At 43.9% G+C, this 144,179-nt stretch overlaps 1 protein-coding gene, 1 non-coding gene and 1 pseudogene across 2 annotated transcripts; 2 read left to right on the plus strand and 1 right to left on the minus strand.

The window, feature by feature from the left end:
- Positions 1–412: 412 nt before the first annotated feature.
- TRNAC-GCA (transfer RNA cysteine (anticodon GCA)) lies at positions 413–484 on the minus strand. Its single transcript has one exon. It is a non-coding gene; the product is annotated as a tRNA-Cys (tRNA).
- A 58,725-nt stretch (positions 485–59,209) lies between these two features.
- Positions 59,210–107,937, plus strand: SLC25A37 (solute carrier family 25 member 37). The gene is made up of 4 exons (XM_061592523.1): positions 59,210–59,546; positions 95,661–95,889; positions 98,532–98,588; positions 100,951–107,937. The coding sequence occupies exons 1-4, from the start codon at positions 59,292–59,294 to the stop codon at positions 101,469–101,471; spliced, it is 1,062 nt and encodes a 353-aa protein (XP_061448507.1). The 5' UTR covers positions 59,210–59,291; the 3' UTR covers positions 101,472–107,937.
- LOC133368881 (5S ribosomal RNA) lies at positions 68,605–68,723 on the plus strand (annotated as a pseudogene).
- Positions 107,938–144,179: the final 36,242 nt, after the last annotated feature.

The raw sequence follows: 144,179 nt of genomic DNA on the forward strand, positions 1-144,179 counted from the left end.
TGATCCAGCAGACTCTTCTTATGTTCTTATGTTCTTAACAGAGAATCTCCTGGCACAGAGGATCATGGGAGTCTTGCTTGACATAAGGCTCCAAGAACAGCATCCCTGGCACAGGTGGTGATGGGGCATTGGCTTTCCTACAGAGCTTGCAACTGAGTGCTTTGGTGTCCATTAACATCTGCTTTAACCAATGAGATGAGTCACGGGTAATGAGATGAGTCATAACAAAGCAGGAATTTCCTCTTGCAGAATGGCTTAAAATTAATTGGATGTAAGTGAACACACAAGATCTTGGTATTTCATTTGAATGTATTTGGGGCAGCCTCAGGTTCCCTTGCTTGTAGGGAGGGGAAGGAATCGATATACAAATTAAACAATGGGAATTTTTACCTATTTTTGAGAAGGGTGGGGATGGGGATGCCTGGATTTGAACCAAGGACTTCTTGATCTGCAGTCAAATGCTCTACCACTGAGCTATATCCCTGGTTTCTGTAGAAGGCAGAACTAGTGATACTTGTAAAGACAATTGGTTGTTTCATCATTTCCATTTCCAGTAAAACGCTTATTGGTTGTTGTATTTAAGGTTTTATATGGTAACCTATAATTATATTTAATTTTTTATTCTCTGTAATAGGATAAACATGTAGCTTCTTTCTGTGGGTTGGGGTTATAGTTCAGTGGTACAACATTTGACCGCAGATCAACAGGTCTCTGGTTGAAATCCAGGTGCCCTCTCATTTTGGGTGGGGCCATAAGCATGGAGGCGAAGAGTATATGATCAGAACAGATAAATCCTTCCTTCTTAAATTTAATTTTGTATTCTTTGTAATAGGTGACTTCTTGGGCTATTTGTGGGCAGGTGGGGGTATAGATCAGTGATAGAATATATAACTGCTGATGAAAAATGTTCCCCAGTTCAAACCTGGATGATCTCTCATGGGGCTGTACCTCAGTGGTAGAGTAGACAAAGAGAATATAATCACAAGTCCTTCCAATCAACAGAGCAGGGGAAACCCTCAGAAGATCCTGGGGAGATGCTGCTAATCAGAGTAAGCAATATTGGGGTAGAATGTCGTCTCCAACCTGGTGCCTCCAGGTGTTATTTGACTACAGCTCCCACCACCCTTGACCATTGGCAATGCTGCCTGAGACTGTTGAGGCGTCTGTAGGGGGAGCGAAGTCTGCTTTGGCGTGAGAATTGTCTGTGGGAACTGGCAGGCTGCCAGCTACTTCCTCTCCCTCATTGTCCTCGAAAGTCTCATCTACTTCTGATTCCTTCCCCTGCCCTGTCTGAGGAGGCTGGGACTTGGCCGGCTCCCCACCCTGAACCCCCTGATCAACAATATATCAAGCTCTGCAGGTGAGGGCTTCCTGAAGATACTATCTTGAGGTCCATTCCACTCAACATAGCAAGCAGACATTTAGCATTGTGCCACTAACCCTTTGGAATTCCCTTAAATATTAGACAGGTGCCATTTCTGTTACCTTTTCAGCACCTACTGAAGACCTTCCTTTCAACCAGCCTTTTACGTTGAGACCTTATCCCAGTCTGCGTCTGTGTTGGAATTGCTTTTTAAGATTTTTTTAAGGTGTTTTGCTTTAATATGTTTTTAAATATCTTTTGCTTGAATGTGTTTTTAAAGTTCTTTTGTTCTGTTTTATAGTCTTTTGTTTTTAAGATGTTTTAGAATGCTTTTGGTGTTTTCGTTTGCTTCCACGAGTGCCTTCTGGGAGGAAGGGCAGGATATAAATTTAATAAAGATATAAAGATGGGGCCATTGAGAAACAAGAGAGAGCTATAGTTGTGCTTGGGAATACTCTGGTTTGCAGAAATAGAAACCAACACCACCGTTAAAAAAACAAAAACAAAATAAAAGAGTAAAGGAGCAAAAATCCTCCCAAACAGCCCAATGAGGATTGAGCATGCTCAGTAGGTGTAGACTGTTCGGTGTCATTTGGAAAATGGAAAGCGGGCTGGGACGCCCTACCTGAGCTCCTTAACAGCTCATAGTATCCTGGAGAAGAGCATGGCTGGCTGGCTGGCTTGCAGAAACTGAACAGGAGCATCCCTGCTAGGCTGTGAGGATACTTCACAACATGTCGCAGGTCCCCCTTGTTCTCCATTAATCCTGAGCTTATAACAGCATTAGATAGTGGTGTGTCTGCTTAGAAATAATGTTCTTGCATGCTGAACGACAGGAAATATTTGTTGACATGAATTGACCTAGGTGAGAGATTTGCTAAAGTGCTGCAGATGGGGTAGAAGTGGCAGGGTGTCATGTTTAGAAACACTGCAGGAAAAACAGAGAGAGGTCATCATGTCAACCTCTTGTCCCAGGAAGGTGGAAATGCAGCTGAATACACAGATCCCAGGCAGTCATTCACAAGAGAAAGAACAAAATAGTTTGAATGACAGGATCATACCAATGTGGGCACCGACGGCATTTGCACTGTGTGGGAACTATCACGAGTAGAGTGTTTTAACACATGTCTTTATAAAGATGTTTAGAAGCCTAAGAATGCATTTTTTGTGGTGCCTTCTCACCAGACTTTCCCCATCTATAGGTGGTTTTCTAATTAATATAAATACTAAGCTAAAAACAGTGCAGTCCTCTTAAATCTCCTGTATAATAAAATTGCTGGCCATCCCAAATGCAACCTCCACCTCTCTCAAAGAGTAAGGGCTTCAAGTAAAGGCTCAGGCAAGAGGCAGTCCAAGGTCCAAATCCACATAAGCAGAGATTTAAGCAAGAAGCAGTCCAAGGTCAGATTCCAGGCAAGCAGAGAGTCTAGTACAAGACACAGGGCTGGTAGAAAGACCACATCTAGGATCCAGTTGAATTCCATCAGCTGATGTTAAAGAGAGGCCTCCTTGTGTGGAGTCTTTCCCTAAAGCCTTGCACTTCTTCTTATGGGGTGGGTTTCCATCTGCACCATTGCTCCTGTAGGCTCAGGGCCTGTTCAGCTTCTGAGGCCAAACTCTCCTGCTGCATGCAGAGACCTGAGATCTAGTTAGGTCTGAGGCTTTGCTTAGCAATCAGGGCCCTAGGTCGTCCTTTGATATGGAATCCTCCAGCTGGAGTGCTGGAGTGCATCTGAGTGCTCTGAAACCAGGAGACCGCTCTCCTGCTGCTAAATAACAAGAATAGATGATTTATAATAATAATAATAATAATTTATTATAATAATAATAAATATAAATATAAGTTCAACAACAAAGCTAACCTCTTCCAAAGTTTCTATGATTTCATTTGACTATTGCTATTTATACCAACAGCAGAACTTCCTTATCCAAATGTTTTCTGTTGTGTCATGGGTGGTCCTATTCTCAGGGTCTTGTCTGTCTGCCAGAGGCTTGTGTTTCATAGCAGCCCCCAGAGATACATTTTGATGAATTAACAGGCTAGCAGGTACAGCAAGGCTGCAAAACAGATATAAGCACAGGTTGGAGATGTTCCTTGTAAACATATGCTAGAATTGAAGGCAGAGGAGAGAGAGATTTGAAAGCCATTATTTTTTAAGAGAACTATAATTGTCTCTTTTTGTTCTGTTTGTCTGTCCTTGCACTGTGGGGTATCATTATATGAAACAGTGGGATGAGCTTGAAATACATAAATGGTTTTGCTTTTGCAAAACCAAACCTTAAGCCAGAATGGCAAAATAAAGTGATGAAGAGTTAATTGAAGGGAGTACAGGAATCAGCTTAGAAATTGGGTTTCCAAATGACTAGAAAAATAACAGCCTAGCCTGCTATTGTACCCTTTACAGCCATTTGATTTGCAGAAATCGTCCAGTGGGGAGGTCCAGGTTCAAATCTCCACTTAGGGCCAACTATACATGAATTGTGTGAATGCAAATAATGCACATCTTTGTTATCTAGATAGCAGCTGCAGGGAAGCCTAAGCAGCTTTAGGACCTGCGGGTGAGGGAAGGAAAGTTTACAAAAATCCTCTCTCAGAAACTGCTGTTTGCATTTCAAGATAAGTTCCCACTGGCACCAATGGAAGCTGATGAAGTTGATCTGGAGATCAATTAACATCAAGATTAAATAGGAAAGGGCCATAGCAGTAGAGCAGGGGGCACCAACCTTTTCGGGCACATTTGCAAAACAGAGTTATGGTTATGGCCACCATCACACATGCATCACAACCAAACATGCACTGCAACCTGTTGTACTGGTGAAGCCTAATTTTGGCAGGAGGGGGGACCCTGAGGTTGCCAGGGAAAGCCTCTGTGGGTGTATATGCACCTGCAGATGCCACATTGGAAACCCATGTTGTAGAACATATGCTCTGCATGCAAAAAGTCACAGAGTCAGTACCTGGCATCTGCAAGAAGGGCTGGAAAAGACCCCTGGAGAGCAGGGATGAGGGAGAAATTTGCATTTAAAGCTGAATCTATTTAATTTGCACTTTCTGAAACAATATAAGAACTGAAACATAGCCATCCTTCAAAATTCATACTTACCTGATTTGCAATGCAGTTCCCCAACCAAAGTGCACAAAATGCATATATTAATGAAAATTGACATGAAAAATGCATTATATTAGGAGAAACTGTCTGCAAAAATTTGTATATTAAACCTGCATACAAAATGTGTTTATATGGAGAAATCTGCACAATTACCATGAGGATTTTTAAAGTTGCAAATTGCTACAGAAACATGGAGAACTGAATTTCAGATTGGAAAAATGAGAAACCGAGAGATTTCAGTTTCTCTGACAGATGTTTCCATCTGGAGAGCCACTGCCAGTCAGTGTTGAGCAGTGCGCTTCAGCTTTGGGTTCCCAAATAATGCTGGACTTTCTCATTTTTCCAATCTGAAATTCAGTTCTCCACATTTCTGTGAATTTTTATGATTATTACTTTTTAAATTCCTCATGAAAATTGTTCAGGACTTTAGTGTGCATCTCACCTAGTAAACACAATTTTGTATACATTTATGACTACTGTTCACATTTTTGCAAGCAATTTCTCCTAATATAATTCATTTTTGTATGTTATTTTCACTCATATATTCATTTTTATGCACATTTCCCGATAAGATAGGCCTTTTTATAAACATTGTTTGGTTGGTGAACTGCATCACAAAATTTGGATAAGGGCGAATTTCAAAGGATAGCTTTTCGGTTCTCATAGTGTTTCAGAAAGTGTGAATTTGATAATTTAACTTCAAATGAGAACTGAATAGAATTTCTCCTCCATCCCTAGCTGTGATAAGAACATAAGAATAGCCTGCTGGATCAGGCCAATGGCCCATCTAGTTCAGCATTCTGTTCTCACAGTGGCCAACCAGTTGCCCAGGGGAAACCGGCAAGCAGGACCTGAGTGCAGAGAGTACTCTCTCCTTCAGTTTCCAGCAACTGGTTTTCAGAAGGATACTGCCTCTGCCTATGCAGGCAGAGCATAGCCATCATGCCTAGTAGCCATTGATAGCCTTTTCCTCCATGAATATGTCTAATCCATCAAAGTTAGTGGCCATCACTGCCTCTTGTGGGAGCAAATTCCATAGTTTAACTATGTGCTGTGCAAAGAAGAACTTTCTTTTGTCTGTCCTGAATCTTCCAACATTCAGCTTCATTGGATGCCCATGAATTCTAGTGTTATGAGAGAGGGAGAAAAACGTTTCTCTATCCACTTTCTCCATGCCATGCATAATTTTATACATTTCTATCATGTCACCTCTTACTCATCTTTTCTCTAAACTAAAAAGCTCCAAATGCTTCAACCTTTCCTCATAGGGGAGTCACTCCATCCCCTTGATAATTCTGGTTCCCTTTTCCAGTTCTACAATTTTTGAGGTGAGGCAACCAGAACTGTACAAAGTATTGAAATGCAGCTGCACCATAACATAACATAACATAACATAACATAACCATAACAGCATTATGATATCGGCAGCTTTATGTTCAATACCTTTCCTAATGATTCCTAATGGAATTTGCCTTTTCGCAGCTGCCGCATACTGGGTTGACATCTTCATCAAGCTATCCTCTACGACCCCAAGGTCTCATTCCTAAATCAGTCACTGGTGCAGCACCAGTTCAGATCCTATAAGCTTATACATGAAATTAAGATGTTTTTGCTCCAATATGCATAGTGTTACACTTATTTACATTGAATTACATTTACCATGTTACTGCCTGTTCACTAAGTTTGGAGAGGTCCTTTTGGAGCTCTTCACAATCCCTTTTTGTTTTAACAACCCTGAACAATTTAGTATCATCAGCAAACTTGGCCACCTCACTGCTCACCCCTAACTTTAGATCGTTTATGAACAAGTTAAAAGGCACAGGTCCCAAAACCAATCTTTGGGGGACTCCACTTTCTACAGCCCTCCATTGGGAGAACGGACCATTTATTTTTACTCTTTGTTTTCTGCTAGTTAACTAATTCCTGAGCCACAAGAGGACCTCTCCTTTTATTCCATGACTGCTAAGCTTATTCAGGAGTCTTTGGTGAGGTACCTTGTGAAAAGCTTTTTGAAAGTCCAAGTACACTATGTCAACTGGATCACCTCTATCTATATGCTTATTGACACTCAAATAGGTTAGTGAGAGAGAAGTTACCCTTGTAGAAACCATGCTGGTTCTGCTTCAGCAAGGCTTGCTCTTCTATATGCTTTGTTATTTTGTATTTAACAATACTTTCTGACAGTTTTCCCAGGACAGACTTTAAGCTAACTGGCCTAGAATTTCTGGGATGCCCCCGGATCCCTTTTTAAAGATTGCGGTTACATTTGCCACTTTTTAGTCCTCGGGTACAGAGATGGATCTGAAGGACAGTTACATATTTTTGTTAAATCAACTACCTCACATTTGAGTTCTCTGAGAACTCTCAGGTGGATGTCATCCGGACCTGGCAATTTATCAGTTTTTATTTTGTCTATTAAGCCTAGAACCATCTCTCATTATCACTATTTGCCTCAGTTCTTCAGACTCCCTTCCTGCAAAAGTTAGGTCAGGCACAGGGATATGCCCTATATCCTCCACTGTGAAGTCTGATGCAAATAGTTCATTTAGCTTCTCTGCAATCTCCTTATCCTGCTTTAGCACACCTTTAACTCCCTTGTCATCCAAGGGTCTCATCACCTCCCTAGATGGTCTCCTGCTTTGAATGTATTTAAAGAACTTTTTATTGTTGGTTTTTGTTTTTAGCAGTGTGCTCCTCAAATTTTTTTAGCATGCCTTATCGTCTGCTTGCATTTCTTTTGCCAGATTTTGTGTCCCTTTTTATTCTCCACGTGATGATGGTGAGTATATTTTAGAGCTGGAAAAATTTGAGAAAAGAACAACCAAAATTATCAAGGGGATAGAGCAACTCTCCTGTGAGGAAAGGTACAACACTTGGGGCTCTTTAGTTTAGAGAAAAGGAGAGTTAGAGGTGACATGATAGATGTGTATAAAATTATGTACAGTGTGGACAAAGTAGATAGGGAAAAAGGTTTTATCTCTGTCTCATAACATGGGGCCATCCAATGAAGCTGGATGCTGGATGATTCAGGACAGACAAAAGAAAGTACTTCTTCACTCAGCGCAGTTAAACTATGGAATTTGCTCCCACAAGAGGCAGTGATAGATGCAAACTTAGAAGGCTTTAAAACAGGATTAGACAAATTCATTGAGGACAAGGTTATTAAAACGACCCGGAAATTACAGCTTATACAGAATGCGGCGGCGCGCTTACTTACCAACAGCCGACGACGGGATCACATCACGCCAGTGTTGTTTGACCTACACTGGCTGCCGGTTGTTTTCCGGGTCCGATTGAAGGTGTTGGTTTTAACCTTTAAAACCCTGTACGGTTTCGGCCCAGCTTACCTGAAAGAGCGCCTCCACCGCCACCAATTATGCCGCCCAACTAGATCAGCCACACAAGGCCTTCTCTCAATCCCTCCAACCAAAACAGCTAGGTTGGTGGGTACTCATAACTCATGTTATGAGGCCTTTTCTGTGGTGGCCCCCACTCTCTGGAACTCCCTCCCATATGATCTTCGACATGCCCCTTCCCTAGATGTATTCTGCAAGGCCCTGAAGATGTGGCTATTCCAGCAAGCCTTTGAGGTCATTGGGTAAATCACCATGATTCTGTCATTTATCGTATGTTGTTATTATAATTGCTTTTATATGTATTGATGACTGTCCAGTATTTTACCTATTGTTATTAATGTGATTACATCTGTTATTGTATTTTATCTCTTTTAATGTACATCGCCTAGAGTGGCTAATTGCCAGATAGGCGACAAACAAATTAATTATTATTATTATTATTATTAATGGCTACTGGCCATAATGGCTATGTTCTACCTCCACTATCAAAGGCAGTATGTCTCTGGAATTAGAAGTGATGAGAGTGCTGTTGTGCTCAGGCCCAATTTTCAGGCTTCCCTTGGTTGGCCACTGTGAGAACAGGATGTTGGATGAGGTGGGCCACTGGCCTGATCCAGCAGGCTCTTCTTATATTCTTAAGATGAGACTTGTAGTCCAATAACATCTGGGGACCCAAGGGTGAAGACCACTGGGGCAGGTAATACAGAGCTACTGATCTGACTGGGGATGATTTCATAGAAGAGGGGAGGTTCAAACCAGAGACGTCCTGTGTAGCTCAGCCTGTGTAGCAACTACGCTAAACCAAGTCTCAAAACAAAAACTGGCAGGGACTCATTTCTGCCACTGTGGGGCAGTGGAACTCTTAACACAGCTGTATTTAATGCTGCTGCTAGTGCTGACTCATGCTGATTGGATCTAAGGGAGCCATGCGGCTGCAGGTGAATGGTGGGCACAATTTCAGTCTATGCGCTTCAGATGGTCCTTCAACAGCACCTATGTTTCTGGTTCTATAGGCATAGCGATTATTGTTACAGTAAAAGGGGCTATATAGTGGGCAAAACAGTACGCCTGATTCTTTGTCCTGTGTTAGCAGCAATGTTGCAGCTATTATGGGATGTAAAAAAAACTTTAAAAATATTTTCTGGTTTGTTTTTTGGCACTTTAACTTTGCCAAGCATATCCTTCAGACCTGGGAACTCCAACATGGCATCTGTGGGCACCATGATTTTTATTTTTTTTTATTTATTTAACAAAATTTCTATATCGCTTGAATGTAAAGACCTCTAAGCAGTTTACAAAACATTATCAATAAAACAGTTTAAAACAACTAATTAAAAACACTGAAAACAAAACAGCTACTAAAAGGATTAAAACAGACTAACATCTATGTATCTGGAAAGGCTTGCCTAAACAAAACATTTTTAAGCAGGTGCCTAAAGAAATACAGCAAAGATGCCTACTTGATGTCAATAGGCAGGGTGTTCCAAATAGAAGGTGCTGCCACACTAAAGCAACAATTTCTTACAAGTGCAGGACGAGTATTTGTGGCACCTGTAAGAGTGCCTGTTCCGCAGCACAAAGTGCTTGAGTGGGCAACGTGGGGTAAGGCACAGGGCTCTGGAGTCAGTGAGTCAAACCTTGGACTCCAACTCCGACTCCTCTATTTTTCTACTGTCTGACTCCGACTCCTTCATAAATGGCAAGTGTATATTAATTTTTCTACTATCTGACTCCGACTCTGACTGCTTCATAAATGGCAAATGTATATTGATGTATTAATATTAATAAATTAATATTAATATTAAAATATTAATTTTATTTTGAAGTCGAAGTCAGTACATTTCTACCAACTCCGACTCCACCCAAAATTGCTTCCGACTCCGACTCCACCCAAAATTGCTTCCGACTCCACGACTCCGACTCCACAGCCCTGGTAAGGCAGTCATGCAAGTAAACTGGTCCCAAGCGGTTAAGGGTTTTATATATCAATAGTAACACCTTGAACTTGGCCCAGTAACAATTTGGCAACCAGTGCGTATCTCTGAGCACAGGTGTTATATGCTGACCAGGTTTCACTCTCGTCAGCAATCTGGCTGCAGCATTCTGCACTAATTGCCATTTCTGGGTCAAGTGCAAGGGAAGCCCCACATGGAGTGCATTGGAGTAATCTAGTCTTGTAGTCACCAATCCCTGAATTACTGTGGCTAAACTCTCTCATTCCAGGAATGGTCGTAGTTGTCTCAGCAGATGCAGCTGATAAAAGGCACTTCTAGCCACTGAGACTACCTGGGCCTCCAGTGACAGAGCTGGCTCCAGAAGAATCCCCAGACTGCGTACCTGCTGTTTCAGGCAGAGTGCAACCCCGTACAGGGCAGGCAATTGACCAATTTCTCAGACATGGGAACCATTGATAGGCAGCAATCTTTGCAGGACTCAAGCTCAGCTTATTTTCCTTTATCCATCCCACCACTGTATCCAGGCACTGGTCCAGGGCCATCACAGCCTCTCTTGAGTTGGATGTAACAGACCAGGAGAGCAGAGTGTCATCAGCATACTGATGACACCTCACCCCAAAACTCCTAATATTAAATAGCACTGGAGATAAGATGGTACTCTGCAGTACCCGATAGCACAACTGCGTGATGCCATCAGACACACTGTTTTTTATTTTTAATGAGGGTTTTTGGGGCTTTTTGCTGTTGTTTGGTGGGGAAGTTGCCTGTACGTTTGTGGGTGCCATGGGTATTGCGTGCTTTTTTGTCTGTTTTATTTGGATCATGTAGGTAGGATTTACTTGGGGTTTTTTTTGGGGGGGGAGTCTGAGCATCACCAGCTTTTCTTCTGTGAAATGGGTATTTTATGGGGCCTGTGATACATTTCCAAAAGTGTCCCCATGCCCAAAAAGTTTGGGGGCCCTTGCAGTACTGTAGTGGCAAATTCAGAAGTACAGGATCCCTTCATGATAATCACAGCTGTGCCCCCCCTTTTTTGCTGCTGGGTTGAGAATTAGATCCTTGTTAATGCCTTCTCCCACAACAACAGATGTCCCTAAGAGCCAATCAGCATGAAGGGGGGAGTGTGTTAGCTACTTAGAAGAGTCTTCTCAGTTGCTGGCTCACCTCCTTTCACACTCAGCTCCAATCAACAGGAAAGGACAAGGAAGCATGTTAGAAGACTCTTCTCAGTGACTAACACATTCCCCTTTTATGCTGATTGGCTAATAGGATGCTGGACACATAGGCACCCTGCTCTCAAAAAAGCAAGGGGTTTAAGACCCTCTGAGACCCTGGACAACTACCCCCTGGACCCTTGCTACAGACCTAGTAGAAAGGGAAGTAAGTTGCCAACCTACCCACCCGCTCCCACTGCTTTTAACCTGGGTGGCCTGACCTCCAACCACTAGGACCTAATGCACAAAGCAAATGGAGACATGTTTCTCTTCTCCTTCTGCTGGATTTCTGCAGTATGCAGCCCCTCCCTCCAGAAACGTTTTGTTGATCACAATGATGTGCATTTTACTAGTGTGTAGTACAATGAACATTCGGGGCTGCTGAGAACAGGGATGGGGGAGCTTCAGGAGTAAGGGCCAAAAGCACCCCTCCAGCCTCCTCTTCCCAGGCCACATACCTCACTGGCCCTGCTTTGCACCCTTCCTTTGCCGGGCTGCAAGATGTCCTTGAACTCTGATCATTCTTTTTGCTTGCCTGGATGGAGAAGTGAGAGGGGCTTGTGAGTGTGCATAAAAGCAGGCCTAGCATACAATAATAAAATGAACATATATTTATTTATTATTAAATTTATATCCTGCCATTCCTCCCAGGGCAGCAAACAAAGGACTAAAAACACTCTCAAACAACTTTAAAACAGATTTTAAAATTTAATATATTTTAAAGTCTGTTTTTAAATGTTTGAGAGTGTTTTTAACATCTTAAAAACATATTAAAACAAAACATCTTTAAAAACGTCTTTTAAAAAAAAGCTTTAAAAACTTCTTAAATAGTAATTCCAACACAGACGCATACTGGGATAAGGTCGCTACTTAAAAGGCTTTTTGAAAGAGAAAGCTCTTCAGCTGTTGTTGTTGTTAAGTGCCTTCAAGTCAATTACGACTTGGCTACCCTATGAATCAGCGACTTCCAATAGCATCTGTTGTAAAGCACGTTGTTCGGATCTTGTAAGTTCAGGTCTGTGGCTTCCTTTGAAGTTGAACGTTGGACAGTGAAAAGAGCAGATAAGAGAAAAATCAATTTATTTGAAATGTGCTATTGGAGGAGAGTTTTGCGGATACCATGGACTGCAAAAAAGACAAATAATTGGGTGTTAGAACACATTAAACCAGAACTATCAATAGAACCTAAAATGATGAAACTGAGGTTATTGTACTTTGGACACATAATGAGAAGACATGATTCACTAGAAAAGACAATAATGGTGGGAAAAACAGAAGGGAGTAGAAAAAGAGGAAGACCAGACAAGAGATGGATTGATTCCATAAAGAAAGCCGACTCACAGGAAGAAGCGACCCAGGCATGGCCGAGTGCGCTGTCCATCTCCTTCCTCAAGCTCAGCCTCATGGTCTTTCTCTTCTTCTTCTGGCTCTAGTCGGGCTGCGGCAAACAGCAGGACCAAGCGCAAAGGTCACCACAGGTCTGGGAGGCATGGCAAAGGGTGCTCTTCTGGGAGCAGGAGTTCCTACAGAAGAGAGGGCCTTAGTCCAGATTCCTTAGAGGCTGCTGGGCCTTTAGATTCTGGTTCAGAAGACTCAGAGAGGGAAGAGGGAGAATTATCGGGGGATGATGCTCTGCTTCTGCCCTCAGTGCACAAGAGGCTTTATTCCCCCAATATATATTCGGTGCTGCTTACCAAAGTTATGGTGTGCTTGCAGTTGGAGGTACCCAAGGAGGCCCCTTCCCATGTAGAGGCTGGGGACGAGGGACAGCAAGGCTCTCAAGATGTCTTCCCTAGGTCGGGGGAGACGTTTACTGGCATTCCCTTTCCGAAGCTATTCAAAGACATAGTCAAGGAGGAATGGGAACAGCCGGCCAAACCAAAGGCAGCCCATGTTTTGTCCAAAAAACTTTACAGTCTTCCTCCACCAGTGATGGACAGCCTGAAAGTTCCAGCCATAGACGAGCCGGTATTGGCTTTAGGTGCCAAAACGGCTATCCCAAGGAAGGGAACTCCTTGTCTGACCGTAGTGACAGATTCAATGATGCAGCTCTTCGGTATGCGCATAAGACCATGGCTCTAGCCATGAGGGTGTCAGCGGCTAACTCTTTTCTGGCCTGGGCAGCGGTCAAATGGGTCAGAGCACTGATGGAAATCGTTCCATCGGATGCCAGTCCGAGAGGGACTTAATAAACTGGCTAAGACAGCCAAATTCTTGGCTGATTCCTTCATGGACAGTCTGCAGTACTCTGTTCATGCCCTAGGGTATGCGGTGGTCGTAAGATGAAATATTTGGCTTAAACAGTAGGAAGTGGGTCACCATTCCAAAGCCAGCCTGTCTGTTCTCCCTTATGCGGGAGGGCATCTTTTTGGCAAGTCCCCGGATCGCCATTTGGTGGAGACCAAGGACAAGAAGAAGCCGTTGCTCATGGCTAAGAAAAAGGATGAGGGCAAGCAATCTCATAGGAAGTCAGGGCATTCCTTTCATCCAAAAGCCTATTCTTTCGCATATAGGAACAGACAGAGCAGAAGTTCCTGGGGCTCTTCCTGGGGCGCAGCTCGACAGCAGCACTGAACCCCCTCAACGGGAGGTAGATTTGGTAGACAATGTCATCCCAAGCCCAACTCCAAGCTGGCTCAATCATGACGCCGCGGAGTACCCAGTCAGGGGCAGGCTGCAGTTTTTTGCGGACGCATGGGCAGCATCCACTACTGACAAGTGGGTATTGGACACAGTGATGAAGGGGTATTCCCTGGAATTCTTAACCACCCCTGCAGACAAGTGGAGAGTGGCTCCCATGGCGCATGACCCCCCCAAAAAAGCAGGGAACCCTAGATGCCATAGCTTGTCATCATTGACACAGGCACCATAGAAAATGTGCCAACACTACAACATGGGTCAGGGGTCTTCTCTATCTTTTTTACGGTGCCCAAATGCAATGGCGACCTCTGTGCCATTTTGGACTTGACATTTCTGAACCGGTTCATCTGGTCCAGGAAATTCAAAATGGAGACGCTCTGGTCGATTGTGGAGGCAATTCAGCCTGGAGACTTCCTCACCTCTATAGACCTTACGGAGGCATATCTACACATTCCGATTCTGCCTCAGCATCGCTGGTACCTGTGATTTGCACATGGAGGGCAGCAGTTCCAGTACAGAGCTCTGCTGTTCGGTCTCTCCTCCACTCCCATAGGTTTTATGAAACTCCTGGCAGCAATGGTGGGGCATCTACGCACTCAGGTACACATGTACCCTACCTAGATGGCCTTCTTATTCAGGCCCCTTCTTTTCAGAGGGCAAGACGGGGTGTGGAGAGTGCTATCAGCTGTCTGGAAGCTCACGGCTTCATCGTCAACACGTCCAAGAGTCATCTGTTGCCGACGCAGCGCCTTCTTGGGGTGGTGATAGATATGGAGCAGGCCAAGTTGTTCCTGTCGGAGGACAGGATATCCAAACTCCACTGTCAACTACTCACCTGTCTCAGCAGTAGGCAGGTCTGGCTGAGCAACCTAGCCAAACTTCAAGGCTCCATGATAGCAGCGATAGACTCTGTACCCTGGGCGAGATTTCACTCCAGAGCGTTACAGTGGCTCCTACTGACTTTCCAAGACAAAATTGCTCATTGGTGGAAGGGCTTAGTTTTTGTCTCTGCGCTGGTGGTGCCATCTGCCCAATCTTCGGAAGGGTCTGTCCCTCAGGATTCCTTCAGTCACTGTTGTTACCACAGACGCCAGCCTCTCAGGATGGGGGGCTATGTGCCTGAATTGCACAGGGAATGTGACAGGTGCAGGAACAGGCACACTCAATCAACTGGCTGGAGCTCCGGGCGGTTGGCCTGGCTCTCTAGCACTTCCTACCCATTCTGGCACAAGCCCACGTACTGATCTGGACCAACAGCATCTTCATGATGGCTCATTTGAACCATCAGGGGGGAACGAGGTTGAGTTTCCTGCAGATGGAAACCAGTCTCCTCTTCAGGTGGGCGGAGCAATACCTGATATCCATTGCAGCAGTTCATCTGAAGGGGACACTGAACACCCAGGCAGATTGGCTCAGCAGACAGCAGGTGCAGCAGGGTGAATGGACTCTCCACAGGGAGGTGTTTAGTCAGTTGGTGCAGAGATGGGGGGGGACTCCATGCATAGATCTCTTTGCATCTGAGATGAACACACAGGTAGATAGCTTCATGTCACATTACTGGGAGTCCGGGGCTCAGGACGTGGACGCCCTCTCAGCCCTGGTCCTGGGGTCTTCTGTACGTGTTTCCTCCTCTACCTCTCTTGACCAGGTTTTTGTGCAGGCTCAGGACTCTTCAAGCACAAGCAGTGGTTATAGCTCCCCACTGGCCCAGACATCCATGGTTCTCAAATCTGGTGGACCTCAGCTCGGAACCCCCCGGAGGCTCCCTCGGAGACAAGACTTTCTCTCTCAGGGACCCTTGCTCCACCCAGATCCAGACTGGCTACAGCTTCACACGTGGAGATTGAGTGGCAATCTTTGGAAGGATAGGGGTTCTCATAGGCAATATATTGGCCTCACGCAGGGCCTCCACACAGAGAATTTATGAGACCACGTGGGGGGCTTTCAATCGGTGGCGCAGGTGTAAGCACCTGATGCACAGTGAGTGCCATCTTAGGATCATCCTGGATTTCCTGTAGGATGGTCTAGATCAGGGGTTGGCCCCTAGCACATTGAAGCAACAGGCAGTGGTGCTGGGTATTGTATTTTCCCCGCCAGGAGGCTGCTCTTTGGCATCCTACCCCAAGGTTAAACATTTTCTGAGGGGGGCATCCATCATTTGTCTCCCCACTCTGCATAGATTCCCCTCTTGGGATATTCCCTTGGTTCTTAGAGCCCTCTGTTCTCCGCCTTTTGAGCCAGCTCGCACATTGTCTATTAAGTTGCTCACCCTTAAGACCTGATCCCGCTTTCTGCCCAAGATGAATTTGGTGTTCCACAGGAGGCAGGACATTTCCTTGCCTAACTTCTGTCCACACCCTACACATCCTAGAGAAAAGGAATGGCACAAACTGGACATCAAGCAGATACTCAGGCTCTACCTAGACAGGACTGAGTCTTTCCATAAGACCGAGTCCCTCTTTGTTTCCTTCAAAAAGGGGGCACAGGGATGTAAAGTGTCAAGCTTCCCCATCAGCAGATGACTCAGGGAGTGTGTGTCTATGGCATATGAGGCTGCCAACTGATCTCCACTGAGTGGCGTTACTGCTCACTCAGTCAGAGGGGCAGCGGCCATGGCTGCGCTCCACAGAGAGGCACCACTGGAGGAGATCTGTAACGCAGCTACTTGGACACAGCCATCCACCTTCGTTAGACACTACAAGGTGGACAAGTTTGCCTCTGCCGACACAGTCTTTGGCAGGAGGGTTCTTCAGAGAGTAGTGGCCTAGCCCTGCATCCCCCCAGGGATGTGGGGTTCACTGCTTCAGTACATCCCATTCCTGTATGCTCCACAACCCCACTGACCAAGAACGGAAAGTTGGACTTACCGTGAAGTGTCCTTCTGGTCAGTGGGGAGTGGAGCATACAGTCCCACCCTGCAGGGGTGGCTAGGCCAAGGGGTGGGCAGGATCTCCTCTTCGAGGTCCATAGGTGAATCATGTTTGCGTGGAAACCCGGATAATAATAATAATAATAATAATAATAAGTTTATTAACGATCCAAAGATCCATACAACATATCATACTTTAGTCAGATTAATTTACAGTTCACGATATAGCACTTACAATAAAATTTCACATCTTTAAAATTTAAAACTTTAAGAAATCCTAGCTGCATTCAATTTATATAAATTTATAGTTATAAACTCTTAATATATATAATTGCTATTGCTGCTACAGTAAATTTTGCTACCTCAAGTGTAATTTCTTTCTTATAGTCTGATAAAAGATAATTTATTCGTGAATATTCTGAATTTAATGTTTGATGATCCAAAAGAGATATAATTAAAAGCGATCTTAAATGATCATACAGAGAGCAGTGTGATAGGACATGAACATTCGTTTCAACTTCTCCTTTTCCGCAGGGGCATAAACGTTCTGCATATGGGATCTTATTATAACGTCCCTCTAATATCGCTGATGGAAGAACATTCATTCTAACCCAGGTAAATGCTTTCCTATATTTAGATATATTAAGATTGCTCAAATATGGCATTGGCATAAGAAACCTGCCATTATGCCTATATCTCCTTGCTTGTTCTAGATGAGTTTGGTAATCGATATCTCTAATGCGTTGTTTAATGCTTATTCTAGCAGTCTCACTTCCCATCTGTATTATAGATTGCAAAGAAAAACCAAGATGCTGAAGTTTATTAAGTATAGTAGTATTCCAGATAGACTTAAAATTATCTATTAATATATGGGAAGCTAATCCTTGGGGTTCCAAGGTTAATTTTACCCAATAATTGATCTTCAATGTCCAGATAATCGATTCTATAGACTGTGTCCCTGTTTCTAATCTTATTACACTATTCGGGACACATGAGGGTATTGCCATAATAGATCGTATGAAAGAGGTCTGTACTGCCTCTAATTCTGGGAATTTATCTCTTGTTGTCACTTGTGTGCCATAAGTAAGCTGGGAGATTATTTTAGCTCTAAAGACCTTAATAGCAGGTGTAAGCAATTGTCCTCCATTAGTGTAATAGAACGTTGTCAGTGATTTGGCTGTTCTCCTTGCATTTACTATAGCTGATTTAATATGATAACTATGTCCACCTGAGGTTTGAAAGGTGAATCCCAGATATTTAGATGAGTTCACTTGATCAATTATCTTCCCATTTAGTATCCATTGATGTTTTAATCTTTTTTTACTGAACACCATTATCTTGGTTTTTTGGTAGTTTATATCTAAACTTTCCATCTGGCAATAGTGGGCTATGCCTTTTAATAGTTTCTGTAGTCCAATCGGAGTCCTTGATAAGAGAGCTAGGTCATCAGCATATAAAAGGGCATTTCTTGGAACATTTGCTAACATTGGGGAGTGGATAGCATACATATCTAACATTTTGATAACATCGTTAATATATAAGTTGAAAAGGATGGGCGATAGAATACATCCTTGTCTTACACCTTTTAGAGTTGTAATCGAATTAGTTAAGTGTCCCTGTATATTACATCTTACTTTCAGCTTGGTGTTTTTATATAAACCTTGTATCAGTGTTAGTAAACATCTCTCCACTCCCAGATGGTGTAATTTCGCCCATAATCTTGATCTTGGTATCGAATCAAATGCTGCTTTCAGGTCTATGTACGCTACACAGAAAAAGCCCCCTTTTCTTTGCGCATATTTATCTATAATATGCTGCAGAACAATTATATGATCCATTACTGATCTCTTTGGTCTAAAGCCTGCTTGTTCCGGGATCAATATATCTGTTTGTTCTACCCAAGTAATCAGTTTATTGAATAAATGTGCAGCATATAACTTGCTTATAACATTTAAAAGACTGATTGGTCAATAATTTTCTGGATCTATCCGTGAACCTTTCTTAAAAATAGGCACTACTGTCGCCATTCCCCAGTCTTCTGGTATAATCATCGTTGAGTCAATGTATGAAAATAGTGACGCTAATACTGGAGCCCACCATTAAACATTATTCTTATAGACTTCAGGGGGGATATTGTCTGGGCCAGGAGCTTTGTTAGATTTAAGATTCTTAATCAGTTCTATTATATCCTCCTGGGATACTGGGGTCCATTTTGGAAGTTCATTCAATATTGTATATTCATATATCCCCTTTTCTTTTGAGCTATTATATAATTTTGTAAAATATTTTTCCCAGACACTTGCCTGGATATTACAATTTGAATGGGAGTGTAACTTCGGCCAATAAGCTGTAATAAGTTTCCAAAAGATATTTGGATTTTTTAATTTGGCAGCATTATGTAAACGATGCCATATTTCCGATTTTTCTATTCATTTTTTCCTCTTAATTAGCTGTTTATATTTTCTCTTAACTATTACATATCTATGTAAATCTTCAGGACGGCCTGACATAGCATATACTTTATAAATTTCATGAAGTTGTTTCTTCAATTGTATACAGTCTTGATCGAACCAGTATTTTCCTCTATTAAATTTACATTTCAAATTACTTCCTGGGTATTTAGTCAAATTCCTTGTTAGTGTCAGCATTATTTTATCAAATTGGTTCAATGGATAATTTATCTTTGGGTCTATTATCTCTTGCTTAAGCGTTAATATTTCAGATGAGTTCAGTATCTTAGTGATCTGCTCCGCAATTCTAGGGATCCATTTCACTCTATTCGGATATATATCTATGTTATTATCTGGGAAGGTACTTTTAATTAAATGAATAGATTTCATTCTGGAGTTTATTTCCAGGACAATTGGGAAATGGTCGCTTTCTAATCGTCTAACAACCATAAATTTTAGTATTGAAAAAAACAATTCATTTGAAATAAAACTTAAATCTATGAGAGAAGTGCCCGAATATGAGACATACATAAGCTCTCCCTCAGTATCTCCGGGAGAATGGCCGTTCATCAAAGTCAAAGTCAACTTAGTTGTTAATTTCATTAAAAGTAAACCCGCAAAATTTATTCCAGTGTCTTTTGAGATTCTCGCAGGGAGATTCAATATTTCATCTGGTACTAAATATTGCTGTAGATATTTGGAATATAGTGCTTCATAGAGCATAGAGTAGGGAAGGCCTCCCATGACAACCTCCTGCACTGTCTACTATTGTTCCGTATTCTTTTACTGTCCACAGTGCACTTGTTGTGCTAGTTTTTTCTGATGTTTAGGTGGCCGGCTTCACTGGGTCAGCTTTATCATGACTGGCACTTAGAGGGTGGTTCCCTCCCCTTCCGGCTGGCCACCGTCTAACACTTTGTTATAGTTTGACTCTGCCTACAGGAGGAGTTAACCCATTCCTGTATGCTCCACTCCCTGCTGACCAGAAGGACACTTTACGGTAAGTCCAACTTTCCGTTCTCCCTCCAATTTTCACACCTCCTTCATCCTGGTCTAATCCCACTTTCCATATGGTATGTTCTGCATATAGATTAAACAAATAGGGTGATAAAATACACCCGTCTCACACCCTTTCCAATTGGGAACCAATCGGTTTCTCCATATTCTGTCATTACATTCGCCTCTTGTCCAGGGTATAGGTTGCGCATCAGGACAATCAGATGCTGTGGTACCCCCCTTCCTTTTAAAGCATTCCATAGTTTTTCATAATCTGCACATTCAAAGGCTTTGCTGTAATCTATAAAGCACAGGGTGATTTCCTTCTGAAATTCCTTGGTCCATTCCATTAGTATGTTTGCGATATGATCTCTGGTGCCTCTTCTCTTTCTAAATCCAGCTTGGACAGCTGGCATTTCTTGCTCCATGTATGGTAAAAGCCTTTTTGTAGAATCTTGAGCATTACTTTACTTGCATGGGATATTAAGGCAATGTTCGATAATTATTGCATTTGCTGGGAATCTTTGGAATTAGGATATATATTGAATGCTTCCAGCCTGTGGGCTATTGTTTAGTTTTCCATATTTGTTGACAAATGTTTATCAAAATTTGGACAGATTCAGTCTCAGTAATTTGTAGCAGAGATGGCACCTGTCTAATATTTAAGGGGAGGGAATTCCAAAGTGTAGGTGCTACAACACTGAAAGTCTGCTTCTTATGTTGTGCGGGCTTGACCTCCTGATAAAATGGTATCTGCAGGAGGCCCTTGCCTGCAGAGCGCAATGATCGACTGGGCATATAGATGGTAAGTGATCTTTCAGGAATCCTGGTCCCAAGCTGCATAGTGCTTTGTACACCAAAACCAGAACCTTGAACATGGCCTGGTAGCTAATGGGTAGCCAGCACAATACTTTCAGCAGCGGGGTGACATGTTGGTGATGCCCTGCCCCAGTGAGCAGTTATGCTGCTGCATTTTGCACCAGCTCCAGCTTCTGGACCAACCTCAAGGTTAACCCCACTCAGAGCACATCACAGTAATCCAGCCTGGAGCTTAGCAGTGCATGACAACAATGGTCAGCCATTGGTCCAGAAATAGCTGCAGCTGTCTTACCAGCCAAAGCTGGTAAAAGGCACTCCTAGCCACTGAGGTCATCAGGGCCTCTAGCGACAAAGATGGATTCAGGAGCACCCCCTACGAACCTGCTCTTTCAAAAGGAGTACGATCCCATCCAAAGCAGGCAACTGACTAATTATCTGAACTCCAGAACCACCAATCCATGGTGTCTCCGTCTTGCTAGGATACAGTCTCAGTTTATTAGCCCTCATTCAGCCCACCATCAAGTCCAGGCACTGGTCCAGGCCTTGCACAGCCACTATCGATTCAGATGTTACAGAAAAATAGAGCTGGGTATCATCAGTATACTGCTGACACCCAAATCTCCTGATGACTGCTCCCAAGGGCTTTATATAGATGTTAAACAGCACTGGGGACAAGATGGTACCCTGCGGCACCCCATAGCACAACTGCCAGGGGGCCGAAAGACAATCACCCAATGCTATTCTCTGAAAATAATCTTGGAGATAGGATGGGAACCACTGTAAAACAGTGCCTCCAATACCCATCTCACCAAGTCGGCCCAGGAGGATACCATGGTCAATGTTATGAAAGCCGCTGAGAAATCATGTAAGAATAACAGGGTCACACTCCCCTTGTCCTTCTCCCAATAAAGATGTTCTCTCAGGGCGACCAAGGGCGATTCAGTCCCATAACCAGGCCTGAACCCAGATTGGGATGGGTCAAGATAATCTGTTTCATCCAAGATGACTTGCAATTTCTGCGCCCCAGCCTCTCGATGACTTTCCCTAATAAGGGGGTCTTTGCGACCACGTGGTAGTTGTCAGAAACCAATGGGTCCAGGGTGGGCTTTTTCTGGAGCGGTCAGATGACTGCCTCTTTCAAGGCAGCTGGGATCACTCCTTCCTGGAAAGACACATTGAGCACATCCTGGATCCATTCAGTCATACCCCCTTGGCAAACTTTAATAAGCCAAGAAGGGCAAGGGTCAAGAGGACATGTTGCTGAGTGCATTGTCACAAGCACGTTGCACTGGATACCTCACTGGGGACTACAGTAGATGTAAATGGAGCATCAAGATTGCTACGTAGGCAAGCAACTTTACCCTCAAAGTGCCTCACAAACAATTCACAATGGGCCTTCAAAGGGTCTAAAACTGCATTTCCTGGAGCTGATGTCAACAGACCCCTGGCAATATTAAAAAGCTCCACTTGACGGCTACTTGAAGATGTGCTGGAGGCAGAGAAGTGGGCCTTCTTTGCCACCCTCACCACCACACAGTAGGCACAGCTATGATGTTTTACTCGATCCCGATCAGCCTCATAGCATGTCTTTAGCCACTTGCGCTCTAGCCGTTGTCCAACATTCCTTTGTTTTGTCCACCTTTGCTTCTGGCCCCACTCACCATTAGCAGGTGGACGCTGGAAGGTTGCCTGGAAAGGAATGTGGCCCTCAGGCTGTAGAAGGTTCCCCACCCTTGTGGTAGAAGCCCTTTCTGGACCAGCCAAGAATGAGATCATGCTCCTGCCTTCATCATCTCCCATCCTCTTCTTTCTGGAAAAGTGCCCTGCAGTCTAGGACAGACAGAACAAGTGAGTTACGCGCTGGCAAAGCTGAGAGGGGGACTCTTCCTTTCAAGCCAGACTAAGTTGGGGAGATTTCCCTACACCTCTGTTATTGCATGCCTGCTTTTGGACTGTCTCACTGTCCTTAACCTCAGCTTCTCCGAAGATTACCCTGAGAACTGACTGCTACCCTGACCCTCTGGAATTTGCCCAGCTCCCTGTCCTGGGGTCTACATTTCCCCTTGTCTCTGGGTGATTGAGCGTGCTGTCACTAGCAGGGATCCTGCAGGGAGGAGGTTTCATTGGCATATTGCACTCTGCTTGCGCCTGCCTTGCAGTTCAAAATAATGAGAGGCATTTTGCTAGTACAATAATATAAAGCAGTGACGGGAATCTGTGCCCTCCAGATGTTGCTGGAGTACAACTAGAGATGGGCAAATATGTCAGTTTCAGGGTTTCTCCATTTCTCATTTTTCCAGTCTTCAGTTCTCCACATTTCCTCCCGAGTTTGCGAATTAATTTTTTTTAAAGTCCTCTTGAAAATTCATCAGCATTTTTGTATGAATTTCTCCTAATACATACATTTCTTTGCAAAGCAATTTTCCCTAATATAATGCATTTTGCATGTTATTTTCACTAATTTTAATTTAGTTTTAAATTTGCTATAATTGATTTTAGACTTTTCATTTTCTTATATGTGTTCTTGTAGTATTATTATGGGTTTTTATTGTATGTACTTGTATTTTGCTGTAAACTGCCCAGAGAGCTATGCTAGTCGGGCGGTATAAAAATCTAACAAATAAATAAAAATAAATAAATAAATTATGAATTTATATGCATGCTTTACCCTGGTATACACTTTTTTGTATACGTTGCTGGAGAACTACACTGCAAAATTCTAATTTTGAAGGATGGCTAAGCTTCAGTGCAGATTAGGTAAGTTTACCTTTAAATGCGAACTGAATGAAGTTTCTCCTCCATCTCTAACTACAACTCCCATCATCCTTGAGCATTGACCACGTTGGCTGGGGTTGATGTGAGCTGGAGTTCAACAACTTCTGGAGAGCCATCCTTGATATAAATAAAGGGGTTGGTTGTCAGATTTTGAAATGTTGAAAGGAATATAAATGCCTAGAGGCTCTTGTCTCAGCAGCCAAATTACAATGGAATCTTATTTTGGAATCCTGAAATGTCCAAAGGTGATTTATAATGCTGGGGTTAATACTTCTCTCCAAAACTGGTTCTGTTGCATCCAAGGGAGAGGGGTCTTTGTTCTTCAACTGGAATGTCCAAAAGGGACAGTGGATATTTAAAGGAGGCTTGAAATTGTTTCTCCAGTGAGTTTTTGTTTTATTCTGCCTTTGTTAATTGCTGGAGAAGTGGCTTGAGATGCAGATATTGCCTTTCATGCTCGGAAATTAACAGAGTGGGCTGGTGTCGCTTTGAAATTAGCACAACCTGTTGCAGAATTGCCTTGTAAATTCCCGCTTGGCCTTGGACTCCATGGATTTGTAAACAGATATATTTATCTGTTTATACTATTTATTTATACTATTTATACTACTACTTGGGCCAAAGGCCATTGCAGATACAAACAAAAGGATTAATAGAGTTAAAACATAGCACTATTTACAAAAGATATATAAAATGAGAAACCTAAATACATAAATAAAATTAACAGGGAATTTGATCACTTATGAAATTAAAATAGGTTATAATCTAAAATCAGAGCATTTAGCAAAAACATTAAATGAAGGCATCCCCCAAAGAGGCGACTGCATTTTCAGCAACAATTTTTTCACAAATTCTTGATGCTGCCAAAGCAAAAAGTGAGACCCAATAACTTATAGTAATGTCGGTATCAGACAAGAGGAGAAAAATCTTCTCGGGCACAGAGTTAAAAAGTAGGCAAGACAAAATAAAACCCAGAAATTTAGATCGAGGTCCTGAATACAATGGACAAGACAGCAAGTAGTGAGCCGGGTCTTCAATATATTTATCATAAACCTCTGATAAATAACTACTTTTTGGCAAAGGACACGCACCCAGCTGCCTTGAACTTCTTTCTTGAAAAGAGGACCAAAGCAAGGTTTTTGTTGGTTGGTTGGTTTTAGTGGCATACTGCTCAAACCTAAACTTGGAATTAAGTTCCACTGAGATGATGTATTTCTCAGTAAGTACTTACATACTTACAGGGTGAAAATAAGACATAATGTTTACAGAAGTTAAACACTTAAGAGTGTTAATTTTAGGACCCCCCCCCTCTAGTTGTGAATGTGATTTGTTTTAAGATGTTTTTAATCATGTATTTTATATTGTTGTGACCAGGGGTGTAGTCGTGCAGGGTCTCAGGAGGCCTTAGACCCTTTATTTTTTTGGGACCAGGGTCCCTACGTCTCCAGCATCCTACAAGCCAATCAGCATGAAAGAGGTGTATTAGCCACTGAGACGATTCTTCTAACATGCTTCCTTGCCCTTTCCTGCTGATTGGAGCCAATCAGAGTGAAAAGTGGTAGTAAGCCACTGAGAAGACTCTTTTCAGTGCTAACACTCTCCTCTTTCATTCTTATTGGTTCCTAGGCATTAACAAGGATCTCATTCCCAACCCCACAGCAAAAAAAGCTGGGAGGGGGTGCTGGCTGTGATTAATATGAAAGCACCCTGCACTTCTGAATTTGCAGCTACACTACCGGTTGTGATCCGCCCTGGAATCTACTGGTGAGAGGCGGGTAATAAATTTGGACTCCTTCTGAGAGGAAGGGTAAGGTAAAGGTGTCCCCACACTTATAGTGCTAGTCGTTTCCGACTCTTAGGGTGACGTCTTGCGACGTTTACTAGGCAGACCATATATATGGGGTGGGATTGCCAGTTCCTTCCCCGGCCTTTCTTTACCCCCCAGCATATGCCAGGTACTCATTTTACCAACCACGGATGGATGGAAGGCTGAGTGGACCTCGACCCCTTTTACCCGAGTTTTGACTTCCTCCTTCTGTTGGAATCGAACTCTGGCCATGAGCAGAGCTTTGGCTGCATTACTGCCGCTTACCACTCTGCGCCATGGAGGAAGGGAGGGATATATTTATTTAATAAAAATAAGTATATAATGAAGGTGCAGTGGGTTCTTCCCCTGTTGTATAAGCGTGGCTTCTTCACACCTTTGCAATATAGGTGACAGACACAGACCCATAGAGTTGAAAGGAACCTTAGAGGCCATCCAGTCCACTGCTCAATGCAAGATCTATAATGCAGGATGCAAGTACAATACCTCTGAAAGTTGGCAATCGAATCTCTGCTTAAATACCTCCAATGAAGATTAGCCCACTACTGTTTGAGACAGTCTGTTCCACGTTTGAAGAGCTCTTACCGTTAGAAAGTTTCTGCTAATGTTCAGCTAAAATTTGCTTCCCTGAAATTTCCACCTCTTGGTTCTAATTCTGCCCCTTAGAGCAAGAGAGAACACGTCTTCTTCATCTCTCGCATGAGAGCTCTTCAGATAATGGAATATAGCTACCCTTCAATCTTCTCTTTTTCTCAGGGCTAAACATGCCCACTCTTAACTGTTCCTTGTAGGGCTTGGTTGCCAAGCCCCTCACCATCCAGTTTGCATACCTGTGATGTAATCCAGCCAGGGGTGGGGGAGAAATTGGATTCATTTTGCATTTAAAGCCAAATTTATCAAATTTGCACTTTCTGAAACAATGTGAAAACTGAAACACAGCCGCCATTTGAAATTTGCACTTACAGTATATGAATTTTGTGATGCAGTTCTCCAACCAAGCCATGTTTACAAAAATGCATATATTAGGGCAAAGTTTGTACAAAATGAATATATTGATGAAAATAACACAAAAATGCATTGTATTAGGATACATTGCTTACAAAAACATGTATATTAGTCAAAAGTGCTACAAAAATGTATTAGGATAAATTCACTCTAATAGGCTGAAGAATTTTCATGAGGATTTTTTTTAAAAAAATTGCAAATTGCTGCAGAAATGTGGAGAACTGAATTTAAGATTAGAAAAATGGGAAACTGAGACAACTGAAATTGACAGATCCTTCCATCCCTAAATCCAGCATACATACCAGCAAGCTGAACACTGGTTCAGCTGGTTTCTCCCCACAATCCTTAAGGCCGGCTGCCACCCCTAATTTTTTTAAGTTCTACATGTAGATTTATTCATTTAAAGCTAGGATCAACAATAAATCCTACTACAATATTCAAGTGTCATAAAAAATGTAATGTGCACAGAAGCATTATGCAAGTTTGATTACTTTGAAAGGTGCAACTTTAAATATATTATTATTGCGGTATGATTTACTGTTGATCTGAGAGTTTCGGAGGGGGAATGCTAAGGATTATAATCTTTTGGCCATTAATTCATAGAAGTTGCAGACATAATTACCTATTTACCTGGATGTGGACCCCACTGAACTCACTGAGACTTACTTCTGAGTAGAAATGTATAGGATTGTTTTTTAAAACATTAATCACTTTTTAAAAAAGAACTACAAACAAAGTTACAAAGTTGCTTTGGGGACTAAGGTATGTGTTTCATCACACAGGTACTTGTCAATGAGTCCTGTCCACAGCTGGCTTTCTCCCTGTTTAAATAAATCTCTCCAGAGTTCCAGGTCAGTCTGGACCTTGGTGCCTAAATTATTATCGGCATGCAAGTGGATCCAGTTAGAGGTGGGGGAGAAATTCAATTAAGTTTGCATTTGAAGGTGAACCTACCCAATTCACACCTGCTGAAACAAAACGTGAACTGACATGCAGCCATCCTTCAAAATTAATACTTATCTGAATTTTGCAATGCAGTTCACTAACCAGAGTTTACAAAAATGCATATATTAGGGGAAAGTGTGCATAACAGTGCATGTATTAGTAAAATAAAATACAAAAATGCATTGCATTATGGGATATTGCTTTGCATAAATGCCTATATTAGGCAAAATTGCATGGGAAAATGTGTCTGTTAGGAGAAATTCACATTAAGATGCTGATGAAATTTCAGGAAGACTTTTAAAAACAAAATTTGCAACCATGGAGAAGAACTGAGCTTAATATTGGAAAAATTATTATTATTATTTATTACATTTGTATACCACCCCATACCTAAAGCTCTCTGGGCGGTTTACAACAATTAAAAACATTAAAAACAAATATACAAGTACAGACAGGCCCCGCTTATACGGCAGGTTCCATTCCAGACTGTTGCCAAAAAGTGGAAACCACCGAAAAGCAGAACCCATTGAAAATAATGGCGTGCGTCACGCGAATATGACGCAAAAATGGCGTGCGATGAAAAAAAGCACCTTAAAGTGGTTACTTTCCGGAATAGAAAGCTGCCGCATTAGCGCAACGCTGGAAGGCGAAACGCCGTAAAGCGGGGCCCGCCTGTATACAAATTTAAAAACAAACATGAGAAATGGAGAGAAACCAAAAAGGTCAGGCTTATCCCTCCCTAGACCCAGTTCCAAAATGTTGCAGTGTGGAGTACTCAAGTATTCAGGATACCAGATAGCCATGCCTCTTTCCAGGATATTCCATTCCATCCCCCATAGCAGACATTCAGCATTCTGTGGCCGCTGACCATACTCATTTCTCACTGGGCTCCTTTGGGGTCAACTTCCTTTAGGATTAATTTCTAAAGATTTTTTGTACATCTGCAAACTTCCCCATGCTACCTGATATCTCCCTTTGGGCCGTGGGTGGTGCCCAAGAGGGATTTGACAATACAGGAATCCATATGTAAAGAATGTTCACTACCTTTGAGGAGGCATGCAGAGCTGGCATCTTGAACACTCTGAGCACTCCACATGGCTTGGGTCCAGGCTGTCTGAAGGACCGTATCTTCCCATGTGAGCCTGTCTGATCTCTGAGATTGTTGGGGAAAGCCCATCTCTCAGTACTGCCAATCTCACAGGCATATCTGGTGGGAACACAGGAGAGGCCTTCTCAGTGGCTGACCTTAGGTCCTGGAACTCCCTTCCTAGGGTGGTTGGACTGGCTCCCTCCCTATTGGCCTTCCGTTGGCAGGTTAAACCTTTTCTATTCCAGCAGGCTTTAGGAATGGACTGCAAGGGTTATTAATAGGCTGCTATTTTACTGATCTTTTTGTTTTTGTAATTACTATGGTTTTAATTCTACAGATAGTTTAATTACATTTTAATTATAATTTTCTGTATAGTTTACTTATATGTTTTTAACTGTATTTGTTTTAATTTTTGTAAGTCCCAGTTCTGGGACAAAGGCAGGATATAAATGAATAAATAATAATACTTGATAGGATACTGTGCATGACATCTCAGCATTGATATATGACTGCAGACTCATGCTGGGTTTTAAGTAGTTACTCAGGGTTATATTCAATCAAGTCCTGCTCAGAGTAGACCCATTGAAATAAATGAACCTAAGTTATGTGTATTACCTTCACTGGGTCTGTTCTGACTAGCATTGAAATGTGACAAGCCTGCAATCATAAGTCTTGTTCACGTTGATGGAAGGTTGCTGGAGGCCTAGCCCTAAAACAGCTATTTTTTAATTATTAAAAGTGAGTGGACTAGCTATTAACATATTTTTTACATAAGCATTGCTTTTGTTTTGAATGTAGGCCAACTCTTTATAAATGACTTGTTTTCATATAGATCGGGGTGGGGAATCTTTTTGAGCCTGAGGGCCACATTCCCACATGGGAAACCTTCCAAGGTCCACATGCCTGTGGTGGGTGGGGCCAAAGGCAAACTGGGTGAAGCAATGGATGTGACTCTTACCTTTGTACAATAGGCTATGTATCAGCCATGCAAAAGTCAGAGATTTCCACACACGAGCACTTCAATGTTTATTGAGCATTCATCCTGATTTGTCGGCAGGGAGATTAGATGACATTGGTTATTCAATGAGCATACATTTAATATTTATTTGCAGGGAGGTAGATGACTTTGTGTCAAAGCAAGTGCTGTCTCACATTTCCCTGTGTATTTCCCTGCCACTTTCCCTATCTCAAAAAGTTGGGGAGAATGGATTTGTTGTGCAACACCTCCCAATCAGCTACAATTGTACAAATCGAATGTGCCTGTATGTGGTGGTGGTGGTGGTCGTGATGATGATTGCCTGCCCTTCACCAGCAGGTCCCAGGAAGGGTTAGAGCAGTTTAAAATTCAGTATTAACAACAATTAAATTTAATAACATTCAAAACAATAGGGTGGATCCTGAAAGTACACATCTGAAGTGCCAAAGGCTGGGGTAAAGAGGTGCTTCTTTAGTGTTTGCTGAAAACTTTACAGCGAAGGTGCCAGGTTACCTCTGTGAGAAGGGAATTCCACAACTGAGGGGCTACCACAGAGAATGTCCTCTCCCGGGCCACAGGATACAGAATGAAGTCCCAGCACACACAGCTGCTGCCTGAGAACTGCTGAGGGCAACAAGCAGCAGCTGTGTGTGCTGGGACTTTCATTCTGTTTCCTGACTCCTAACTGAGCAGAGCAGAGGGAGCTGTCTCTGTAGGTCCACAGGTGAGGAGATATAAGCAAGCCAGCTTTCAGAGAGCGAGCAAACAGAGCGAATGAACAGGGAGAACAAACAGGAGTTTGACAAAGGAGTTCAACAGGGGAAGTCAAGGGGGAGGTCCCTAAAAATAAATAAATCTAATTCTCCTTGTACAGCACACCACATACCAGTGGGACTCTCAAGTTTACGCTGAAGTAGGACAGGACAAAGCACAGGCCACTCCAAAACAAGTAGTTAGAAAGAAACAAAAGGTAGACGAGAGTATGAACAGGAAGGATACTCCAGTGGTTGTGACCTGCAAGGTGTGTGCCATGTTTGTTTTCTTGCCTGAGAACAACATGGCATACACATGCAACAAGTGCAAGCTTGTGGCACTGTTGGAAGAAAAAGTGAGAGGCCTGGAACGGTGGGTGGCCACACTGAGGACTATAAGAGAAGATGAAGAGTTCTTAGAAAGAACGCTGGAACAACAGCAGCAAAGAGAAGTGGAGGTGGAAGAGCAACAGCATGAGGTAGCAGAAGAGGAGACTGCTTTGGAAAGGAACAATGAAGTGGAGGAAACTCCGTGGGAAAGGGTGACAGTTAGGAGCAGAAGAGCTAGAAGACACCCTTCACCAGTGGAACTATGGAACCGCTTTCAACAACTTGAGGATGAGACTGGAGGACAGCCTGTGGTGGAAGAATTGCAGGAGGCCCTGTGCGACAACAAGCAAGAGGCTGAGGCTCAATCAAGCAGGGGCAATAAAACCACGCCCTACAAGAAGAAGAGAAGAGTACTAGTAGTGGGAGACTCCCTACTGCGTGGGATTGAAACCCAAGTATGCAGAGAAGATCCGTGGACTTGCCAGGTATGCTGTCTACCAGGAGGACGGATTAGAGATGTGATGGAAGCGTTGCAATCACTCAACAAGCCCAACGACAGGTATCCCTTTCTCCTCATCCATGTGGGAACAAATAATACTGCCAAATGAAGCTATGTAGAAATCACATCAGACTTTGAAGCTCTGGGAAGGAAACTCAAGGACTTTGGGGCCCAGATAGTTTTTTCATCCATCCTTCCAGTACTTAGAAGAGGAGTAGAAAGGGAAAGAAAAATACTCTCTGTGAATGAATGGCTATGAAGGTGGTGCTGACGTGAGAGATTTGGATTCTGGGACCATTTATTTATTTATTTATTTGTTAAATGTCTATACCACCTGACTAGCATAGCTCTCTGGGCGGTGTACAACAGAAAAATATAAAATACAAAAAAAATCCAATAGTTCAGTATAAAAACATGTAAATGGGATCCATAAATCTAAAATCAATTTAAACACATTTAAAGACTAAAAACTAAAATGCCTGAGAATAGAGGAAGGTTTTAACTTGGCACCGAAAAGATAACAACGTCGGCGCCAAGCGCACCTCTTCGGGAAGACTATTCCACAGTTCGGGGGCCACCACTGAGAAGGCCCTAGTTCTTGTCACCATCCTCCGAGCCTCCCTATGAGTCGGAACTCGGAGGAGGGCCTTCGATGTTGAGCGTAGTGAACGGGTAGGTTCATATCGGGAGAGGCGTTCCAGCAGGTATTGTAGTCCCGCGCCATATAAGGCTTTATAGGTTAAAACCAGCACTTTGAATCTGACACCGGAAGCATATCGGTAGCCAGTGCAAGCGAGCCAGAACAGGTGTTATATGTTCAGACCGCCTGGTCCTCGTTATCAGTCTGGCCGCCGCATTCTGCACAAGCTATGGGCTATGGTTCCTGGAAGATGGACCCCTGGGAAGTGATGGGTTGCATCTCACAAGGACTGGGAAGAATGTGTTTGGCCACAGCATGGAGAAGTTCATCAGGAGGGCTTTAAACTGAATCCTAAAGGGGGAGGGAGACATGAACTTGGTGGTAACGACTGATGAAGGCTTGTGCACAGTAATGGGAACAGAGAGATCGGCTCTAATAGGGCCCAGTAACAGTCCTCAGAAAAATGTAGTAAGGAAGCCAAGCCATAAATTGCATGATCTTCAATGTCTGTATACTAATGCACAGAACATGGGAAACAAGTAGGACAAACCTGAACTCTTAATACAGGAGGGCAATTACGACTTGATAGGTATGACTGAAACTTGGTGGGATGACTCCCATGACTGGAATACAGCAATAGAAGGATACAACTTATTCAAAAAGAACAGAAGGAATAAAAAGGTAAGTGGAGTCACGCTATATGTTAAATATATATATCCCTGCACTGAAATACAGGAAGATGAGCTTGGTAGCTCCACCAACAGTATCTGGATTAAAATTAATTGGCGAGTAATAAAAGGAATGTGGTGCTTGGACTGTACTACTGACCACTCAATCAAGGAGAAGACGAGAATGTAACTTTTGAAAAGCAAATTGCCAATGTTTCAAGGAGGCATGATGTAGTAGTAATGGGGGACTTCAATTATCCCGATATCTGTTGGGAGACAAATTCTGCCAAACACGGCCCCTCCAAGAAATTCCTGACTTGTGTTGGAGATAACTTTCTCCTACAGAAAGTGGAGGAAGCAACCAGAGGATCAGCTATCCTGGTCTTGATTCTAACCAATAGAGATGATTTGGTGGATGAAGTGGCAGTTACGGGAACTCTGGGGAAAAGTGACCACACCATGCTTGAATCTTGATTTTAACAGAAGCATGTTAAAGCATGAGAGTAGCCATATGTGCACCTTCAGGAAAGCTGATTTTAATAAACTCAGAACAATTGTAAGTACGGTTCCATGGCAAGCGACCCTAATGAGAAAAGGAGTCTAAGATGGGTGGGAGTTTCTAAAAAAAGGAAATCCTAAAAGCGCAATGGCAAGCAATTCCAACAAGGAAAAAGGGGGGAAAGAGCAGAAGAAGCCCATGCAGCTTCACAAAAAGCTTAGAGATGACCTGAAAACAAAAAAGGACACCTACAGGAAGTGGAAAGAAGGCCAGGCCACAAGGGAAGAGTACAGGCAGATATCACGGAATTGCTGGGATGGTGTCAGGAAGGCTAAAGCTGAGAATGAGCTGAGGTTAGCGAGGGATGCTAAAAGTACCAAAAAAGCTTTCTTCAGGTAAAAGAAATGGTGGCACAGCTACTCAATGAGGATGACAAAATGATAACAGATGACAGAGAAAAGGCAGAAGTACTCAATTCCTACTTTGGCTCAGTCTTCTCCCAAAAAAGGGTCTATGACCCTCTCAGGAAACATGAAGTAGAAGGGGCAGGATTGGAGCTTGAGATTGATAGATAAATGGTCAAGGAATACCTAATCACTTTGAACGAGTTCAAATCGGCAGGGCCTGATAAACTGCATCCTAGAGTATTGAAGGAACTGGCTGAAGAACTCTCAGAACTGCTGTCTATTATCTTTGCAAAATCATGGAGGACTGGTAAAGTGCCGGATGACTGGAGGAGAGCTAATGTTCTCCCTATCTTCAAAAAGGAGGAACCGGGAAACTACAGACCAGTCAGCCCAACATCAATCCCTGGAAAAACTCTGGAGCAGATTATAAAGCAGTCAGTCTGTAAGCACCTTGAAAACAATGCAGTGATTACTAGGAGCCAACATGGATTTATTAAGAAGAAATCCTGCCAAACTAATCTTATCTCATTTTTTGATCAGGTAACCTCCCTTGTAGAGTGTGGGAATGCTGTGGATGTAATATATCTCAACTTCAGCAAAGCTTTTGACAAAGTGCCCCATGATATTCTGATTAGCAAGCTAGCTAAATGTGGGCTGGATGGAACAACTATCAGGTGGATCCACAGTTGGCTCCAGAATCATATTCAAAAAGTGCTTATCAATGATTCCTTCTCAAACTGGGCGGAAGTAACAAGTGGGGTACTACAGGGATCTGTCCTGGACCCAGTGCTCTTCACCATTTTTGTCAACGACTTGGATGAGGAGGTACAGAGCATGCTTATCAAATTTGCAGATGATACAAAATTGGGGGGCACAGCTAATACTGTGGAAGACAGAAAGAAAATTCAAAGGGACCTTGATAGGCTGGAGCATTGGGCTGAAACCAACAGAATGAAATTCAAGAGGGATAAATGCAAAGTTCTACACATAGGAAAAAGAAACCAAATGCACAGTTATAAGATGGGGGATACTTGGCTCAGCAATACGACATGTGAGAAGGATCTTGGAATTGTCATTGATCACAAACTGAATATGAGCCAACAGTGAGATGTGGCTGCAAAAAAGGCAAATGCTATTTTAGGCTGCATTATCAGACCTATAGTTTCCAAATCATGTGAACAGGGCCGGTTCTAAAGGACGGCCAGGTGGAGCACTGGCCCAAGGGCCCCTGGAGCAGCAGCCATGGATTGCAGGGCAGGAGCTTCCGCCTTCCCGCCATTCCCTTCCCCACTTACCTGTCTCCTGCCTTTTAGCATTACCCTTAACGAAGATGGTGGGTGAGGTATCCCTAACGTGCTGAAGGCCCTGCCGCCATCTTGGTTGATGGCAGAGATGCGCATGTGTAGCACGCATGCATGCCATCAACCAAGATGGCAGCGGAGACTTCATCCCCTTAGGGAAACCATGGCCACCATCTTGGTTAATGGCAATGCTAAAAGACAGGCAACAGGTAGGAGGGGAGCATGGGGGGTTGCGTGCATACGTGCATGTGCATGCGCGCACGCACACACAGACACCAGGGACCGGGGGAGGCTGATGCCCAAGGGCCCTGGCATGCCTGGGGCCGGCCCTGCACATGAAGTATTAGTTCCCCTGTATTTGGCACCGGTTAGACCTCATCTTGAGTACTGTGTCCAGTTCTGGTCTTCACACTTCAAGAAGGATGCAGACAAACTGGAACGGGTTCAGAGGAGGGCAACAAGGATGATCAGGGGACTGGAAACAAAGCCCTATGAGGAGAGACTGAAAGAGCTGGGCATGTTTAGCCTGGAGAAAAGAAGACAGAGGGGAGATATGATAGCACTCTTCAAGTACATGAAAGGTTGTCACACAGAGGAGGGCCGGGATCTCTTCTCGATCGTCCCAGAGTGAAGGACACAGAATAATGGGCTCAAATTGCAGGAAGCCAGATTTCGACTGAACATCAAGAAAAACTTCCTAACTGTTAGAACCATATGACAATGGAACCAATGACCTAGAGAAGTAGTGGCCTCTCTGACACTGGAGGCATTCAAGAGGCAGCTGGACAACCATCTCTTGGGATTGCTTTGATTTGGATTTATGCATTGAGCAGGGAGTTGGACTTGATGGCCTTATAGGCCCCTTCCAACTCTACTGTTCTATGCTTCTATGAGTCCCTTGAAATTCTGACACTGGTGGAATGACCAAGAAGGCCCCTTGTTGAATCTCAGCTGAAAATAGCATCAGTCTGGAAGCTGCCACACGTCTCTCCACTAAGGACACATTCCAGTCCAGCAAAAGCACTTGAAGGCATGGAGCAGAGTCAGTGAGGGCTGTGGCCTGCAGGGGGTCAGAGGGAGAGTCCCAAGGGCCAATAGACAGGCCTGGAGGGCCATATTCAGCCCTTGGTCTTGAAATTCCCCACCAATTTTTAACATCATGGCTTCCCCCAAAGAATCCTGGGAACTGTAATTTGTTAAGGGTGCGGATCTCACCAGCTTACAGTTCTCAGCACACTTCACAAGCTACAGTTCCCACCCAGGCTTCTGCTACAATTCTGGACAAGCAGGCACTTCTGTCAATAGTCCCTATTACAGTTTATTCTAAGGGACACTTTTTATATATTCACAACGAAAAAAGGTTATAAAAAGGTCATGGATCAATGAGTAATGTCCACAAATAGCTCTCTGGGAATCCAGCTGCTTACTAAGCCTTGCAGTTCCCTAACTGTCAGGGAGCCAGATGAACCAAGCGCACCACTTTTGTGACACAATTGGCCAGCACACTCAACTGTTCCCTGGGCCAAACAAGATAAGCCATTACAAATGGCCCAATTTTGGAAGCTTCTCTTCCAGGCTAAATAGAAGCTGTGTGTAGATTTTTGTGGAGGTTTATTTTTGGAGGGGGGAGGGTTAATCCTCCCTCCCATGCATTGTCGTCCTGATCCTGATGTCGCTCTCCCTGGCAGCTATCTACATTTAAAATCTAAAACATGTAATTGCAGTCATGCAATTAACGTCATACCTAGTTCAGCCACAGAAAGTCACCACCACAGTGGGTGGCTAATTCCGCCTTTAACTTATGGGCCCAACACACTTTTTTTTTGCTTGGTATTTATTCTTTATTAAACATTTCAAAATGGAATATAATCAAAAATAACAGTATAGTCACATACAGAATTGCAGGATATTATTGACATATTTGGGTGTTTATATGTATACAGGGAATCTTTGGCACAGTGCTCACTGGTACAGAGTAATGAAGTTGTACCAGTCTGCAGTAAAAGATTCTGCATGTTTCTTTCCTTTTAATATCCAAAGCTTTTGGGTGAGCTTTTCATTTAAGGCAATTTGCCATACCAATATTCCAAATTACCATTCTTTAGATCCTTCCAGGAACTTGCCACTGTCATTCTTGCTGCCACTAGCTTATGTCCTATTTGATTCTTAAAGAATAAGTCTTCATTTTCCTCTATGAATGTATTCAATAAAGCTAGTTGCAGGGTTTTTGTAATAGGTTTGCCTGTCATTTCCAACACACCACCTCTGCTGAGGATCATCTGTACCCTAGGCTGATTTAGGGCTAGTACTGTTGTCCTGATCAATGACGTACAAGAAGAAGGTATCAGGAGGGTGGAGGGAACCACAAGATTTGAAGAAGTACAAAAAAACTTTAGAAACATCCTTACATGTGTATGGAAAAAAACAACAGCTCAGTGAAGACTAAGGATGCTCAGTGAGCATGTAGCTGCATAGACACACCATATATTTAAAGCACATGACTTACTCCATAGAATCCTGGGAACTGTTGCTTCTTAAGGGTGCTGGGAATTGTAGCTCAGTTAAGGGTAAACTACAGTTCCCATGATTCTTTGGGGAAGTCATGTGCTTTAAAGGTAGGGTGTGTACACAGCTGTGGGGTGGGGGGATGGAAATCAAGGAAGGGAAGGGGAATGGAATGGAGTGTCCTGAAAAAGTACATGACAGGCTGACTTAGCAAGAGCAATCCACACTGCAACATGTTCTTGTATAAACAATAACAGGACCCCACTAAGTAACTCTTCCTCCTCTTTTGTGTTTGAAATGATAGCACGTCTTGAAAATACATTTTTGGATATGCAGCTCCTCTAAGTCAAGAAGCTGATGATCAAGAAATACAATGTATCATTTATGATGGGTGAGCTCCTATCTTTTCAAAACACATCTGCATGTATGTGCTCCCTTCTCCTCCCAAGTATCTGGTTACAACATGGAGTGACTGGAATTTGCAGATATACATTTTAAGTCGAAGACTGGTAGCTGGGCGTTACATTCCCATATTTAAAACACAGTTCAGGTTGACTGTTGGATGGTATAAGTAATAATAAAACCTCCCATCCTGAAACATCTGCTCATTTATAAATCAGCATTTTAATTTGAATAGGGTTGCCAGCTTTTATACTGCCTCCTGCTGCTGTCTACTTTAATATCTGTTCATTTCCAGCAATTGGCAGGCAATGATGTTTAGCTTCATGTCATGACCCATCATCTGTTGGTTTCTGTCTGTAGGCCAAAGTCCTTGTAAAAGGGGCAGGGCAGGCCAGTTTTGCTGTGGCTTGCTGGCAACCTAACTGTAAGGAGAATCACTACGTCAGAGAACCTTTTGCCCCCAAGATGTTGTTGGACTCCAATTCCCATCAGCCGCAACCACCATGGCCAATGGTCAGGGATGATGGGAGTTATAGGCCAGCAACATCTGGAGGGCCAGAGGTTTCCTAACTCTGCACTGAGTGGTGGTTCTAGGGTAGCCAGATGCAAAAGAGGACAGGATTTCTGCACTTTTAATAGTTGCACAGAAGAGGGGATTTCAACAGGTCATGCGAGCTGCAGCTGCTAAAATGCCCTCTTCTACATAGCTATTAAAGGAGCAAGAGCCCCGCCCCCTTTTGAATCAGGTCATCATTCCTAGGTGACTCTTAGAAATGAGGAGGGGATGCAGAGCTCAAAGTACTATGATCAACTGTATCCTCCTTGATATTCAAGGGACCCATGATACATAACAGGGATGGGGAACCTGTGGCCTTCCAGATGTCGTTGGACTCCAGCTCCCATCAGCTGTAGCCAGCATGTTCAATGGTCAGGGATAATGGGAGCTATAGTTCATCAACATCTGGAAAGCATCAGGTGTCCCAACCTTGTCATATATAATGTTGCTGACTGACTAGGAGAAAAAAGACTAGCCGTCCCTGGGATAATGGATAGGAACAGATCAGCAACTGAAGGCTTTCATGGCAAGGAGTTAAATATGATACACGTTAGTTGGCCTCTGGATCAGACCAAAGGCTGACTAACCTAGCATCCCTGTTTCTCACTGTGGTCAACAAGATTTCTTTGGGAAGTCTTCAAGGAAGACATAAGGACAATCGCCCTCTCCCACTGTTGTTCGCCAGCATCATTGGACCGTATGCAATCTCCAGGATCAGAGTGATGCTGCTGGAGCACAACAGCCATTTCGACTGGCAGCCACTGATAGCATCATCCTCCATGAATTTGTTGATTTTTTAAAAAGCCTAAGTTGGTCCCCTTTACCACATCTAGTGGCAGTGGGTTCCATAGTTTAACTCTGTGCCTAGAAGTACTTCCCTTATTTGTCCTGACTCTCCCACCATTCAGCTTCATTGGATGATGCCGAGTTCAGAAAAGGAATATCCACTTTCTGCCACACCCGTGCATGATTTTATAAACACTTATCATAGGAGTTTTTAACCTGTGGCGGTCCATGGATGGGCTTCAAGGGGTTGTATCTTTTTATTCATTTATTGGGGTCCGTAACTTTCATCAGATTCGCAAAGGGGTCTGTGAGCCGCCCAAAATGTCCTCTCCTTCCTCCTAAGTGAATGCTCTGATTTTTCCCTCATTGGAAAGGCACGAGAATCAGCTTGCCATACTAGCTGTGATTCTCTCTTCTACACAACTGTCAAAGGTGCAGAAGCCCTGCACTCCTCCCCCCTGTACTCCCAAATGGAGCACAAACGCTCATGTGCCTTCATTACTCCTTCCATTCTGAACAAGCCTTGTCCAGCATGCAGCATGAGCTATTAGGGTTGCTAACAATCTCAGAGTGAGTGTGCTCTTGTAGCCCCTAGGTTTAGGACTGATACCTGGGTTCAAATTCTGACATGTAGCTTGCTTGGTAACCTTGGGGTCACATTCACAACATATATTTAAAACACATAAATGCACCAGGGGAGCAGGAGACCTGACCTCCTATCTGAGATATTGGACTGCCCTACAAAGTTGTCAAACTGCAAACATAATTTGGGTTGGTCTTTCACAGTCCAATCCACTCCCTGTGTAGCTTGGAAGAATTTGGTAACATGTGCCTCTGAGCATATGGTGAGTGGTGGCACTCTTGTGGCTGTATAATGCTTTTGAATGCCAGTCACTGGAAACTAGAGGAGGGGAGAGTGTAGTTACGTTCAGGTCCTGCTTGTGGACTTCCCATTGGGGCATCCGGACTAGATGGGTTATTGGCTTGATCCAGCAGAACTCTTATTATGTGCTGGACCCTTGTCCTCTTCTGCATCTGGCATCTCTAGGCACTGCGGAGGCGATATGCAATTATATCACTTGTTCTTTACACCTTCTTGCTTTTTTCTGTTCTGCACCAACACACAATTGAATCACTGACACTGCAGCTTCCTGTGTTACCTGAGGCCCTTCCAAACCAGAAAGACAAGTTACTGAAGAGACTGGGTCAAGGAAGAAATACAAAAGGTGGCATGATTACTCTGCTAAATGGAGCCTCTCCCTATCACAGGAAAGCTCCATGCTAGAGAAGAGGGAACTAAATCGGAGTTTATGGCTGCAAATACATTTTAAGCCTCCCCCAAGAATCCTGGGAAGTGTAGTTTAAGAGTGCTGGAAATTGTAGCTCTGTGAGGGCTAAACTACAATTCCCATGATTCATTGGGGTTCTGGAGGTAATGTGCCTTGCATTAAATGTATGGCATGCACCACCTTGGAACTTCAGGGACAAAACCCCACAGGAAACCAATGGAGTTAGCAGGCAGATGTGAAACAACCAGTGAATCCAACATGCCAGCACTGTGAAAGCTTCACAGTGTGCGTACAGTTGGTTTGGTAGCTTATTGTAGTCAGGAAACAGCCAATCTAGAAACAAACCTAGAAGTATTTCCCTAGTATTGGTAGAGCCAGATTGCCAACCACTAATTCCAAAACCACAAAGCTTCTTAGTTTGCCCATCCAAATTATGGCCACATTCACACCATACATTTATTCTACTTTAAAAAGCCATGGCTTCCCCCAAAGAATCCTGGGAATTGTAGTTTGTGAAGGGTGATGAGAGTTGTTAGGAGACCTCTATGCCCCTCAAGAGGTACAATTCTCAAAGTTCTCTGGGAAGAGGACTGACTGTTCAGCCACTCTGACAGTTGTAGCTCTGTGAGGGCAATGGGTGGTCTCCTAACAACTCTCAGCACTCTTCACAAACTACCCTTCCCAGGATTCTCTGGAGGAAGCAATCGAGTAATACTGTAGTGGAAAAAATGTATGGTGTAATTGTGCCTTATGTCTACAGTCCAGAGGATTGAGAAATATATATTCCTAGAATTTGTCTGTTCCCATATGAACCTGCCCAGGCTGTATGATCAGCCTCAGAGGCTTCTGCTCTCTGTCCCATCCGTTTGTAGGGGTCTATTGGGGGTGCTGCTGCTGCTGCTGCTGCTACTGAAAGACTAGGCCTTCTGAGTGGAAACACTGAGGGTGCGGAGCTTCCGACCAGTGAAAATCCATGTGAAAATTCACAATGGTTAGAGTATTAGAATGGGTTCAAATCCCCATTTGGCCATGAAGCTCCATGGTGACTCTGGGCCAGTCACAGTCTCAACCTGACCTACCTCACAGGGTTGTTGTAAGGAGAAAATGGGGGAGAACTGTGTACACCACACTGAATTACTTAGTGGGAACGTGGGATATAAATGCAATAATAAATAATACAAAAGAGGACAGGGCTGCAGCTGCTGAAATTTCTTCTTCTAAACAACTTTTAAATGTGCAGGAGCCCAGTCCTCCTTTACAGCTGGCTATCCTAAAATTCTGCCTGAATCAGCAGCAAGGTAATGGAAATAAGCAGAGCTCCTGTGACTGCCTGTACCTCAACCTGCTGCTAAAAGCAGAGCTACAATGATCAGTTTAAAAACTGACCACTTGGCTGCTGTACAATGTCAGTAACTGCTTTTTTCACACACATACCTGCCTAAGGAAAAGTTGTTTTGGGGAGGGACAGTTTGGAGTAGAGAAGGAGCTCTTTACCCTTTCCTAGGGATGGGGGAGAACTGCAGTTCAGTCACATTTAAAGTGAAATCTATTAAATGCACACTTTCCAAAATAATATGAGAACCAGAACACAGCCACCCCTTCAAAGTTTGCACTTACCCGAATTTTGTGATGCATTTCTCCAACCAGTGTTTACAAAAATGAATCTATTAGGGGAAAGTGTGAATAAACATGAATATGAGTGAAAGTAACATACAAAAATGCGTTATATTAGCAGAAATTGCTTGCAAAAAGGTGCAAATTAGTGAAAACTGCACACAAAAATGTTTAAAAGAAGAAATTCACACTAAAATGCTGAAAAATGTTCATGAGAATTTTTTTTACCAAAAAAATTTCACAAATTGCTGCAGAAATGTGCGGAACCAAATTTAAGATTGGAAAATTAAGAAACTGAGGGAACCAAAACTGACAGATACAGTAGGGACCAGCTTTACAGTGATTCGCTTTGCAGCGGTCTCAATTAGGTGCAATTAGACTAAAGCCCCACTCATACAGCGCTTTTCCCGCTTTTATGGCGGTTTTCGCGCATTGCGTGGCATTCTATTCAATGAGTTCCGCTTTACAGCGGGGGTCTGGAACATAACCCGCTGTATGAGTGGGGCCCTACTGTAATTAATTAGGCGCTTGATACCCAAAGGTCTCCAAGGGCTCATCCAGACGACTGCAGAATGTGTGACACACCCACTATGTGTGTTCATTATTTTTCGGTCATTCAAATGACGTCTCGCGCTGTTACGCATTTTTGTGGGTTAAATCCACTCCTTGCAATACTGGCAAAAATGCAATTTGCTGTTTAAAATTGGGAATCATCCGCTGTGCCTTCAGGAGGTAGGATGCAATACCGCGGACTTTACAGCTGATGGGTGGTTCTTGGGCGTTTCCCCTTGCCCCTTCTTCTCATTCCAGCCAATCACGTATCTGCACTTTTGCGCATGTGCGAGAATAAGCCCGGGAAAATTGAACCAATCATCGCAATGGTGGGGTGTTGGGGTGTGTGTCTGCAACTACTGCGCAAATGCATTTTATTTTTTGCCAGCCTGCAAACTGGGCGGCCGCTCTGGGTGAGATCTGCAATGCACAGCAAGCGAGAAAGGGGCTGCTAGTCCGTTTCATGCCTGCCTCCGGAAAGCTTTGTCAATTTCATTCTACTGGCTGGGGTTTTTGTTTCAAATCATTTGGCGGCAGATGTTTCTTGCTTTTTTGGAGAAATAAATGCAATTGCCAGTGTGTGTATCTCCTTAGAGACTGGAGAACCATAGAGAATGAAATTGACAAAGCTTTCCCGAGGCAGGCGTGAAACCGACCAGCAGCCCCTTTCTTGTTTGTATTTGTGATATTAGGCTTAAAGGAATGTATGCTTTTCTGCCTTTATGGATATTTAAGGAGATACACATGCTGGCAATTGCACTTATTTCTCCAGAAAAGCAAGCAACGTGTCACCCCCCCTCCTTTTCCCTTTCCTTCCCTCCGCGAAATGATTTGAAACAAAAACCCCAGCCAGTAGAATGAAGTTGACAAAGCTTTCCAGAGGCAGGCTGAAACCGACTACCCGCCTCCTTCTCCCTTTCCTTCAGTGGCGAGAACTCCTTTACAGCCATATTGTGCTTCGTTGCAAAGGTGGAGAGGAGCATACGTCATTTTTTTGCTGACCAATTGGTTGATAGGGGGAGGTTTTAGAGGTGGAGCTTGGAAAAAGCGAAAAGAATGTAGGGGTCTTACTGCTGCATGTGCGGGTGCAAAAAAGCATTTTTTTTAATTGGGAAAGAGCGAACTAAAAGGCAAAGTGAGGACTATCAGATGACAAACCGAATATGGAAACCGTGGATTATCCCGCTCCGTTTGGATAAGCCCCAAGTGACTTAAAGTAAAGGTAAAGGTGTCCCCGCACTTGTAGTGTGAGTCATTTCCGACGCTTAGGGTGATGTCTTGCGACATTTACTAGGCAGACCATATATATGGGGTGGGATTGCCAGTTCTGTCCCCGGCCTTTCTTTACCTTCCAGCATATGCTGGGTACTCATTTTACCGACCACGGATGGATGGAAGGCTGAGTGGACCTCAACCCCTTTTACCGGAGATTCGACTTCCTCCTTTTGTTGGAATCGAACTCCGGCCATGAGCAGAGCTTCGGCTGCATTAATAATAATAATAAAATTTTATTGATTAGTCGCCCATCTGTCCGACTTAACGGACACTCTGGGCGACGTACACAATATAAAATACAATATCAACATATTCATAACAATCACAGTATTAATATCATATCATCTAAAAAACCATCCTACACTGATACAGTATAAAACCACAATGTTAAAACAAAAACAAATAAAGCACACTATAAAACATAACAATATACAACAACAAAACAATAGCAATAGCATCCCCATGCAGCCACAGGAAGGTTTGGCAGCATATTACAACAAAATATCATCTCAAACTATCAAATGCCTGTAAGAAAAGGTACATCTACCTGGCACCAAAAAGATGGCAATGGAAGGCACCCAGCAGATCTCACTGGGGAGCATATTCCACAGATGGGGAGCCACAAATGAAAAGGCCCTCTCTGTTGTCACCACTCTCCAAGCCTCCCTCAGAGGGGGGACCTGGAGAAGGGCCTCAGAGAAAGATCTACGGGTCCAGGTAAGTTCATATCAGATTGCCCTACTGGGAATGAGCTGTTTTTTAAATTTTATTATTACATTTATACCCCACCTTTCCCCTAAGAAGCTCAAGGTAGCATACATGCTTCTTCCCTTCTCCATTTTATCCTTGTAACAAACCTGTGGAGTATGTTAGAATGAGAGACAGTAACTCATCCAAAGTCACCCACAGTGCTTCATGACTGAATAGGGATTTAAGGCACATCCAACACATTTAAAGCATATGACTTCCCCAAAGAACCATGGGAACTGTAGTTTGTTAAGGGTGCTGGGAATTTGTACTCTGTGAGAGGAAAGTCACAGTTCCCAGGATTCTTTGGGCAACCTGTTTATTCAGCATTCATGGTGTGGATCCGCCCAGGAGTTTGTTACTGTGTAGTAGCTTGGTATGGAATCTTCAGCTTTGTCTAGAAGATCTAGCAGGGCTGGCAAGCAGGTATTCAAGGAATTGTCTGGAAAATTCTGGAATCTGGGGGAACAATCTTCAGTCCTACTTGGAAGCACATACAGTTGGCTGGAAATAATGCTAATGAATTGGTGGGTCATGCCGCAAACTGGGTGAGCCACCTTTATTTTTAAGAGAATGACGGAGAGAGAGAGGTGGAGTGGTGGGTGAAAGACAGACTTAGGGAAGGGAAGATGAGATGGATGATAGCTTGGTAAGAGAGCTGAAGACTGAAAGAAGGATCACCATTTGTAGTTGTACAATACACAGGTAAAGTTACCCAGGGTCTTGGGGGGTCTTACACCTTTTACCTTTTTAGGAGCCCGGTCCCAGCAGGGTTCCTATGTTTCCAGTGTCCTATGAGCCAATCAGCACAAAAGGGGAGTGTATTAGCCACTGAGAAGAGTCTTCTAATTCGCCTCCTTGTCTTTTCCTGCTGACTGGAGCCAATCAGAGTGAAAGGAGGCAAATCAGTCATGGAGAAGCAGAAAGCAGTATTCAAGCCTGGCCAGATTATTCTATAATCTTAGAAGGTTGTACAATCTTAAAAGGGGGCATGGTTGTGACTCTTATGAAGGGACCCTGCACTTCTGAATTTGCCACCACGCTACTCATAATACACTCATCTTTCTGGTATCTTTTAGGTCTATTCACACAGTAGCACAGGGGTAGGGAAACTTTTTCAGGTCAAGGGCCACATTTCCTTCTGAGCACCTTTCTGGGGGCCATATGCCAGTGGTGGGCGAGGCCAGAAGCAAAACAGGGCAGAGCAATACATGTAAATTTTACACTTGTAGAATAGGCTAGCTTCTATACTCTCTTCCTCCTCCTCCATCCAGTCAAGCAAGAGACATTGTGGTCAGGCTTTAAGGACACACTCTGACCAGGCAAAAACCCTCAAGGAGGGTACAAAGCAAGGGTGGTGTTGGGGGTGGTGGCCTGGGTGATTCCCAAGGGCCACATCTCGTTTCTGGGCCTGAGGCTCCCTATCAGATGGATGGGTAGGTGGGTGCCTGGATAGGGGTGAGTGGAGGTTCCTAAGCAGTGACTGTGATGTGTGCTCTAGTTTAGGAGGTGAGGCAGGGGGTGATTTCCCTTCAAGAAGACTATTCATTGATACTGCACAATTATTAGCTCTGAACAGGGCTAATGTCATTATTTTGGGAGGTGGGAAACCCCCTTCATTTTGTTATTGTCTGGAAACATCCAGATTTCTGCCTTGCTTCAGAAACCTGCTAAACCTGTTGGATCAGATGTCACAAGAATTTGTATCATATGAAGCAATGCCTGCTGTTGCAAACCAGTCTGAATTTTCTTAACACCAGTGTCTGGTCCCAGCCTTATACAGTTAAAGTCAGCCACGCTCTTCTCCATGATTCTCCCTTCCATTCCACATCCCCAGTTTTCCACTCCTGTTCACCACCACCACCAACGGTCAGTCAACATTCCATGCCTGCTCAGCATGCTTAGAAACAGGTTTACATCTACAGTGAAGACTAGGATTTAGTTAGTACCATCTGCACTATATACATTTAAAGCAGTATCATGCTAATTTAAACAGTTGTGGCTTCCTCCAAAGAATCCTGGGAACTGTTGTTTGTTTAGGGTGCTGAGAGCTGTTAGGAAACCTCTATTCCTCTCCCACAGCTACAATTCCCATAGTCTCTTGGGAAGAGGGACTAATTGTTAAACCACTCTGAGAATTGCATCTCCACCTCTCTCTTCTGAAAACGGGGGCACATGATGATGCTAATCAAACCCCGCCCCTTTTGACTGTAAAACCTGGTGTGAGCAGCTTGAGTGCATTATTAATTTAGCTTCAAAGCAATTTTGCAACTGATCAACCTGTTCCCCCTCCAGGTGTGGCTAATGGAAATGCTTTGCTGTAGGTGACTAGTGTGTCCACATTCACAGCCACAGGGTGCGCATGTCTGTATTCATGGTGAATGCATCTGGGCTTAAGGTAGGGAGAGGTATACATGTCCCCAACATTCTTGCATGGGCTGGCTCCATTTCCAACATTCCTGCATTCACCAGGAAGGTCTGAAGAGGGTGGATGGGTGGAATTCCTTAAGTGCAGGGTTCCAAATCATAGAGAGGATTCCAGGTGTGTTCACATGCTTAGGACCCCACATCAGACTTTTGTGCTCAATGCATAAAGATCAGACATGAAGCCAACACGTGTGGGGGTGCTGGGAGTGCAGATTGGTGTGCTCCCTTGCCTCATCATTTAAGCCAGGAATAGGAAAGCTGTGGCCCTCCAAATTGTTTTGGACTATGGCTGCGTACGCACCGTACATTTAAAGCCCATGATTTCACCCCTAAGACTCCTGGGAACTGTAGTCTGTTAAGGGTGCTGGGAACGGTGGCTTTGTGAGGAGTAAACTGCAGTTCCCAGGATTCTTTGGGGGAAGCCTTGTTCTTTAAATGTACTTTAAGTGTGTAGGCAGCCACTAACTCCATCAGTCCCAGCCAGCATCAGGGTTGCCAGGTCCATGGCCTGAGACTGATCCTGTTTCTTTAGGAGAGGAGAAAGTCAGCCAAGTGCAGGTGTTCTTGCAACTCTGTAATGGGAAAAACCACAAGGTGGAATTTTCCCTTCCCTCTGCACAACTTTTAAAGATACAGAAGACCTCTTGGAGGCTGGGCGGGGAAAGGGAGAATTCCACTTTGTGGTTTTTCCCATTACAGAGTTGCAAGAACACCTGCACTTGGCTGACTTTCTCTTCTCCTAAAGATACAGGATTAGTCTCAGGCCAAGAACCTGGCAACCCTAGCCAGCATAGTTAATGATCAGGGATGATGAAAGTTATAGTCCAGCAACATTTGCAGGTTCTGGGTTCCGCATCCCTGCTTTAAGCTCACATGCATTCATCTTGAATGCCTGAATAGAAGTTGAAGTGATCAAGGATGCAGAATCAGGTGAGGGTGCTTGTTGATATAAAAAGAAACACTTGTTGCATCTCCTGATTGTCTCCAGGGAGGGTTCTGCTGAGAAGGATCATAGCCCAGTGGAAGAGCATCTGCCTTGCATGCAGAAGACCCCAAGTTCAGTCCTTGACATCTCCAGGGAGGGCTAGGATAGACCCATACCTGAAGCCCTGCAGAGCCATTACCAGTCAGTGTAGACAGTACCAAGCTAGATGGACTAATGGATCTGAATCAGCATATGGCAGTTTCCTATGTTCCTATGAGACAATGTGCCATCATTTGGTTTGTTGGGAAGGATGTGCATGGCCTCTCACATGCTGCATCGAGGGAGGGTGCATTTTCTCCTACTGGATTTGCTAGATAAAGAGGGCTGGTCTCGCTTCTCAGAAAAGCACCCACTTGGTGCTTAAAACCAGCCGCACCTTCTTTATCGGTCAGCATTCACATAGCCTACATTGAGAACTGGCAGTACACACCTCCTGTCCTTAGAAAATAGCTTAAGATAAGCTTTGCTCAGTCTTCTTAATCAGTTGAGAAGTAAGTAACAAACTGAATATTTTGGAAACAGGAGGGTGTGAGCGTCCTTGCTAGGTCGCTGAAGAGGTGCAGAGAGGACGGTTGCGTACACACACCATACATTTAAAGCACACTCCTGCTCCCTAAATTCTGGGAACTGTAGTATATTATTTATTTATTTATATATTTATTAAATTTAGATCCTGTCCTTCTTCCCAGTGGCAGCCCAGGGCAGCAAACAAAAGCACTAGAAACACTCTAAAACATCTTAAAAACAGAAGACTTTAAAACATATTACAACAAAACATCCTTAAAAATATCTTAAAACAAAGCATATTTAAAAACATATTAAAACAAGGCATCTTTTTAAAAAAGGTTTAAAAAATCTAAAAAGGTAATTCCAATACAGATGCAGACTGGGATAAGGTCTCTGCTTAAAAAGCTTGTTGAAAGAGTTTACCCCACAGAGAGACAATGCTGCAGCTATCACGCAAGCTGGACAGGCCCCATAGAAGAGCCCCCTGGAGCTAGCCCTGGTTGACCCAGGGTCTTTTATATTTTCTCCTTTTGCTTGCAGGCTTCCCTTGGGCATTTGGTTGGCCACTGTGTGAACAGGATACTGGCCTAGATGGGCCACTGGCCTGATCTAGTGGGCTCTTCTTATGTTCTTACATTCTTACATGCAATCTGTAAAGCATGTCCTCTCCCACACTGTGCTAAGGGTGCCTTGACAACCAATTTAATGTTGTAGCAGTGATACACTCTTTCTTATTAGTTTCTTATTCTTATTCTTTCTTAATCTACATGATGCCAACAGGTTTCACTGAGTCAGGTCTAGCTATTGCCTAATAAGAGTGACCAAAATGAAATAAAGTACTGCACCTTTCATTTCCTTATGGACTTCATTATACTAATAATTTTGTACCATCAGCAAGTTTGATCAATTTCATTAGATTCTCCCAGGTCTTTAATGAAGGCGTTGAAGAGTCTTAGCACAAATTTGCTTCTCTGGGCAGTGGCATCTGAAAATGGAAATGGAGTGCCTTCAAGTCGATCCTGACTTATGGTGACCCTATGAATAGGGTGTTCATGGTAAGCGGTATTCAGAGGGGGTTTACCATTGCCTCTCTCTGAGGCTAGTCCTCCCCAGCTGGCTAGGGCCTGCTCAGCTTGCCACAGCTGCACAAGCCAGCCCATTCCTTGTCCGCAACTGCCAGCTGGGGGTGGGCAACTGGGCTCCTTGGGACTATGCAGCTTGCCCACGGCTGCACAGGTGGCAGGGCACATATCCCCTGAGCCACTCACTGTGGGGGTGATCTTTAGCTGGCCCTTGACACCCAGGAGACACAAGCGGGGATTTGAACTCCCAGACTCCCAGCCAGGCTCTCCTCCCCACTGTGCTATACCAGCTGTGTATGGGCATCTAGGAATAAATAAATAAATCACATGGAGGAATTTATGCCAAGGTCTGCAATCCATATGCAAATCAAGGCTAAACTATATGTTACACTGAGATTTTTTTTAAAAAAATAGATCTCTTGGTGTGTTTTTTAAAGGCTAGTGGGTGGCTCTGTTAATTTAACAATGGAAACAGCATGGGAATTGAAAACATTCAACTGTTTCTCCCAATGACATTTCCTTTGAATACCAGCTGCTAGGAATCGCAGGCACAGAGAGTGCTGTTGTGCTCAGCTTCTGCTTGCAGGCTTCTCATGAGCATCTGCTTGAACTAGACGGGCCTTTGGCCTGATCCAGCAGAGCTCTCCTTGTGTTCTTATGGCTGAAATTGTCCCCTTTGCTCTGCTATGTGCTGCGTATGGGGGGAAAATCCAGATGCCTGTATCATGCCATGGAGCATGGAAGGGAAACCTGAAGCCCTGCAAATGTTATTAAACTACAACTCCATCAGCCCCACTCAGATTGTCCAGTGGTCAGGATGATGGGTGTTATAGTCCAACAACATTGGAGAGCCATTTCTATCCCTACTGTGCTCTCAACACCCAGGTTGCAGGGGTGGCCCTAGACTAGCTGCCATCAACTAGTGCCCTAAGCAAACTATGCAATCAGTGCCCCAAACCCCAAGAGCAGATCTATGTCGGAATGCTTGATTTGGATTCCTGCATTGCGCAGGGGGTTAGACTCGATGGCCTTATAGGCCCCTTCCAACTCGACTATTCTATGATTCTATGTGTTATATGTCTTCAAGTTGATTATGATTTATGGTGACCCTATGAATCGGAGACAGGGCAGATCTAGGCTGAATTTTTTGGTAAACTGGGAAACATGTTGTCCCTATATTTGTTTAATGTTTTTAAACGTATTTATTTAAACAGCAGCATAATTATTTGGTTTGTCCATCCACTTGTCTGTCCATTCAATATTTCTGAGATCAGATAGCATAGACATGAGATTTTCAGAATAGATTTGTACACAACAGCTAGATATTTCAGTCCAATTTCATCTGACTTCATTAAAATGTTAATTATAATCTATAATATAGATCATCCATTACGTTATCCAGCTTTGCCATTATCACCACATCCCATATAGAAAGAACTAAGAAAACTCTTCAATGAACTTTAACCTGTAATTACAAAATACTCCAAGTCAAAAATACTCTGTGCTCTTAAAACATGACTTTTCTTGCTTTAAGTTTTGAAAATTTAGCCACTAGTTCTTTTATATCTACATTTTCAGCTATTTAATGTTCTATTGACATTGTGACAAGTCCAACAAGTTTCTCTTGCACTGCAGGCATGTTTTTATCCATTTTAACATTGAGAAGTTATGTTCCCCACTAGCTATGGAAACTGGCAAAGTTAAAAGAATCCGTAGAACTATAAAAATGTTTGGAAAGCTGTGAGTTTATTTTCAGAAATAAACTTCAATACTTCTTTGGAAGTGGAATTTTTCTTAAGTCATCTTGACTTTGTGGACACTGCTGCAAAAGGGCCAGTAACAAAATGGCTGCCATGGGGGTGTGAACCATCCCAATATCTACTGCATACAAAACATTCATTTCACAGAAGGCTTAAAGACAAGTAATTTGCCCAAGAATCTTAGTAAAAGGCTGAAGTGGGGAAGATGAGCTCCAAAATAAAAAGCCACTCCTTTGAATCCACAGTCTTCTGCTCCGTTTCACAGAAAGCAAGTCATTTCCCCAAATGACCTCTAAATGAAATACATCACTGCCCATATGCACACCCTTTCCCTCCCACACAGGCCCTGGATCCTCCATTTTTTCTTCCTCCGCAGTACCTGCCTTTCCTTCTTCCACTGAGGACAGGTACAGCTGCTCACGTGCTATCTGCACTCCTCTCCTTGGAATCCACATGCTGTCCTGCTGATCATGTTCATTAGCATTATTCTCTACCTTCTGCAATGAGAACTGTTCTCTTAGTTCTAATGAGTGTTCTCACTGGAGAAGAAAGGGAACAGTTTTAATTGGTCTCTCTTCTCTCGGCTGATAGTGTCCATTTCTGATTCTGTGGCCGCTTGTAATGGTAGACGGCATAAGAAAACTGTGTCAGTGAGAGCTAAGAAAAGCTGGTGGCCGTTATACTTTATAATTGTGCAATGAAGGAAGCAGAGGCCCAGGAGGGCATTCTGATACGTCTCTGTGAGCCTTTAAGCTTTGCACTGAAGACCCTGGGCCTGTAATGTATGTGGGCTCAGTGTGCTGTTAAGGTTAGAATGTTGGACTGGGGAAATCCAAGTTGTAATCCCTGCTCAGCCATGAAGCTCCATGGGTGACTTTGGGCCAGACACTGACTCTCAGCCTAACCTGTCTCACAGGTTGTTGTGATAATAACATAGAGAGGAGGATTGTGTAAGCTGCTTTAGGTTCCTTGGAGGAAAAAAAGGCGAGATGGAAATATAATAATTTTTAAAAGTCTGACTGTGGTTGGGCTGGGTTGCTACTATTAGCCCTGCCTGTGCGGCTGCAACCATCTTGCTCAGGTTATCATGACAAAAGGACACTACCACCAGTAGAGTTTGTTTTGTGATTTTTTCCAATTAGTTTTATTAGTGAGATTCTGAAAGAAACGTTGGCAACAATATAGCAGTGCCAGTGTTCTTGTGGCCCCCTCCATGTGTGAGGCCCAGGTCAAATGCCCTCTGAGCACACACACCCTGCTTAAGGCCCTGATTAATGTTGTTACCTTTCTTTTATGGACCACCTTATTTATTATCATTATAATTAATATTCCCTCTGTAGTCACATGGGAATTCAAACGACGGATTCAACTAACCATTCTGCTAGCAAGAGGCGTTGCAAGGATTCCACTAGTGGAACATAGCTTCTCCCCCTCCTCCCTTTGCGCCTGCCCAAATCAGTCCCCCAGCACACGGAAGGAATGTGTCCCACAGCAGAAATGTTTGCCCCGACAGAGTGATCTCATTAGTGCTACATAGAATTGAAATAATGACATCTTTGTTATTTTATTTGTATTTTTTCCTAGAATTTGGCACCTCCCCTTAACTTGGCACCCTAGGCGACCGTCTAGTTCGCCTATATGGACAGGCTGCCCTGGCCAAGTTGTACCTTGTCTCAACCAAGTTGGGTACATTTTAAATCTATCTATTTATAGATGACCTTCTCTCTGTATAAATCCTTTGAGGCCAAGTAAATATTTCAGCAAGGAAAGAATCAAATAGGTGCTCGTAGGCACTTGTGCAATGACATTCCACAGGGCTACTGCAATAGCAATGAAGGTACTCTCTGGGAGAAAGTATCACATGTTCCTAAGCACAGAATATTGGTCCAGGTCCAGCTGTAGTCAAACATAATTGCAAGTAATGAATAGACCAGGGAACATGCATTGTCATTGGCAACGGACAGGCCCATTAAATTCAGTGGAGGATTGAGGAGCATCACAATGTACAAACACATCTGCAAGGACAAACGTTGACGTTATGTACAACTGGGGGGAGAGGGGGACTGCATCTCCCATCGTTCCTTACCATTGGCTATGCTGGTGGGGACAGATGAAAGTTGGGAGTCCAACAACATCTGGAGGGCCACATGCTTAATGTACAATAAATGTGCACATATATGTACTAGGGATGAGTGAGAAAACTGAATCAGTTCACATTTCAAGCAGAATCTATCAAATTTGCATGTTTTGTAACAGTATGCAAACCAAACAGCCATTATTTGAAATCTGCACTTGCTTGAATTTGTGATGCAGTTCGCCAACCAACCAGCTGAATCTTTGCTTTTATTGAAAGCCAAATTTGAGAAAAATGTTGAATTGAAATTTGATTTTGTGTTTCAACTTTTCAAAATGCGTTTCAGTGCTAGAAAATCTTGCAGAACAGGGAAACCAAAGTGAATAGGAGTTCTATGATGAAGGCTGGAATGTTTGTGCCATTTTAATTTGGGTGGGGTGAAAGACAACTAACCAGCCGCAATCCTAACCATGTCTACTTAGAAGTAAGTCCCAGTGAATTCAGTGGAGCTTATTCCCAAACAAATGGGGTTAGGATTGCAACCTAATGGAAGGGAGGGCATGAGGAAGATTTATAAAATTATGATTCATGGAGATAGAAAGAGGCTGTGCTTTTATCAAAACAGAACTTGGGGGGGGTCACCTAATGAAATTGATTGGCAGTAGATTCAGGACTAGTGCTGGGATCCGTTGGCTGGCCTGGTGCCGATTCAAAAACATTCTGTTGCACTAACACGCTAGTATCAATTTGAGTTTGTTCTCTGATGCTGCTTTTACTGATCTGTTTTTTCACCTTACAAAAAATACTGATAATAATATTGATATTTCAAAGGAAATATTGACAAACAAAAGGAAATGTTGCTAAAATTATTAATATTGATATTTTGAAAAGAAATATCGATAAATGTAAGAAAATATTGATGAAATTATTGTTCTTCATATCAATATTTTAGAAAAATTCAGTACCAAATTGAGCAGAATTCTAGCACCCCTATTCAGGATGGACAAAAAAGTTTTTACATTCACACTCTAAATCATTTTTTCATTTCTTGCCTGCCCTTCACCATGAGGCCTCAGGGCAAGTCGCAACCAGGGATGGGCAAATTTTGGTTTCTGCCAGTTTCTCATTTCCACATCAGTTTCCATTTTTGTATGCAATTTCCCCTAATTACAAATTTTTGCAATTTTCCTTGAAATAATACATTTGTGTACATTATTTTCAACACTGTATGCGTTTAACACTTTACCCCAGTGTATCATTTTTGTCAACATTACTTTGCATTGCAGGATTTGGAAAAATGTGAATTTTAAAGAATGCCTGTGTTTCAGTTTATGGATTGATTTCAGGTCAAGAAATGTGTAAAACATTGCACTAAAACACTAGTAAGGAGCTAATATAAAATGTAATAGTTGCTGCTTGTATGCTTGTTCGGCAAAAATGGAAAAATAGTTTAGCAACCAAGGTGAAAAAATGACTGGCAAAAATCTGGGGTGTAGCAGTAATGGATAAACTCACAGAATTAACAAGTTTGAGAGATGGTAAACGAGAGAAATTTAAAGATAAATTGAATCCTTTAAATGAATTTATGAAGAATAGGTTCAATATAAATATTGATGAGTATAATAGTTTATCTACATGGTAAATAAACGATATTTTATAATTATTGGATTATATTTATATTGGCATTTACAACTGTATTACAGCTTCTGAAGACACACCTGTTTAGGCAAACTTTCCCCTGCATTTGAACTTCTAATTTTATTTATCCTTTTTAACTGTTTTAATTGTCATGTTTTTAACTGGTTTTATTTTATATTTTAATTAATGGATGTTTTAATGTTCTGATTAAATTGCAATTGGGCATTTTAATTATGTATGTATTTTATAATGATTTTATGTGGTAAACCATTTAGAAGCCATTTTGGCACAGAACTGGTATATCAATCAATACACACACTCACACACATGAGATTGGAAAAACCAGAAAATGTGGAGAAATAAATTTGAGATTGGAAAAAATAGAAAATGAGAAAAGCTGGTCAGATTTGCCCATCTCTAGGAGGCATTTTGAGAAGCCACTCTGACCTGCTTCTCAAGACACAGTGCTGGATCCACAAGTACCTCCAGGCTTCTTATTTGGTCAGAAAGGGTCATGAGGTTCCACTGGTCACAGGCAGGCTAACCCCCAATAGACATGTCACACACTCTAGTTCCTGTTCAGCTCCTATTGAAGGAGTTAAAGTGAGGAGGAAGCAGGTGTAGATGCTGTTTAAAGAGAGGTGTGTTAGACTAACAGGATGTCTCGTTAGTGAGAAAGCTACCAGATTAAGGCTCCTCTTCCTTCCCACTAGGCCGCTCTACATCAGAGATGGAGAGCCTCAGGCCTGGGGTCCAAATGTGGCCCTCCAGACCTCTCCATCTGGCTCTTGGGACTCTCCCCAGATCACATACCCTCTCCAACTGCACTCTTCTCCAGGCCATACCCTTCAACGGCTCTGCTTTAAATCCCCGCCCCTTATCAAAATTCTAGGCTAGAAAGAGTCCTTGAATTTTGACAATGCTTCTTGCTTGCCTGGATGGAGGCATGTGTGTTTGTGTAGAAAATAGTCCAAAGTAAACTTAACATTTGTTGCTCCACTTAATTGTGCTTCTGGCCCTGCCCACCACTGGCATTTGGCCCCCAGAAGGTTGCCTAGAAAGGAATGCAGCCCTCAGACTGAAAAAGGTTCCCCACTCCAGTTCTTCCCCACAGAGAGATGATTATTTCTTCCTAAGAGCTGGTGTACATTCGTTATTTGACAAAGAACATCTTTTTCACAACACAGTGTTAATTCATCCGATTCTCTGTGACAAGATAGGATATGGCATCTGGTTTAGATGTCCTTTCTAAAATGGCTTAGTCAAATTCATGAATGGTGGCTCTGTCAATGGCCATCTGCCACGGTAGCTAAAGGGACCCTTCATGTTCAGAGGAAAGATACATCTACATACCAGTTACATTATAGTCCTAAGATCCATCTCTCTCTCTCTCTTTGCAGGAATCCTTGCAACTAGCAGGTGCTAGACTCAGTGGTCCTCCAGATCTTGGTAGACTGCAACTCCCATCATCCCTGACCACTGGCCATCCTGGCTAGAGATGATGGGAGCTGAAGCCAACAGCATCTGGAGGGCCACAAGTCCCCTACCAATGTGCTAAGACAGTCCAATGGTCTGCTTCTGCCTACATCTATTCTATCCCATGTAGAGAAATGCATGCATGAACAAATGCCTATATGATATTCCACCACTTTCAGAAGAACCTTCACTGCCGAGACCCCAACATTCTCTATCTATGCTGCAAATCCATAATATTCGACAGCACAAGGATCAGGGCTTTTTTTTTTCATTGTGTGCTTGCAGAACCCGACACTAAAACATGAATTTCTGCATTCCTGCTTTGTTATACAGTCCTACTTGCACAAAACAGGGTTTTTTAAAAAGTGTTCTGCATCCACAGCCCCACCAGCAGGCCACTGAAGAGTGCCTTGCCAACAGAAGTAGGGTGTGTGGTGATAGACAGCACTCATCAAAGCACCACCACACATGTAAACAAAAACCTGCCCATACAATGCACTTCAGTACATCCACGGTTGAGTAACATGCAATTTTATGTTGGATTTTTCACTCCTTACTGCATTATTTGCAGATCGAGAAAATCCAAATTAAATGGGGGGAAATTACAAGCTGCCACTTGGATGAGAACAATGTTTGTACCACAGTGGGTCATGGGCTTTATGAGTAAACGCCAAATAAATATTGCTTGTAATGCTTAACTGGTATGATGAATGCCTCGTACAACTTTTTGCTTTGTTGAGATATTATAATGTTGTGTTAATACCTGTAATCAAATGTTGGAAAGGCTAGATTCTTATATTTTTATACTTAGGAACCACTCGGGTGGATGGTGGCAGAGAAGACCTAATAAAATTAATCAATGGATCACCATACCAAGTAAATTTGGACTTGTAGGTCACCATTAGGAACCACAGATATATACATGCACATTGGGGATGGATCGAATCCACTGCCACATGTACACAGCCTCAGCAATCTGAATTTGCCAGTATGCAGTTGAATCCCACCTGCAAAACAGCAACTGTCTGGAAGTGGTATGGGCAGCTGGTGCTCACTAGATCCAGGTGGGGCTGCTAGGATGCCACAAGGGCATGTCCAGCACTGGAGATGGACAGAAACAAGTCCAGAGTGTTTGTAATTGTGAGGTGATGTATTAAATATGTATGGAAGGAACCAGGGCATTTTTTAGGAATGGTTATCAGGTATTCAGTTTTTCATTCAGATGGCTTGCACATGAAACCCTTTCTATCACATACAAGTGCTGACATTTGGACTGAGGCGAAAGTGGTTCAAAGTAAAACAAACAAAAACCAGGGAGTGAATAAAGCCTTGCAAATACATTTACAAAGCTTACAATAATTGCTAGTTATTAGACTAGCAAAATTATTCCTTGCCTGCCCACCCAGCAGTAAATACATTAATTAAAAAACAAATTAAAATTAAAAACTGCTGTTTATTATCCACGCCATGTTGTAGCAGGATTCTTACCAAAAGAAACCAATAAACCAAAACAAATATACAGTGAACTAGACATCACATTGTACAGGGAGCGGGATTTTGTTAAGAAGTTTTTCAGAATGACTGGTGGTGTGTAATAACCCTAAGAATTACTGTTCAAAGTGCCCCATAATTCTACTGTTTCTGTTAACTTTCACTAAAATGCTATACCTCTAGTCAGTGTTTCAGTTCCAATCTGAATTTGTGTTCTTGGTTCATTGATTAAATTTTGTGTCTCTTGTGTCCAATGGGTGTCCAAATGGACTAGAGATGAACAAGAAATTTGATTCAGTTTGCATTTCAAGCAGAATTTATCAAATTTGCACTTTGCGAAACAGTATGAGAACTGAAACACAGCCATCCTTCAAAATTCACACTTGGTTGGTGCAGTTCATCAACCAATGTTTACAAAGATGCATATGCTGGGGGAAAGTGCATCAACACGAATATATGAGTGAAAATAACATCTAAACTACATTATATATGGAAAAGTTGTTTGCAAAAAAATTGCACATTAATCAAAACTGCCTAAAAATGTGTTTATTAGGAGAAATTTGCACTAAAATGCTGGAGAATTCTCACGAGGATTTTTTTAAAAATTGCAAATTGCTGCAGAAATGTGGAGAACTGAATTTAAGACTGGAAAAATTGGAACCTGAAAGAACCAAAATGGGCAGCTCTTTCCATCCCTAATTTCGACACACAACTATTACTTTAAAAATGCCTTGGAAGAACCAGAGAAGCAACTAGCTTACACGTTTTGAGGTTTAGGGTGGGCGGTGCCCGGTTTGCCCTAATGGACCATCCTCCACCTTGGCTACTGGTTTTGGAGTCCATTTGCCATCTGTTTTAACAATATCTCGCTCCAATGCCTTGGCTTTGTTTATTATTCGCCTTTCTTGATGTGTGTTTACTTGGGCGCATCTTCTCTCCCTTTTGTAAGCCGCTGTAGATAGCCTTGGCAGTAAATCGAGGGACATTAATAAGAAAAAACAACAACCGCCCGCATTCTCAACATGCCCATGCACGCGGGGATGAGCGAACCCCATGAAGTCACGAGGCGATGTTCCTCGCAACCCTTCCAAGCCATGGAGTGCATGCATACCTTAACTCACTCCGTTTCTTTATAAGCTGACCCTTGTCATTTTATTTCGGCAAGCCTTCTGAAGCCAACAACGGCACAAGTAAACTTTTATTATGGTTGCTTCCATGCTCAGCGTGGCATGATTAACTATCATCATCGTTAGTTATTATTACTACGCTTTCCCCTCGAGCGGGTGCATGGGTGGCCACCGACCGACTCGTTCCCGCCTGGCCGGTGACCGCGCTGCGCTTTCTGCTCCTTGGGATTTGCTGGCCGGCCTGTAAGTCACCGCGGCGCCCCAGCTCGATTGTAGCAAGCGGCTGCCAGCAGGCTGTCGAGCGGGGCGGCTCTTGCCAATGGCTCGCCAGGCGCTGCGCTTTTACTCGCCGCTATTGGCCGGCTCTTGCCCGACGGGAGGCGTGTCTGGAGGGCGGAGGGGGTGTTACTTTAAGAAGTGAACTTTCTTTCCCCCCCCCTTTTTCTCCTCCTCCCCTCTCCTCTGCTATTTCTTCCCTCCCGCAGCTGCTGCCGCTGCTCTTGTTTGCGCGTGGATGGCACTGAGCTGCGGCGTCGGGGGAAGAAGTAGCAGCCAGGCGGCGGCGGCGGCGGCGGCTGCAGGAGGAGCAGGAATTCCGGGCAGCCCCGCAGGATTAGCCGCTCCCAGGCTCCTGATGGACGTCGAGAGTCCCGGCGAGGAGGATTACGAGAGTCTACCCACCAGCGCCTCCCTTTGCACGCACATGATGGCCGGGGCGGTGGCCGGCATCCTAGAGCACACGGTCATGTACCCTGTGGACTCAGTCAAGGTGAGAGAGGGGACTTGCACAGGGGTGGATCGCTGGGCTGGCTGGCTGGGAGACGATCAGTCTCTTTGCAACAGTCCTAGAGCATGGGGGCGGGGGCGGGGGCGCGCAGTTTCCCGTCTTCTGCCCTATTGCAACACACATAGTTTCTCGCTCCCATCTGAATAGCACTGCGAGGGACCTCTCTCTTTTTATTTGAGGAGCCCTTTTTGTTAAAAATGAGGCTGCTTGCTCTCGCCTTAGTCGCTGAGGCTTGGGAGTGGAACGGGAGGCGGCCGCGTTAAAGAGGCAACCGGTTGCCATGTGTTTTCTCTCCTCCCCTTTTAACGCATGTTATCCAGGAACGTTGCTTGGGTTTTCTCTTTGCATTCCTCCAGGAGAGCAAGAATTGGGGCCAGGTCTCTAGAATGGCAAAAGCCAGGCTCTGCAGCAGCTTTAACCCGACGGTTACTGTGATGTAAAATGGCAGTGCTGCCAACTAGCCTCTTAAAGTAACACTTTTAAAAAGTTAATGACTGACACACATCCAGTTAAGCAAAGAGTAGGCCTGTTGTGCTGACCCCTCCTCACCAACCTCATATTGGCATCTCTGGACTTAATTGTTATTTGCAATAACCACTCACATGGTATGTTAATTTAGTCTAATAATAAATAACAATCCGCCTTCAACATTCATGCTTCAATGCTGCTTCTAATTATGGTGAGGTGGAATGGGGTTTGAGACCAACTTTGTGTACATTTAAAGTATGCCCCCCTCCCCAAAGAAACTTGGGAACTGTAGTTTGTTAAGGGTGCTGGGAATTGTAGTTATGTGAGTGGTGAACTACAGTTCCCAGGATTCTTGCCCGGGAAGGGGAAGTGTACTTTAAATGTCCAGTGCATGTCACTTTCCACACAATGAATCCTTGGCAGAGGAGGTTAACTAGATTAACCTAGTTATTTCCTCTCTTAGTCCAGTTCATTGGTCACTACTAACCCTGTGAACTATTTGGTAATTGCAATTGGGGATAACGATGGGATGTTTCTCGTTCTTGTTAGGGTCTATGTGGAAGGAGGGATGATGGCTGCAGGACCTGGTGTCTTGCTGCTTCTGCTAAATATTAAATTTTTAAGTATTTTTCAGTCTGGAGTAAAAGTCTTGTGTCTTCTTTCCACTCTTCTTGGTTTAGCAGTGCTCCCCCAGCATTCTGTTAGTTGGACATGACTGCACATTCTTCCTGGTTGGAGGATGTCATTTCAGTTGGTTGTAGCTATTATCAAACACAGTTTCCTACTTCACAAATGTATTCCAGAGCAAGCTCTTGCACCCGTCATTTTCCTGTGTTACTGGTGAAGAAGCATCTGGCATAAGGCTACATTGTCCAGTTGCTTGACATATACATGCTTTTTTAAAAAATTGCCAGTGTAATCTTAAGCATATTTATTCAGTATCCAGTCCCAATTGTATTCAGTGGGTCTTATTCCCAGGTAAGTGTGCAAGATTGCAGCCTAAATAACCTAGACCAGTTCACTGTTTTAATATGAGCCAGTATCTTTATAAACATAGCAAACAGTGAATAAGAAAACACGAAGCAAAGAGAAACGCATATGTGTACACAGAGCAAATTGCTGTATGGGGAAGATTCTGTATTGATAGGCTGATGCTGAGCGGCCTCATATCTAATGAAAAGACTCCACATTGCATTAACAATGAAAATACTGTTCTCTTTTCAGATTCCTAGAACCCAGCATCAGAATTTTAGGAACTGGGGCCAAACTGAAGAAGTATCTTAGGTTCTTAGGGTTGGGAGACCCAATTCAGAGTGTCCAGGCATTTGGGTTATGAGAGACCAGGAATCTATGTGACCCAACTCCTAAATAAGGCCTCATCAGCACTATAAATTTAAAGCAGCATCATACTATTTGAAAAAGCCACAACTTTCCCCAATGAATCCTGGGAACTGTAATCTTTTAAGGGTGCTGAGAGTTGTTAGGAGAACCCTGTTCCCCTCACAATTCCCAGAATTCCCTGGAAGTATTGATTGTTAAACCAATTGGGGGAAGCCATGACTGTTTAAAGTGGTATGATACTGCTTTAACTGTATAGTGCATGTGGGGCCTGCAGTTTTGCTGGAGACGGATGTGGTATATCAGAGTCAGTGGGTGACAATAGTTTGGGGTGGGGGCAAAGCCAAGAGAGAGAAAAGAGAGAGAATTTGGTGGTGGCACTGTGCCAGTGGAGCAGATGGCATAACTTGAGGTGTACTTCAGGGGTACTTGGTGCTTCAGAGGTCAAGAGTCCGTCATATATTGTCCTATTATGGCTTCCACTGTTACAAAGGAAGAGCTTGTTTTAAGTATCAAGTTAATAATAATCAAGCTTATGCAACCGGGTAGTGAACTTGTTGGGCCCCTTTGCAAGGTGGATTAAACGTATTGTTCCCTTGCAAGGAGAGAGAGTGCTGGCAAAGAAGCAGCGATGGCTGGTTCAGTGGTTGCTAAACCATATCTGTGTAATCCTTTGCAGAGGGTGGCAGGATTAATGGGGCACAGGTGAGCCTCGCATGATAAAACATGAAGTTGCCGTTTGCTGTTTGAAATGGGAGCAATGGGATAGCTGAAGTAAAAAGATTATGTGCGCTTGCACATGCTGTTGGGTTTGTAGCTCTGGTGTAATCAAGGGCACCTTTGAGCACATGCAGAGTGCCTTTCCCTCACCACCGAGGAACTGCAGCTTTGCCTCAACCCATTTAAAAACAAAGCGGTGAAGTGGGTAACAAGGCTGTTATGCAGACTTCAGCCTGGGCACCACTATTTGGGGAAAAAAAGGAAGCATTGCCTTCATTTTTGTATTTTGCTCTGGGAAATGTGAAGCCTGTTTATGATGGTCCCCTCTACTGGACCACTACCATTTTGGCGTATAAGTGGTGTATAAATCAATCAGATGCGATTATGATTAATACCACCACTGAGGGTATGATTTTGTACCTGATTGTATGTAGCTTCTCCCTCCATTGAGTGGGGACAACAAATACACTTATTTTTTTCTTAGTATGAAGTAACAAAGGCTTAACATCCAAAACACAAATGATTAAAATATTTGCAGCAATGAGTCCTAGAGAATGGCAGAGCTTTAATAAATACGCAGGATGTGAGTGAGTTTTTAAAAAGCTGCACTGATATTAAGTGGCTCTGCCAGCCTAGAGCTATGAATGCTGACAAGAGTTTTTTTAATCCCTCTCCCCGTTTAAGAGTTCTTGGCTAAATTGTGAGATCTATGGAATGACTGGCTCCACTAACTTTTGGCTTGACTCATTGGCCAGTCATAACCTGTAATTGGCATTGTCTCTTCCCCAAGCTCTTTATGCATTCTAGAGAATTTGGGGAGCGGGGGATCTTCCATATTGTGCTGGGTGATGAGACACCACCACCCCATTCCAGAACCCGCTGCAATCTGAGGAATGAGTCCCTCCAAAGCCCAGTGTGTAGGGGATGGCAAATCTGTCAATTTAATTTTCTTTTAGTTTCTCATTTTTCCAACCTTAAGTTCCATTCTCCACATTGGTTTTGAAGTTTTATTTTGAAAACCCCTCATGAAAATTCAGCAGCATTTTAGTGCACTTTTCTCCTAATATACAAATCTTTGTGTGTAGTGTTGCACAACTTTGTGTGCACATTTTTGCAAAGCAATTTTCTCTAATGTAATGCATTTTTGTTTGATATTTTTCACAAATAGATACATTTTTATGCACACGTAGAGAGCCAGTGTGGTGTAGTGGTTAAGGTGTTGGACTATGACCTGGGAGACCAGGGTTCGAATCCCCATACAGCCATGAAGCTCACTGGGTGACCTTGGGCCAGTCACTGCCTCTCAGCCTCAGAGGAAGGCAATGGTAAACCCTCTCTGAATACCACTTACCATGAAAACCCTATTCATAGGGTCGCCATAAGTCGGGATCAACTTGAAGGCAGTACATTTACATTTAGAGGTGTGGAGGCCCAGAAAAAAACTGAAAACATTCAGTAAAAAAAGCAGGTTCTTCCCCATTGTTTTTTTCCTGGGCTCTACCATTTCTAAGCACATGTTGACCCAATATATGCATTTTGTGCACATTGCTTGGCTGGACAATTGCATTGCAAAATTTGAGAAGTGTAAATTTGGAAGGCTGGCTGTGTTTTGGGTTATGTATTGTTTAGGAAAGCACGAATTCTGCAACCTTGCCTTTAAATATGAAATGAATAGTAATTTCTATCCCATCCCTACCGGTGGACTAGGATCCCTTCCATAGAGTTGGGAGAGTACAGAGGGATCTCTTACGCCCCACTCACTGGGACTACTAAAACGCAAATGTGAGCCGGTGCCAATAACAGTCATCATTGCATATCTAATAAATAGGTAAAGTTCAAAAAATGGTTTAAGATGTTGTCGGTAACAGGGCTTCCCAAATTGTGGTCCATGGACTTCATTTATTTATTTATTACCTTTCTGTCCCACCTGTCCTCCAAGGAACTCAAGGTGGCATACATAATTTCCCTCTCCATTTTATCCTCACAACAACCCTGTGAGGTGGGCTAGGCCGAGAGATTTTGACTGGCCCAGGGTCACCCAGCGAGCTTCATGGTTGAGTCGGGATTTGAACTCTGGTCTCAGGTCCAAATCCAACACGCTAACCGCTACACCATGCTGACTACAACTCCCAGCAGACAGTGGAATGTCTGTAGATGGTTGCAGATGGGAAATGGCACATCCATTGCATTAAATATTAATACTTGGTCTTGGTCCACCAAGACACTCAGCGACTTTCAAACGGGGGGGGGGGAAGTCTGGGAACCACTGGTCTACAACATGTAGGAGGAAGTAGTGACCTCAAAGTTTTGTGGAGGGTCTGCCCCCCCCTGCTCTTTTACGGATAAGGAACTTAAAATCATTTCCTCTAAGACTGAAGAAGATGCTTGCTTTGAAGAACCACGTCAACTAGTTTACGAAATAACAAAAACCATCTTTAAGCGCTCCTTTTAAATTTTTCCAATGTGATGATTAGGTAGGCTTAAAAGATCAGAGACCTGTGAAACATTCTAAAAGAAAAAAGGAAGATAGAGAGGGGGTTGGGTTGGAGTTCTCTTGGTATTAAATTACATTACAAATCTTGGCTCAATGAACTTGAAAATGTGGCTTTGTGCTGAACACTCTACACTGGCCAATTTTGTTAGAATGAGTAAAGTCAGAGGTTCCCAAGCTGTGGTCTGTGCACCCTGAATCCGCAAGCTTCATTCATGTGGATCACAGCATGCCCACATTAGATATTCATATTGATTTTTAAATTATGTTTCTATTGCTTCTTCTGTTATGTTGCATTTTATTACAATTCGAATGCAATAGAATGCAAATTGTAATACAATAAAATATAATACGAGAAATAAAAGAAGCAATAAAATACAATTAAAATTTATATAGCACATCACAATTGCTACAGCAGGGAGAAAAGTTATTAAGTGGTCTGCCAAGACCATCAGCAGTTTTCAAGCGGTCTATGAGAAAAAAGGTTTGGGAACCATTTACTAAGGTGTTAATCTTATTGTCTTAATATTTATGCCAGCTTTTTGCTAACCCGGTGTCCTCCAGTTATTTTGAACTACAACTCTCATCAGCTTCAGTCACTACCCACAGGCGGAAGCTGATGGGAATTGTAGTCCCAAAACATCTGGAGGGTATCTGGTTGGCAAAAGGCTGATATATGCTAATTACAAAAACAAATGAGTTCTCTGTCAATTGTAAAACTGTTTTAAAAAAGTGAATTCCTGAACACCCTGGGTCAGCCTACAGGTGATACAGTGTTTGGAGTGACAAGGATGAGACCCAGGATTGGTGATAGGTGGCTTAAGCATAGCTCTCACTAACAGTCTGTGCAAATTAGGAGGCTGGCAAAATGCTACAACAGGAGGCCTGCTGATGGCTCTAGCAAGATGTTCAGAGTTTGCCAGCAATGGGTAACTCTCCCTGATTGCTCGGTGATAGTTAGGAGATGTTGGATGGAAATCTACCACAAATGGAATCCGTTGCTCTCTGCTCTTTGACACCTCATTATGATGGAGGAGGTTTTCTCTGGACAGAATGGAGGCTCGGTTGATGTTACAATCGATAATATGTAGAGGATATCCTCCCAGAAGAAGGTGTTCTTTAAGTTCACTGATCCTTCTCTGGTATCTATCTTCAGTGTTGCAAATAAATTTGATTCTCAGAGCTAAGCTATACACAGTGTTTTTCTTTATATGCTTAGGATGGCAGGATTTCCAGTTTAAATAGGTGTGGGCATTAGTGGGTTTGCTGTAGATATCAGTGGCTATTTTGTTGTTTTCAATGGTGAGAATGACATCAAGAAAAGGGATGTGCCGATTATCATTTGTACTATCAAATGTAAACTTAATAGATGGATGGATAGAGTTGATGTAATTTTTAAATTGTTCTAAACTCTGTTTACCATTTGTCCAGACCTTAAAGATGTCAGCAATGTATCACCACCATATAAGTGGTTGGTTGATGGCCTTTTTGAAGATCTCCTGTTCCAGTTTACCCATAAAGAGATTCGCATATAATGGAGCCATGCGAGGCCCCATAGCTGTGCCTTGTAGTTGCAGGTAGTGTTCTCCATTGAATGTAAAGTTGTTGCAAGTCAGGACTAGTGTAGCTAAAGTTGTTAAAACCTCTGTTGGAGGATTCTTAGTATTCCTGGTGTCAAGGAACTCGTTTAAAGTCTGAATTCCATCATTATGTGGTATATTGGTATAAAGAGATGTGACATATAAAGTAGCTAGTATAGTATTGTTGTAGAATTGATACTGCTTGTTTAAAGACTCAGTTTTGAGCAAGATGTCCTTGGTGTCGTTGATATATGATGGGAAGTTTTGCACCATGTTCTGTAAATTTAAGTCAATGTACAGAGAAATCCTTTCTGTAGCTGTGTTGTTACCTGAGACAATTGGGCGACCTGGATTGTTGGCTTTGTGGATTTTAGGCAGCACGTAAAACCTTCCAGGGGTGGGATTTGGTTTTACAAGGAGATCCGCAGTCTCCTCTTTAAGAAGTTTCCTACTTGTGAGGTTTTGTATAGATGTAATGATATGAGTATTGAGATCTGTGGTGATGTCTTTGTCAAGAAGTCTACATGTTGCTTTATCCTTTAGTTGTCTTTGACCTTCTGCTATATAGTTTGTAGTGTTACCACAGCAGTACCACCCTTATCTACAGGCTTGATGACAACATCTCTTTTCATCTGAAGGCTCCTTAGGGCTATTTTTTATTCTTTTGAAAGGTTGTTGATAGTAGGAGCTCATGTGTGGTTGTTAATCACTCTGTTTATTGATAAGAGAAAGGTTTCTAGGACTGGATTCCTGTTAATGTTCGGTGTCGAAATTTTAGGTGGCAGAAACTGTAGCAGAGGATCTCTGTTGTAGAGGTCTATGTTGTTTGTAGAGTCATCATAAAAAAAATCAGCCAATTTTCATCTCCAGTCAGACTAACATCAATCCCTGGAAAAATTCTGGAGCAGGTTATAAAGCAGTCAATCTGTAAGCACCTTGAAAACAATGCAGTGATTACTAGGAGCCAGCATGGATTTATGAAGAACAAATTCTGCCAAACTAATCTTATCTCGTTTTTTGATCGGATAACCTCCCTTGCAGACTGTGGGAATGCTGTGGACATAATATATCTCGACTTCAGCAAAGCTTTTGACAAAGTGCCCCATGATATTCTGATTAGCAAGCTAGCTAAATGTGGGCTGGATGGAACAACTATCAGGTGGATCTACAGCTGGCTCCAGAATCGTACTCAAAGAGTGCTTATCAATGGTTCCTTCTTAAACTGGATGGAAGTAACAAGTGGGGTACCACAGGGCTCGGTCCTGGGCCCAGTGCTCTTCAACATTTTTATTAACGACTTGGATGAGGAGGTACAGAACATGCTTATCAAATTTGCAGATACAAAATTGGAGGGCATAGTTAATACCATGGAAGACAGAAAGAAAATTCAAAGGGACCTTGATAGGCTGGAGCGTTGGGTTGAATGAAAACAACAGAATGAAATTCAAGAGGGATAAATGCAAAGTTCTACACATAGGAAAAAGAAACCAAATGCACAGTTATAAGATGGGGGATACTTGGCTCAGCCATACGACCTGTGAGAAGGATCTTGGAATTGTCGTTGATCACAAGCTGAATATGAGTCAACAGTGTGATGTGGCTGCAAAAAAGGCAAATGCTATATTAGGCTGCATTAACAGAAGTATAGTTTCCAAATCGCGTGAAGTATTAGTTTCCCTCTATTCAGTACTGGTTAGGACTCATCTTGAATACTGCATCCAGTTCTGGTCTCTGCACTTTAAGAAGGATGCAGACAAACTGGAACAGGTTCAGAGGAGGGCAACAAGGATGATCAGGGGACTAGAAACCAAGCCCTATGAGGAGAGATTGAGAGAACTGGACATGTTTAGCCTGGAGAAGAGAAGACTGAGGGGAGATATGAGGGTTTTGTTAATCACAATTATGTGCAGATCCGATCGATTGATCAATCGATGGATGGATGGATGGATGGATGGATGTGTTAGTGCAGATGGGAGTTAAGTAACATAAGTATGACTTAGTTGGAAATCACTCTATGATTCCTTTTAATTTGGGGCTTGAGTGGGAGAGGCAGTTTTTCCATGTTCAGACCTTACGATTCCATAATAAGAGTGTTGTACAAAAATGACTGTGTTGTCAGCCAGCTATGACATCAATCATATTATTACAGGGTCTCACTTTCATGAAGATCAAAATACTTTTATGTCCAGTTTTTCCAAAGTGAAATTCTACCAGGTGGCTTAACAAGTATCTCTAAAGTACAGCTTGTGACAAAAAATACGAAATGCATTAAATAAACTTGCAAAGTAACTAAAATATAAAATATAAACTATTGAAAAGCAGCCTGTAAGCTAGCTCATGTAAAAGCTTTTTCACATGAGACAGTCTTAAGCGGCTATAAGATCTATGTGGGAGTCAGTCTTTTTGAACTCAGTGGTATTTACCCCTGAGTAGACATGCCTAAGCCTACGGCCATACTACCTTGAGCACGCCCGATCTCGTCTGATCTCAGAAGCTAAGCAGGGTCAGGCCAGGTTAGTATTTGGATGGGAGACCACGTGGGAATATCGGGTGCCATAGGTTTAGAGGAAGGCAATGGTAAACCACCTCTGAATACCTCTTACCATGAAAACCCTGTGAATATACCCAAAAAAAGATTCATAGGTTTGCCATAAGTCATAATCGACTTGAAGGCATATAACCACAAAGACATGCCTAGAAGTGTGCTGTTTGGTGCACTGCATAGAGTCCCTGCCTTCAAGAGACTTACAGTCTAGATCAGAGATCGTTAACCTGCTATCCACCAGGTGTTGTTGGACTCCATAAGCCCCTGCCATCATGGGCAGTGGTGGCATCTACATATTGGGCATTTTATCTTCACAGGGGCCTATGCATGGCACAGCTTTGTAAATAAGCCCACAAATGTTACAAGCCTGCTGGGGGCTGGCAGAAGAGGGGTGGAGAGCTCTGTCCATCATATAGTATTGCAGTCTTCATCTTATAGTTTGCTGGTGTGGAACTCCTGTTTTTACCCCTCAAGAGCTATGTTTGTTTAGTGGATACAGTAACTGTCTGTAGGGGACCTGCTTTTGATTTAATGTTGGGTGTGTATGTGATGTTCCTGTATGTGAATGTAATGTAAATATGGTAAGTGCAGGTTTATTATAGGAAATATGGTAAGTGGAGTGAAAGAGGAGGGGGAGTACATGGGCTGTAGAATGCTGGATGATGATTGGCTGTGTGTTTGAATGGCTGAAGGTATAAATGAGAGGATGACAGTTGAGTCGTGGTGGGGGTTGGACAGGGTGGTTGTGGACAGGGAGGTTGATGTGGAGAGTAAGAGGTGGCTGTTGAGATATTGGATTGGGAGTTCTGAGGCAAATAGTAGGAATTAGGAACATAAGAGAAACATATATGAAACCATATGCTTGTCAATGAAATCTATAAGTAATCTTGTTATTCTTAGTGTTATCAATAAATATTTTCTTGGTTTTCTTAAAGCCTGATTCCTCAGCTGGGGGGCACAGACCAGGGGGGAGGCAGAGTAACCAAGGCTGAGGAAGAAATAGTATCGAATGGTGGCAGCGGTGAAGGAAGAAATATTGTATCAACATCCAGTACCACAGAGCAACCCAGAGCTGTGAGCTTCATAGGCAAGAGGCTTCAGGGGGGTTGGGAATTACCTATACACACAGACACAAGGTATCAAAATAACCAGGAAGCACAGTCTTGAGGTTATATTGGATACACAGAGTGTTGGGTAGCGTGGCCTAGGAGGGGGATCTTTTGAGATGTGTGCTAGAGCGGAGAGAGGTAAAAATAAACACGACGATCCTGACTGCTGGTAGCCACAAGTGAGAGTGACACAGGTGGTGCCAGGGAGGGACGTCACAGTGTACATTTCCAACTTGTGTCATCTGGGGTTTGTTTGTTTGTTTGCTTTCTGTTCTGCTAGAACACTGCAGTCTATCCACTGGGGCCAGGTGCAGGATACTAGCTCAGGGATGTACTTGGACGTAATAAATTAGAGCCTCTCAATATATTCCTAGCCAATAAATTTGTTGACGGTGCTGGAACTGAGCTCTCGGCTCTTGTACTCAATAATCCAGGTTCTTTCCTGGGCTTTCTTCTTCTTTTGAAAGCTTTACTAGACTATTTAGTAAATATATAGCTGTGCAAGAGTCTACGTTTAGAGATATTAAACAGAATCAGTATTTTGATACAATAATTAAAGAACTCAGACTACAAATTGTTATATAAATGTTATATAAATAAATACATGTGTTCTTCATTTCAGCACCTTAAGGCGCAATCCAACTCGCCTTTCTGCCAGGCTGGGGTTAGTTGGATGCTGCAGAGCGTTGGCTATGCCAGGAGGCTCCCACCTGTGCTGGCTTCCACCAGCAGCAGCCCTCTGCCACGGTGGAGATGTGGCTCCACTAGCAGCCTGCCGGCATAGCTGGGGACGGCCAGCCCGGCAGACTGAGGGCTGGCAGGAGCCCCGAAAACGGAGCATTCCGGAGGCATGGCATGGTGGAGCTGCAGAGTGGAGGGACTTACACGAAATCCTCCTCACATTCAGGGGACTTCCCTGGGTCCCAATGCCCCTTCAGACTCAACCGGCCAAAAGGCTGGCATGCTAAAAAATGTTTTATTTTGAATTCCCATTTTGGCCTATGCGGAGCGCTTACTGCCCAGGAGGCCTGTTTGTCGGAGCCAACACTTCCTGGCTGGCTTGTGTGTGCAGCTCCCGATGGAGCCAATGTTCAGGCGGGGCAGCGGCTCCCGAGCAGGAGGGGGATCCTACAGAGCTTTCCACCAGCGGCTCCTCTGCCAGCTTCCTGGCACTTGGATTGCCCTGTTAATTGAGAAAATTGAAAAAAGGGAAGCGTTTTTGTTGTTTATTAAATGTAGTTAAAACAACTGGGTGTCAGAAACCTTTGCTAATCTACTGCAGATTGCCCAGAGATCTACCCATTTGTTCCTATGCTGTGGAGGCTGGCCCACTATGCAGGTTGCCCTTAGCCAGCCCCCACCTACCTTCATACTTGCATCTGGCTCTGGGGTGATGCTGCCTGTCAGCTTCACTCTTCCTAGTCTCAGAGTTGCCATTGTAGAACTCAGGAGAGAGGAGGATGGGGGCAAACCTAGAATTAGTTGGCTCTGCCTGTCATTGGCTCTCAGTGGGCATCAGCCATCACTGAATCCCAATCTACTTCTTGCCCATCCCTGGTGTAAAAGATAACTAACCTGTTTGGCATTTGGCTTAAGCTGGGTCACCTGAGTGGGCTGCGTTAGCAGACAGCCCGGGATTTGTGGCTTGGGCTGGGATAGCATTGATGTGTTGTCATTGCAAATTCTGGACGCCACACTTGAAGAAGGATGCAGACAAACTGGAACAGGTTCAGAGGAGGGCAACAAGGATTACCAGGGGATTGGAAAGAAAGACCTATAAGGAGAGACTGAAAGAACTGGGCATGTTTAGACTTGAGAAGAAAAGACTGAGGAGAGATATGATAGCATTCTTCAAGTACTTTAAAGGGTGCTACACAGAGGAGGGCCAGGATCGCTTCTCGACCATTCCAGAATGCTGGGCACGGAATAATGGGCTCAAGTTGCAGGAAGACAGATTTCGACAACATCAGGAAAGATGTCTGAACTTTTAGAGTGGTACGACAATGGGACCAACGACCTAGGGATATGGTGAGCTGGTCCAACACTGGAGGCCTTCAAGAGGCAGCTGGGCAGCCACCTGTCAGGCATGCTTCAAACTGGATCCTGCATTGAGCAGGGGGTTGGACTCGATGGCCCCCTTCCAATTGTAGTATTCTATGATTCAAATGTAGCACTCAGTGGCCCAGTTTAAATGAGCTGCCGGCTTCATTAAATGCTGCTTTGGTTGGCTTTTTGCTTGCCTGCCCATCATGGTTAATAGCGGCTTGGTGTATCCTTTAGCCATTGAGAGGTTGCATGGGACCACTGAAAGACTGCAGGGTGAAATGGTTTTAATTCTTTCTCTACCATGAGTTTCGTATGGCCTTCCGATATGACATAACTAGGGGAAGTACGATTCTGCTCCCTTTCCTGCTTTCCTTCCACAAAAATTGGCTTCATGATGACTAGCTAGCTAAAGAGGAGCTTGCGCAGCCCTCACTGGCTATGCTGCTTTAATCTAGCATGTAGTAATTCAAAAGTGTGTTTTGGCATGCTGTTCCAGAGTCTGTTGCCAGAGCTTTGCAGATGGGACCTGGTTCAAAAACCTTTCCGTTGCTGTTAATTTGCTAGGCATGCCTTGCTCTTCCTCCTGCCCCGCAAGCCTCCTATCTGCAATAAGGGAATAATACAGTAGGGCCCCACTTACTGGTGCTTTGCGTTCCGGCGTTCCGCTAATGCGGTGGCGGGAAATTCCCCATTTAAAAGTCGATTTTGCGGCATTTTCGTGCGATGCGCCCCATTATAGTCAATGGGGTTCTGCTTTACGGCGATTTCCACTTTACGGCGAGGGCCTGGTCCCTAATCTGCTGTATAAGCGGGGCCCTACCTACCTTAAAGTGATGTTGTGAGGATTGGAACAACATACTGTGTGTTGAACACTTGGACAATGCTCTACAAATGCTTATTGTATCCTCAAAGAGGCTTAGGATGCATCTGCTAGGCCAGTGTTTTTCAAACTTTGTTCCATAGAATCATGTACTCTTTATAACCTTATTTTGCTGTGTTGTTTTGGAGTGTGTGTGTCAGAAACCAGAAAACTGGAAGGAGGTGGAATAGAATATCCTGGCAGAGGGCCTAGCTGGCTGGAACACTAAACAGGAGCATTCTATACTGCAACAGATTGTTGTAGGTTCCACTTGTTTTCACAGAATGATGGTGAGGTCCTAGTAGGCCTCCATAAACTGTGCATACATTCAAGAACTTAACGCATTCTAATGCATGGGAGTTCCATGGCAGACATGCATGGGAGTTAATGGCAAGGTAGGTCTGAAAGGGTAGGAAGTTCAACCGCTTCTGACTTTTTAAAATACACTTTAAATAACCCAAGAATTATACATTTGAGGGCCAGGGCTGTGGAGTCAGTACGCCAAACCTTCAACTCTGACTCCGACTCCTCTATTTTTCTACTGTCCGACTCTGACTCCACCCAAAATTGCTTCCAACTCCACAGCCCTGGAAAGGGCTGTAAATGTCTTTTTAAATTGGAAGCTCTCATAGGAGCATTTTTATCGCTGCCTGTATATGTGCTGATCTTGGCATCACAGCATTTGTCTTCATCTGGGTCCTGTGTCATACACTGACACACAAAATGTTTTCCATCTTGAGTTATGGTGAAATGCTCAACTACAGCTGACTTCATGGGAAGCTTCTTTGACATTTTGAATTTATATTTTAAAAAATTTGTCAATCAAAATTTATTTTAAAGTCAGAGTCGGTACATTTCTACTGACTCCGACTCCACCCAAAATTGCTTGCGACTCCACAGCCCTGTTGAGGGCTAGGAACTTGATGACACTACACTCCCATAATTCCATTGTGATGTTGCCGCCCTGGGCTCCTGATGGGAGGAAGAGTGGGATATAAATAAATAAATGTTGGGCATACAGATATGATTGTAAGTGGTGAAGACACTGTTTGGGGTGCTTAGGTCTACTTTTCCAGGTATTTCTAAGAATATGTTTTGTTTTTCTGAAAATCCAGGCAAGACAGTGAGAAACTGAAAGCAGCATTTTCTCTTCTCTCTGCCTTTCCTTTTTTCTCTTCTTCTTCTCCCTCCCCCCAACCCCGGAATGAAATAACTTTGAAACTGTAAGTGCAAAAGTCCTAAATTGCATCACAGCCATCCTTTGGCAGTGACACAGTGGTTTCCCGTTCAAAGTGCTTTTAAAGTAACTGCAGCAAACAAGGCCATTCATTCACGGCAACAGCTGTTATTGAAGCTGTTGTGTAACCGGTATAACTAGAGGAGAACTACAAGTTGTAGAACTACTGAATGTTGTTCTTGGGCCCCTACGCATAGGGATTATGAAATCCTCCCTATGCAAATTTCTCTGCAGTTTGTATGGCTTCAGCTTACCTGATCTTTGCCATACTTTTTTTGGTTTGCTCTCTTCCTCCCTTTACATTTGTGTGTGCATTAGCACTTTCCATCTGTCCCCCACTACCCCATGTGCAGATTGCTTGTGCACATGGAAAAAGGCACAAGTTGGCATTGCAGCACACTTAGCATGCTCCAATTCCAAAACTGTTTTCAGTTGGGGGATACTTGCTCATCCCTATCTTCACATTTCTGACTCCTTCAACATGCGCTTCTGTGAGCAATTGAGCACAGAAGCATGTGCTTACCTGTACACATAGGGCAGGTGTGGGGAATCTTTGGTCTAGATGTTGCTGAAGTTCAACTCAGAGTTCCCTGAGAAAGGTAATTAATTGTTAAACTACACTGGTAATTGCAGCTCTGTAAGGGAAATAGGGGTCTCCTAACAACTCTCAGCGCCCTTAATAAACTACAGTTCCCAGGATTCTTTGAGGGAAGCCACGACTGTTTAAAGCGATATGATACTGCTTTCAGTGTGTTAGTGCAGATGGAGCCTTGGCTGCTACACTCCAGCTGTGTTGCTTTTCCAAGAAAAAAGGGAGGAATTCAGAGTTTAATAAAAGTATTTCTGATTGCAGAAACTGATGGATGTGGCATTTCCCAGAGTTAAGACAAGTGTGAAAAGATCCCTGTCCTGAGGAGCTTGTAATTAATTGTGTTGGCACTGGTCAGAATGGAAAACTTTCACTTTCTGTTACATTGGCTAGAACCAAATAGTTCCTGAATGGGACTGCTGGTATCTTGTACAGCTGAAAGGTGAGCTTGCTTTTACAGGCCTAAGCACTCCCTCCCTCCTCCTTTCCTTACGTAACTTTGTTTCCCGGTTGGGAAAGATGATTTAGCATGTGGGCTGGGCTGAGTGGGTATGCAGGCCTCTCTTAAAACTTAACTGTGTGATTGCCATGGTTGCCTGCTTGCAAGAGGAGAAAGTGAAGGCTAAGAATACCAGGCGTGTGCTTTGCCAAGGTAAATTTAGGCTGGAATCTCCAAAGAGAGGCTTGTTTTTGGTTGGTGTTTCCTTCTTTTGCAGGGAAATGAGGAAGGAGAAGATCCCCCCAGAGCTTCTGCAGTTCTGTGTTTCGCTTCTGAGAAGCTCTGTCTTCTTCTGATCGGACTCGATAATTTTTGGCAGTGGTGGTTTAGTGTCCAGTGAGCTTCACATTGATCTTGTTTATATGAATTCATGGTTATAGCTCTTTTACTCGTGTGATGGCAGCTAGATTGCTCCTTCAAATGTTGAGCATTGCTGGCGTCTAAAAATAAATAAACAGAACAGAGTCTGTAGCCACATCTGCATCATACATTTAAAGCAATATGATGCCACTTCAACAGTCATGACTTTCCCCCAAAGATTGTGGTAACTGTAGCTTGTTAAGAGTGCTGAGATCTGTTAGGAGACCTCTGTTCCCCTTACAGAGCTACAATTTCCAGAGTTCCCTGGGGAGAGAGATTGATTGTTGAGCCACTCTGGCAGCTGTAGCTCTGGGAGGGAAATAGGGGTCTCCTAACAACTCTCCACATGCTTAACAAACTACAGTTCCCAGCAGGGCCAGTTCTAAAGGGTGGCCAGGTGGGGCACTGTCCTGACGGCCCCTGGAGCTACAGGGGGGGCCCTCAGCCTCCCCTCCGCTCCTCTCCCGTGATCCACGCACCCCCACCTACCTGTCTGCTGTCTTTTACCATTGCCCTTAATGAAGATGGCAGCCACTGTTTCCCTAAGGTACTGAAGCCCCTGCTGCCATCTTAGTTGATGGCAGAGATGTGCACGCATAGCACGCATGCGTGCCATCAACAAAGATGGCGGCGGAGGCATTATCCCTTTAGGGAAACCGCGGCTGCCATCTTCGTTAAGGGCAATGGTAAAAGACAGCAGACAGGTAGGTGGGGGTGGGGGTTGTGAGTGTGCATGTAAAACACACACACACACGCCGGGGGCCCAGGGCAAGCTGATGCCCAAGGGCCCCGGCCTTCCTGGAGCCAGCCCTGGTTCCCAGGATTCTTTTGGGGAAGCTATGACTGTTAAAGTGGAGTACTAGTGCTGTAAATATATGGTGCAGATGTGGCCTGTCTCTGGTTTTGGCGTGCAAGGCCTTCGGGAAGAGGCTTCGAATTGGGACCACTTCCTCTCCACTGTGAGAACTATCCCTTTGCTTGGCCCCATTTCCCTCTCTCCACCCCCAGGCTCAATTTGCACCACTACTGGAGGCAAGTGAAAGGCTGCTGCTGCCATTTGCTGGGAATTGCAGAGGGGGTGAGCGCTTTTTGCACTCAGGTCCTGGTTTTGGATTTCCCATGGGCGTCTGGTTGGTCAGTGTGAGAACAGGAAGCTGGATGACATGGGCCTTTGTCTTGATCCAGCAAATGTGCCTTATGTTCTTTTTGACAGATGAGCATGCAGCAACAGCAAGGAAGAGTAGCAGCAGGGGCAGGGCTTCATGCGTTGACAGTGGGCCCTCAACTGTTGAGAGTGCCTTGCCATGTGCCCAGTGATGCCGACCTCTAATGTTGACTGTATAGTAGATGTTTCAGTCTGATGCGTGTTGCAGCCTGCATGTTGTTGCAGACTTGGACTTGAGAGACCAGGGTTTAAACCCCCACGTAGCCATGAAGCCCACTGGGTGAGTTTGGGCTAGTCATTGTCTCTTGACCCATTCTACCTCACAGGGTTGTTGTGAAGGTAAAATGAAGAGGGGAGGAACTGTCTATGCCACCTTGAGCCTCCTTGGAGGAAAGGCGGGATATAAATGTGATAATATGGTTACATCTTGCTCTTCCTCAGACAGAGCAGTTACATTATACATGTTACATTAGTGCTGTGATTAGCAAATTGTGTTGTGGGATTTTAAAGACTAAATACCGATAAGCCTTCCCTGCAATCTCAGGTTTTTTTGTTAAAGTTTCAGCAGTTTCTACCAATATGAGGTTTTATCCTGGTCACCTGGGGCAAGTTATTACACAATATGGGTGAGGAATCCGAAGCATCGGCATAAGCCACAGGACCTTCCATGTTCCCTCCATATCTGGAAAACTGGAGCAGGGGGCCTGACACTGGCCAGCAACGCTAACCAGGCTATTCTACAGTTGCGAGGGTGCATGCAGAAAAGGCCTCAGGTTTGTTCCCTCACATCTCCCATTAAAAAAGGATCAAGTAGGAGTAAGTGATGGGGAAAGACCCTTTTCTGCCTCAGACCTTGGAGAGCAGCTGTCAGACACAGTAAGTGGGCTGGATTGATAAACATGCATAGGACCACATCCAATATTGAATAGCAGAAATAAGGGAAGGGCCGTAGATGTGTGGTAAAGCGTCTGGTTTGCTTGCAGAAAATCCCATCTCTGGTAGGGATTGGGAAGACTCCAGTCTGAAATCCTGCAGAGCCACTGCCTGACCATATTGAGCTTGAAAGGCGAATGGTCTGATTCAAAATAAGGCAGCTTCCTAAGCAACTAAATCTGCCAGTGCTGTGGGACTTCTGGTTTCTCTTCGCTTCCTTCCAACTCTCCACGGTCTGCTTTCGGTAGCTTTGAATGTCATGCCTATCTGTTGCCTTGGGAGCTTATTGAGGAGATTATGTAACTCTCACTGAGTGTGTCTTCCATGTGCAATCCAGGAGAAAATCCAATGCTCTGGGTATCAGACAACATGGGAAATGTTGCTGGCTTCAAATACTTGGGATAGAGATAAAGTCAGGGGCATCTGTAATAAAGGAAGACGGGAACTAAGGAGCAGGATAGAGTGAACATCAAATTGTTTTCAAAGGGTGTGTGTGTGTGTGTGTGTGAGAGAGAGAAAAAAAAAACTTGCAAGGGATGTGCCCACACATTGCAAGGTGTTCTGAGCTAGGAAAGATGGGATATAAATTAAATTATGTGATATTTTTGTGGGGAGGATCCATGTGGTCCTCCATCTGGTGTTTGGCGACACCTGTTTCACACTTTGTGGGATCTGCGGAAGAAACCTGTTTTCAATATGGGTGATTGAAGTAAGATCCTTTTTCCAGAGGTGCTTTTAGGTATAACTACTGGTTAGGAGTGGTGTGTGGATATGGCACAAGAGCACTGTGGCGCCCTTCCCTGGCTCTCCCTGTCAGGTTCCTACCTGCTCGTGGTTACTGCCTGTCTCTAGGCACCACCAGGGACTCCACCAGTCCGGACTGTCCTTTATTTTATTTTTTCTCTCCCCGCTCTAGCACAGATCTCAACAGATCCCCCTGCTAGGCAACCACCAGTCACGTCCTAATACTAGTATTCCCAGAGACTCTGAATACTGGTATTGTTATTCTCTTCACCGCTGCCACCATTTGTTACAGTTCCCCTTCAGCCTTGGTCATTACCTTACCCTCTCTTCTGGTCTGTGAAACCCCAGCCAAGGATCAGGCCTTTGGTAAACCAAATTAAGTATTTATTACAGATAACAAAGCTAACAAGATTAACAAGATTTCTTCTTAAGGCACATAAGCATATGGTTTTACTCAATACTAATCCAAACTCCACCCCCCTCCTTCTCCACTCTCTCCTGGCAAACAACTCTCTCAAACCCCACCAAGCAACCCACTCTTTCTCTTCTCCCCCCAGATTCCACTCTCACTCTTCCTTTTATACGTTCAGCCATTTTAAACACTCAGCCAATCATCTAGCATTCTACTGCCCATTCACTCCCCCTCCTCTTTCACTCCACTTACCATGTATCTTCTAAACAACCAACACTTACCATATATACATTAATATAGGAACATCACAAACACCTTCAGTGAGCTTTGCACAACCTGCTTCAGTGTCTTGCCGTTCTTCATAAATTCCTGTCCACTCCTGTTTCATAGTAGGAGAGCTGTGTGCTTTACCTTTTCATTTACTTAGGAAGATTTTCATTGTAGCAGCATTTGATTGTGCCAAATGTTAGCTGGCCAACATTTTTTGGATCAAACAATGCTTTTGTGGGGAGGAGGCCAAAATGATCCCTGGACCTCTTCATTCTTCCTGTTTTCTTTTTGCAGTCTATTAACTAATCGGTAGATGCCCTATTTTATTTTAGGGAGAGAGGGTCTTGCCCATGTTGCTGCCTTGGGTACAGTGACAACCAAATCTGATTAGCAAGTAGTCTCATGTCAAATTGTAATTGACAGCAACTGTTGCCATTTCAGAGTGAGGGCAGTGCTCCCGGTATCTCATTGCCCTTGCTCTGAATGCACTCTCATGATGGTATCTCCACTAGACCTCAGCATCTGGGTAGGCACATAATGCCCAGGTGGGTATATATAAATTCTGTAAATTGGGGATATGGGGCCTTTTTCAGCCCTAGACTTGGCATTCCCTTATGGGCAAGCTTCTGCTCCTCCCCCCATTTGCTAGTAGTGGATTGGGCTAGCAGCAACAGTGGGTGGAGCAACACATGTGATTCTTAACATTTGCACAGTAAGCTACTTTCCAACCATGCAGAAGTTTCTCTACACACAGACAACCCTTTCTATCCAGCCAACCAAGAGGCATTGGGTAGTATTCAGCAGTGGAGGCTGGTCCAGTAGGGCCATGCCCCACCAGCCTAGTCTGCTTTCAGTCAGCCCCCACCCGCCTGCCTTCCTACTTCCAAGCGGACCTGGAGGTGACACTGCTTGCCAGCTCCTTCCTCCTCTTTAGTCTTAATATTGCCCTTGTGATACTTCACAGGGGGCGAGGAGGAAGATGGGGGCAAAACCAGAATTAGGTGGCTCTGCCTCTCATTGGCTCTGGCTTCACTGACTATTGGGACTAATCACTGGTGTAGAGTACTGCTCCCCTGCCCCCAGCAAGTACCCCTATCCCACATGGTTGGACTCTTGCAGGGGTAGTAGAGTCACTGACACCTCCTGCAAACACCGTACAAATGAGCAAGACCACCCCAAAGGAGGGGTGGGTGTGACTGCAAAGTGACTGCCTGTCTAGTAAGTCAAGTCAGCCAAAACTGATGGGCCCCCAGAGTTGCCTCCTTTTGTCCTTAAATTAATCTCATCTATCTATCAGTCAATCAGGTGCCTCGTAATAGTTAAATAAAAACAGCTTAATAATAACAATGATGCAGATTCACAGTAAAAGCCAAACCAGCCCTGGGATTGGGAATCTTCTTGTTTGCGTGTGTCATTAGTTCTTTTTGAAGGCAGCTGCCACATCTTTGGCTGCTTGTCATTTGTAAGGTTGGAATGAGTCTTTCCTTTGGATTTGGGACAGTTGTGGGGGGGGATACTATATTTTTGGCGCTTTTTAATAATGCTTTTAATCCTTTTTTAAAGTTGTTTTGTTTTTAACGCTGTTTTGTATTAATGTATTTTAAGATCTTATGTTTTAAAGTGTTTTTAGTGTTTTGTTTGCCGCCCTGGGCTCCTGCTGGGAGGAAGGGCGGGATACAAGTTAAATAATAAATAAATAAATAAATACTTTAAGTTATTTTGTGCAAACTTGTTTGTATTGTGGGTTGCATCGGAAGCATCCCTTCCTCTGGAACGCAACCCTATATGAAAGTCTAAAGAAAAGCTCAATTTCTTCGTCTTCCAGCAGTCAACACTTGGCGTAACTTGAGGGATGGAACATGTCCCTGTATTCCCAGGTGCCAGGACATTTTTAAAAGGACATTCCAATTTTGGTGCTACCCCTGAAGAAGGCTTATTAACTGTTTAAAAGCATGCAATCAACTAAAAATCTGGGCTTTATTTTAGTTTGCTAGCCGTGGCTTGCTTTGTTTCTTTGGAACACTTTAATAGTTAGCTGTGGGGAGAATTCTGGAAGGTGGGGCTTCTCCTTCTAGGACAGTGATGGGTGCAGTCATGTTGGCTGAGCAGATTCCTGCCATGGAGAAGTTCAAAGATGCAGAAGCGCCACGACTTCCTGAATGGCTGTTGGGTAGAAGCAGGGCAAAAAAGACTTCTCCTCTTCCCCAGAGGGCAGGACTGGATGTAGATGGGTCCAAGTTACAGGAGGGCAGATTTTGCTTAATAACTAGGAAAAACATCTTAACATTAAGGGTGGTTTGATAATGGAATCAGTTACTGGAGGGGTGATATTTTCTTTCTTTCTTTCTTTCTTTCTTTCTTTCTTTCTTTCTTTCTTTCTTTCTTTCTTTCTTTCTTTCTTTCTTTCTCTTTACTGTACAAATACACAGTACAAAAAATGAGGATTGTAGCTCAGTGGTAGGACATCTGCTTTGCATGCAGAAGGTCCCAGGTTCAATCCCTGGCATCTCCAGGTGTGGGTGGGAGACAGTCCTGTCTAAATCCCTGGAGAGCCATTGCCAATCAGCGTAGGCAATACTGAGCTAGGTGTACCAGTGGTCTGACTTGGTATAAGGCAGCTTCCTACCTTCCTAAGAAGATTTCTTTATTTAGGTGGTTTGTGAGTTGCTCGTCATTATCTTAGAGTGGAATACAACATTATCTATCTAATACATACAGCAGGGAGAGCTACCCATTGCTAGCAAACTCTGAACATCTTGCTAGAGACATCAACAAGCCTCCTGTTGTAGCATTTTGCCAGCTTCCTAATTTACACAGACTATTAATGAGGACTGTGCTTAAGCCACCTATCAGTAATCCTGGATCTCATCCTTGTATCCAAACCCTGAATCACCTGTGTGTACCTCATGGACACAGCTACTTTCAAAAACACTGGGACAGGCAGAACATATTACATCAAACAGCATCACCTGAAGGTCCTGCAATATAATGTCATTGAATGCAAAAAACTAGGATGTCATATCCAATATGTAGGAAAAGCTATAATTGACCTATGCATACACTTCAGAAACCACAAATTGGCAATCTTAACAAAAAAAAGTGGAGCAACATATTTCAACACTGAGGGGCACAGTCTGTTGGACTTTTCTATAACAGCTGTGAAGATGCCAACAGATCCAGCAGCATTGATAAGAGGGAGAACTTTTGGATATACTCTCTGGACACATTGGCACCACATGGCCTGAACCTGGAGGACAGTACCACCACTGCTTAGCTTCTGCAAATGAAGCCTCTCTGAGCATTCCATCTTCAAAGCTCTATAACTGCCACCTTGGTAACAACATTTGTGTGTTATCAGTTGATGAAGGCAGAAGAAATGTTTTGCTAGTAAAATAAAAAACCTGTTTTGTTAATCACAATTATGTCTATATACACACACACATAATTGAACCATACAAACAATTATAATTACATCACAGCACCAAGAAAGCGACAAAACATCTCCAGTTGCTTAACCAAATAACTGAGTAAACATCAATGGATTACATCCCACTAACTTCTCCTCAAGAGTAGACACTTTGAAATTAATGGACCAAAGTTAGCCATATCTATTTCAATGGGTCTACTGAGTATGACTGGCATTGAATACAACACATTGTCTTTTCAAGATGTCTAAAACCCATTAGGCTTGGCATCATGTGATGATGCTCTTCATAATGTGGTTCTTTCTGTGCTGAGGTTACGATGGAAGGATAAGTTTGTCAGTGACTACCAGTCGTAATGGCTATAAGTTACCTCCAGGAGTGGGGCAGCATGCCTGTGAATACAGGTTGCTGGGGAACAACGGTAGGAGAATGCTATTGCACTGATTCCTGTTCGTGGGCTTTCCATTGGGGAATCTGGTCGGCCACTGTGAGAAACAAGATGCTGTGTTCTTCGCAAAATTAATTTTTAAAAAAGTAGGCAAGTGGTTTTCATACTTTCCCCCCATGGACCACTTGAAAATCGCAGAGGGTCACTTAATGGTTTTTTTCCTGCCTGTTGTAGCAATTGTAATATGCTATATTAGATGCTATTTGAATTTTTATTACTTTTTATTGCTGCTTTTATTTCAAATAATGTATTTTATTGTATTACAATTTGAATTCTATAGAATTCAAACTGTAAATGTTCTTCAGAGACATGCCACGGACCAGCTGAATAAAACTCGTGGACCACTGGTGGCCTATGGGGCCACAGTTTGGGAACCTCTGAAGAAGGTGATGGTGGGCTAGGTGGACTTATGGTCCAAGAGTGCAAGGCTATTCCAGATGTTTATAAGATGCTGTTCTTGGAAAGAGACTCTCTTGCTGCTGATTTGGGTGTCCAGAGAGCTTGTACCCAAGTGTGTTGTAATATGAATTATCAGGATTTTGTTTCCATTGTCAAATAACAGCTCACCCAAGACAAATGTAAAACACTTTTCCTGTGTGTGGAAAATTTGTTTGTAAGAGCAGCTTGGATGAAGACACGAACAGGGTTCCCTACTAAGCCAGTATCAACAGGTGCCTGATGTTGTATATTATTTCTGAGCTGGCAAACAAACCAAACACACACACACTCTCTTACTGTTTATTTATTTATTAAATTTATATCCCGCCCTTCTTTCCAGAAGAAGCCCAGGGTGGCAAACAAAAACACTAAAAGCACTTTAAAATATCTTAAAAACAAGAGGCTTTAAAGCATATTAAAACAAATCATCTTTAAAAACATATGCAAACAAAACATCTTAAAAACATTGTTAACAAACAACTTAAAAAAGATCTTAAAAAGCAATTCCAAGACAGACTGGGATAAGGTCTCTGCTTAAAAGGCTAGTTAAAAAGAGGAAGGTAGGTGCCGGAAAGATAACAGAGATGGCGTCTGTAATATTTAAGGAGAGGAAATTCCAGAGTGTCAGTGCCACATACTTCCTATGTTGTGTGGACTGGACCCCTGATAAGATGGTATCTGCAGAGGCCCTCATCTGCAGAGTGCAGTGATCAACTGGGTATATGAGGGGTAAGACAGGCTTTCAGGTTTCCTGGTACTAAGCTGCGTAGGGCTTTGTAAACCAAAACCAGAATCTTGAACTTAGCCCTGCAGCTAATGGGCAGCCAGTCATCTTCTCTGTTTGACCCAGGGGCATTCTGTACCAGAGGCTATGAATGAACAACATTCTACCTTAAGAGTATCACAGCTGGGGTCTATGCTTTGCCATTTTTCATTAATCTGCATACTGTATTATTTACTGATTGTGCTGGAATTGGGCACAGAGTTGAGAATCGCCTCCTTCCTTAATGCTTATTTTAAAAACCCTAAGGCTATGAAGGCTTGCAAACATAAGGGTTGAAAATGGAAATGGACTGCCTTCAAGTCGATCCCAACTTATGGCGACCCTATGAATAATGGTAAGCGTTATTCAGAGGGGGTTTACCATTGCCTCCCTCTGAGGCTAGTCCTCCACAGCTGGCTAGGGCCTGCTCAGCTTGCCACAGCTACACAAGCCAGCACCTTCCTTGTCCACAACTGCCAGCTGAGGGGCAACTGGGCTCCTTGGGACAATGCAGCATGCCCACGGCTGCACAGGTGACAGGGCACATAACCCCTGAGCCACTCACTGTGGGGGTGATCTTTAGCTGGCCCTTGACACCCAGGAGACACAAGAGGGGATTTGAATTCACAGACTCTGGACTCCCAGCCAGGCTCTCCTCCCCACTGTGCTATACCAGTGTGATGAAATCAGGGCAGCTGAGCAGGGTGGCTAGTTGTAACAGTGCTCTGCATGGCATTCTTCCATTCTGAGATGAGCAGAAAGTGTGTCATGCAAGTGAATGGACTTGCCAGAAATTTTGTAATTGTCAAATGCAGTTCCTGTGACATCCTATGCAGAACTGGGTGCTCATTATACAGCCACGAGAGCTTTTTAAAGTTTGATAGAAATATCTGTTGGCTATAGGTACATTCTTAAATCGCAAGGTTTTTTGCCTGCTAGTTAATTCATCTTAGTGACTTTCTGTGTTTTGCACATAAATCTTACTGATGCAAAGTCCAGGACTGTAGCTCAGTGGTAGAGCACATGCTTTGCACCCAGAAGGACCCAGGTTCAGTCCTTGGCACAACGTTAAAAGGATCAAATAAAAGGTGATATGGAAAGCATTTCTGCTCCATTATCCTAAACGTGGGGTGTTTCAAACTGTGGTTCCTGGGACCGCTGTTGATCTGAAAGCTCCATTCAAGTGTGCTCATGTATTATGCAGTTTTAATATTTCAGTTTTTTTAATGGCTTGTATTTCATTGATGTTTGCAAAGCTTCCCTAGGAGAAAAGTTTGGAAGGGTGGTATATAAATTTTATCCTGTGTAGTCTTAATAGCAAACTCATTCTTCCAAGGTGGACCCTTTATATCAGGGTTGACATAACTAGGCCTGCAGGTTGGAGAATTCTCATGTCTGCTCTATGCCATGATCTACACACAAGAGAAAAGTATCTGCAGGCTTGCAGGCACCCCAGGGTTTGCACAGCTGTACAGCCACTCTTATGTATTTATTTTTAAACATATTTATAAGCCACACTTTTCATAAAAAATATATCAAGGCGTCATTGCAACATACAAAAACATGATAGAATTAAAAACCAGTAAAAACATGGTTAAAAACAATAATAAAAGCATCCCTAAATACTGCATTGGTTGGAAAAGAAAATTCACATTAAAAGGCCTGTGTTACATTAAAAGTTACAGTTTTCAGGAGAAGCCTGAAAGAAAGAAGGGATGGTTCCTGCCAAACCCGTATTGATAGGGAATTCCACAGGGAAGGGTCTGCCGTACTAAAGGTTTGGTCCCTAGTGGAGGCCAACCAAACCTCAGAGGCACGAGGAACCACTAAGAGTGCCCCATCAGAAGATCTCAGTGATCCAGATGGAACATGGAGTCAGGGAGTCCTTTAGGTATTTTGGACCCAGGTTGTTTAGGGCTTTGGGGAATTCACACAAGTACCTTGAACCTGGCCTGGTAACAAATTGGTAACCAGTGCAGCTCTTTCAGCAGGGGGGTAACATGTTGCCAGTAATCTCCTGTGAGCAGTCTCAGCTTCTGGACCAGATATAAGGTCAGCCCCACATAAAGCACATTACAGCAATTGACTCTTGAGTATTCTAATGCATAGACCACTGTGGTCAGGCTAGCACGGTCCAGGAATAGTTCATAGTTGGTGTACCTGTGGAAAGCTGGCAGAAAGCACTCCTGGTCACAGAGCTCACACGGGGGGGGGGGAGCTTGCTGGTGATGGTGGGGGGGAAGAACCCCCAAAAGAATCCAGCGTGCTCAGTGGCCACAGAATGCTGACTAAATGTTGAAGGGGGAAAAGAATAGAAAACTATGGGGGGGCATAGAATGGAATATCTGGAAACAGGACATGGCTGGCTGGAACCCCCTAATACAGGAACATTCCACATTGCAACATATTGCTGCATGTTCCACATATAATCAATAAAAAACAAAATACTGGACTAAGTACACTTTGGTTCGGCAGTCATATACCCACACACACACACCATCAAGAATAGGCTGTGATTTTGTTACTTAACTCTTTAAAATCTATCTTGCAGACAGGATAATTGTTTGTAATAATGTAAACAAGCTGAAGAAATCATTTTACGTAAACCTCCCTGTGACTAAACTGGGTGTGGTGCTCAAATATTTGAAAAATGTATCATTCCATTTCCCTGTTTGCATTCATCCCTGGGACCAGCTATCCCTGGAAACTGATCTGGCTGTGTGTTAACAGGCTTAGCTAACAAGTTTTTGTTCTAAGTGAAAAATGAGACAAAACCCCGCCACCCAAAATTCCTGAAAATAATCTGTTCTCGGACTGGGGAAAAACCCACCAGCCATCTTACGTGATGTTGTTGATTTCGCATCTGCCAGGCCATGATAAACCTTATAATTGGGGCTTTACTGTCTATCTAGTGCTGCAGTCTCCAGATCAACATTTGGAGCATTTCATGACATGAGTGGGCATCATGTGATCTTCCACAAAACAGTCACTTACTAAAGATCAGGAGTTTTAAAAAATTCTTGAGATGTACTGCTTTCTTTTCTTGCTCTTGGCAAAATGACCTCTGGTGCCCCCCAGGATAATAGGAAGCTGCCTTATACAGAGTCAGACCAGTCCATCTAGTTCAGTATTGTCTACTCTGACTGTCAGAAGCTCTCCGGGGTTTCAATCAGGATCTGCCCCCCCCAGTCTATCTTGTGTATATGTAATATCTTCAAGATCTCTTCCCTAAAACTACTTTGGTCTGTCTACCTGGGATGCATTAGTGACATTGGGTTGCATCCAGTGCTAGTCCTACTCAGAGTAGACCCATTGAAGTTACTGAACATTACTAAGGTCCATTAATTTCAATGAGTCTACTCTTGAGTAGGACTACCACAGGATGCAACCCAGGCAGATTTGCCTTCTATATTAGTCTCAGACAGATGAGAGCAAACAGTTTTATGATTAAAATGGGAAGATGTGGGCCAGGCGTCTGATATTTTGGGGGCTTTAAGGGGCATCTCAACAACTCAGGAGAGCATTGTAGAGAAATGGATAATACGTAGTTTGTGCAATATAGTATATTCCTTTGGGAGGAAGATAGCAGTTTGGATGCACTTGGGTTTTTCAGATGGATTCTTCTCTTTCTGGGATTGGTTATGAGTGTCAACTTCCTTCTGGTTGCCGTTAGGCTGGGCATAACCATCTTTCCCTGCAACACCTGCTCTGGCATCTGTCCAGGAATTTGTAAGCTTTCTGTTGCCATGCCTTGAAAATGAGCACTCTCTGCTGCCTTCTTCACTGGAGGGAGGGGGGCACTATCTTTCTGATACAGGAAATTTGAAACCTTCCAGCGAAATGAAGTAAAATCAACCCTTGATGCACTTTTTGTTGCATGTTTTGCACAGCAGCAGTAGACCTACAGTGTTGCCTATCTAGAATATTGTCTCTTTGCAGTAATAAACAGTGTCCTCAAATTTCAGCCACTAACTAATTAAAGTTTTCTTTCTGTACACAAAATATACTTGGGGCAAAAAAAATTTCCCAAAGAATATTGCTTGAGATGGAATCATAGTAGAGTTGGAAGGGGGGACTATAAGGTCATTGAGTCTAACCCCCTGCTCAGTGCAGTCCAACTTAAAGTGTACTCGACAGGTCGCCTGTTGGAGAGCCCACCACCTCTCTAGGTAATTGGTTCCATTGCACTGCTCTAACAGTTAGGAAGTTTTTCCTGATGTTCCACTGAAATCTGGCTTCCTGTGTCTTGAGCCCATTATTCTGTGTCCTGCACTCTGGGATGACCGAGAAGAAATCCCAGCCCTTCTCTGTGTGGCAACCTTTCAAGTATGTGAAGAGTGCTATCATATCTCCCCTCAGTCTTCTCTTCTTAAAGTTAAACACGACCAGTTCTTTCATTCTCTCCTCACAGGGCTTTGTTTCCAGTCCCCTGACCATCCTGGTCACCCTTCTCTGAACCCTTCCCAGATAAAATGTCCCATGCAGTTTTTCAGATAAAAACATCTGGGGAAGGAGTCGAGTGCCCATCTTCTGACACACAAACCCATATGGCTTTGTTTTGGGACATTTTACTATCCCGAGATGCGTTGGAATTGATTTGGGGAAATGCATACTCACCAGTATGGCTTTATCTATGGAATATAAATGCACACCATACCCAGAGTTCTTTTAATTGCTTCTGGGAAGGCTGTGCCAAAGCTAGTTATTTATATGTTCTTACCACGACCAGCCAGTCGCAGGTTTTTTTGGCAACTGGCAGATTGGTGTTTATCCACTGTAATTTTTCTGGTGCATTTTCTGGAGCTTCACAGCAGATGAGACAATCTTCTGGGATTACATTTGGATGCTTTTTTAAGACAGGTGGTTATGTTGAAGTGGGATTTGCTGGGCTTGGGTTGGTAAGCAGGCCTGGATTTACACCTTGCTGTTTTACTTAGTGAAGCATGACAGTGACAGAGTGGGTGGGGAACAGCTTAGGCAGGGCTACGAGATTGCAGAGTAAGATGATGTTCTGCCGCTACTCAAGTGGTTTTGCGCTATGAGTAGGAATGCAGTTCTTCAAAAGAGAGACGCAGGTAGCTTCTTGGGGCTTGAGTAGACTTGCTGGGCCTATTGCTTTGATTTCATGGCAGGTTAAACAGCCCAAGCCTGAACCAGTAGAAACAATCCAGATGGCTATACAGCATTAGTTTAAGCAAGGGCTATCTTATGATTAAATCTGGTGGAGAATGGTGACTAGTTAGAGGGCTCCTAGATTTGTTATTCAAGAGCTGTGACAGCTGGGACTATGGGATGGCTTGGCTGTACCTTGTGGGATCTTTTGTGTGTACATGGATACAAAAAAACTGTAAGGATTGAGAGTGGAAACTTCCAAAGCAAGTACATTTTCAGACATGTTTAATGAGCAGGGGAGCTGCAGCTAATGAGCGTTCGCACAGAATTACGGCAATCTGCATTGCTCAGGTTGACATTAGACTGTTGGGACAAGTCCAGTCCCATTGGCAGAGTGTTCTTTCTGCCAGCCAGCTAGCTTGAATTAAATCCCAAAGTCTTAGGCATTGTAATTGTGCACTTTGACACAGAGATTCCAAACACACAACTATGGTAAACTAGCATTTGAATGATTAGAGTTGGGGAGGGGTTATAGACCACATAATACAGCGTCCTGTTCTTTGCAGGAAATCCAGTGCTAGAGGATCCACAAGAGATGGCTGTTAGAACCAGGACTTTCCATGTACAATCTTTGTTATGATCTTAGACATCTAGGGTGACCAAGTGTTGGTTTTGTGAAGCTACAAAGATAGGTTCTTTTCCGTTTGTGGTGAGGGTGTACATCAAAGCAAAGTGGTTTGGGAACTGTATGGTCAAGATTGTAAGAGAAAGTTTGCATGCAAGCTGAATTACCACTAAATCGCCTAGTCTGTTTTATAAATTTTGTAAGTAGCTAGCCCTTATAGTCATGTAAGAACCTGATTTTGCACGTTTTGACCATTACAAGGCTGTTATTTGCCAAAGCATGGGAACATACCCATAAACCAGGGATGGGGAACCTTTAATCCTCCAGATGTTGCTGAACTGCATATCCAATCAGCCTCAGTAAGCATGGCTAAACGCCAGAGATAATGGGTGTTATAGTTCAGCAACGTCTGACAGGCCAAAGGCTCCCCACACCTACTAAACCCCAAGAAAAGAGGAGATTATTGGAAAAAGCCTGACCTCTGTAGTCCATCCACTGGTAACCTCGAGGTTGGATGGTGCTCTATGTAGGGCTGAGCTTGGCCCTGGTTCGGAAGCTCCAGCTGGTGCAAAATATGGCAGCCAGATAGCTGATGGGAGCACATGGCTGAAAACATGTGACATCACTTTTAAAACATCTGCATTGGCTGCCCATTCACTACTGAGCCAGGTTCAAGATCCTTGTATTAATTTACAAAGCCCTGAACAACTTAAGTCCAGGGTATCTTAGAGACCTCCACCTGAACCCTTATATCGCAGCTTGATCACTGAGATCATCTGCAGGAGTGGCTTTGGGTGTCCCCCAAGTTGGCGAGGCTCATTTAACATCAACAGGAAATTGAGCCTTCAGAGTCATTGGCCCTTTTTGCTGGAATGCTCTGTCAACATAGATTCAGCAAGCACCTTCTGTTTTAGGTGCCTGCTGAAAGCCTTTCTGTTCTGCCAGGCTTATATAGGCAATAAAGAAGATTTTTTTTTTCACAACAGTTGACCTTTGTTTTTATTGCATTTTTCATGTTTTTATTCTGTGGTTGCTGTTTTTTTTAATGTGTTGTAAACCGCTTTGATGTTTTTAGTGAAATTACTGCATACAAATATTTTTATAAAAAAATAGTTGAACAGCTAACCTTGCTTAAATTGTCAGCAATATTAAAGAACAGAGTTGATTACCAAGAAGAAATCAATGCAGTCAGTTAACAGTCTATGTAAAAAGAGAATTTTATATCATAGAGTGGACTACTTTGTGTTCTAAAGTAAATGTATACGTTTAAGAAAAGATAGCCCTAAATGAAAAATGTAAACGGAAGGATTCACTGGTGTTTGAAGTGTATGGTTAACTTCATTATAAAGCCACATTCACGCTATACATTTATTTCACTTTAAACCGTCATGGCTTCCCCCAAAGAATCCTGGCAGCTGTCGTTTGTGAAGTGTCCTGAGAGTTGTTAGGAGACCCCTATTCCCCTCACACACAGCAAGTATAGCACAGTGGGGAGGAGAGCCTGGCTAGGAGTCCAGAGTCTGTGAATTCAAATCCCCTCTCGTGTCTCCTGGGTGTCAAGGGCCAGCTCAAGATCACCCCATAGTGAGTGGCTCAGGGGTTACATGCCCTGCCACCTGTGCAGCTGTGGGCAAGCTGCATAGTCCCAAGGAGTCCAGTTGCCCCCCAGCTGGCAGTTGCAGACAAGAAAGGGGCTGGCTTGTGCAGCTGTGGCAAGCTGAGCAGGCCCTAGCCAGCTGTGGAGGACTAGCCTCAGAGGGAGGCAATGGTAAACCCTCTCTGAATACCGCTTACCGTGAAATCCCTATTCATAGGGTCGCCATAAGTCAGGATCGACTTGAAGGCAGGCCATCCATCCATTCCCCTCACAGAGCTACGATTCCCAGAGTTCTCTGGGAAGAGGGACTGACTGTTAAGCCACTCTGGCAATTGTAGCTCTGTGAGGAGAATAGGAGTTTCCTAACAATGTTCAGCACCTTCACAAATTACACTTCCCAGGATTCCTTGGGGAAGCCATGGCTGATGAAAGTAGAATAATAGTGGAATAAATGTATGGTGTGAATGAAAAGAATGATCTTCCTTTTTTGTAATGTTTAAATTTTATTCTTCAATAAAGTTTGTAATGGTTTGAGATGGTTGTCAAGCCTCTGCTTGACGACTTAAAGCGAAGGAACCCCCCCTCCCCCCAGTTGCATCACTCTATGAACTTCATTCCTATTATCAAACTGCTTTCACCATCAATAGGCTTTTCCTAATGTTCAACTAAAACAATACCTTTCTGTTCACTTCAGCCCATTCCATTTATCCCTATCCTGTGGGGCAGCAGAGAACGCAAAGTCACACCTGCACCATACATTTAAAGCACATGTATACCACTTTAACAGTTGTGGCTTCCCCCAAAGAATCCTGGGAACTGTCACTTACCCTCATGGAGCTGGCATTCTCAGCACCTTTAACAAACCACAGGTCCCAGGATCCTTGGGGAAGGCCATGACTGTTAAAAATGGTGTAAGAGTGCTTTAAATGTATGGTGTAGATGTGACCCAAGTTTTTGCCCTCTTCTACGTGACATAGGAAACTGTCTTATACTGAGTCAGACCATTGGTCTATCTAGCTCAGTACAGTGTACACTGACTGGCAGTGGCTCTCCAGGGTTTCAGGCAGGGTTGTCTTCCAGTACTATCTGGAGATGCCGGGGGTTGAACCTGGGACCTTCTGCATGCAAGGCAGATGCTCTACTGCTGAGCTACAACCATTCAGCTCTTTGGGTATTTGAAGAGTGCTATCATGTCCCATTTCCTCCACTTGTCATTTCTCTAGGCAACACATGTCCAGTTCCTCCAACTTTTCCTTATAGAACTTGTTTTCCATACCCCTAACCATCTTCATTGACCTCCTCTGCACCCGTACCAGAAATGGCTAACCTGTGGTCCTCTAGATGTTGCTGAACTACTGCTCCCGTCGTCCCTGGCCATTGACCATGCTGGATGGGGCTGATAGGAGTTGAGCAACATCTGGAGGGCCACAGGCTAGCCATCCCTGGTCTATATCCTTATTTTAAAAGGGTGGCACCCGGAGCTGTTCACAGTGCTCCAGATGAAGTCTGACTGGGGCAGAATAAAATGGAACTGTTGCCTCTCATGACTTGGAAGCATAACTATTAATGTAGCTTCCAGTCACAATAGCCTTTTAAAATTCTTTTCCAGCTGCATCACACTGTTGCTTCAGCTTTGTTCTGTTTGTGCACTGGCTGCAATCCCATGATTTTTTGTCACTTGTTTGAGGATGGGGCTGGGCAGAGGGGACACTGCGAGCAATAGGCTTATTTGCTGAGTCGATATGGATGCCACAATACAAGGAAGAGTAGTGCTTGCTCTCTAGGGCCAGTATTGGCCAAACAGAGGCTTGTGCTTCTGCTTGACAGATAGCACCAGTATGTAATTAGCAGACAGCAAAAATTCTTGCACGTCTCAAACCCTTGCATGCGTGTAAAGGTTTGCTGCATGAAATCCAGGAGAGCTGCTGCCAGGGGTTCCCAAACTGTGTTCCGTTGGTCTGTGAGCTTCATTCAGGTGGCCCGTGGCATATCTGCATTAAATGTTCACTTTGATTTTTAATTGTATTGCTGCTTTTATTTCTTTTACTGTACTACTGCTACTGTATTACAGTTTGAATTGTACATAACGCAAATTGCAATACTATTAAAAAGATTGTAAGAAATAAAAGAAGAAACGCACACAATGAAAAATCATACAGCCTCTAACACAACACGTTACAATTGCCACAACAGGCAGAAAAATCATTAAAGGGGTCTACCAAGACCCTCAGCAATTTTCAAGGTGTTCCTTGGGGAACAAAAGTTTGGGAACTACTGGGCTAACCAATACTGGGCTAGATAGACCAGTGGTCTGTCTCACTATAAGGCAGTGTCTTATGTTCTGTGCACTTGCAGCAGATCTGCCCTCACTGGACTGCTACCTGTTGAACAAAGCTAAAGGAATAATGTAATTCTGGGGTGAGTGCAGAGGGACATCTAAAACAAGCTCCTTAGTAGCAATACCCGATTCTAGATTATTTATCAACGTTAAATAGTGTCTGTCCCAACCCTGGGGGACTCTGCTGCTTGTTTCCCTCTATTGTGAAAGCTGTCCATTTATTCCTACCTCCTGCTTGTTCTTTAATGGGTTAGTAATGCATGAGGATCTAGCCTTCCTAACCTAACAGCTAAATTTTAGTCAGGAGCCTTTGGAGATGGACTCCATTAAAAGCTTTTCACTTCCAGCAGTGTGTGCTGACAGCTTCAGAGAATACTGAAAGGATGGTAAGATACAGCTTCCCTTTGTGGAAGCCATACTGATTCTTCCGCGCCAAAGCTTGTTCTTCATTTTAATAATCTAGCTTTAATAATGCTTTCTGGCAATTTATCTGGAACAGGAACAAGGTTAAAAGGTCTGTAATTTCTGAGCTCACCAGATTCCCTTTTTTTAATGGATTGGTTGGATTGATTGTCTTACAGGAGGCTAGTGTGAGTGAAAATTGCACACTTTGTCAGAAGAGCAACAGTTCCATATCTTGCTGTGTAATAATTCTGGATGTATGCTACGTAGATCTGGCAGTGTTAATTTGTAGTTTGTCACTTAGCTCTAGTACTCTGTCTTACGTTGCATCTATTCGCTCCTTGGATGCCCTCCCACCTCAAACTGGTTTCCAACATGGTTATCTGTATAACAAAAATTAATAACGATTCTCACATGGCAGGTTTGAGTTAAAGGTAGCTCTGAAAACCCTGGAGGCTGTTTCTGTGTCATACTTGGCTTCCTTTAACTCTTGTTTTAAAGTGGGTGCCCGCTGCTGAGACATGCCAGACAAGTACACACAGTTCTTCTCTGTAACTTCTATTGAATTAAGAGCATAATGGTTATATAGTGCCCAGGAACCGGTTTTCAGTGGGATTTGTTGGAAGAGAGTACCATCATGTTTGGCTGACTTATAGCACCCCCTGCTGGCAAGCTGTTGAAGTATATGTCTAAGGTTGGTTGGCTTACTTATTTTTAAAGTGGATCCCCACAGTTGCTAATTGTTTGTTAGTGGGGGAGGGAGGGGCTTAGTGTATTGTGAACTTAGAAAGCCGGGCTATAAGTCCATCTGCTCTGAATGCTGGTGGCTTTCTGAGGTCTTGGATCAATGGATGGAGGGAACCTCCCCATGTTGTTGAATAACCACTGTCTTAAGCAAAGATACCCTCGGCTCTACTCCCTGGCATTTTGTTTTAACTGAAGATGCTAGGGATTTATTCTGGGAGGCATGATGCAGGCCAGTGTGTTTGATCTCTGTGTTATGGTCTAGCACATGCCTTGAATCCAGAAGGTCCCAAGTTTGCTACTAAGCAGCAGAAAGCCTAAGAAAGGCCTCAGTCGATAGCTGGGTCTGGATGGAGAACAGGCCTTTTCAGTGGTGGCTTCCCATCTGTGGAATGCTTCCCACACTTGGTACCATCACTGCATGTTTTTTGATACCATGCAAAAACATCCTTATTTACACAGGCGTATGTTTTTTAATTGGGAGGGTAGTTAGGTATGTCGGTGGCCTTTGTTGTACTCCTCTTTTAAGTGGTGGAAGAGTAGGACTTGTTCCTTTTTAAATATATTGTTGGATGAGCATTTTAGGTTTGGGGTATTGCTGTTTTATCTGATTCTAATGTCTTAATTGTGTTTTTTTACTGTGTTAGCCGTTCTGAGTCACTTGAGTGCAAAAGTTCAATGTAAATAAGAGTAATAAAAAATAGCAGCTCAATGCCAGAATCTTCTGCAAGCCAAATAGGTGCCCTAAACTTATCCTGGGAATTTGAAAAGCAGTGTGTGGGTGTGGGGTGTCTTTAGAGCTCCTTTCTCTCATGCCTCCCCAATTCTTTTCTTTACAGACCCGGATGCAGAGTTTGCAGCCAGATCCCAAAGCCCAGTACCGTAGCGTGTTTGAGGCCCTGAAGAAGATGATCCAAACCGAAGGCTTTTGGCAACCTTTGCGAGGGATCAATGTGACTGTGCTGGGGGCGGGCCCAGCCCATGCGCTGTACTTTGCCTGCTACGAAAAAATGAAACGCACTTTAAGTGACATTATACACCACGGAGGGAACAGCCACCTGGCCAACGGTATATTGACATAAGCTCCCAAGGGTGCTCTCCCGGTTCCTTGGCTCATCCTTGCGTGCTTTTTCTTAACGGTCTGGCACCTTCAGCCTGCATTTCCGCTTCTGGAGGAAAAGACTCCAGGAAGACTCCACTCGTGGCGGCCTAGGCACTCTGTTGCTGCATTCATCTTATAGTCTATTTCCCACAGGCACCAGCAGTGTTAGATTTCGCACGTATGAAGAATGCGGAAGATATGTAGTGTTCCGGATCCTCTCAAAGTTAGATGTTGAAAAAGTGTTTGAACCTGAGCGCCTCTGGTGGGGGCCACTGGGAAGCAGAGTCCTGAGCACGTGGAAGGGGGGGGTGGGATTGGGAGGCTGATCCTTGAAACAGCTTGCCATTCAAGCTTGGGAAACTCTCTAGGAAAACTGGTTCTTAGTTTTTTGGAGGGAGAAACAAATTACTCCTGCTTCTAAATCAGTATCAAATCTATATAGTTACTTGTTTATTTCTTGCATTTATATACTGGCTTTCTTCCGCTGGCAGCTGGTGGCTCCATGTCAGTGGGGCAGTAAAATCCGCTCTGGGTTTTAGTCCAAACTTTTGACTTGAACTTTCAAGGAAAGTTCAGACTAAAACCTGGAGGAGATTCCACTGCACGACTGACATGAAGCCACCAGCCGCCACTGCTTTCTTCCAGAGCACACACAAGTACAGTAGGGGCTGGTGGCCATTGAGACTGGTAGGGCAGAACGCTGGGAGACCAACATTAAGTGGAGCCAAAGCCAATCACAGGCAGAGCCAGCTCATTCCATCTTTCTCGCCAGCCTCTTCCCTGCTCAGAGACTAAGGAGGAGGGTGCTCAAAGGCAAGGCTGCCCCCTGGACTGGTGTAAGTAAGGAGACAGGCAGGTGGGGGCTGGCTGAGGGCAGACAAAGGTTGGTGGGGCGGTGCCCTATTTGCCCAAATGGATCAGCCTCCATTGCCAAGGTGGTTTACAATTTTAAAAATTTAAGACAAATTCTAGAAAATGTGAAGTTGGCCCTGTTTGGGGGGTGGGAGGAGAGAAGGGGACAGTCTCAACAGGAGCAGCCCCTGATGTTATTCTTGCCTGCCTGCCTGCCTCCGTCTCTTGACTGTCATATTAAGAATGGAAGAAAAGCTGGCTGGATTGCGCCATCTAGTCCAGCACTTTTGTTTCCAGTAACAGCCAGCCAGATGCATTTGGAAGCTTACAAGCCTTCCATTGCTTTGTCTCTAGGATTTGGAGGTATAGTCCCTCCTTTTTGGAGGATCCCTTTAGGGCCCATCTTGATATTCACACTCTTGATGAACTATAGAAATCTCTGTTGGAATAAATTCTCTACTCTCCAAATCTGTATAAATTTGCACCTAACTAGATTTGCAACCTATACATTAATGCAAATAGCTTCCAACTTAAATGGATGCAGTATGTCAGGCTAGATGGTCTAGGATGTGCATCTTGGGGTGTACGAAACTGATATGTAGTAATGTGCAAGCTTTTAAAAAAATGCCTCTGAAATATTTAACATTCAGAAGTTGTTTTTTTTTTAAATGTATCGCATTTCTTTTGTAGTTGATACAACAGATTCAAACTTACTGTCTTTTCAGACATAACGTTGCCTAATCATGGCAGTTAGGGAGGAAATGTCAGCTTATGCTAGCTGCATAGCAGGTCAAAACCTAGATTTGAACTGTGTCCTCTCGATTCTGGGGATCCTCTCCCCCCCCCCCAAATCTGCACTATTCGTTTAAAACAGTATTATTCTACTTTAAACAGTCATGTCTTCCCCCAAAGAATCCTGTAGTTTAAGTATACTTAAGAGTTGATAGGAGACTCCTAATCCCTTCACAGAAGAACTAACATTCCTAGAGTGATTTAACAATCAGTCCCTCTTCCAAGGAAGTTCTGGTAATTGTAGCTCTGTGAGGGGAATAGGGTTCTCCTAATAATTCTCAGCACCCTTTAACAAACCACAGTTCCTGGGATTCTTTGGGGGAAGCCATGACTGCTTAAAGTAGTATGCTACTGCTTTAAATGTACAGTGCAGATGGAGCCAAAGAAATTGGGAGCGCGACTAAAGAATGCATCTTTGGGTTCAGCATCTTCTGAGGTTCATCTTCTGTTTAGGTTTGAGATTGCTTTTGCTCTTGCCCCACTCCTCACCCCCCTGATCTTTTTATAAGCACTGAATTGTAGAGTAGATGTAACTGGAAATTGGAATGAAATGGTGGTGTCTCCCAGAGGTTACTGTAACTGAGGTAGTAGGAAATAATTTATGCAGAGGTCTGGTTTGCACAGTGCAGTAAGCCAGACTATCATTTAGCAGGACAGCGTGGAAGAATCACATAAGACTGAACAGCCACAAAAGAACCATTTCCCACACACACACACAGGGTGCCACACTTTATTTTTGCACACAAAATGGTGAATGCTTTCATATGTTTAGCATGATGTTTTAAAATAAAAGTTGCAGGTATTGGTTTTTTAAACATGCTGTGACTTCTGATGGTGCTGCAGAAGTAAGGATCATTATGTATTGTGCATTTGAGAACTCATTTGGGTGCAGAATGGAAGGACAGTCTGTCGAGGATTGATTTGTGAAAGGGGACTTTTGTCTTTCTTGTTTTGTTGCTTGCAGGAATGGCTGGGAGCTTGGCCACTCTACTTCATGATGGTGTTATGAATCCAGCTGAAGGTAATTCTCTTGGGTGTGAAATGGTTCAGTAGGGTTGAGGAGAGAAAGCAATAATTAAAATTATCTGGACACTTATTCTACTTATATAGTGCTTTCCTCTGTGTTATCTTGGTGATAGTTACAGCAGGCCTTGTAAGGCAGGCTTATCTGTCTGATCACTGCACTCCGCAGGAGAGGGTTTCTTGCAGATTACCATCTCATCAGGAGGTTTGTTCTGTACGATACAGAAATCAGGCCTTTAGTGTGGTGGCACCCTTTGGAACCTGCTGCCATTACATATCAGACAGGCCCTGTCTCTGTTGTCTTATTAGTGCTTATGTGGAGCTCTTTATCCCAGTCTGTATCTTTATTGGATTTGAAATTGTTTATATATGCGTATGGAATTATTTTCAGTTGTTCTTGCGTATGGGGTTGTTTTTATTGTTGATGTTGGGAAGTGATGCATAAATTGTGAATTGAACGTATAAAATACTGCAGATGGGGAAAAGCAGGCAGCTGCCTTAGATGGACCAATGGCCTGACTCTCATTATTGTCAGTACTAGCAGTTTTCAGGCAGGAGTGTTTCCCGGCGTTACTTAGGGAATGAAACGGGCCTTTTGTATACAAAGCATGCCCACTGCCACTGAGCTATAGAATGGTGGAGCTGAATATGAGACTATTAATGCCTTGTTGCAGACTACCTGCCTTCATAGGCTGATAAGCGCTTTATGTAAAAAAATGGTGTTTTCTCTTCCATTTTTTTTAAAAAAGGCATCAGTTGGGTAAAACCAGTGATATTGCGTGGAAAATTTTCCATTTCAGAAGGTCATTAATGATGAATGGATGCCACTTGCAGATACAGTATTTGGCAAGCTTGGCAGTTCCAGAGTTTTTCGCTATCTTGACATATAAACAAAAACAATTCTGAAGGAGGAAGTGTGTGCATTTATTGTAGCAGGCATCTGAGAAGAGGCATTCCTGCTCTGCACAAGGAAGGGGAGAATGCCTCTTAAAGGTGCTGCTTGCTTTTTGCACTTTTATAAGCGCTCCATTGGGCTTTTTTTAAAAAAAATTATCAATTATTGAGGAAACCTATTTAGGTATTCAGAAACTTTTAAATCAGTTAATGTAACAGATCTCTGATCAATTCTGTGATGGAGTTCCACTACATTAGCTTCAAGAGTATCACACATTGTAATGGGTTAAAGCTGATGCCTGTTGTGGGTTTCTCCAGAGAATTTTGAGTTGGTCTAATTTAGATTAGAGTTTGCAGCAGAAAATTTTCTGACGCCTGGAGACTGATCTCATTCAACATGCTTATTATTATCATTGTTTGTTTGCTTATTCACTTTCTTAACTGCCCTTCACCATAGGTCCAAGGGAACAGGGCCAGATCCAAACAGCCGCCAGCTGGGGCCCTGGCCAAGGGCCCCTGGGGTTACAGGGGTCCCTGAGGGGCCCCTGAGGGGCTCCTCAGCTCCCCTTCTGCAATTCATGGAAGGATCGCTGTCACTGATCGCATGGCAAGAGCTTTGGAGCTGGCTGTGTTTTGTGATTGCGTGTGTAGCGCTGCCCTTAACCAAGATGGCGGCCGAGGTTTCCCTAAGGGACTGAAGCCTCTGCCGCCATCTTGGCTGATGGCATGCATGCTTGCTGTGCGTGCACATCCCTGCCATAAGCCAAGATGGCGGCAGAGGCTTCAGCCCCTTAGGGAAACCTCGGCCGCCATCTTGGTTAAGGGCAGCACTGTGCGTGCAACCACACCACACAGCCGGCTCCAAAGCTCTCGCCATGCGATCCATGGGAGCAATCCTGCTGCGAATTGCAGAAAGGGAGTTCTGGGGCCTGGGACAGGCTTGTGCCCAAGGGCCCTGGCATATCTGGCGCCAGCCCTGCAAGGGAGGGTTACAGCTGGACTGCAGTAACATTTGGAGAACTTCAGGTCCCCCCCTTTTTCTTGCTCGTTACATTCCAAACCTTGCTCTAAATTTCTGAGTGCTATTTTAGCCCAATTACAACAGCATTCTGTTTCAGACCTACTATTTGATGCAGAGGCTTTCCCTTTATGCGTTGGCAATCTTGAGAAGCCAAACGGAAACTACTTAAGACTTGGCAGTTAATTGCTGGTGTGGTTGTTTTTAACCTGGCAAATACTTTGGTATATTTGGCTCTCTTTTTTTTAATTATGAAATTAATTTTGGGGGCATTTTGCATTTCTGAAATGTAGTACCTGGGAAATTGCAGTGGCCATTTCTTATTATTCTGTTCTTTGTTGGTATGCACTACCATAATGTGTGACTTGAATCTGACTTGCCTTCTTTTCTTTTGTTTCTCTGCTCTGCCCGTCTCCTATGTCTGCCTGCTGCTCCCCACTGGAACCAGTGGTAAAGCAGCGCATGCAGATGTACAACTCTCCATACAAGTCCGTCTTGGAGTGCATCAGGACGGTGCATAGGACTGAAGGGATGGGTGCCTTCTACCGCAGCTACACCACTCAGCTCACCATGAATGTCCCCTTCCAAGCCATTCACTTTATCACCTATGAGTTCATGCAGGAGCAGATCAACCCCTGTCGGCAATACAACCCCAGCACGCACATCATTTCAGGTGCTATTGCTGGAGCTGTGGCAGCTGCCGCCACAACTCCCCTGGATGTCTGCAAGACTCTCCTCAACACGCAAGAGAACATGGTCCTGAGTTCTGTGAATGTTAGCGGACACCTCTCGGGCATGGCCAATGCCTTTAGGACAGTGTACCAGCTGGGGGGTATCGCTGGGTATTTTAAGGGCATGCAGGCGAGGGTTATATACCAGGTGCCTTCAACTGCCATTTCCTGGTCTGTGTATGAGTTCTTCAAGTATATACTCACAAAGCGTAAGCAGAAGAAAGGAACGCTATGCTGACAGACCTGGCGCTGCAGCCACAACCCCCAAGTCAGCAGCGTCTGTGTAAACTCTCCAGGTCCCTTTCGGTGATTCTAAAGGTTTCTAGTAGATTCACAACTAGGTTCTGCTATGTGTGTGTGTGTTTTTTTTAGATGCTAAAAGAAATGGATTCTCTGCCCTCCCCCTTGCTTTTGCCAAACCATACCTCTTGAGCAGGTATTTATAGTTTTTTCTGTGGAGTTTGTGACTGTGATAATTTTGTACAAGGTTCTACAAGGTCTCGTTGCCTATGGGGGACTGCCTCACAGGGGGTGGGGGGTGGGCAAAGAGCAGTCTTCTGGATTGGACTTTCCCTCTCTGTTGAAATATAAAAGATCAAGCCTTTTAGCTGAACAAAGTTTTATATAGAGGAATTATGTGATACAAGTTAATGGATAATGTTTATCCTTTTATTTTTCTGTCTAGGTAATTTGGGTGGCTTTTAAGAGTTTTACACTTGAATGAGGTGTGTGTGTGTGTGTGTGTGTGTGTGTGTGAGAGAGAGAGAGAGAGAGAGAGCTTCACTATTTTTTTAAGTAGTGGAAAACATCATTTCTCTCCCTAAACTAGAATAGCTTTAATCATAGCTTCTTGACCAGTGTCTTTGTGGCAAAGGGCTTATTCACATGGGAGCATTACTTCGTATTAAAGAAGCTGTTTTTACCTCCATTTTCTATTTGCACTGTCCACAGCAAGGGCTCAGTGCCAGCTGCAAACATGGTGTTTTGTATTCACACTGAGGGGAAGGATCAGTCACACAATTTCCCAATAACCACGCCCTCTAATATTTCCACACCCTCTGGTTGCTTGGCAACTAAGCATGCTCAGTTTGTTCTACTAGTTAGTTTTATTAAAAAAACACAAGTGTGATAATTTGTATTTTCACTGGTACAGTACAACTGAAATACAAATCTTTGTTTCAGCAGTGTTATGCTTTTGCGCACAAGTTAGGGAGGAAAGAAAAATGACATTGTTTGCAGCAACATAAAAAAGGCTTGCAGAATGGGGGAGACCAGCTGGAAGTTGTTTGTCAGCCCACAGGAAATGAAATGAATGAAGGGAGGAGTTGAGAGTAGGCGTGGAGTGGGGAACGATTGACACACCCACCTTAAAGCATCGGAGCAAAGCATCTACAAGCACTAGAGAAAGGGAGTGAAGACATTTTTTCTTCCCTTTCATATTATCAGCGGATTGAGTTAGTATGGATTTACAGGGGGGAAACCTGCATGATGGCTTCTGTTTGCCAGTAACGTCATGTGAACCATGTGAATTAAAAGGGGATGTGGGTAGCACCGAATGCATACTAAACCACCGTAGAGATGAGCCCAAAGAAGTTCTGTGGTTTTTTTCTCTCTTTCTCTCCCCCCCCCCAATCCTTAAGTAGCTCTTTGATTATCCAGTTTCAAGACCACTGGAAGGAACTTAAATCCTGAGAAACTGCCTTATGCGAGTATTTTCCCTGTTAGTGTTTTGGGATCAGTGGCCACTTCTGGAAACTTCAACCATTTTTAAGCACTACCAAATAGAGTGTTAAGCAGACCATACCTTTAACACTTACAACTGTTTCTCAGGGTACAGTACTTAAAAAATGAACTGCATCTCAGTTTCTGAATAAGTGTTGTGTGGCTGCCCCCGCCCCCAGACCCTCTGCCTGACTTGCACAGGAGTGCAAGTATGTTACAATAGAGTGTATGTGTAAATTCAACTCTTGAGAGTGTGCCTGTTGGGGGGGATCAGTTTACATTTCCATAAGAGAACTCTCCTTGAATAACTTCTTAGTGTAAAAAGAAAAAAAAGAATGACTGACAAACTAAGGCAGCTTTTTGTTGCGGTACAGCAGTAAAGCCTCTCAACCGGAATGCCTTAGTGGAAGAGGATGTAAAGTCAAACTCCAAAGCCAAAAAAGAAAGAAATAGATAAGTGAGTCTGTGTTTATTGCTCTTGGCCCTCTGGTCCATGCAAATGAAGGTATGTAGAGTAGTTTTGGCATGTGTGATAGCTTTGTGTGCTGTTGAGGAACTCCTTAATGACTTTTGCAGTGTCCTGAAAACATCCATCCAAAGATACAATTCATTTCTGTTTACTTTTTTTTTTTTTAGCAAATTGGGATTGCAACTGGTTGTTCCCATGGTCCCATTTTGCTTGCGATACGCATCCCCGCTTCTGGAAAATTTAAGGGTGGTGTTCAGTGTTAGTCCTACTCTGCGTAGACCCATTAAAATTAACAGACATGGCTAACTTAGGTCCATTCATTTCTTTGGGTCTACTCTGAGTAGGAGTTGGCTATGGCACTAAAATTCTAAAGCAAGATACTTTAATCCTAACTGGACATTTAAAAAACAAAACAAAACCTGAACAATATGTAAGAGAAAAATGGCAAGGGGCTGTTCCCTTTAAAAGTGTCTGGACACATACACTTGATAAATAATAGTTTTTTATAAGTAGTAGTTCTATCGTAAGTAAGTGGCAGCTGATGGCTGCATGTCGGTGGGGCAGCAGAATCCACTCCGGGTTTTAGCTGAAGCACCTTGAACAGCTCCTTGGAAGTTCAGACTAAAACCTGGAGCAGATTCCACTGCCCCACTGACATGGAGCCACCACAGACCACAGTATTCTTAATGCACTTGATGGACTGGCTGTAGAGCAGCCTTTGCCAGTCTGGCACTCTCCAGCCATCCGTGCTGTCTGGGGCTGAGGGGAGTTGCAGTCTAAAATAACTGGAGGGTGCCATGTTGGTGAAGGCTGCTGTAAGAGTGTAAAGGTTGTAGCTGGTTGCATTTGAAGAGCCAAAGCTCAGCCTGATGGCTTTAATTATAAATGCTGATGGGAAATTGCTTTAGATGCTTCCAGACATCTGCTTCCCCAGTGCCCAGAAGTGAAACAAAAGGCCTCAGAAGAAGGTGGTGGTGGTGGTGGTGGGGCATTGATTGGTTATGAGGGCTTGGAGCTGCTCTTGCTTTGCATTATGGCTGCAGCCTTTTGCCCCCCCCATCCCATATATATTTGCAGTGGGACTACAGGTTGTGCCTGATGGGGGCTGGTTCTTGAAACAGCATCCCATGTGAAGTGTAGCCCAGTCTACTCCTCCCCCTATCCTGCCCTGATCAGTAGGGTCACTCACATCATGTTGTGATGTCACGTTGCATATGTCTATGCATCATGAGCTGCCCTTGGCAGAGGAATGTGTACTGCATGATGATATCGGCACTTGGGATAAGTGAGCCTACATGGTATGGGTGACCTGGGGAGTAATGGATGCAAATGTCCTGTTTAGGGTTGGGAAAAACATAGAGGCCCACTTGAGGACTTTCCAGGATCACTTAGAAAAAGCACAACATCTGGAATTGCCCTTTACTTGATATGGCTGTATAAGTGAACCATTTTCATTTTGAAGATGTTGTGAGATCTGCCTGTTGAGGGATTCTCCCATCTGATGGTGGCATCCTGTCTGAAAACTGCCTGCCATTTAATGGTGAACTTTTAAATATAAATTACATCAGGGAACTTTCAATTCCCCCCTACCCGGTGGCTTTTATTTTTATTAAGAAAACTTGGGTGTTCTTTTTCTTTCCCATGTGTTTTGAGTGTGTGTGTGAGTATTTGTCTCTGGTGATGGCGGTAGAGTATTCCCTAGCAAAAAGAGGATTCAGTTTCTTCATGTGATTGTAGAGGTACACACTTGAATTTGCAAAATGCCTCTTGAATCACTACTTAAGCTTTCTTGTTTAATCTGGTTCTTCTGGTGTCTTCTGGTTCTTGGCTTCTTAGCAGATAGGTGTGAACTGAAAGGGTATTTTGTTGTCAAGCTTGCACTAAAATTTAAACCAGTCTGATATAGTACTTCTCACTGAATGATTTCCAGGAAAAGGAAGGATTTCATTTAAGGTACTGCTGGAGATCCACAGTCAAATGTTCTTTTGCAGTGTGTTTACATGCTGGTTTTCATGTAACGTCTCTCTGACCTCAGGCACTGATCATGTAGATGTAAATGCAGGCCAAACACTCCCAACATCCATTCAGTCCCTTACCGTTGAGATGTACTGTTAAGAAACAGCTGTTTCCTTTTTGAAATGTGTGAGAGAAATGTTGGCTAAAACCAGGGTTAGCCAACGACCTTAACATTGCATTGTTTGGCTAGGGAAACAGTTTACTATTTGAACATGAATGTATATATATCATGGCTAGCTGCCTATTTGTTCAACGGAAAAAGACATTAAGTTGCAAAACCAATAGGACTATTTCTGGCCTTCACAGCCTTTGAAATATAGAGGGATGTTCCAGGGTGTCATGATGGACCAGAGAAGAGTTTTGTTACTTCAAATCTGCTTTGGTCTTGAGGACAAATTCAGAGTTGATTAGTATACAAGAGAGACCATTTGTCAAGTGTTCAGAGTTGTCCCTGCTCATAGAAAATAAGCGTGCCAGGGAGAAGGCTAGGCTAGGTTCTTTGACAATCTAGATTTCTTTGCACAGATAATTTTTGTATGGAACCTGTGGCCCTCCAGATGTTGGACTCCAGCATCCCATCAACCCTGACCTATGGCCATGCTCGCTGAGGCTGATGGGAGTTGTAGTCCAACAACATCTAGAGGACTGGAGATTCCCCACCTTTATATGATGTAAACCTCCGTCTTGCAATCTGAAGTGGTAAAGCCCAGACATGGATTGAGCAGAATGCTCAGGACCAGGACAGGTACATTCACAATACGGCTCTTTGAATTTTAGTCTTGTGTTCTCCTTTGAATAGCAGCTCCCCACCCCCAATGCCTTACTACAAGCTGCTTTTGCAAAACCCTCTTTTTCAAAAGAAGCTTGCTGGAGATGTATGTTTGAACAGGGTGCAGCTCAGAGCTGCTTTCACCCAAGAGATTGGCGGGTAACCACGAGTCTTCCACTACAGGAACATGCTGCAAGGGACTACAGCATTTTGGCTATGCAAAATGTGTGCTTAATCACTGCACATTTTAAATACTTTTTTCACACACAAACCCCTCTATCGCAGCAATGTGTGGAGTGACCTTCCAATCTAATTGGAAAAGGGCCTCTGGAAAAAGCCAGTCCGTTTGGAGTCAGCTCGTGCATTGCCTTAGAAGAATGGTGTGCGTAAAGAAAAAGCACAAGCTAGCCAATCAGGGATCCAACCTACAGTAGCATCTCTGATTGTTAATGTTCCAGAATGTGTGCATGAGATGACAGAAGTTGTTGTGCAGTGGAGATCTGTGGACTCATGCTTTATGTTGCTTGTGCTAATAGATGCCAGTGACCTCAAGCACAGCAAGAGTCTGAAAGCAACCAAATATAACTGTGGCCCAGCCCAGAACTCAGCTGGCTAGTATTTCTTAGGGCCAAACTTAGATGCGAGTGTGACACACCCATGCCTTTAAACATGGAACTTCTCCAAGTGTGTGCAACTGGGAGTGGGATTCAGAATGCAAAAGGGGCATGAAGGTGGTGGTGGAGTTTGCTGGACCATTTACCTGCTGGCTATTTCCACCCCTGAATGTGCACACCAGGAGTCTATCTACCAAGATCACTTTCCCTAGCCAGACTCCCATCCTATAAGTGAGCTTGGCTGAAGGGAGAAGGTGTGTGTGTGTATTAGGGGGCAGAATGTGTGGGGGTGGGTTCAGGAGCCCTACCATCTATGCATAATTTTTTCTGCATTACATCACACCCATCGCTGTCCATGCAGTTGGGGTAAGGCTAAAGACTGGTGTACCATGGTCTCCCTTTATGCTGACTTGACTTGATTTGCTTGTTACCTAGATCAGAGTCTGGGATGTTGCCAGGCACTAGGCTGACTTCTCAGTGGCTTGTATGTGAAGCATCAGGAGAAGATGCTGGCAGCCATAGGTGGGACGTGGCTGAAGTCTCTGAGTGTGGTCTTCATTTTAAGAAAAACAAAAATGGCTGAATCCACAGTAATGCTGAAATGGCTGGATTGCCATTCTGAAGCTCATCCTCTAAAGCAGGGGTTAGCCAATTGGGTGTCTTCCAGATGTTATGGACTACAACTTCCAGCACCTCTGACCATTGACCAGGTTGGACTCCAGCTCCCATCAGCCCTTGTCAACAATGAAGGGCCACAGGATTCCCAACCCCTGCTCTAAAACCATGTTACCTTGTGCCATGTGTTGGGCCTAGGGTCCCCACTAAGAAATGAAAATATTCTAGCAGCTAAAATGTTGCATTGAAAAGTCTTTAAAAAGCAAAGCAAAACACAAAACTTGGAAGTAAACGCACATTTTTTTAAAAAGTGAAATTTTAAGTTGACATTTTGCTCTTCTAAAGATGGCCTTTTTATGAATTTACCAATGTCTGCTTTTTAAAAGAATGTTTATACACATATATATGTATATATTTAACAGGACAGAAAGTTGTGTTTCTGAGAAATGCTGCTACAGTTAAAACACTGGAGCTCAAGAAATAAAAATACATGATTTGATTTCCAGATTCCTGCAAGGATGTTCATTTTAAAATAGTGTGTATGTATATATGGGTGGTAAATGGTAGCTTGGAAGATATATTCAAGCTGGCTGTGGGACAGCATTCTGCATTATGCTTCATTAATTACAGGTTATCCCATCCTCTTCCAAGGATCCCAGGGTGGTATCACACAGTTCTTTTCCTGAATTCTATCCTCACAACATCCCTGTGAGGTAGGGCAGGCTGAGAGAATGACTAGCCCAATATTAGCTTCATGGCTGAGGAGGGATTTGAACCCAGGTGTCCTCCATCTTTATTTTCAGCTGACATGGATGCTTTGGGGAAAAGCATGTGAAGAATATTTTCCCTTTGAAACTGAAGACCATTTTACATATTAAGGGGATATAACGTGGAACCAGCAGCAAAATGTTGCGATGTTGTGTGATGCTGTTTAGGACTCCAGGTACTCCATTCCATTGCTACCTTGCCCCCTATTTCACTCTCATATGCACCCCCCCCAAGTCAATCCACGTCATGGCCAGGGAGCATGCTCAGTTGTCATTGGGCTGTTTGGGTTTTTTTTTCTTAGGCCCCCCCTCTTTTAGGGCTTTTTCTAAGCATTTGTTTGTACTTCTGCAAACATGGTATCACTGCAAAGTGAAGACATCTCTTGCACACACACACTTTTATTGGCCTGTCATCACACTATGATGACAGTCTGAGTTAGTGGCGCACGAGGCACATGGATTGAGCAGAAAGAAGCTGGCCCTTGTAGGAGTCCACCTTGCCTAAATGGGTCATCTTGGTAGTGGGAGGCTTTTGCTGGGAAGAAAAAGAAACCTTGTGTGGTGGAGGAGAAATGCTGCTGTGGGTACAGGAGGAGGGGAGAGATTGTGGCCCTTTCACGGGTTTAGTAGCTGTGGAAGACAAAATGTGGTCTTGGGGAGGGAAACAGGCATGGAGTGGGGGGATGTCCTGGGGGGAGGGAAACTGAGGCAGAAAAGAGGGGGGGTTGGTGAGTGGAGCGAGCAGGGGATCAACCCCTAGTGTCTTAAAATGTGCAGTAAACACACAGTTATGTTTTCAGAGGTACATCTTCACTACCCATGTTAATGTTCTCATCACAGAGGTACCAACAATAGGAATGGATGAAGGGGCTTCCAACCTTTCTGAGCCAGGGAGCATCACAAAACATCAATTTTACAGAAGAAAAACTGGGATTGCCAAGCATGCGCCTTAGCAACAGGCATAGCACCTCCACATCACCACAAACAAAACAGATACAAAAGCAGGCAGCTCCCCAAAGCAAAACAACAGGAGTTAAAAAAACCTCATTTTTTAATAAAAAAAGGGAAGGGGGGGTTCTGTTGGACATGAAGGAGGTGTCAGAGGGTGCCATGGTGCTAATGTTGCAGACCCCAGAACAAAGTCATCATATGTACCACTATACATCAAACCCCTCTTTATCATACGTTCTGGGGGGCAGGTGATGCAAAAGCACAGACCTCCATAACCCCAGGAATGGGCTTGGTGATTGGTGTGAAACTAATGAATTTAGAACTCAGTACAACATTCAGCTTGCATAATTTTTAAAGACTGCTTTTAGCACTCAGGACAGTGCAAATAGATTTGAAATTGTATGGTACAGTTTCAGAGGTTTAGAGACAGGATTTAAAGAAAACATAAGAACCTAGATGAGGCCGGTGGCCTATCTAGTTCAGCATCCTGTTCTCACAGTGGCCAATCAGATGCCGATGGGAAGAAGCCCACAAGGACACATCACCATAAGGAAGGACACATCACCAAGGAAGAGTACCGACAAGCGGCTTGGGCTTGCAGGAATAGCGTAAGGAAAGCTAAAACCCAGAATGAGCTGAGGCTGGCAAGGGAAGCGAGGAACAACAAAAGGGTTTTTCAGATATGTTCAAAGCAAGAGAAAGACCAAGGAAACGGTGGGACTGCTGCTCAATGAGGATGGCAAAATGTTGACAGATAACGAGGAAAAGGCAGTGTGCAACCTTGCATCGGTAGCAATCTCAGTAAGGGGTCGGGATTGCAGTTCAAGATTGATAAGGAGATAGTCAGGAAATACCTAGTTAACCTAAATGAGTTCAAATCTCCAGGGCCTGATGAACTGCATCCCAGAGTATTGAAGGAACTTGCTGATGTACTCTTGGAACCTCTTGCCATCATCTCTGAGAAATCCTGGAGAACGGGAGAGGTGCCGGAGGATTGGAGACGGGCAAACGTCATCCCGGTCTTTAAAAAGGGTAAAAAAGAAGATCCGGGGAATTACAGGCTGGTCAGTCTGACTTCAATACCGGGAAAGATATTAGAACAGATAATAAAAGAGTCCATTGGCAACTATCTAGATGACAATGCTGTGATTAGAAGGAGCCAGTATGGGTTTGTCAAGACAAAATCCTGTCAAACTCTCATCTCTTTTTTTGATCGGGTCACTAGCTTAGTAGATGGTGGAAATGCTGTACATGTCATCTATCTAGATTTCAGCAAAGCGTTTGACAAAGTCCCCCATGACCCTTTGATTAGCAAACTGGTCAAATGCGGACTAGATGGAAATACTGTCAGGTGGATTCACAACTGGTTGGAAAACCGTACTCAAAGAGTGGTCGTCGGTGGCTCTGCTTCGAACTGAAAGGAGGTTTCGAGTGGAGTGCCACAGGGTTCTGTCCTGGGGCCGATACTCTTCAACATTTTTATCAATGACTTAGATGATGGGGTGGAGGGAAGCCTTATGAAGTTTGCAGATGATACGAAACTGGGAGGGATAGCTAACACAATGGAAGACAGGAATAAAATCCAAAGGGACCTGGATAGACTAGAAAATTGGGCTGAAATTAATAAAATGAAATTCAATAAAGACAAATGCAAGATTCTGCATTTAGGCCACAAAAACAAAATGCACAGGTACAGGATGGGAAATACCCGGCTTAGCAGTAGTGCGTGTGAGAAGGACCTTGGAATTGTAGTGGATCGCAAGTTGAACATGACCCAGCAGTGTGATGCTGCGGCAAAAAAGGCAAACACGGTTTTGGGCTGCATAAACAGAGCTATAGTTTCCAGGTCGAGGGAAGTAATAGTCCCACTATAGTCTGCATTAGTCAGGCCTCATCTGGAATACTGCGTTCAGTTCTGGGCGCCTCATTTTAAGAAAGATATAGATAAGTTAGAGCAGGTTCAGAAGAGGGCGACGAGGATGATAGCCAGTATGGAGAACAAGTCTTATGAGGAAAGGTTGAAGGAACTTGGCATGTTCAGTCTGGTGAAGAGAAGGCTGAGGGGTGACATGATTGCACTCTTTAAGTACCTGAAGGGCTGTCACATAGAGGAGGGTACAGATTTGTTCTCTGCTGCCCCAGAGGGTAGGACTAGGTCTAATGGTTTTAAGTTGCAGGAGCGTAGATTCAGATTGGACATTAGAAGGAACTTCTTGACAGTAAGGGCAGTTCGGCAATGGAACCGACTGCCTAGGGAGGTGGTGGGATCCCCTTCGCTGGATGTCTTCAAGCAGAGGCTGGACAGCTATCTGCGGGAGATGCTCTAGCTGTGGATTTCCTGCTGTGAGCAGGGGGTTGGACTTGATGGCCTACAAGGCCCCTTCCAACTCTATGATTCTATGATCTCCCTACACTCAGAAAACTTGCACTTCAGGAAGAAGGGTTTCAGCTAGTCTTTCCCTGAAATTCTAGATTTTTATGTGCAAGGAAAGTGAGGGGGAGTTGGCTTGTGTGTGTGTTGAGAGTGAATTCAGATATGCAACCCCTTTTCCACCCCAATCTGCTGCCTGAAGTGGTGCTGTCCAGGAAAAGACTTACCACGGGATTCAATTGATTGCATTTACAAAATACACAAAGGGCTACAGTACAGCATGTGAACAATTGCTCTAAGGCAATTAGCTTTTGCTAGCCAATTTCTGCCCTACTCCTTAAGTAGGCTTTGCATTTGGCTAAGCTCTTCATACTGTTTTTATAGAGATTCTGAGTGTACACAGTGGGGATGCTGTAGGTGAAGATCTCCTGTTGATACAGATTTATATATACAAAGATTAAAGGTAAGCTGTAACAAAGAGAACATAACAAATGAATGTCCCACATTCATGCTACTGGTATAGACATTATCTATCATTATCTATACATTATCTACTATGTGTTTATATAGCCACAAGAGTGGCTGTATACTATAGCCAGTGTGGATTTTTCACATTCTGCAATGTTAAATTGAAAATATCCCCCATGCCATTGTGATGCTTCCCATAAGCTCATTCCAAAACAAAACCTTACAAAACGTATGGTCCTGAACTCAGAAATGCTTGCTTAACAACCCTCTCAATTTTCATGGCGATACACAAAACAGAGATAATCGAGAGTTCAAAGTCTAAAAAGAAAGAGAAAAAACCCAGATGCCTTTTGGACTTTTTTTCTCTGAGTTCTCATAATCTGTTGAAATTCATTAAAAATCAGCCATGTTCACAGAGTACCTGTAATCCTAATACTGACCTTGCCCCATACTCTGACCTTCATCTTCTGCAGTTTAAAAGTTAAAAAATGCCTGGCTGATTTTTAATTAATTTAAGAAATTTTGGCTGGCACCCTATGATAGCGCTGGGCATGCTCAGTAAGAACCAACTGTCACGAGTTCTGAAAGCCAGACTCACAGCTGCTGGGCTTGCCTAATCAAGGGGCCACACCCACACCTGACCTTTATTTCACTTTAGACAGTCATGGCTTCCCCCAAAGAATCCTAGGAAGTGTAGCTTGTGAAGGGTGCTGAGAGGAGACTCCTATTCCACTGACAGGCCTGCAGTGGCCAGAGTGGTTGAACAGCCTGCCACTCTAATTGAAGGGCTGTGAGGGGAACAGGGCCTCTCCTAGCAACTCTCAGCACCCTTCACTAACTACACTTCCCAGGATTCTTTGAGAGAAGCCATGACTGTCCAAAGTGAAATAAAGGCCTGGTGTGGATGTGGTCAGGGACAGCTTTAGTTTAAATTTGGGTGGGAGGCTACATGTGCCTGCAGTAGAATAAAAAGGTGGGGGAAAGGCTGAAAAGCAATGATACTGTTCAGTGTTTTCCTTTTGGAAAGGAAAGGGGCTTCCTTTCTGCCCAGTGCCCACCCACCCAATCTCCTCCCCTCCCCTCCCCCCGGTCAGTGTTGGACTATGACTTGGGAGACCAGGATTCGAATCCCCACACAGCCATGAAGCTCACTGGGTGACCTTGGGCCAGTCACTGCCTCTCAGCCTCAGAGGAAGGAAAAGAAAAACCCACTCCCCACCCCTATTTTTCTGGGCTTTCACATCTCCATCCCAACCCTACCTGGAGATGCTGAGAATTGGGGCCTTTTGCATGAAAAACAGATGTTCTACCGCTGAGCTACATCCTTCCTCATGTTGTACTTGTAGCAAGTATGGGTAGTACAAGCCGCGGTCTAATTGGAGAGTGATCTGGGATGAGAGTTTGAAACCCAAACACGCTTATGATTTAAGCAACTCTGTAAAGATAGCCAGCTTACCTTCAGCATATGACAACGTATTTATTTTATTTATTTAGCAAATTTATATATCACATAATAAAATCAACAAACCAACCTCTCAGAGGGGTGTGTGTGCCAGACTGTCCAGACATCAAAGCCCAGCATGGTGCTGTTTGAAAACTCTTCCCTGCACTGCTCTTTGAACCTCTGAAAACTGGAGGTTTAAAGAGCAGCATGGGTGTTGAGCCTCCGCTCCCCCATGAGGGCCAGGGAGGGGGAAGACATGAGTTTCAGGTTTCTCAGCTGTCAGAAGGCGTGGAAGACCAGCAAGACCTTGGGAGGGGGAGTGAGGTTGACTCCAGGCGAGTTCACATGGATGGCACAATCCCTGAAGAGGAGAGCGCCGCCCCCAGACAGGTCGGAGGAGCCATTGGAAGATGTTTCGGAGGGGGTGTTGACTCCCCCCTCACCAAGCGGCTCTCGGGATGCCTCAAGCACGTCACCGCCCCCTGTCCTCGAACCAGTTGCTAAGGAGACGGTTCTTGCAGATGAGCCGTTGGAAGCACACACCCCGTCACCCCACTCTTGATGCCGCGAGAAGCGGACAGGACAGAGGCAGGACTTGCGAAGGAGCCAGAGATTACGATCTAAAACTTTCGCTACTTAAGACTGCAGCTCTCTGGGTTGAGTTGCTGAGTCAACTTTCTTTACACTTTGCGGAGCATGTCTAGAGTGCAGTTAGGGAATTCTAGTGAGCTAGCTTAGAGGTTTCTGTGAAGCGCATTGCTTTTGATGTATCCACTACTTTAATAAAACAAGACTTAATTGCACCTGTGTCTCAGCCTCGTGAATCCCACTCTGAACAGGACAGCGGGGCTCTTTCCAAAAGGCTGTCAAACAGCCCCACACACCTATTCCCAGCCTACTGAGCAGGATTTAACCCCTACTCATCAGCTGCTTTTGGCTACATGTACTAGTTTCCTATGGGGAACTGGTGTGTGCAGCCAACAGAGAGTCTAACTCCAGCCACTGCCCATCATCTGGCATCACCCCCATCATTGTGGAATGATGACACCCCCCTCGGAGTGACATTGGCAGAGGGGTGGGTTTTTTCAGCAATGGCCTTTCAGACAAATTTGACCCTCTTGCAGGCCAGGATTGTCTTGTGGGCCAGAGGTTCCCCAGCCCTGATAGATGGCGTCAAAGATCTAGGGGCACTTGCTTTGCTTTTGTAAATGTTGATGAGAGTTCTGCTGCATACCCTCTTGATGGAGGAGTATAGAGGTAGCTTAGCAGCTTGTCCGCTGAGCTGAGATCCAAGGGATACTGGAGAGAACCTTTTGACCTCTGTCTGGTGGATGGGGCCCATTAGGACTGGTAGGGTAGAAGGCAGGGAGGCCAACAGTAGGTGGAGCCAGAACCAGAGCCAATGACAGGCAGAACTTGAGCCAATGACAGGAAGAGCCACCTAATTCTACTTTTGCCCCATTCCTCTTATTTGATTGATTGATTGATTGATTGCACTTATATACCGCCCCATAGCCGAAGCTCTCTGGGTGGTTTACAGCAATCAAAAACACCAAAACAAATACACAATTTAAAACACATATTTTAAAAGCAATTTAAAACACATTTTTTAAATTTAAAACAATAGAAAAACAATTTAAAACACATGCTAAAATGCCTGGGAGAAGAGGAAACTCTTGACCTGGCGCCGAAAAGATAACACTGTTGGCGCCAGGCGCACCTCGCCCTGCTGAGTTCTACAAGGGCAGCACTGAGACTGAGGTGGTGGAAGCTGACAGTGAGGGGCACCTTCTGAACTGGTTGTAAATAAAAAGGCAGGCAGGTGAGGGCTGGTTGAGGGCAGACTGAGGTTGGTGGGATAGTACCCAATTTGTTCTAATGGACCAGCCTCCATTACTTTTCCCAAAGTTATGGGATTTCGGTCCTTTGGGCAGTCACTCTTGGAATGCCTGCAACCATTAATCCTATTCAGATCTTAACCAAAAAGCATCAATAATCATGTGAGGGCGGCAATCAAGGCCATGTGTGTTTGCCCCACACTGGCCCTTCGGGAAGGTTGTCCGTGGGTTAAAGGCATGCCTGCGTTTGGGCATCTGCAAGACACATCTAGGCTGTCTCTGTAAACTGGATTCCTCAGCGTGGGACAACCTTTTGGAGGAGGCAGTGCAGAGTATGATGAAGAGGGAGGGGTAAGTGTGAATGGCCCGGCTCTTTTTCCTCATGCAATTATGGCTGTGTGTTTGTGAATGCCTATTAACAACACCATATCTGACACCATATATCTTGGCCTCATCTTACTGGGCTAGGCTTTGCCTTAGCATGGCTGTCACCAACCGGATGCTGTCCAACTGCTTTGGACTATAACTCCCATCAGCTGATGGAAGCTGTAGTCCAAAATGGCTGGAGACCACCTGGATGACGAAGGCTGCCTTAGCACTTAATTCTTGATGCCTTACATCTTTTGACATACCACTGCGGGGAGAGTACAATTCCTTACACTTGCTGGAATTATGATTCACATTGTTTACCCAGCTCTAAAGTGATGCCTTTGCCATGTTGTCGATCAATATGCCTGATTGCAATACCTGTTGATGCTGCCCTAGGCACTCTTCAGTAGGGCTGCAAGGCTGGAGTTAACAGTTGCTAGCAATGCCAACTAAGTTGCACCACATACTGGAGCTTTTATGTTCAGTAGGTCACTGCGAGGGAGAGGTCTGTGGCTGATGATGATCTGGCTAGCCTGTTTTCTTGAAGAAAGCAAGCGGCATGTTAAAGGGCCAGTCAGGTGTGCCCACGGAATGGTCTGAGAGCACATGCAATGGTCAGTGCTTGGATGGGAGAGTGCATGGGAGGGAGGACCGGTCCAATCATTGGTGTCATAGGTCACGGATGGGGAACTCTTTCCATCCCAAGAGCCACTTTTCTGTCTGGGCAACCTGTTGCCAACCACATGCCAATGGTGGGTGGAGCCACAGAACTGTGGGCAGAACAAGAAATGTACAATTAATTTTTGTATGGTAGGTTAGTTTCTAGATGCATTCACGAACCCCTCTCTGCAGGGCCAGCTCCAGGCATGCGGGGGCCATTGGTCATCAGCTTGCCCTGGGCCCTGGTGTGCGTGCATGCACACGTGCGCGCACGTACACACATGCACGGCTGTCTTCAGCAGCCCCCATGTCCCCCCACGATCCACCCCCCCCACTTACCTGTCTGCTGTCTTTTACCATTGCCCTTAATGAAGATGGCGGCTGCGGTTTCCCTAAGGGGATGATGCCTCCACCGCCATCTTTGTTGATGGCACTTTTGTGTGCTACGCGCATGCATCTCTGCCATCAACTAAGATGGTGGCAGGGGCTTCAGTACCTTAGGGAAACTGCAACCGCCATCTTTGTTAAGGGCAATGGTAAAAGACAGCAAAGTGTGGGGGGGCGGATCACGGGAGGTGCGCAGAGGGGCTGCTGAGGGCCCCCTGTAGCTCCAGCCTCCAGGGGCCTTCGGGCTAGTGCCCAACCTGGCCACCCTTTAGAACCGGCCCTGCCTCTCTGTTCTCCATCCAGAGATGCAAGATGCATCATCAGAGTTCAAGGACACATTACAGCTAGGGAAAAATGCTCAAAGAGGGTGTGAAGCAGGGCCAATAAGGGGTTTGGCTGGGGAAGGGGTTTTGGCTTGGGGGCAGTCCTCAGAGCTAGCAGCACCCCACATCATGTCTAGTTTGTTCCTGAGTTGGTAAGCTGTAGTCAAACATTACTATGCCATATCAGACATGCAACTAATAAAGATGGCATGATTAAAACAAAAACCCTCTAGGATGCACACCTTAACGTGGTGAGGGCGTTTGAGAGTGTTGAAGAAGCTGAGAGCAATGCCATCAGGAGTCTAGACCAAGAGGCTAGACTCCTAGCAGGGGCACCCAAGGCGGAATGGTCAAAGCTGAAATACCATACTAAGATGCATCCAAACTCAGAGGAAGGCAATGGTAAACCACCTCTGAATATCTCTTAACATGAAAATCCTATGAACAGAGTGTCCAAAATGCAATACAAGATAGTGCTGGAAGATGAGACCCCCAGGTCAGAAGGCACTCACCTAGCTACTGGGGAAGAACAAAGGAAGCCACAGACCTGAACTTACAAGATCTGAACAGGGTGGTTCATGACAGATGCTCTTGGAGGTCGCTGATTCATAGGGTCGCCATAAGTTGTAGTCGACTTGGAGACACATAACAACAAATAAAATTTAAAAAAACTCACCATTAAGATCTTCAGATAAGTAGCACTTACTGCATTTCCATACACCTGTCACCTTTCAGAAATTCACACCCATTTATGACAAAGGGGGAAGATGGGGGGGTGGAGGTTTAAATATTTATTCAGTGATTAAATTCAAAATATAAACTTATTCAGGACATTTGATCAAGCATAAAAAACACTTTATTGTTCCATGTCCTCTAGGTAAACACATCACTCAAGCAAACCAGTCTAATCTAGATCGCGTGACTGCAAAATCCCAGTGCATCCTTTTAACTGCTGTGTTTATGTATGCGTTCATGCTTAGAGGACCAGTTAAAAAAACCTGCTATAAAATACTTAAGTTCCTCCTAAAGTCAGGGCTTAAGAACGGGCTGAGTGAGATCCAAAGCCTGGTCTCACCCCTATCCATGTTCTATTTCAGGGATAGTCAAGATGGTGCTCTCCAGGTATTGTTGAACTATAGCTCTTGTTGGCTAACAGCCAGGGATAATGCGATTTGTAGTCCAAGAACATCTAGGTCTATCCCCTCTTCTCTTTTCTTGCTTGCTCTGACTTTTTAGAATGCAGATTTTGTTGTTTTGGAAAACCATGCCAGACTTCTCTTCTTGCACCAGAGATGAGAAACTTTGTCCCTCCAGATGCTCCTGGACTCCATCAGCCAAAGCCCGTTTCCTCATCCCCAGGGGTGTAGTCGTCCAGGGTTTCAGGGGGTCTTAGTCCCCTTACTTTTTGGGGAGCAGGGTCCCAGCAGGGTCCCTCTCCCCAGCATCCTACAAGCCAGTCAGCATGAAAAAGGAGTGTGTCAGCCACTGAGAAGAATCTTCTAACATGCTTCCTTGTCTTTTCCTGCTGCTTGGAGCCAGAGTGAAAGGAGGTGAGTCAGTCAGTGAGAAGATTATTTTCAGTAGCTAACTCTCCCTTCATGCTGATTGGCTGCTGGGGATGTTGTGGGAGAAAGCATTAACAAGGATCTCATTCTCAACCCAGCAGGGAAAAGGGGGAGGGGGCGTGGCTGTGACTATCATGAAGGGACCCTGTACTTCTGAATTTGCCACTACACTACTTCTCATCCCTGTTCCAACACCTTTTGTTCCACAGATGCATCTTCCTATGATGCTCATGAAGATATTCCATGTGGAAAAGATGACTGATACTGTGGGCGCTGCCAGTGCAAATCTGCTGTCAGAGGGAAGGAATATCTCTGGATTCAGTCCCACCGGTCTGTCTGTCTCCTTCGCCTCACAGGTGACTGGTGCTCTCAGAGGAGGTCAGAAGTAGGGATGGAAAGATCTGTCAAAACTGCATATACAAATGTGTTTATTAGGAGAAATTTGCACTGAAATGGTGAAGAATTTTCATGATGATTTTTTAAAAAAAAGAAATCTCAAATTGCTGCAGAAATGTGGAGAACTGAATTTAAGACTGGAAAAATGAGAAACTGAGAGAACTGAAACGGACGGATCCTTCCATCCCTAGTTGCAGCCAACACCTAAATCTTTTCCACTGGTTCACCTGTAGCTTCCCAGCCCTCCACCTCGTAAAGGTGACACATCTTACAATATAAGCATTTAATCTTGGCCCTTAGTGGCATCTAACAAAGCAGAGGATGTACTTGAGTGTCAAAGGGTTTCTGAAGAGCTCACAGAACAGCTTAGTGTTTTTAAAATAACTTATTCAATGTTTCTGAAGGACTGTTTTGATACCCTTGTGGGAAAAAATATTTTGCGTGAAAAAGACAAAGAAGCTTATTAATTATGTGAGTACCAGTTTTATCACAGATCGGAATCCATCCTTTAGTTGCTTCAGCTATTAAATCTACCCTTCCGACCCTGAAGCCCTCCAGATGTTTTGGACTAGAACTTCATTATCAATGGCCATGCTGGGGTTGATGGGAGTTGGAGTCCACCAATATTTGGAAGGCAGCAGGTTGATTGTGTTAAATTAAGGATGGGTAATCTCCAGTCTGCTGATCTAAATAGACCCCCTAGGCTTCCCCAGTTGGTCCCCCAGGCTATTTGGGCCAAGCCACACTCACATGCCCTAACCCTGATTTAATGTATGATGTCATTGGCCTTGGACCAATGTACCTTACACCCATATGTACCTGCCCATGATTTAAGAGTGACTGCCTCTGGTCTCCTCTGTGTGCCTGGATGGAATGAAGGATGTCAGACTGACAGGCACGTGGGACAGAGTCTTTTCAGCTGTGGCCCAGGAACTCCGGCATACCCTATTCAAAGAAGTCTGCTCTGCTCCCTCCCTGATGGTTTTATGGAGACTTCTGAAAACCATCTTGTTCTGGAGAGCCTGTGGGAAGGACAGAAGGGAGAGCCTGTAACTGATTTTATTCCCTTCCCTTTTTAGTTTTTACCTTTTTAATCCCGTTTAATATCACTCCCCTATATTTCTTAACTGTATTTTATGTACTTTTATCTGTTTCAATTTTTTTGTGATTTACTGTGTATGGTTTTATTGTGAGCCACTCTGAGTGCTCTATTGGAATGTAGAAGGGAGGGATAGAAATATTTGAAATAAATAAATAAATAAAAATAATAAATAAATAAATGTCAAGTGTGGGCCAAAAAGCTGATTGGGAACACCTGCAAAGCCCTTTGCAAGGCACTCGGAAGGCCTGACTGTCAGGGCTTTCAAGTGCAGGGGTCTCTGCAAGCACCAACGAGCAGCTGATTGCAGGTGCTCGGAGAGAGTCCTGCACTGCTAAAGCCCTGACGATCAGCTAGGATTGGCTGCACTAAGGATTGCAGCTGAGGGGACAGGAGGAAGTGGCGTGGATTTAAAGCACTTCCTCCAGTGCTTTAAATCCAAGCTGCTTTATTCCATTTAAAACGAAGCATTTATTCTTTCTCTCCAAGGAAATGGCTTTCTCTGCACAGAGGAAATGCTCTATTTTAGAAGCATTTTCCCCTCTGTGGAGAGCGTTTCAAAGGGGCTGCCTGTAAAATGATGATCAGCCTACTTTTGATGAAAGTGACTTAATATGCCAAATGAGTAGAACCCATGTCATCTATCAGTGTTAATGAACCCCAGTAGGTCACCCCTCCTACCATGGTTGAAACCAGGTTGTTCGCCATTCTTTTGCATGGAACTCATGCACGGAAATTAACAGGACCCATGCAAAATAATGGCAAATGACATGGTTTCTGTTTTGCTTTGAAATGAGTGGGATCCCATTGAAACGAATGGGATTTGCACAAGTGAATTGTCTTCTGGACTGTGCCTCTTGGGTGCAAAACGCTTGTCATCAGTTTATGACAAGTCAAATAAACTATGTGCTATACTGGTTTCCGAAAACTCCCCCCCTTTTTTGTGTCCAACTCTAGCTGCCAAAATTCTATCACTTTGGCTTTGGATAACTTTTGTCACGTCGTTTAATCCAGGATCTGGACAGTATTTGTTCACCGTGTGCGATTATTATCTGGTTTACTTGATGCTTTGTTTCTCATCAAATATTACTGCTGCTTCAGAGAGAATGGCACATAAAGGCAAATAAGTCAGCTCTCTTCCCTCACAATGTCATTAAAGCCTGTGTTTACTTTGGATGACAAGATACTGCGTAAAGAGTAGGAAAGCTTTTCCGGCCACGCCTGGGGCCTTTTTCTGCAAACAAAAGAAAAAGAAAAAAGCGACAATATATTTATTTGTTCACAAAGGCTGTGCAGATTTCTGCTAGGAGTATAGTGGGGTAAGGATGGAAGGATCTGTCAATTTCAGTTCTCTAAATTTCTGCAGCAATTTGCGATTTAAAAAAAAAAAAATCCTCATGTAAATTCTTCAGCAGTTTAGTGTGAATTTCTCCTGACACACATTTTTGTAGGCATTTTAAACTAATGTACACATTTTTACAAGCAAATTCTCTGAATTTAATGCATTTTGTATGTTATTTTAACTCATATATTCATTTTTATGCATACTTTCTCCCAGTAGTGCAGTGGCAAACTCAGAAGAGCAGTGTCCCTTCATGATAGTCACAGCCACGCCACTCCCTCTTTTTTTGCTGCTGGGTTGAGAATGAGATTCTTATTAATGTCTTCTCCTACAACCTCCTACAAACATCCCTAGGAGCCAATCAGCACAAAAGATTAGAGAGTTAGCTACTGAAAAGAGTCATCTCAGTGGCTAACACACTCCCCTTTCATGCTGATTGTCTGATACGATGCTGGACCCTGCTGGGACCCTGCCCCCCCAAAAGAAAGACCCCCTGAGACCCTGGATGACTACACCACTGCTTTTCCCCAATATATGCATTGTTGTAAACATGGCTCAGTAGGGGAACTCACTGCAAAATTTGGATAAGTGCACAGTTTGAAGAATGTCTGTGTTTTGGTTCTCATATTGTTTCGTAAAGTGTGATTTTGATAGATTCAGCTTTGATGTGAAGTGAATTGAATTTCTCCCCCATCCCTTTAGTGGGGCAAAGCAGATTGAGGCACTATACTTAAACCAGATAGTCTTCTAATTAATGAGAAGATGGACTATGGGCCTATTCGTATCATCTATTTTCCATAGGTTCCTGGGCGTTAGATACAGGATGCTTGAGGAAATCAGGCTGTGCGCTAGGGATGGGCAAGAAATTTGATTCAGTTCAAATTTCAAGCCAACTCTATTAAATTCTCACTTTAATATTGTTCTGAAACAATATGAGAACTGAAACACAGCCTTCCTTCAAAATTCACACTTGTTCAGTTTTAATGATGTAGTTCATTAACCAAACAATGCTTACAAAAATGCATATACTAGGGGAAAGTGTGCATAAAAATGAATATATGAGTGAAAATAACATACAAAATCGCATTAGATCATGAGAAATTACTTAAAAATGTGTATATTAGTTAAAACCCTACAAAAATGTGTTTATTAGACATTTGCACTAAAATGCTGAAGAATTTTTATGAGGATTTTGTTTAAAAAATCGCAAATTACTGCAGAAATGCAAAGAACTGAATTTAAGATTGGAAAAATGAGAAACGGAGAGAAATGAAACTGACCTTTCCATCCCTATTACGCACACATTACAGGCTTAAAATGCAGTGAGGCTGTTTTTTTCTCGCTGCATTTCAATTTGATTTTGCAAATTCTGGTACACATCATGATGCTCAGATAGGTATCCACAAGTCCATTGTCTGCCCCCAATTTCTCTACTCCTCCACCCACCCCAGCACCTACTGGTGACGCTCACCCCTCCATCCCCTTGGAAAGCATCAGCTTACCTTTTCTCCCTTTGGGTTTACAATACTTGCTATATTCCGGAAGCTCCACTTCCCCTCACCACTTCCGTTAAACTTAACTGCACCCAGTCCACAGAATCCTTTCTAGGAACTGCTGTATCTGCACATTGCCATCAAGAAGAAATAGTAAATAAGCTGATTCTGGTGTGTTGAAGGCTCCTATAAAACAGTTTTTGGTCATTGCGTGGGCTCCACAATTTTCCACTGTTGGAAGTAAAGCACCAATGCATGTTACAAGTGACCTGAACCGGTGGGTGGGGGCGGGCGATAGACAGAAAGGCAATCTATTCTTCTTTCTGCTGATTCCTCCTCTAAAGTATTTGCTGTTTTTACAGGCTTTGCTCCTCCCCTTCCACCCTTCTCTTCCTGTCTTTGTTCTCATTTAGTAATGTCTCTCTGAGTGCAGGCTGCAAGGCTGCCTCAGCAGGTAGGACTTTACCTCTTTGTAGTGATAAACTTTAAGTTTCTTTTAGCACAAATGCGAACAATAACATCATTGGGTTAATGAAGCCTTGCACTTCTATTAAACCTAACTACACCCAGCTGTTTACAGGAGCTTTTCTAGGAATTCCTATCTGTGAACATTGTCATCTGTACCTTCTCTTCCTGCTTAACTCCCCCTGCTGATGTTAGAGATTTAGGACCACACCCAGCAAAATGTTCCCATTATGCACACCTTGGAGTAACAACACTTGATTGCTCAAACAGTTTTCAAGTCGGAGTGAAGCTGGTTTGGAGGGGAAATGCAACAAAACACAAAATCCCATTTTTTTGGAGAAGAAAGGGGTGGAGCATGGCTAGCGTCATGTGCACCTGGATTCACAAAACAGAGGAGATGCACTGGAGCCAGCTTAACTGGAAGTGCATACATAGGCTTAGTTTCTGTGAATTCTGATGTGAACTGACCTGATCTACAGCTACCAGACTGATGAGTGGATTGAAACATCATTAGCCTTTAGATTTTGCAACAAAGTGTTCAGCTTAAAAAACATTAAAAAATGTGTTAACAATGAGTATTTTAAGATAAAAATACATTTATAAATGTATACATTAAGATAAAATAAGTATTTAAATATTTGTGATAAGTAGTTTTTTGTGCAGATATTTCTGATTTCGCCCCTGCAGTTAATGCAGAAATGAGATGGAAGAGACTCATGAATGCATACATGTGGAACTGAGATGAGCCACAGATCCATCCTAGTCAGATATGAAAGCAGGCCCAGCACTAGACGGTGGTCAGGTTGGGCCCTGTGGCTCAGAGGGGCCCAACCTTAGGGTGGGAGGGTGAAGCTCCTGTTTGGCGATCCACAGGGGTGTCATGTTGTGGGATTCAGCAAGCCAACACTGCTGTGGATCACAAAGTGGCAGCTCAAGGAAGCGCCCAGGGACCCCTCTGATACGGGTGGTGCAGGGCTTAAATAAGCCTGCCTACCCTGCTTACCTTCCATGTTAGCACATATGTCTGCAATCACCTAAGATGGTGGTGGGGGCGTCTGGGGTGATGGCAGGGATGTGTGTACAGTGCACAGGGCATGCATGGTGATGTGTCAGGTAGGTAGGACAGGTGGAATAAGTCCTGTGCCACCTGTATCAGGCAGGGGTGTATTACCTTATGATGCTGTGGGCCTGGGGCAGGCTGGTGCCCAAGGGCCCACTCATGCCTGGTGCCGGCCCTGTATGAAAGGTTCATGCACATATTTTTTGCCAGTCTGCATCCAGGTTAAAGAAATTATAACAGTTTGTGTGAATTTAAGTATATTAAAATTTTACTAAAATCTTCTTATCTTTATATTTTACTGGTTTTATTATGATGTAACCTCCCCTGGAACATTTTGTGAAAGGTGGGTAATAAATGTGACAGACAGATAGATAGATAGGCAAGCAAGCATATGGATAAAATAATACTTGTGAAGAATCTTGTTTTCTTTTTAAAAAAAAAACTTGCCACAGAAGAGAATACCTCTTTTAAGATGATGTCTGCTATGACATGCGTCACTGTAGCTGACACCCTGTTAGAGAAGGAATTCCATTCTATGTTTGAAAAGAAAGGTGCTTATCATTTGCTGTTATTATAAGCATGCAATATACTATTGTACACACACACACCCCGCCCTGTCTATCTCTTCATACAGCACTTCAGACAAGTTTGCTGTGGATCCTGATAGGATGCACTTAATCACTGAAGTTAAACATCCTGGGACCAGTATACATAAAATATCATCTCAATCCCTATATACCCAACCGATCACTGCATTCTGCAGGATAGGGTCTCCTGCAGATATCTTATTAGGAGGTCTGTTCCGTAACATGCAGGAATCTGGCCTTGAGTGTGGCAGCATCTACCCTTTGGAGATCCCTCCTGTTACATATCAAACTCTTATCTTTTTGGTGTCTGTTGAAGACATTCCTCCTTCAACATGCCCTCCAAGTGGAGAAATTTTATCCCAGTCACTGTCTGTATAGCATTTGAAATTATGTGTGTATGTGTAATTTTTAAACTGTTTTTTAGGTGCTCGAGGTGGTCTCGGGCGTGCGGATGCTCTCCCCCAGCCTATTGGTTTTGGGGGACTTTAATGTGCACGCCGAGGCTGTCCTCACTGGAGCCCCTCGAGATTTCATGGAAACCATGACTTCCTGGGAACTGCACCTCAGTAATACGGGGCCCACCCATGTAGCCGGTCATGCTCTTGACCTTGTGTTTGTCTCGGGAGGGGAGGGAAATGATCTGGAAATGGGGACTGTTGTTTCCAACCCCATGTCATGGTCAGATCACTACCTGGTGAATATGGACCTCTTAATGCCACACACCCTCCGCAGGGGACAAGGACCTATTAGAATGGTCCGTCCCAGACGCCTGATGGATCCTAAAGGATTCCTGAATGCGCTGGGAGATTTGGAGCCAGCTGAAGGACGCCCAGTCGAAACCCTGGTGATGGAGTGGAATAGGGAGATCACTAGGGCAGTAGACTGGGTGGCTCTGAAACGTCCTCTCCCCCTGAATAGAACTCAGATAGCACCCTGGTATACACCACGGTTGCGGGGTCTGAGACAGGAGGTGAGACGACTAGAGCGCCGGTGGCGGAAATCTCGCTCTGAAGACGATCGGACACTGGTTAGAGCAGCAATAGCTGCCTACCAGGTGGCAACAAAGGCAACAAAGAGGGAATTCTTTGCTGCCTCTATTGCGTCCGCAGAGTGCTGCCCCAGGAGGTTGTTCCAAGTGGTCCGAAGCCTGGTTGGTCCAGTTGCTCAGGAACCCATGGAGCATTCTAAAGCCTCCTATGACACATTTGCTAAACACTTTGCCGATAAAATCGAGCACCTGAAGAGCATGACTCCGTACGCCGTGGAGACAGGAAGTGAGCCAGAGTCGGCCAGTTGCATTCCGGTTAAACGGTGGGATCGGTTTCAGCCTCTTCCCTCTGAGGAAGTGGACAAGGTGCTCTCTACTGTGAAGCCAACCACCTGTCTGTTGGATCCTTGCCCTTCATGGCTCATTATGAGCTGTAAAGAGAGACTGAGCGAAGGGATCAAGGCAGTGGTAAATGCATCCTTGGAAGAGGGTGTAATGCCATCAGCCCTCAAGGAAGCAGTAATAAAGCCTATCTTGAAAAAGTCTTCCTTGGATCCCCAAGAGTTAAATAACTTCTGCCCAGTCTCTAACCTACCATTCTTGGGCAAGGTGATTGAGCGAGTGGTGGCCAAACAGTTACAGACACACTTGGATGAAGCAGATTATCTCGATCCATTCCAGTCGGGCTTCAGGACTGGACATGGAACTGAAACAGCCTTGGTCGCCCTGGTGGATGATATGAGGAGGGTGTTGGATAGGGGAGAATATACCTTCCTCGGCCTCCTGGACCTCTCAGCAGCGTTTGATACCGTTGACCACGGTATCCTTTTAGATCGCCTGGAGGGATTAGGAATAGGGGGCATTGTTTTACAGTGGCTCCGTTCCTATCTCTCAGACAGGCACCAAAGGGTAGTATTGGGGGATGAGGTTTCAGACCCTTGGCCTCTTAATTGTGGAGTCCCACAGGGTTCTATCCTCTCCCCCATGCTATTCAACATCTATGTAAAGCCACTGGGGGCCATCATCAGGAGATTTGGGCTGCAGTGTCACCAATATGCGGATGACACTCAGCTCTATCTCTCATTTAAATCTTCACCAGAGTTGGCTGTGAACACTGTGTCCAAGTGCCTGGAAGCCGTAAGTGGATGGATGGGAAGGAATAGGCTGAAACTAAACCCCGATAAGACTGAGGTGTTACTCGTGGGAGACAAGAGAAGGTTAGGAGATATTGACCTGGTGTTCAATGGGATAAGACTACCCCTGAAAGACCAGGTACGCAGCCTTGGGGTCATTCTTGACTCCCAGCTGTCCATGGAGGCTCAGATTTCGGCAGTGAGCCGGGCAGCTTGGTATCAATTACATCTAATACGGAGGCTGCAACCCTACCTTCTTATCCACCTGATCCCGCGGGTGATACATGCCCTGGTCTCCTCCCGCTTAGACTACTGTAATGTGCTCTATGTGGGGTTACCCTTGAAAACGGTCCGGAAATTACAGCTGATACAGAATCAGCTGCACGTTTGATTAAAAACAGCCGTCGCCGTGATCATATCACTCCGGTGTTAGTAGATCTACACTGGCTGCCAGTTGTTTACCGGGCCCAATTCAAGGTGTTGGTGTTGACCTTTAAAGCCCTATACGGTTTCGGCCCAGTTTATCTGAAGGAGCGCCTCCAGCGTCACCAATTATGCCGCCCGATGAGATCAGCCATGCAAGACCTTCTCTCAGTCCCACCAGTTAAAATAGCTAGGCTGGTGCGGACCAGAGAGAGGGCATTTTCGATTGTGGCCCCCACCCTCTGGAATTCCCTTCCTTTCGATCTTCGCCATGCCCCCTCCCTGATCGGTTTCCGCCGGGCCTTGAAGACCTGGCTGTTCAGGCAGGCATACGGGATCTTTGGGGTAGATTAGTTTTTAATGCTGTTATTAACTGGAAGGGTGGTGTTTAGATTAATTATTGATTGTGGTCCTCATTGGTTTTTATATTGTATTTTACTGTGTGATGTACGTCGTCTAGAGTGGCCGTTCATTCGGCCAGATAGGCGACTCATAAATAAAATTTTATTATTATTTATTATATGTGCAATTGTTTTATGTATGTTTTATTGTATTGTGAACCTCATAGGACATGATTTAGAAAAGAAACAACAACACTAATAGCTGCACTAATAGATTGTGCAAACTTCAAGTCTGCCCACCCTGGATTAAAGGCACAGGATCAGGTTAGGCTAGGGATGGGTGAGAATATCTGCTAAATCGGACTTAGTACTGGATTCTGACTGAATTCGACAGTCAGCTATCGTTTTGGACCAGCACTGATTTCTTGCAGGGGCTGTGGCTGTAATTGGCATGGATTTTTTGTGGTGGGCCATGGCTGTAATAGGTATGGATTGTTTTTGAATTTTTTTCCTGATTTTACAACATTATCTTCGTAAATTGATACATTCATATCAGTGTGTAGGTTATGAAAATAGAAAAAATAAACGTGGACCACCGTGATCATTTACATTAAAAAATACGCATTTTTTTCACAACCAAAACCAATAACAACAGTGGATCGAATTGACAAGTGCCAAAGCAAGTGGGAACAAAAAAAAGGGCATATAGGGATGGAATGACGGACTCTCAGAATACAAGCGGATTGGAACTAGGCAGTGAACACAATCCCTAGGTCAGGCCCTTTGATATTTTCTAGCCAGTTGCCCAAACATAGTGGAAATATGATCAATGTTGTCCCCTTTGTCCTGCTGGTATCTGCCCAAAGAACTGAGACTCGGGGTGTTCTCATGTTGCTCTGTACCCGGGTACAAGTTGCCTGTACCTGTGTACAGCTGCTCACGAGAAAGATGTCAGGCTTAGGTGGGCAACACAGCCAGTTCCAGACAAGACTGTTAGGAGTTAAAGACACAGTGAAGCCGGTAATTGACAGCACTTGGCAGAAACGCCCAAGGTCAGGCTGCAGCTGTAACTGATAAGTGAAGCAGCAGTAAAAAGGCTTCAATGAGCACACAGAGGTTTATAGAGTTGGTTGGTAAGCAAGAGACGGAGCACAGTGTGAAAACAGTAAAGTTTTGTTTTCTTAAAGACTTGGCTGATGGTCAATTATTTCGGTCGGCAACTGGCACTGATAAGCAAGCTAAAACGCTACTGGACTCTACTGGTTATACTGGTAAATTGGTGCTGCACTCTACAAGGGTTATGGGCCCAGTTCCAAACCAGTAACACCCAGTTAAAACCAGTGAGCAAGCTTGTGCTATGCCGGACAACCGAAGGAAGCTGAGCCGGAGAGCTGGTGAGCTGTGGGAGAGCGGCAAAGCAGAGATAGAGAACCGTGTTGCCTGGAAACCAAAGTGATAAGAGGTCTGCAAGAATGACTGGAGTAACTTTGGCTGGCATTCCACTGGAACGTCTCTCTGAACGAAATTACTCATGCTGGCGGCTGCGGATGCAAGCCTATCTAAACAGAGAAGATTTATGGAAGGTAATTGACCAACAACCCCCCTCCGTTCCACCACCTGCTGAATGGCTACGCTTGGATGAAAGAGCGAAGTCATTAATTATCTTGGCTGTTGGAGACTCGCAACTACTGCTTCTAAGAGGTAAAGAGACTGCTAAAGAAATGTGGACTGCTTTAAGAGCATATTATGTTCAAGAAACAGCTAGCAGTAGAATAAGTCTTGCGAGAAAACTATACAGAATGCAGCTAACTGACGAAGTAACTATGTCAGAACACTTAATGAACATTACAAGCCTGTTTGTAGAATTACAAGAAAGGGGAGTGGAACACTCTGAAACGCAGAAGATCTATATCACTCTTTCAACACTTAATGACTCTTGGAATCCTGTTATCAGCGCACTTGAAGTGATGCCCGATTCTGGACTTTCGTTTCGATATGTTGCAGACAAACTAAAGCAAGAGTGGGAGAGAAGAAAAGAAACAAAACAAAGGCAAGAGGGACGGAATGAAAGGAGTGAAAGAAAAGAAAAGACTGAGATAAAGGCTTTTGGGACTAAAGCTTGTTACAACTGCGGCTCCTTGCATCATTTAAGGCGGGACTGTGACTTATTGAGAAGGAGGAGGGATGGAAGAAAACCCTCACACGTGCAGTTGGTGAGTGCAAAGACAAAGAATGAAAAAGACTTTGTTAACAGAGACAATAGTTTGTGGGTCCTGGACTCAGGTTCCACCCATTCACTGATAAAAGATAAAAGTCTATTTAAAACAATGGTGCCAGCTAATGAAGACGTGAGTTTAGCTGATGGCACTAAACAACAGGTGATGGGTAAGGGTACAGTACAGTTATGTGCTTTACAAACAATAATGACAAATGTTTTATTCGTGCCTAATTTAACTAACAACATTCTGTCAGTTTCAAAACTATTGCAAATGAATTATAGTGTGTTATTTAGTAACAAGAAATGTGAAATAATGAAAAGGGGAAAGGTGTGCCTAAAAGGATATTGTAAGGAAGGCATGTTCTATGTAAATGTAAACCCTGCAGTACAAGCCTCACTAGTAACGCATAAGAAAACACATGATAGATGTATCCATGAATGGCACCGAAGGCTGGGGCATGTAAATTATGAGACTGTGAAAAAGGCAGAGCAATTCAGTGCTGATGTACAACTAAAAGACTGCAAGCAATACATGCAGTGTGAAGTATGTCAGCAGACAAAGGCCACTGTAGCTCCAATTAACAAAGTAGCTGAAAGAAATACAGATAAGCCTTATCAGACAATACATGTTGATTTAGCGGGACCATTTCCCAAAACAAAAGGTGGTGCTAAATATTTTCTCGTGATTGTTGATGATTTTTCAAGATTTTGTCATGTAAAGTTATTGAAAACAAAAGATGAGGCTGCAGAGCAATTAAAACGTTTTCTAAACAGAGTAGAAGTGCAGCATGGTACACAGGTGCAACACATTAGATCTGACCAGGACGGGGAGTTCACAGGAAAGTCCCTGGAAGAATATTTTGAAAAGAAAGGAATAAATCATGCTGTAACCGCCCCGTTTTCTCCACATCAGAACGGGACAGCAGAAAGGAAAAACAAAACATTGCAGGATGCAGTGAGAGCAATGTTAAAGGATTCAGGCCTTGATCAATCTTTCTGGGGAGAAAGTTTAATGTATGCTACATATATTCAAAATAGAGTACTGCATAGAACTATTGCCATGTCACCATATGAAATGTTGTATAAAAGAAAGCCCAGATTGCAACACATACTGAGATTTGGTTCCCCATGCTGGGTGCATGTTCCCAAGGGAAAGAGAAAGGGAAAATTGGCTCCCAGAGCAAAAAAGGGATATGTGTTGGGGTTTCAACATGTGAATTACCGCGTGTGGGTTCCACAGGATGGTAGTGTAACACTCAGCAGGAGTGTTAGAACACAAGAACAAGACTCAGAGAATCACAGAACATATGTAAATCTAGATTGCAGTGACACAAATGGCATAAATGCAACAGAGCCTGCTCAACAAATAAAACAGGAAAGGGAAGAAACAAAACAGGAGATAGAGACAAGCAGCTCTGATTCCAGTAGCAGTGCATCAAGCACAGACATAGATACAGAACAGGAACAAGAAACAGAAACATTAAGGAGGTCAACAAGAGAAAACATAGGGAAACCGCCAGAACGTTTCCAAGTATCAGCCATACAGGGTGAGACAAACAATGAGGAAAACAAACAGTGCAAAGTAATAACAGACAGTGATACTCTGTTCATAAATAGCATAAGAGAACGAATGGCAAAGTATGCTCAAGAAGGTGACAGTGACTGTGCATATATGTGTTAAATGTGTAAAGAATGTAGAAAAGTGAAAAATGCCTGAAGACTGAACAGATGTAAGATAGTAAAAAGCAAATGTATGTAACAAAGGAAATGTATAATTGTACTGTGAGAAAAAATGTAAAAGTTTAACTTGAAACGTCTGTCTGGAAGGTGGGGGCTGTCAGGCTTAGGTGGGCAACACAGCCAGTTCCAGACAAGACTGTTAGGAGTTAAAGACACAGTGAAGCCGGTAATTGACAGCACTTGGCAGAAACGCCCAAGGTCAGGCTGCAGCTGTAACTGATAAGTGAAGCAGCAGTAAAAAGGCTTCAATGAGCACACAGAGGTTTATAGAGTTGGTTGGTAAGCAAGAGACGGAGCACGGTGTGAAAACAGTAAAGTTTTGTTTTCTTAAAGACTTGGCTGATGGTCAATTATTTCAGTCGGCGACTGGCACTGATAAGCAAGCTAAAACGCTACTGGACTCTACTGGTTATACTGGTAAATTGGTGCTGCACTCTACACATGGTGATTTTTCTAGTCACCACGTGTAGCTGTCCCCTGAATAAACTTGAGTTCTGCTCATGCGTTCATGTCTCCCTGCATTCTCTCCGCATGATTTTGAACGTGTGTAGCTTTTTCCCCGGGGAGAGCCTCTCCCAGACAGCCGGCTATCGGCACCTGCTGTCAACCGGAAGTGAGGTAAAGGAGAAGCGAAGCGCTGGGTCAATCTGTGGAGAGGGAACCTTGAGCAGAGCTAGGGGTAAAGCCTCGTTGACAGAGCTGTGGACTTGACTTAAGCTGACGTTAGTTTCAGGAGAGGTCGGAGGAGGTGAGAAGGGGAAAGGAAACAAAAGAAAAGGAATGGAAGCCAGCACAATAGTAAAAAAAAAAAAAAGACAAAAAGTCTGAGGGAAAGCTCAGCCAAGAGGGAGGGGAGGGGAGTTCAGCAACTGAGGGATGGTAATGTAATCCTAAAGAGGCTTACTCTGAAGTAAGTCTCTGGAGTTCAATGGGGCTTACTCCCAGGTAAATGAGGGAAAGCACAGCAAATCTCATGGCCTTCTGGTTTCCTTTATTAATTTATATATATATATATGCATGTGTGTGACTATCAACTGGTGGGAAAGGCACTGAGCATGAGCAGTTATGCCACAATAACTCTGCTGATCTGTATTTTACTACAAGACAATAGAAACGATGAGTCAATAATATATATTTTGAAAGTAACTCTCCCATCCCAAAATATTATGCTGTTCTGTTGCATGCACACACCCATTTCCTCAATTTTGTTCACATCAGAATGAGAAACAAATGTACTGGAAGATGTGTTCTTTTAAAGAGGGCAAATATATCTGTGTGGTGTGTGAGTGTCTCAACTGTGTAGTTAGGGCTGAAGTGGGGGGAGGGGCAAATGATAATCCAGAGAGTGGCAGATGATAAAAGAATCAGTAAAGAGGAGAATCACTGCCAACTAGGGTTGCCAGGTTCATGGCCTGAGACTGATCCTGTATCTTTAGGAGAAGAGAAAGTCAGCCAAGTGCAGGTGTTCTTGCAACACTGTAAGGGGAAAAACCACAAGGTGGAATTCTCCCTTCCCCCTGCACAACTTTTAAAGATACAAAAGACCTCTTTATTGCCAGGCCCGGCCTCCAAGAGGTCTTCTATATCTTTAAAAGTTGTGCAGGGGGAAGGGAAAATTCCACCTTGTGGCTTTTCCCATTACAGCATTGCAAGAACACCTGCACTTGGATGACTTTCTCTTCTCCTAAAGATACAGGATCAGTCTCAGGCCCTGAACCTGGCAACCCTACTCAGAATAGTCCTATGAGGTAGCTTAGGCTGAGAAGGTGACTAGCCCAAAAGTCACCTAGTGAGTTTCACTGCTGAATGAGGATTTGAAGCCAGGTCTCCCAGCCCTAGCCCAGTACTCTTATCACTACACCACATTGGCTTTTGCAGAGCCTGTACACTACAGTACCTCTATAAATCCAATATAAATTGCCCACTACACTTTTCTTCCTTGGTCTGTTAAAACCTATTGAAATAAATGGTAATGTAAATTCTGTTGCGTGCTTTATATTTCCTCCTAAAGGTCAAGAGAGAGAAATATACCCAAGGATCTTCCAATAATTTGATGGCATGGGTCAGCAGTGATACATGGGGGGGGGTCAGAATGGCAGTGGCACAGAGATGGCAAGGTTGGGGGTACTTTGGTGGAATGTAGCACAAGCCTGCAGGTATGTGCCCACCTTCTGCAGGATGGTGGTACCACCAGCCCTGAACTTGCAGGCACCTTGCGCCATCCCCATTCTGTGAGTGGCAATGCTGCCATTACTGAGAGAGTCTGGGATCTACCCTGTGTTTTACTAGAACCCCAAGAGCCACCAACTACAGCCAGCTGCAAAAGACATACGTCTAGTATGAAAGAACATGGTGTTTCTGAGAAGTTGCTGAGCACAGGGTTATCAGAACTGAGACGAGCTCACAGTCTTTCCACACATATATCTATTCCTTCTTTCCACAAGTATTCTTAATTTCAGTTGTCAAATTTCCAAATGGATGTGTGTCCTTTTGTTGCTATTGTTAAACAACTGGAAGCCAGAAGCGCTTGCCAATTGACTACAAATCTCCCAGGGATCTACCAACAGATTACAGTCTATTTTCTGGCCATCCCTGCACTAAAACTTTCCAGCACAGGGCCTTCTGCTCGGCAACAGCCACTGCCATCACATTCTTCTCCTGCTCTAAGCAGGACCCGGGTCCTTGCCGCCGCTTCTTCAACAAAAGCCCGGTGTGGGTCCTCCTGCATGGGGCCTCCTGGCATGGGGGTCTCCCTGCTCAACAACAGCCTGGCGCCTCCTACCCAACAACAGCCTGGTGCGGGGCCTCCCGGCACGGGGCCTCCTTCTTCACAACAGCCGCTGCCTCCACGTCCTTCTGCCCCTCCTGCTCCAGGTAGGGCCCAGATCCCCGAGCCCAAGTGCTCGCAGCTGCCCTCTGACATAAACTGCCATCAGCAGCAGAAGCCTGGGGAGCAGCAACGGAGCGAGCCCGAGGACATGGGGAGGAAGACAACATTGAACCAGCAAACAGCTTCACTGTAATAAATGCTTGTCGCCCTTCTGCCTCTCGAGAACTCCCCCCCCCGCTAAGATCACCTCCTCTTTCTTGGTGGTGTTGATAATGATAATGTTGTTTCTATTTAATTTAATTTTTGTATATTGTATTGTTTATATTGTATATTATGGTATTTTTATACCTGTGTTTATTTTTCTTGTAAGCCGCCTTGAGGGCCTTTGGCCGAAAGGCGGGGTATAAATAAAATGTAATAATAATAATAATAATAATAATAATAATAATAATAATAATAATAATAATAATAATAATAATAAAACATTTGTATGGGCACAGGCCTATCTTGCAGGGTTGTTGTAGCATGGTTCAAAGGAGTGCTTGCAAGAATGAAACTACAATAGCAAAGGTAAGGCTCTTCAAAACATTGCCAAAAAAGGCATTCTCAAAAAAGCAATGTCATCTTTCTACTGTGTACCCAGAAAGAAAAAATTGTGGACTTGCTCATCTCTGTGCAGCTCTTACCTTCTGTGTCAAGTGTCATGTGCCATGCATCAAAATTAGACGCACCTGATGGTCAAACACATGGTAATGGCTTCCTCCATTAGAAACTGCTGTCAGAAGTAGCTGCATCACATGGTTTTATGGTAACACAAACTTACCTTGTAGGGTTGTAATACTCTAGATCAGGATGGTTAGACTTCAGGTTTTTAATATTTATTTTTTAATCATCATTATTATTACAAAAACCCAAGATCCACCAACCAGAGCAAGCCACAAAATATATACACTTAGAGTTAAATAATTCTTAGCCCAGGGATTTGTTTTGAGTTCCAAAATTGAACTGAGCTCACAGTATTTCCACACAAAAATCCACTCCTGATTATCCCCCCTTCTTTTCAGCAGTATAATGGTGGGGTGATCACTTTCTTGTTTTCATTGTGAAACAGGAGTCTGAAATCCTCACTGATCTTCTGCGAGTCATCCTGAGATATACCAATACATTTTGATCTACTTTCTGCCCACCCTGCATTTAACGTGCTATCCAAAACCTAAACATTATGACATAGATCATAAAAAGAGATATTGATGATCACTTTTTGATACTGAGCTACAAACATTTCCGCTGAAAAACCATAAAAACCACAGCCCAGAGCTTTCCTGTTTCCCAAATACCAGGTAAGACTTTCTAGGGGACAGAGTATTTTACAGTGGGAGCAGCAGGTACAGCCCTGCCAGTATTTTTTTTCTGTACCCCAAAATCCAAGGCTGTAGCAGCCCAGCAGTCCTGTGTTCCCCACAGTCACATCCATACATTTCGGATTCCAAGGAGTCTTTTCTGTCCATCTCTTCTGTGATCAATCACAGCTGTGGACAGTACAGCCAGTCACAAGCATCACTATGGTCAGGAGGTCCCACCTTTCAACCTTGTCTCTGGGAGGAGGGGGGGGAGTTGGAACTCTAGTGGTAGGAGGCTTTCAGCTTCACCTACCTCATAGGTTTGAGTTGAGTTGTACTACAGCATTGTTTAAGTCTCTGCAGTATTGTTGCAAGAAAAGAGGATAGGGAGAAAATAGAAACAAACAGGCCCACTTCCAGTGACCCCCTTGGCCACCTCACCAGGTCTAGTGGTCATCAGCCGCCGATGTCTCTAACTGCATCACTGTGGGTTCTTTGAGTTGCAACCTGGTAGGGATAGAAAGATCTGTCAATTTTGGTTCTCTCAGTTTCTCATTTTTCCAATCTTAAATTCAGTTCTGCAGCAATTTGCAATTTTTTAAAAAAATAATCCTCATGAAAATTCTCCAGCATTTTAGTGTGAATTTCTCCTAACAGAAACATTTTTGTATGCAGTTATGACTAATGAACACATATTTAAAGCAATTTCTTGCCATCTAATGCATTTTTGTATGTTATTTTCATTCATATATTCATTTTTATGCACACTTTCCCCTAACATTTGCATTTTTGTAAACATTGTTTGGTTAGTGAACTGCACTGCAAAATTCAAATAAATGCAAATTTCGAAGGATGGCTGTTTCGATTCTCATATTATTTTGGGAAGTGCAAATTTGATAGATTCGGCTTGAAAAGTGAACTGAATTGAATTTCTTATTTATTTATATATTTATTATTTGATATATATCCCACCCTTCCTCCCAGCAGGAGCCCAGGGTGGCAAACAGAAATGCTAAAAACACTTTAAAACATCATAAAAAGACCTTAAAATACATTAAAACAAAATGTTAAGAACATTAAAAAAAAGCTTTAAAAACATTTTTTTTAAAAAGGGTTAAAAACATATTATTAAAGAAAACATATTAAAAGCAATTCTGACACAGATGCAGACTGGGATAGGTCTCAACTTAAAAGGCTTGTTAAAAGAGGAACGTTTTCAAAAGGTGCCGAAAAGATAGCAGAGATGGCGCCTGGCCAATATTGCCCATCTTTACAACCTGGTGATTCTGAGTTGCAATTCAGTGGGTATGTCTTATTTTCAGGGAAGAATTGCTTCTGTTTGGTATGGGAGAAGCTGACATAACAAGGATTTCTCCTTATTTCGTAACCCACATGGCCAAATGGTCTGTCCTCCTTCTACCAACAGGCTGGTCACTGATCAGTTGCATCCTCGGAGAAATTAAATCTCCTTTGTTTAAGACTCAAGTTTATATATCCTTTTCCTATGTATCATTTTTAACAAGGTGCGTGCAAAGGAGTTAAGACTGATCAGTACCTCCACTCCAGGCCTGCTTCGCAAATAAAATGGAACGGTCTCCTGGTGAAAGAGATTTTATTAGACAAATACTCCTAGTAATTCTTTTCACTGGCCCAAATACAGGACAAGAACATTTTGACATATTGTCAATACCCAGCCAAAGGCCATTCAAGAGGGAAGGTTAAAATCCTGTTAGCTAGTCAAATAAAGGCAGAGGTTCTGCAATGATGTATGTGAATAGAGACAGAATCTGGCTGCCGCTCAGGGATCAAAGTATCCCACTCCAGGGCAGTGGAGAGGGAAAAGGTGCTGTTGTCTCCCTGGGCCTATCCATGGCTGCAATCAAATTATTATTATTATTATTGTTGTTGTTGTTGTTGTTGTTGTTGTTGTTTCGTTTCATTTATTTATTTCATTTCATTTATAAACCGCCCATAGCTAATAGCTCTCTGGGCGGTGTACAATAGAGTTAAAATACAATGTTACAATAAAATCAATAATAAGTATCAGCAAAATTTAAGCTAAAACATTAAACATAAACATTAAAACATTAAAATGCCTGGGAACATAGCCAGGTCTTAACCTGGCGCCTAAAGGAAAGTACTGTAGGCGCCAGGCGGATCTCTTCAGGTAGGCTGTTCCACAATTCGGGGGCCACTACAGAAAAGGCCCTAGATCTAGTAACAGTCCTCCGGGCATCTAGATGGGTTGGTACCCGGAGGAGGGCCTTAGATACTGAACGAAGCGCACGGGTAGGTTCATAGCGGGAGAGGCATTCCACAAGATATTGCGGTCCCACGCCGTGTAAGGCTTTATAGGTCAACACCAGCACCTTGAATCTGGCTCGGAAACAAATAGGTAGCCAGTGCAAACGGGCCAGGACAGGTGTTATATGCGCGGACCGATCGGTCCTCGTCAACAACCTGGCTGCCGCGTTTTGCACTAGCTGAAGTTTCCGGACTGTCTTCAAGGGCAGCCCTACGTAGAGCGCATTACAGTAATCCAATCTAGAAGTTACCAGAGCATGAACAACTGAGGCGAGATCATCACTGTCCAGATAAGAGCGTAGTTGGGCTACTAAACGAAGATGGTAAAACGCATTCCGTGCCACCGAGGCTACTTGAGCCTCAAGCGACAAGGAAGGGTCAAAAAGGACCCCCAAACTACGAACCTGTTCCTTCAAGGGGAGTGTAACCCCATCTAGAACAGGACGAGCATCTATCATCTGGGCAGGGAAAGAGCTCACGAACAGTGTCTCGGTCTTGTCTGGATTGAGTTTCAGTTTATTAGCTCTCATCCAGTCCATTATCGCGGTCAGGCAACGGTTCAGCACATCAACAGCCTCACCTGAAGAAGGTGAAAAGGAGAAATAGAGCTGCGTGTCATCAGCGTACTGATGGCAACGCACTCCAAAACTCCTGATGACCGCACCCAGAGGCTGCATGTAGATGTTAAAGAGCATGGGGGACAAAACCACAATGGAGAGTCCAGGGTGTCGAGCAATGTTCCCCAAGCACTACCTTCTGGCGACGATCCGCTAAGTAGGAGCGGAGCCACTGCCAAGCAGTGCCCCCAACTCCCAACTCCGCTGTTGTTGTTGCTGTTGCTGTTGCTGTTATTAATTTACCACATAATACCAGAATAAGCTGGTTGCCCTTTAAATTTATCAACATAGTGTAGTTCTAGGGCGTGGGAAATTTAAAAAGCAACCTGCACTGCCATTTTAATTTCCCACAATGCCCCAGAGAAAGAAATGGCTACCCACCACTTTAGTTGCCTGGGAAACTCACATCGCAGGGCTGTAACAAACAATCCCTCTTCCCAGGGAACTCAATTGCAGCTCTGTGAGGGGACAAACTACGGTTCCCATAGGAGACAGTGATAACCACCAACTTGGACCTCTTTAAAAGAGGATTAGACAAATTCTTGGAGGATCAGGTTATCAATGGCTACTAGCCATGATGACTATGTTTTGCCTTCACAATCAGAGGCAGTATGCTTTCGACTACCAGTTGCTGGAAACTGCAGGAGGGGAGAGTGCTCCTGGTCTCAGGTCTTGCTTGCGGGCTTCCTGTAGGCCACTGTGAGAACAGAATGCTGGACTAGATGGTCAATTGGCCTGATCCAGTAGGCTATTCTTATGTTCTTACTATTACTGATTTTCCAGAGCAGTGGCTGTATTGTTGTTATATGAGACTAACCCATCAAACTCAGTGGGGTGGCATAGAAATGGGAATTCTCAATTTAGCAATAATTGATATAATTTAAATAGAAGTATAGTACATAGTGGGGAGGCTGTGACCAGGTCTGTCTGCCTGCTCATTCTGCTGTCCCAGTTCTCATTGCTGAGGGGCGACTTCAAGGAAGTCACCCCTGCTCACCCTTCTTGGGGTTCTTTTATCTTTAAACCAGTCTTGTTCTGGACAACTCTTCAAATAGATTACTGCCATCTGTAAAATAGGACTCCTTGTCACCTAGCAAGTGTGTTTTTCTTGGCGTGGAGGTAACCAACATCATCTGCTAATGTCTGTAAGTCAAGCTGCTACTAAAAACAAGGGATGGAAGGGATCTGTCTATTTTGGTTCTCTCAGTTTCCCATTTTTCCAATCTTAAATTCAGTTCTCCACATTTCTGTAGCTTTCTGTTGAGCCCCAGTTCCCTCAGGTGGATCAGGGGGAGGTTTTGGAGGAGGACAAGGTTTTCGAGGACATTGAGGGAGGGAGAGATGCTGACAGCCCGCAAGTTCCCACAGACAGCCCGAAAGTTCCCACAGACAGCTCTCCCGTCGATGCGGCTCCCACTGCAATTGCAAGCACTCCAACAGAGCCGTTGCCAAGCAATCTGGCACGCGTGCCAACTCCACCCCCCCCCCAGGATTCCCCACCTGGCACTTCAAACACTTCTCAGCCAACCTGCACCCAGCCCCCGAAGATTGAGCTGGCACCTAGCGAGCCTTTGCTATCAGATGAGCAGACGGAGGCTTGCCCCCTTTTGGCCAGTGCGAGATGACGCGAGAAGCAGGATGGTCACAAGGTGATACTTGGCAGGAGTCAGAGATTACGGGCTAAGACCTTCCCTATTTAAGGTGGTGCCCCCCCTGATTGGGGTGCTGAGTCAAATTACTCCATATGCTGCAGAGAATGTCTAGTTAGCCTAGTTAGGGTCATTAGTGAGTCAGCATAGTTAGGTCTATGAAGCTCACTGCTTTTGATGTAACCATTACTTTAATAAAACAAGAATTACTTCCAGTCTCGCCTCTGTCTCGTGTCTCGCACTCTGGGCAGGACACTTTCCTGCAGGAAATCCCCATGAATGTTTTCAGCATTACAGTGCAAATTTCTCTTAATAAACCCATTTTTCAATCCAGTTTTCAGTAGGGCTGTGCACTTGATTTGGCTGAGTCCTGAGCTCATTGGGAGAGTATTGGGCCTTGGATGAGTCGAGTTCAGACAGCCATGGATTGCTACAAGTTGAATGGATGACCCAGAGTGATCCGGGGCAGTCAGGGGGCAGGGCATCAGTAAGGAAGAAGAGGCAGCTGTGGCTCTCCTTCCTCCCTGAGCACTGCCCCACAGGATCGCTGCTTCTGCTAAGCAGAAGCAGCGATCCTGTGGGTTATGGATGCTACTTTGCAAGCAGCTTTCCTAGAGGAAAAAGCAAATCAGCACCATGCAGGAATGGTGCTTCCATTCAACAGCTGCTTTGCAAGGGGCTTTCCTGCAGGAAAGTCCCTTGCAAACCAGCATTATGCAGTTGCTCCTTCGGCTTAACAAATGATGAGTCGAAGGAGTGATCCTGCACAGAACCACTCTAGTTCAGGAGGGCCGTTTAAGAAAGTGTTTTTAAAAACTCTAATTAAACATTACCCCTTCCCCCTGAACCTATTTGGGAGTGACTCTAAGGTGGGGTGGGTGGTCCCCAGGTCAACTCAGGTCAGGTCTGCTCAATGCTGCACCCCCAGATTGAATCCACTGGGGGGGTCTGTGTACAGCCCTAATATCAACTAATGTATACATTTTTGCAAGCATAGTATGGTGCATTTTTAATGTTATTTTCACTAATATATTCATTTTTATGCACATTTCTCTAACATATGCATTTTTATAAACTTTGCATTTGCATGGCAAAATTTGGATAAGTGTGAATTTTGAAGGATGGTTGCGTTTTGCTTCTCATATTGTTTTGGAAAGTGCAAAATTTGATAGATTTGCCTTTCGATGCAAACTGAATCAAAAGGCTCCTCCACCCCTACTAAAGACACAAGAGCATGGGACAGTAAACAAGTTGTCAACTCTGACTATGACTCATCAGGCTTTTAACAGGGATTTTAAAAATCATGTTGATATTTGTGAGGGGTTTTATTTAAAACCCATCAGATAAAGTTCATTCTTCCTGATGGGCCCCTGATTTATTCTTCCTGAGTGGATTTTTGTTTGTGCAAACTAAGTGGGCTGTCAGCTCTGGAGCCTGACAGGGTACAGAAATATGTCTGCCTGAGAAAAAGGAAGGGATGAACAATCTTCAGCTAAGTTATGAGCATCCCCTGTACCGTGTTGCCATTAGCCTGGATCCAATGCAGATAAAAGCTTTTCCCATGACAAAACTCTCAAAACTGTCTTGCATCAGGGCTGACTAGAATCAGATAAGATGCCTCATTTACCACTGAGGTTTTCAAAAGCCATTACTCTACAGCAGAGGGGAGAGATCTGTGGCCCTCCAGCAGTTGTTGGACTACAACTCCCATCATCCTCAGCCACTGGCAATACTGGCTGGGGCTGATCAGAGCTGAAGTTCTCCAGCCTACAGTGTACAAGACAATTTAAATGACCATATTTTTCCCCTCTCCAGTGTGGCATAGTGGTTAGAGTTTTGGACTATGACCTGGGAGACCAGGATTCGAATCCCCACAGAGCCATGAGGCTCACTGGGTGACCTTGGGCCAGTCACTGCCTCTCAGCCTCAGAGGAAGGCAATGGTAAACCACCTCTGAATCCTGCTTACCATTAAAACCCTATTCATAGCATTGCCATAAGTCAGAATCGACTTGAAGGCAGTCCATTTCATATCTATGACAAGTGGAGCCTGCAACAAAATGTTGCTCTGTGTGTGTGTGTTTGCTTGCCACCATGAAGGAAGGGTGTTGATGATGAGGGTGATGTTCTTCCCAGCCTGGGTTGTGCCTTACAGTGAAACAAGATTGGAATTGATACAATTTATTTTTAAAAAGAGTACCAGTCACAAGTAGAGGATGTGTCATTTTGACTTTTCAGTATCAAATCTGTTTTTCACCCAGACTTCATGTAGTATTTAAATCTCCTGACTGTTTATTTTCATTTAATATAGACAGTGTGTTTCTTTCTTTCGTTCGTTCTTTCGTTCGTTCGTTTATTCGTTCGTTCGTTCTGCATTTGTACCGTCTTTCCCCCAACAATTCAAGTTACAATTCAAGATAAAATAATGTAAAAAGCTATATGGACAGTGACTGTCAATCAAATAATGCACCCTTCAAGTTCTATAAGCGAAGGCTGAATTAGCTGATACATTTGCTGTCTATGCTCATCTTGTATTTCTTTTAGAAGTAGCAGTCATGGTGTCCCCCCTCCCCGGATCCAGATTAGGACTGTCAGGGCTGGCAACAGGTTAAGAGAAGAGGTCTGGAAAGAATAGGAGCCAAGTCTATAGCTTCCTTCAAGAATATTAAAATAGTATTAAGCAATAATTAAATCTGGATCCACAGGTGTTGTGCCTGAAATGCTCCACCCTGTTCACGGCTGGCAAAACTGAGAGGATCATTTAATGGAAAGTGTTTTTCATGTGTGTGAAATTATCTAACCATTCAGGATTCCAGAAAGACAAGGAAATGCTTCTTCATATGCCACATAATTAAATGATGACATCTGGTTGGCCCCTTTGAGAACAGGATGCTGGCCTAGGTGAGTCCTTTATCCAGCAGAGCTTTTTTATGTTCTTAAAAGTTCAAAGGGGCTGCCTGGAAAAAAAGTTCTCAGAAATTTTATCAAAACATTTTTATCTGATACATTTTGGGCCAGCTCTAGGTAGGAACACTTGAAGAAGGACCTCAGATGAAGATCTCCATTGGATGTGCAGGTTCATAAGGGAGAAGGCATCCCTTCAGCAGCAGCGTCACTAGCGGGAGTGCGGGGGGGTGCGGACCTCCAGTGCGCGCCCTCCCAGGGGCATGGATGAGGTGGCTGGGCTTGCTTGTGCATGTGCATGTGCACGCATGTGTGCATGCACTCGATGCCAGCCACCCCGTCCATGCCCCTGGGAGGGTGCGCACCGGAGGGGCACCCAGCCAGAGAAGGCCTGGGAACACTGGTGCGCCTCCCTCGCCCCGCCGACGCTGCTTCCTCCTGGTCTCGCCTGCCTGCCAGCCTCCGAGGAGGAGTTGGAGCAGCCTTGCCGGGCAACGGCATGGGGCGGGGCGGCTCTGGGTGTCACCCCCCTCATGGTGACACCCGGGTGTGGGCCGCACCCTCCGCACCCCAGTAGTGACGTCCCTGCCCTTCAGTTCTTGAAGGTTCTGTAGAAGTTGCTGCTGTTGACAGCAGCAGCAGATTTTATTTTCTTAAGTTGCCAAATAAT

Source organism: Rhineura floridana, chromosome 12, assembly GCF_030035675.1.
Source record: "Rhineura floridana isolate rRhiFlo1 chromosome 12, rRhiFlo1.hap2, whole genome shotgun sequence".
In the NCBI taxonomy this organism is placed as follows: domain Eukaryota; kingdom Metazoa; phylum Chordata; class Lepidosauria; order Squamata; family Rhineuridae; genus Rhineura; species Rhineura floridana.

Bases quoted from the DNA above. Each gene is read 5' to 3' on its own strand.
- SLC25A37 (XM_061592523.1), top strand. From the start codon at position 59,292: ATGGCACTGAGCTGCGGCGTCGGGGGAAGAAGTAGCAGCCAGGCGGCG. The intron at 59,547-95,660 runs GTGAGAGAGGGG...TTTTCTTTACAG, and splicing joins ACCCTGTGGACTCAGTCAAG to ACCCGGATGCAGAGTTTGCA. The intron at 98,589-100,950 runs GTAATTCTCTTG...CACTGGAACCAG, and splicing joins TGTTATGAATCCAGCTGAAG to TGGTAAAGCAGCGCATGCAG.